This window comes from Myotis myotis, unplaced genomic scaffold (assembly GCF_014108235.1).
Source record: "Myotis myotis isolate mMyoMyo1 unplaced genomic scaffold, mMyoMyo1.p scaffold_m19_p_5, whole genome shotgun sequence".
Classification (NCBI taxonomy): domain Eukaryota; kingdom Metazoa; phylum Chordata; class Mammalia; order Chiroptera; family Vespertilionidae; genus Myotis; species Myotis myotis.
The window spans coordinates 8650866-8781107 of record NW_023416357.1 but is presented as its reverse complement, the minus strand read 5'-3'; the positions used below and the strand labels follow the sequence as shown (position 1 = coordinate 8781107).

General features: G+C 43.5%; 4 protein-coding genes, 1 long non-coding RNA gene and 2 other non-coding genes across 12 annotated transcripts; 4 read left to right on the top strand and 3 right to left on the bottom strand.

Annotated features, from left to right (window-relative positions):
- Window positions 1-6166: 6166 nt before the first annotated feature.
- On the bottom strand, window positions 6167-7906 carry LOC118656503. The gene is made up of 3 exons (XR_004967640.1): window positions 7865-7906; window positions 6324-6386; window positions 6167-6186 (listed from the first exon to the last, which is right to left on the bottom strand). It is a non-coding gene; the product is annotated as an uncharacterized LOC118656503 (long non-coding RNA).
- A 4053-nt stretch (window positions 7907-11959) lies between these two features.
- On the bottom strand, window positions 11960-59527 carry C7 (complement C7). Its single transcript, XM_036310058.1, has 18 exons — window positions 59391-59527; window positions 53486-53541; window positions 51167-51242; window positions 46727-46868; window positions 44663-44810; window positions 43533-43671; window positions 41101-41274; window positions 39608-39851; window positions 36908-37021; window positions 36232-36398; window positions 33773-34001; window positions 31402-31579; window positions 28398-28485; window positions 26111-26243; window positions 22684-22875; window positions 19049-19139; window positions 15978-16162; window positions 11960-13228 (listed from the first exon to the last, which is right to left on the bottom strand). Exons 1-18 carry the CDS (start codon window positions 59394-59396, stop codon window positions 13047-13049), a joined length of 2544 nt encoding a protein of 847 aa, XP_036165951.1. The 5' UTR covers window positions 59397-59527; the 3' UTR covers window positions 11960-13046.
- LOC118657167 lies at window positions 19829-19935 on the top strand. The gene has a single exon (XR_004967897.1). It is a non-coding gene; the product is annotated as a U6 spliceosomal RNA (small nuclear RNA).
- A 13005-nt stretch (window positions 59528-72532) lies between the features above and the next one.
- CARD6 (caspase recruitment domain family member 6) lies at window positions 72533-80898 on the bottom strand. The gene is made up of 3 exons (XM_036310441.1): window positions 80218-80898; window positions 78063-78626; window positions 72533-75479 (listed from the first exon to the last, which is right to left on the bottom strand). The coding sequence occupies exons 1-3, from the start codon at window positions 80498-80500 to the stop codon at window positions 73120-73122; spliced, it is 3207 nt and encodes a 1068-aa protein (XP_036166334.1). The 5' UTR covers window positions 80501-80898; the 3' UTR covers window positions 72533-73119.
- A 4023-nt stretch (window positions 80899-84921) lies between these two features.
- On the top strand, window positions 84922-87896 carry RPL37 (ribosomal protein L37). Its single transcript, XM_036310246.1, has 4 exons — window positions 84922-85046; window positions 85724-85859; window positions 85974-86058; window positions 87781-87896. The coding sequence occupies exons 1-4, from the start codon at window positions 85044-85046 to the stop codon at window positions 87848-87850; spliced, it is 294 nt and encodes a 97-aa protein (XP_036166139.1). The 5' UTR covers window positions 84922-85043; the 3' UTR covers window positions 87851-87896.
- LOC118657229 lies at window positions 87623-87702 on the top strand. Its single transcript, XR_004967942.1, has one exon. It is a non-coding gene; the product is annotated as a small nucleolar RNA SNORD72 (small nucleolar RNA).
- A 10715-nt stretch (window positions 87897-98611) lies between the features above and the next one.
- On the top strand, window positions 98612-129950 carry PRKAA1 (protein kinase AMP-activated catalytic subunit alpha 1). 6 transcript variants are annotated; one of them, XM_036309038.1, is made up of 10 exons: window positions 98612-98808; window positions 112814-112890; window positions 113865-113980; window positions 114593-114686; window positions 118049-118193; window positions 119203-119290; window positions 122596-122820; window positions 123895-124381; window positions 124485-124611; window positions 127039-129950. In XM_036309038.1, exons 1-10 carry the CDS (start codon window positions 98682-98684, stop codon window positions 127281-127283), a joined length of 1731 nt encoding a protein of 576 aa, XP_036164931.1. In that variant the 5' UTR covers window positions 98612-98681; the 3' UTR covers window positions 127284-129950. The 6 variants fall into 6 exon arrangements, with proteins under 6 accessions (XP_036164931.1, XP_036164933.1, XP_036164932.1 ...); XM_036309039.1 differs by lacking the exon at window positions 113865-113980 and having other exon boundaries at window positions 98615-98808; window positions 112814-112955; XM_036309042.1 differs by lacking the exon at window positions 98612-98808 and having other exon boundaries at window positions 112816-112955.
- The last annotated feature ends 292 nt before the right edge of the window (window positions 129951-130242 follow it).

The window sequence follows — 130242 nt, the reverse complement described above, 5'->3', positions numbered from 1 at the left end:
TCTCTACAAAAGACCCTTTCTGACATTATGTTAAATCTCATGGTCTCCTCTCCATTTTCTTTTCTTTTTTCTTTTTTTAAATATATTTTATTGATTTTTTTACAGAGAGGAAGGGAGAGAGATAGAGAGTTAGAAACATCGATGAGAGAGAAACATCGATCAGCTGCCTCCTGCACACCCCCCACTGGGGATGTGCCCGCAACCCAGGTACATGCCCTTGACCGGAATCGAACCTGGGACCCTTCAGTCCGCAGGCCGACGCTCTATCCACTGAGCCAAACCGGTTTCGGCAATCCTCTCCATTTTCATCCCAGAGCATTCCTCCCCTTAAATGGTGTGTGTGTATGTGCATGTGCGTGTGTGTGTGTGTGTGTGTGTGTGTATGCACGTGTATGTGCGTGTGCATGTGTGTGCATGTGTACTCATTTAGCACCACCACCATCCTGATTATTTATCAGCAACATTATCCAATTGAAGTATCCCTTTACACACTCCTGTTACTTCCATTCTGATCTCTTCATCCGCAGACTCTTTGAGGAAGCATCTTTTGTTCTTGTAAAACTTTCTAAAGACCGAAGAAATCTTCTAGGTCAGAGATTTTAGGCCAGAGTTCAGTTATTCAATCGGTTAGCCAATATTTATTGAGTGCCTGCAATGTATAAGGCATTTTTGTAGCCACGGGGACTACAACTATGAAGAAAACATATTTAAAAATTCTACCCTCGTGGAGCATATTCTATGAAATCTGTGTATCAATTATAGAGGCAGGAGCCAGCCTCCAGGGCAGTGTGATTCTTGCCTCCTGGGGTCTCAGTGGTCTCCTCCCGCGAGGAGTAGAAAAATAAAAATGGTCTGTGCAATCAATACAATAGTTCAGAAAGGCCATCAATGGCGTTGCACTCTCCGGAGTCACTCGCTTTGGGAGAAGCCAGCTGCCATGTCATGAGGACCCCCAAGCAGCCCAGAAAGAGTTCCAGAGCAAAGGACGGACGCCTCCTGCCAACACCCAGGGCTAGCTTCCTAGACATTTTAACGCTCCATCTTGGGAATAAATCCGAGCCCCAGTGAAAGTCTTCAGATGATTGAAGCCTCAGCTGACACATGGCCAGGTGATGAAATAAAATACAGAATGCCCAGTTAAACCTGAATTTCAGGTAAACAATATTTTTTTTAGTAAAAGTATGTCCCGATTATTGCATGGGACCTACTTAAAGAATTATTTATGGTTTATCTAAAATTCAAATTTAACTGAGCATCTTGTATTTTATTTGCTAAATCTGACAACCCTACTGCAACCTAATGACAGCCCCGAGCCAAAATCACTAAGCTAACCTCCTCCTGAATTCCTGAACCACAAAACTGTACCAGATAATAAATCTCTGTTGCTTGAGCCACTGGGTTTTGAGGTGATTTGCTATGCACCAGTGGGCAACTGTCACATGGAGGTCTCATGATCCCACCAAAGTTGTATGCAAATGTCTGAGTATAATTGCATAGGTGCATTTTCTGGGTAATGGCTTTCATTAAGTTTTTAATGGAGCCGGAAGTTGTTCCCAACCCTAACATGTGAAACGGAGCAAGGAAAGAAGGCAAGGAACATGGGTTGAGTTGACCTCTCTGGGCAGTTCAAGTCAAGTGGCTTTGTGGAGCACCTCTGCCCCGAGCTTTCTGCAGGGACAGATCTCTGTGCTGCACTGACCGGTGTGGTGGCCACGAGCCACATGTGGCCACTGAGCACTTGAGATGCGGTTTGTCCAGCTGAGGAATTGAATTTTCTTTTTTCTTTTTGAATTTTCATTTTTAAGTTTAATTAAATGTAAGTGGTCATATGTAGCTAGTAGGTACAATATTGCACAGGACAGTTTCAGAACATGGGACCAAGAGTTGTAATAGAATTTAGGCCGAGCCACCTAAGCACCACCTGAACAGATGTATAAATTCACTGACATGGGACCCTGACCAATCCTCTTTATAAATCCCCATGATTCCTCTCCACGCCTCTTAGCACCCAGCAGAGTCTTCCTCATCATCGATTTCTGGGAATTCAGGAGAATGGCCGCATGAAGTACACATCGCCACTGAGCCTTTATCTGTCTAAACCTGAATCTTAGAAAAATTCACCTTGACAAAAATTTCCAAGACTTTTTTTTTTAATCACATCCTAGCTCCACCTCTTAGAGCCATGTTACTCGGGGAAATCATGTGACCTCTCTGTACTTCTGTTGCAACATCTTTAAAATTTGGGTAATAATTATCTTCATCAAGGAGCTATTGTGAGGATTAAATGCATTAATGTACAGGTAGAACAGTTAGAAACATGGCCCAGAGTCATTGTTAAGCAAATGTTAACTATGCAATATAAATATTAATAATATTAACGAACGTATCATTAGAATCACAGACATCAACATAAGCTCAGTGACTGGTATAGAAAGCCAGCTGATTATGCAACCCCCAGGGGGCCATGTTCCTGACCTTGGGAGGCTGAGGATGAAGCCGCCCCTCCCTTCATTCAGTCCAGCCCAGCAGCAGGCACTCCTTCCTCTGGCTGCCTCTTAGTCTCCGCAATACCCCATCAAAGCCTTATAACTCGCTCTCACAGCCGACAGAGGGAGCCACAGTCAGGCTGTGTGACAGGAGAAATTTAGATCTATTTGCTCTCCCCAACAATTATGTCTATTAATTCAACGACTACTCTTCACTGCCACAAACCCTCTCCCCACCGCCTGCCTTCCCTGTGGGGCCTCCCTCGGCCTCTGCACTTCCTCTCCAGGGACCAAACAGGCCTATTCCCTAAGTGAGAGAGACTTCTGGAGGGTCTCGGGGAAATGGAATTACAGAGCAAGCACGTGCTCAAATGCTGTAGAAGAAATTACCAAATCTGTTCAGCCTCGCTCCTGCGGCCGGCCTCGCTATTGTTAGCGCGTGTCATCATTTCTCAACTCGTGTTTACTAGAGGCTGAGAGACTGCGATGTTCACAGGCCGCTTAACGGGCCAGCGCTGCTTTGCAAGGCGCTGAATCACGTTGTTTTGCAACTCAGTGCTCTGCCCTTTAACCCAACAGTGAGAGCCAGTGTTTTGCTGGTAAATCGGGGCCGTTGAGCTTAGCTGACCCTGCTAAGAAGGCAGTTTCACCAGAAAAGAGGAGAGCAAAGATCACAGATGGGAAGAAAGAACAGGCTCCCAGAGATGGAAGCCAGGGGAATTGCTTAATTGGAACTGTCCCTGCATGACCATAGTTTTAAAGGATAAAATACTAGACCAGCCACTTCTTCTGAAGCCCTCAAGATACTCTGGGATTATAGCAACGATTTTCTAATAGCGTTTTATTATGACTTGGTTTAGTCCTCAATCCCGCCATTATCCTTCATATTACCTAAGTATAAAGTGGACAGCACATAGTCGGTCAGGTATGGGGCATCCTGAGAGCTAAGCAGGAGCTTTGACCTAGGTCCCTGACAGAGAGCACCTTTCTGTCAAGCAGTTTTATGTAGCTGCAGCTGGGAGTGAGCATTTCCTGCAATTTCTCTGTTTTACTCATTTATTACAGGTATCCTTAAACTGGGATGGTACAAAACAAGGAGGGGAGTCAAGAGCAACATGAGGAAAAGATAGTGGGTTTTATTACCAAAATGTGTGTGTGTGTGTGTGTGTGTGTGTGTGTGTGTGTGTGTGTAAAATCACCAAGTCATGGCCTGAGAAATGGTATCTGCTTCTTACCTCTACTTTGTCAAACTATTTATTCAACAAAACATCCTTACTATTTGCGCTCCTTTTGAACAAACTTTCCTGGATTTTATTTATTGAATTATGTGGTTATCCTGAAAGCAAGATAAATTTGAAAACACAGTTTTATGAACATCCATGACTCATAGCTCCTTTTTCCATTTGAGAGTCACCAAAAAAAAAAACAACGAAAAAAAAACAACAAAAAAAACACAAGATAAGAAATCCATCCCTCTGCATTACCTACCACCTCCTCCCAATATTCTCAGCGGTAAATCTGGAGGATTAAGTTGGCCAGTGCTCTAATACCTTCTTACCTGCACAGTGGTCAGAAAGAGGCTCTGTCTTGGAGGTGGAGAGCCTGGGGAATTGCTCATCAGCCTGCAGAACAGGTCAACCAGGACTTTACTTTCAGAGAGAGGAGTGGGGAGCTGGAGTTTACCTTTACCTTGACCCCAGTGGAACATCAGAAAATCATTAATTACCCCACATCCAACCCTCAAAGCTCTGCTCAGAGTTGGGATCATGAGACTGTGCCAGGCCTGTGGGCAGAGGTGGACAGGCCTGTGGGCAGGACTCGTGGGATGACCATTTTCCCGTCTGTAACATTCTATAGAAGATAGAATGAAGCCCCGTATGACTATCACAGAAAGGTTTTTTTAAGAGATAAAGATGGCTAACCAGCAGGGCACAAATATGGAATGACACATCGAGTTATGCTGTATCTAGAAGACAGTGGGAAGCCAAAAGAAGTTCTTGACCAAGGTAGTGGAATTATCAAATCAGTGCGTTAGCATGTGACTAACAGAGTAGATAAACTGGTACATCAGAGAGTAGGTGATGGGCTTTTGGACTAAGAAAATATTATAAGAAGAAATGGCAGGACCGATTACTAGTAAGGAGATTGGAACGGTAATCAAAAACCTCCCAACAAACAAAAGTCCAGGACCAGATGGCTTCACTGGTGAATGCTACCAAACATTTAAAGACTGTCTCATTAGCAGCACATTAACTCTGCCCTGTCCAGGAAGACAGAGCTCAAACATGACATCCACAGGGAAGGAGCGAGGCCAGCGCTATCATGAAGAGGGCAGCACTCCCCTGGCAGGCACCAGAGCCATCTTCAGGTTAGGCCTTCTGCTACCCAGCCGAGTGACTATGGACATGGGCATTTTATTGGGTATATACAGGCAGCATACTGAGCAAGGGACCCTCACCAGTCTAGAGGAGGTTTGCGTCCAGATCGCCACAAAGGTGCCTTCCTCTCACATTTAATGAATCTGTGCACCATGTCCATAGTAAACAGCCAATCACTGCACTAAGATTTTTTTTTATTGTTTTTTTTAGAGAGAGAGGAGGGTGAGAGAGACATCAGTGTGTGAGTGAAATATCCATCAGCTGCCTCTTGCACGCCCCCTACTGGGGATCGAGCCCACAACCCCGGGCATGTGCCCTGACCTGGAATCGAACAGGCAACATTTCAGTTCACAGGATGATGTCCAACCAACTGAGCCACAATGGCCAGGGCCAATCGTAGCCCTTTTAAGAGACTCAAGATCCTTTGCAAGCCTTATCATTACAGCAAAGCATTTAATCCTATAGGGCTGCAATCATCCAGTTAATGGGCCTGTCCTCAGTTTTCCATCACACTGATTTCAGGAGTTCCTCCTGGTGCTCAGTACGGCTCTTGATTAAATACTATCCTCTTGCACATTTGGGTTGCACATGGTCTAACACTGCACCAGTACGGAGTCTTTCATATTAATCACTTTCTTTGGAGGATGTCTGATAAAACTTTCCTTTGATGAGAAAATTCCACCTCACTATTATTTTTTTAAATATATTATTATTGATTTCAGAGAGGAAGGAAGAGGGGGAGAGAGAAGCATAAATGATGAGATAATCATTGACTGGCTGCTTCTTGCATGCCCCCTACTGGGGATTAAGCCCGGAGCCCTGACTGGGAATCAAACCGTGACCTCCTGGTTCATAGGTCAATGATCAACCACGCCTCCCAGGCTCCACTTCACTATTACAGAAAATTCCTTTGACCTTTCTGCTCCCAGCCCACCTGGCCAGCTGATTGCTACATAATGGACACTCATTCAGTATCACCCAAGCTTTACTCTTCCAGCCATTCCCCTCTGTCTCGAACCTCATTGGTCTGTTATGCCCCTAAGCCCCTTCCCATAGATTCAGAACAAGCCTCCTCTCTCAGGGATGCATGGGAATAACAGTGACAACAGTGCAGTCCTTTCTATTTGTCCATGCACAGGAAATTGACCACAGCCTGTCCATCACAGGGAACATTTTATTGTTTTTCTCCTCCTGCCCACCCTCTCACCTTCAGCCCATTCCTTGTGAAACCATAGTCTCTCCATCTGGTCTGCTTGACCCTTGGCTGAAAAAGCCAGTCTTCCTACATGATTGACGGTTTGACTGTAGATCTAGAGCTTTGCCTGACAAGAACAAATAAAAGACAAATTGTAGGTGCTTCGGTTGTCGCGGCAGGGACTCCTATCATGCCATCATCTCTCTTGTCCCCATATGTGCAGAATGCCTGAAAGACCGAGGTAATTGAAAGTGGTGCATGTACCTCTGGTTGCTCAGATGTTAACGGAAATTGCCTCCTACTGTGGTTGCTTTCTGGCTCGGTGTTCTGAAAGAGAAACAGGTCATTCTATTCCTGGCACAGTATTGAATACACTGTAACTAGTCCGTCAAGGAGAAAATTCTCAGTAGACTGGTAGATAGTGAACTATGGCTGCTCATTTCTGCTAATACTATTCTAAGAATGGCCCAATCTCCCCCCACCCTCTCCTCTTCTTCTCATTTCTTCATTGTCTTCTCTTGCCTCTCCTCCCTTCCCTCTCCTACTTCAGAGAGAGAGGTAGATACACCTGAACACACAGTTCATTTGGTACCTAAAGTATGTAACCTCTTAGTTTATGTTCTTTCTAGAGGCCCAGTGCAAGAATTCATGCATGGGTGCAATCCAGCTGGCCCACTCTGATTGGGCGGATCCGGACAGGCTGGCTGGGGGGGAGTGGATGGGAGAGGTTGGCCAGCCAGCCCTGCCCCCAATCGAGGGGGGGGGGGCAATCGGGGGCAGAGGGAGGCCAGGGGAGGGGCCTCAGGTAATTAGCCAGCTGGCCCCATCCCCTGGTTGAACTCCTGGTCGAGGGGACAATTTGCATATAAGCCTTTTATTATATAGAACTAGAGGCCCAGTGCACAAAAATTTGTGCACTCGGGGGAGGGAGAGGGTGTCCCTCAGCCCGGCCTGTGCCCTCTCGCAGTCTGGGACCCCTCAGGAGATAACGCCCTGCTGGCTTAGGCTTGCTCCCGGGTGGCAGAGGGCAGGCCCAATCCCTAGGTGCAGCCCCTGGTCGGGCTCAGAGCAGGGCCAATTGGGGGGTTGGGGCACCGCCCCCTGTCACACTCAAGGCAGGGTCGATGGGGAAGTTGCGGTGCCACCCCTTGTCACGCACAGAGCAGGGCCCATCAGGGGGTTTGGGGCTCCGTACCCTGTCACGCACAGAGCAGGGCCCATTAGGGGGGTTGGGGCTCCATACCCTGTCACACACAGAGCAGGGCCGATCAGGTGGTTGAGGAACTCCCCCCTGTCACTCACAGAGTAGGGCCAATAGGGGAGTTGGGGCACTGCCCCCTGTCACACACAGAGCAGGGTGGATCAGGGGGTTGGGGCGCCACCCTCTATCACCCACAGCGCAGGGCCAATCAGGGGGTTGGGGCGCCACCACTGTCACACTCAGGGCAGGGCCAATGGGGAGGTTATGGCTCTACCCCATCACACACAGAGCAGGGCCCGTGGGGTGGGTGTTGGGGTGCCGCCTGGATCAGGGTGGGGGTCCCCACTGGGGTGCCTGGCCAGCCTGGGTGAGGGGATGATGGCTGTTTGCAGCTGGTCACACACCCTTCAGGGTGGGGGTCCCCACTGGGGTGCCTGGCCAGTCTGGGTGAGGGGCTGAGGGCTGTTTTCAGGCTGGTGGGTGACTGAAGCTCCCAACCGCTCCTTTTTTTCTTTTCTTTTTTTTTTAATTCTGGACCAGCTTTAGCTCTGGCTCCAGCTCTGAGGCCTCCGCTGCTGAAAGCAGGTTTCTGGCCTTTGCTTACCTTCTGTATTTGAAACAATGTTGCGATCCTGCTGGCTGAAGCCCGGCGGACTAAAGCAGGTTTCTGGGGTTTTGTTTAGCTTCTATATTTGTAACACAGTTGCTTAGAGTTGCAGCTCAGAGGCCTGCAGCGGCAGGCGGGGAACGTTGGAGTCCTCTGTCACTGAAACAAGCAAGCCTCATGTTCACTTTAAGCTGCCTGGCTGCCAGCCGCCATCTTGGCTGGCAGTTAATTTGCATATCGCCCTGATTAGCCAATGGGAAGGGTAGCAGTCGTATGCTAATTACCATGTTTCTCTTTTATTAGATAGGATGATGACCACCTCCACTAGCTATTATACTTCTCTTAATATATGATCCAAATGCTTATGGTGGGTTAGTGTGTGTCTGTGAGTTTGTGGGTATAAGAAATTTTGGTGGGAATAGAGCAAACTATAAATTGTGGGGTTCAAAAATATTTATTAATACTTATCTTAATCAAAAGGAAAATTGATTGATATTTATGTGCAGACACATAATAAGCTGTTTCAGGGGATGCTGGGTAAGCTAGCTGCTCAGCCTCCACAGCTCTGAGTGGCCACTTACCAGCAGGACGGGTTCACAATTCCCATATGAAGCTGAGATTAGCCATGACCTATGCAGTGGAGAGGGGGCCCTCAATCAGGCTAGTTGCCTAGTCTAGCTAGTCACTGAGCAGAGTTTGTCATTTGTCAGATATTTCTGCTTGCCATTCTGTACCCAAACATACCCTACCTAAACACCAAGAACCTTCCCTCCGTTTCAAGGGCACTACAAGGGCCTTAGGCTGGTAGGCGTGGGAGGAAAGTTCTGCACAGAGCTGATGGGATGGGGCTCACTGAATCTCAGGGCATTGACAAGCAGCTCGCCTGTCAGTCCATGATTAGGAAGTTGGTGCTGCGTCACGGGAGGCACTGGCCAATGCAATTAGGAGGTCATCCGAAGCAGCTTCTCTGCCCAGGTGACTTGCAGGGCCACTTCCACTGAGTGATGATCTATAGGATATGGCTGGGCTCCCATGTACCTCTCTGAAGCTGGTGATGGTTAATGCACCAGCCAATCCCCTGCCCCTCTCTGTCCCTTCCCCCTCCACCACCTAAGGTCCAGGTGATTTTAATCTCAGCACTTTCTACCTTCTCCTCCAAGACTCTATCCCAGTGGTTCTCAACCTTGGCTGCACATTAGAATCACCTGGGAATCTTTTTAAAATCCTGATCTCTGGGCCTCATTCTCAGGAAATTCTGTTTCTTTGTTACTAATGTTTTGGCCTCCCCCCATAACAAAGAAACAGAATTTCTGGAGGATGAGGCCCAGAGATCAGGATTTTAAAAAGATTCCCAGGTGATTCTAATGTGCAACCACGGTTGAGAACCACTGCTCTGTCCCATCCTCATCCAGAAGGCTCTCACCTGGCCTGAGGCAGAGGGAAGGGCAGGCAAGAAAATTCTCACACTCCCTCTAGGTTTTTTTTTTTAATTTATTGTTTAAAGTATTACATGAGTCTTCCCTCTATTTTCTTTGCCATCAGTTTTCATGGCATAAATAGTCCTTATAGCTTCCCTCAAAGCCCTCTCTTTAGCTATTTGCTACTTTATTTTGGAAATCTCAAATATTTTTAAAGATTTAACATTGTAAGTTACTTTCTCCTTGCAGACCCACTGACTCAAACCTAATTCTCTTATAGACAACTAGAGGACCAATGCATGAAATTCATGCAAGAGTAGGCCTTCCTTCCCCCAACTGCTGGCACTGGCTTCCCTCTGGTACCTGGGACTCGGGCTTCCATTGCAGCCCCAGCTTCATCCAGAGGTCATCCAGAAGGACATTTGGTCTAATTAGCATATGATGTTTTTATTATTATAGATTGTGAATGTCTCTAACTAGAGGAAAGGTCAAATATAGGAATGTTCAGGGGGGGGGAAAGGCATGAAATTACATATTTCAAGACAGCATTTCACTACAACCTCATTCACTGCTCCCCTCCTTCTCCAGCTGCTCATTAACCCCTTCCTTCTCCTTCACTAACTCTGTGAAACATCTTTCTCAAACTTCAGCTGTCAAATCTGCTAGTTCCTCTTTACACGCCTCTTTCTCCTGTAGCATTTGACAGTGCCAACCACGTTTTCTGCCTCAGTTAGGAAAGGGGTGGGGGAGCAGAAGTAGTAGACACCTAACTCCAAGTTAGCTTAAGGCAAGAGGAGAAATTACTGGAAAAATACTGATCTCTCCTTTACCAAATAAAGGACTTGTTCAGCTCTTTGTTTTGAGATATGCACCTGGGTCTGGCATTTTCAAATCTATCCCCTGATCCAGGGCAGAAAATAACTTCATAATAAACTCTAACAAATGTAGTTGGACTCAATTAAACATTTCTGTAATTATTGTTTTCAATCAATGTAAACCTACCTCCCCGTAACTTGCACATATTATATCTGAGTTGTCACTCAAGGACTATTTGGTATACAAAGCTGGTCCTAGGTGAGACCTGGGTACAGCCATTGCGGAATACTGTAGGGAGGTTCCTCAAAAAGTTATAGGTAAAACTACCATATGATCCAGCAATCCCCCACTTGTGGGTTTATATTCAAAGGAATTGAATTCGGGATCTTGAAGAGATACCTGCACCCTCGTATTCATTGCAGCATTGTTCACAATAGTCAAGATATGGAAACAACCTAAGTGTTTGACCATTGATAAATGGACAAAGAAAAAGGGTATTGATATACACTGGAATGCTATGCAGCCTTTAAAAAAAGAAGAAGAAGGAAGCCCTGGCCAATGTGGCTCAGTTGGTGGAACATCATCCTGTGCACTGGGAGGTTGCCAGTTTGATTCCCAGTAAAAGGCACTTGGCCAGGTTAGGAGCTCAATCTCCTAGTAGGGGGTGTGCAGGAGGCAGCTGATCAATGTTGTGCTCTCACATCCATGTTTCTCTCTCTCTCTCTCCCTTCCTCTCTCTCTGAAAATCAATAAACTATTCTTTTAAATCAAAAGAAGAAGTAAACAAAGAAAAAGGAGAAAGAGGAGGAAGAGGAGAAGGAAGAGGAGGAGAAGGAGAAGAAGGAGGAGGAGAAGGAGAAGGAGGAGGAGGAGGAGGAGGAGGAGGAGGAGGAGAAGGAGAAGGAAGAGGGGGAGGAGGAGGGGGAGGGGGAGGAGGAAGAGGAGGAGAAGGAGAAGGAGAAGGAGAAGGAGGAGGAGAAGGAGAAGGAGAAGGGGAGAAGGGGGAGGGGGAGGGGGAGAAGGAGGAGGAGGAGGAGGAGGAGGAGGAGGAGGAGGAGGAGGAGGAGGAGGAGGAGGAGGAGGAGGAGGAGGAGGAGAAGGAGAAGGAGGAGAAGGAGAAGGAGAAGGAGAAGGAGAAGGAGAAGGAGAAGGAGAAGGAGAAGGAGAAGGAGAAGGAGAAGGAGAAGGAGGAGGATAAAAACCTGTATTATCTTACTTACATGTGGAATCTAAAATAATCAAGTTGATAGGAGCAGAAGTTACAATGGTGGTTGCCAGGAGCTCAGAGGGACAAATGGGGAAATGATGGTCAAGGGTAGCAAGTGTCAGTTATGTAAGATGACTGAGTTCTAGAGATCCACTGTACAGCATACCTGTAGCCATGTGCAAGATATAGTGCTGCTGGCTAACAATACTGGAATGGATGCTTAAATTTTTCTAAAAAGGAAGATCTTATATTGCCTTCCTACAATAATAATAATGGGAGTAGGAGGAGACTTTGGGAATTGATGGATATATTTATGGACTCGATGGGCGTATGCTTCTCCTCAAAGTCATCAAGTTGTGGTATTCATTAAACATGGAAAGCTTTTTATTTTTTATATGCTTTTATTGATTTTTTTTTTGAGAGAGGGGAAAAGAGAGGGATAGAGAGAGAGAAACATTGATGAGAGAGAATCATCAATAGATTGCCTCCTGCACACACACACACCACACTGAGGACCGAGCCCAAAACCCAGGCATGTGCCCTGATCAGGAATCAAATTGATGACTTCTTGGTCCTGGGTCGATGCTCAACTGCTGAGCCACACTAGCTGGGCATGCACTGCTTTTTATATGTCAATCATACTTCAAAAAGTAGCTTAAAAATAAAAATATATTTTAAAAGAACTCATTAACCATTCTTCATGGGAATATTCTTTAAAGTTAAACGTAATACAGATCAAAAATTTCCAAAGGATAGTACCTTCAATTAGTATTTTAATCATTGTCATTTTACATTGTTGCAATGTATTTATCAGTATCAGAAAAATACAGAAATATTATTTGCATATAAAAAAGCATATTTTAAATTCCATTTAAGCCCACTCATTTCATCTCCCACAGCTATTTTCTTTTTGTTTTGTTTTGATAAGGAATAAATTGAATGCCAATGCTTCAAATTGATCTACCTCTATGGCTCCCTGAAAAATCTCGGTGTGTACCCACATCAGAGAAAACTGTTCTCTTTAACATGCAAGCATGCCATACAGGCATGAACTTGATGCTTCCTACCAAGGAAAAGGGGCGAGTGGGGCAAATTGCAGGTCTTGTGTTTGACTCCTACAAAACAAACAAACAAAGAAAAAAAAAAAACAACAAAGAAGACTGAGTTGTATGTGTTCTCAGACAAAAAGGCAGAAGCTGCCCATGCATAGAGCATGTTGAGTTTGGCACCGACAATTCATGTTTCAATCTACATGAGCTAATAGGGTGAAGCACAGGTGTGCTTCTTGAGATGCAAAGATTGCACCTGCCTTTTCCCATTCAAGGTCCCCTTTGTATTCGGTTTCACTGGGGGAGGCCCGCCTCTCTACTCTTCCTGTTTCCTAATCAATTTGCAGAGTGTGTTGGGGCCCCTGGGCGGGGCCAATCAGACTGGAAAGAATCATAGGCTTGAAGGGAGCAACCCTCTAATTTTCCCATTGAAAGTCAAGGTCCAGAGAAGTCAGCGACTTTTCCAAGAACATGCAGAGGCACACGGCTATTCTCCATCCTGACTGATGTTTTAGGAAGAGGAGAACGAGGATCTGAGTCGGGTTTGGCTTGGGAAGGTGGCGGGGAGCCGAGGGGAGCAGGGGGCCCTGGAGGGATGGAGAGACGCTGTCTTTAGTGCTCAATGACCTGATGTCTCAGCGCAGCCACAGCGGTGGCTGATCCCGAGCAAGCCAACAGCCGCCCGGCGCCTACTGGGGTCCCCCCTCACAGGGCTCTATGCTGGTGACGGACACGCTCTGTCCTCGACACATCAGGACACCGGCCTGGCACTCGGTCATCGTCCGCTTGGAGCCATCCACGTCCACGCAGACCGTGCTGCCTTCCTCCTGGCACTCCGAGGCTTCTCTGCATTCACACGCACTGCTCTGGGCTGGAAAAGAAGGAAGACGGGCTCATGGGCACATCGTGGCGATGGCGAGTCGGGGCGTTCCCTCCATGTGGTGGTTAGCGACCCATGGGAGCTCCTGCTTCCAGCGATGGAACCCACCACCCCCTGGCATAGGACCAGGAAAGCCAGGCAGTTTGCTCCGCTCAGAATAGGCAGGTTTGGAAACCGGTGCCAAGCCTGCTGTTACTATCTGGAGCACGTGGGGCAATTCTCCCAAGGCAAGAGCTGTCCAGCTCTGTCCTAGTCCAGGGGGCCGTGCAGGGAAATCAGAACCTGAGTAGGACCTTCAAGCTCCCCAACCAAATGAGGAGACCTCAGCAAAGAACTGGGTGGCAAGGGTCAAACAGAGACAAAGAACCAAAGAATTCAACTGGCATGAGAGAGAGGGCATGCAGCACCAAAGGCCTCATATCACACACACACACACACACACACACACACACACACACACACACACACACACACAAAGCAGAAACAAGCTGTGCAGTGGGCTCTGAGTGCTCGACGTGTCGAGGCTGGACTACACCAGCCAGGCGTCTCCAGAGGAGAGTGACAAGGTCAGCCAGCCAGTCGTGGTGACTGCCAAACCCAAAGTGACCGAGACATGGCTAGAGTTACAAATGTCATTGTCTGTGCTGCGTACCCCAACTGGCAGACACCTTACAGATCCCACAGTCCACCTCCCACACTTACAGTTGGGGAAGCTGAGGACAGGGACCCAGCCCTCCCCCCTTGGTGGTACAGCTGAAACCGTGCAAGGCAGGCCATGCCAGTGGTCATGGTCAAGGTCACTGTTAGTGCCTCTTGGACATAGCACTAAAAATACTGGATCACAACTTCTCGATTCCTTCCAGGAGAAAGTGTCAGCGTGGCACTGTGGGTCTTTAACACTAAACTCCTTTCCCAAAGAAACAGCCTCCCTCAAGCTCCCAGCGCCACTGGCAAGACTCTACGACCTCATGTTGTTTCGTCACACATAGTTTGATAGTTACCTATACTTAGTGGCAAGTCAGACTTCCTTTTAAGAAAGTGATATAAAATTTCTGTTTTTTTTAAATAGTTATTTTTATGAGGCTATTTTTTTATGAAATTGAAACACGCAGATGTGCTTTAGTTATGTTTCTACAAAAAGGTTTTAGACACAATAGAGACTTTCTAGCATGAAGTCACAAGATGTTAAAAATAGTTCAACACAGTAAATACACCTATGCCCTCCCCAGCTCCAGCTACAGAGAGGAGGAGGCAGCTAGCAGGCCTGGAGGGAGCCGTGCTCTGAGATGGCCTTCCCAGCTGACAAGAAGCCAGAGCGCCACCCAGGAAGAGGGTGTGGGGTGAGTCTGTGCCATCAAAACAACTATACCCGACACCAGGTTCTGCTTCCCCAGCCTCACCTCTTCCTGAGCCCGCCCCCCACATCCAGCCCGGGGCCAGCACCCCACTGCTCCTCTCAGTCCTCCCTGAACCCTCGTCAATGGATTGGATCATGACAGGCTCTGTCTCTATGCAGAACACGGGACATGCACACTATGTGGCTTGTGCAATGGCCTCAAGGCTGGGGCCCTGCATCCGTGTCTCCTCTGCCTGGAGGGCCATCCAGTGACCTCTAGAATGGACTGGACACTCATCAGACAGGCTGGGATAAGAAGGCATATTTCCTTCAGGAAATGGCCCACGAGAGAAGTGACCAGGGACCTGAAAGACCATGAGGTGTTTGAAGGCACCTGGACTCAGCTGGGCCTAGGAGAGACCAGTGGCCTTGCTGGCTGTTTGTCGCAGGTATAGCCTTGTTGGTCTGGATTGTCCCTAGAAGCCAACAGCATCACGAGACACTAGATAGGGTCTTGTGGCTCTTATGCCGGAGTGGACCCTGGGGCTGGGGAGAGCACAGTGAGAGGTCATTCATGGAAGGTCATGGGTGAGCTCTGAGGCAGATGTTAGCACTGTAGATGCTGACCCAGCCCTGGACCCTGAAGGTCCTACCCTGATACCACGTCCAGAGCTTAGGAGCAGCCTGGACCGTTGACCCCACCAACTTCTTGCTCAATATGGAGAGGGAACTGCTCTCAGCACCTGGCCCAGATGTGCCTCTGATGGATGGAGAAGGCTCCCTGCCCGCCCAGCACCATGGGGCTCAGTGGGACTTGCAATGGCCCAGGAGGGTCCCCTGACACAAAAAGCTTAGGGCTGAGCCCTTGCCACAGGCCACCTAGCTGCAGCATTGGGTATAGCACCCCTAGAGTTCACTCTGCAAGGTGCCTGGCTGCATGGGGGCAGGGCTGGGCGGAGGGGGGACGGGGGGGGGGGGCTACTCTGCTCTAGCTCTTCTCTCCTGGCAAAGCCCAAACTCCAAGTACATAAGGTGGATAATACAGCGACAGAGCAAAAAGCATGAAGGTAGAATGGGACTCAGGGAGGCCTGGGAGGACATGCAGACCATTGGGAAGGGTTCTTGGCCTCCAGGTACTTGACCCAACCTGCTTCCCAGGGGAGCCAGTGGGGGCGAGTGGTTTGCTCTCAGACCAGTCTGAGTCCTTGACATCCTCAGGGGTCCTCTCTGATCTGCTGCTAGGCTAGAAAACTACATTTTCTAAAACCTCGGCACTATCGCTTTAGCATGTTTACAGTTACAAATCAGAACTTCCCCTTGCTGGTCTCACTTCAGCAGCATATACCAGATTCGTGGAGCATCATATTCTTAAAAAGAAAAGAATCAAAGGAGAAATGCCCTCACCGTCGCATTTCTCCCACAAGGGACACGCGCCGCACGCCTTCTTGGCGGAGGCCGGGGGAGCACAGCTCTCGGAGCCCATCAGGGAGAAGTTTTTACCCTGACATTGGAGGGCATGCACCTTGCAAACCGTCAGAGGCAGTATCCTTTGGTTTTTCTCGTCCCGAGCACATACACCCAAGGAGGACCTGAAACGAATTTTTTTTAATCATATTATTTACCAGCTTTTCATTCTTAAAAGCGGAGGGTGAGAAGTGGCAGGTGAGGCTCTGAGCTCAGGGTCTCGGGTGTCATCGCCCACAGCAAAGAGACAGGAGGGAAACTCACACCTCCTTCCTCACCAGGGCCCAGCCCCACCAGATCTTCTCAATGAACATATTTGGCTCTCTATTTGCTCACAAATTCTAGAAGCTTAGATAGCTAGTCTGGATCTAGTTTCATCTAGATCACAGCAGATGAGAAGAGAAGGCAGCTCTGCTGGGACAGCTGGGGGACTGACCACAGGGAGGGACAGAGAGCACACCAAGATCCAGTCCCAGAGGCTCTGGCGGGACTGGACCACCGGCTGCAGAACACTCACACTCTCCCAGCCCCGAGGCCCTGAGAGTCCCGTTCACAGTTCACAGCTGATGACTGAAGCCTCGAGAAGATGAAACTGTTTCATCGCTAATGGTTGGTGTCTATGTTTACAAAATACTTTAAAAACCTTTCCATAAGTAATTGTTATTTTTTTCTTAAGCATTGGTGTCAAAATGATGAGACCCAACTTGGGAGAAATATAAACAAGCACATCTCCCCCCGCCAGCATGGCTCAGTAGTTGAGCATTGACCTATGAACCAGGAAATCACGGTTCAATTCCCAGTCAGGGCACATGCCCAGATTGTGGGTTCAATCCCCAGTGTGGGGCATGCAGGAGGCAGCCAATCAGTGATTTTCTCTCATCATTGATGTTTCTCCTTCACTCTCCCACTCCCTTTCTCTCTGAAATCAATAAAAATGTATTTAAAGAAATAAAAGCTGGTTTGGCTCAGTGGACTGAGCGTCGGCCTGCGGGCTGAGGGGTCCTGGGTTCGATTCCAGCCAAGGGCACATGCCTGGGTTGTGGGCTCGATCCCCAGTGGGGGATGTGCAAGGAGGCAGCCAATCCATGATTCTCTCTCATCATTGATGTTTCTCTCTCTCCCTCTCCCTTCCTCTCTGAAATCAATTTAAAAAAATACAATAAAATGAACATATGCTCAGGTGAGGATTTAAAAAAATAAATTAAATAAAATAATAAACAAGTGCATATCTGAGTGTTGATGGGTAAGGAAGGCTTTACTGTAGTGAAACCTGGCACAGCAACGCATTTTTGTATAGCAGACCAAGTCTATCTTCACTTGTATATACATTTAGTTCTAATATTTCCTCTCTGACCAAGTAGTAAGTTTACCTGGAGTTGTTTGCACCAGGAAAACAAATCCTGGTGTATCTCCTTTATCTGCTTCTTTAGACTTTAAATAGAGCTACTCAGAGCAGCCTCAGAGGCAGAGACTCTGCAAGGCCACTTTGTGTCGGGATCTGATATGTAATCTCACACACACCACCTCTATAAAGAGCAGGCTGCTGATAAAGAAATGAATCGGAGAATTTGGAAAGATGATGAAAGTGAATCAAAGTAAACAATGATTAATAGAAAATAACAGCCCCCTCAGAATATCTGGGGCCCAAACACCGTTGCCATCCACACTATTTCACTGAGTTCCTCTCTCCTTCACGGGAGAGGTTCCTTCCCGTAAGGTGCCACCACGACCACACTACCCTCTGCAGGTGTTCGTGGAGTTGGGTGTGCACGTGGATGGTGATAATAACTGAAAGCCACGTAAGTGGCCAGTAAATGTGTGTTCTGAGGACGTCCGGGGCCTGGATATCTCCCACGTGCCTCTACAGAGTCACTCTCTCTCTTCTCCACGCTGCCCGGAGGACTGACGGGTAAGACACGTCCCCAGACCTCCTTGTCCTCTAGCTTTGGGGGCATTTCATCGATGGGGTGCGATGGCAGGAGACCGGAAGGGGAAGAGAGTGCAGATCCCCTGGCTCCCTCCTGGGGGATTTCTGAGGTCCTTCCTCCGCTGCCGTCTCCATACCTCCCTCTGTCTCTAGGTTTTCCTAAATGCTCCTCTCTTGATCCTCCAGGCTTGGGCATGGATATATGCCCGAGCTGTGACCCATCAGGACCCTGCCCTGTGGCTTACAGTGTCCTTTCCTCTCCCACACTTCAGTTCATTTGGAAAGACGATGACAGTGAATCAAAGTAAACCCCCTCTGTCCTCATCCAATCCTGCCATCTGAACCTGATGAGGACCATGGTACAGACATCTAGCAACTCCTACAATGGGCTGGTTTCCAGGTGGCTGACAGCTTTTGTTTTATTAATCCTCACCCAGGAGTATTTTTCCACTGATTTTTAGGGAGAATGAAAGAGAGAGGGAAAGACAGAGAGAAACATTGATGTGAGAGAAACACATCGATTGGTTGCCTTCTGCACGAGCCCTGACCATGGCCTGGGCCAGGGAGGAGCCTACAACTGAGGTACTTGCCCTTGACTGGAATTGAACCTGGGGCCCTTTGGTCCACAGGCCAACTCTCTACCCACTGAGCCAAACCGGCTAGAGCCAGTTAGGTGGCATCTTATAAAGCAATCTAGAGACAGACATTTCAAGAATCAGAAAAGCAGCTGCTTTTTTCCCTGTCGGCATTGCTTGGAGAGTTTATGTCTCAGGAGGATTTCAGTCCTACTCCTCTCAAATTTGAAACGCTCAGGTGACACTTTGTCGTTTTGCACCACATTATAGAAAGAACAAGTAGTCGTTCGGCCTCGCTAGCCAGGTGAGAGCACTGCTGATGCCCCAGTTGTCAGCCCAGGTGACAACTTGCCAGGCAAGTAACAGGCAGCGGATCAACAGGTGACAAGGCACAGAGCCTTAGCCCTTGGTAAGCAGCACCTTCCACCAAACAGAGACTAGCATCCAAGAAATCATTCTCTTAATCTTGAGTAAAATGAAACAGAGAAGTGAGCGAAGACAGGGCTTACCGACATTCGTAGGGCATTTTACAAACACATCTGGAATTCTTCACTTTCTCCCAGGGCTGACACCGAGGCACTGCCTGTGTCACAGGGCCATCTAAAAAGGCAAGAGAGTCGTTGGGAGAAGAGCCCCTTCGTGGTAAACAGCGCATCATTTTCAGGGTGAAACTGGCTCTATAATGTTCTCAACACGTTGGCACAGTAAAAATATAAAGCTGGGCCCTAACCGGTTTGGCTCAGTGGATAGAGCGCCGGCCTGTGGACTGAAGGGTCCCAGATTTGATTCTGGTCAAGGGCACGTACCTTGGTTGCGGGCACATTCCCAGTAGGGAGTGTGCAGGAGGCAGCTGATCGACGTTTCTCTCTCATCGATATCTCTAACTCTCTATTCCCTCTCCCTTCCTCTCTGTAAAAAATCAATAAAATATATTTTTTAAAATTTTTAAATATATATATATATATATATATATATATATATATGAAGCTGGAAAGCATTTTACAAGGGATAGAACATTCCTCAGAGCACCCTACAAATAGCATCATTGGTCCCAGCAGCTGTCGTTCCTCGAGCATTTACTATCAGCTATGCACTTCTTATACACTGAGATATCTAACCTCCCTAACAAATGCCCATCTAAGAGATGAGGATAGTAAAGGTCAGAGAAGTTATGAAGTTGGTTCTACTTCACAGATTTAATAGGTTGGCCAGGCCAGGATTCAAGTTCATGCTTGTCTGAATCCAAGGCCAGTAGAGCAGGCTCCTTTTTATCAAAAAGTTGGTGCTCAGGGCTCACTTTGGCAGCACATATACTAAAATAGGAACGATTCAAGGAAGATCAGCTTAGGCCCTGCTCAAGGGTGGCATGCAAATTCGTCATAGACACAGACTACAGAGTGGTCTGGAGACATTTTGGGTTGTTACACTAGAGGACGCTACAGACGTCCAATGGGTGGAGATCAGGGATGCTGCTAACTACTTCACAACGTATAGGACAGGCTCCCACCTGGAATGAATTACCAGGCCCATCATTCCAATCGTGTTGGAGTTGAGAAATGCTCATCTAAATGTACCAAAACTAAAGTTCAGGGCTAAAGCCATGTAAATTATTTATGCATTTTGATTAGAACATCGTTTGGTAATCATTCTTAAGGATGAAATTTCAGATTTTAAATATTTTCTAAACATTATTATAATGTCCTTGTGAAAATTATTTATAGAATTACCTAGACCAGAACTTTTGCATTTAAAAAGAGCATAACTTTGTTTTCTTTGTAGCTCAATTAGCCAAATAAGCATTCTCTTAGGACTCACGTAGAGTATGTACCTTTACTATTTTAAAGCCAGATCATCTCCACATCAAGAGTAAACCCTGACTGGGCAGGGAGTAAGGGTTTAGTGTTTAATAGGTACAGAGTTTCCGGTTGGAGGATGAAAAAGTTCTGGCAATGGTGGGTGGTGATGGTTTCAACAATAAAGGGAATGAACTCAATGCCACTGAACTGTACATATTTAAACAAGATTAAAATAGTAAATGTTATGGTATGTATAGTTTACCACAATAAAAAAGACTACGTATGGATTCAGTAGGTATTTTAAAACATTAACTTTAGCCGAGCCGGTGTGGCTCAGTGGATGAGCACTGGCCTATGATCAGGCTTGATTCCTGGTCAGGGTACATGCCCAGATAGTGGTCTCGATCCCCAGTATGGGGTGGGCAGGAGGCAGCCAATCAGTGATTCTCTCTCACAATTGATGCCTCTCTCTCTCTCTCTCTCTCCCTTTATCTCTGAAATGAATAAAAATTAAAATAAACATTAATTTTGGAGGCTGACAAGCCTGGAATTTTTTACTGATTATGGGCTTATTTTAAGGGAAGTTATTATTGTTATCAACATCTTCCCAAAAACATGCAGGTCTGAAAAACATCCTTCATTCAAACTACAATAGAATTTGCTACTGAGTGGGAGAAATTTTATACCAAATTGTGCTATAATAGGGCTGAGGCAGACATTTGAGAAAGACAAGTATATAATTTCCTTTGGAATGAAGGAGCAACCTCATCAACCCTACATTGTTCTCTTTACTTTTAGAATCACCCGTCTATTGCATGGATATTCCAAATAAATTTGTATTTCTGCTTCAGTGCATATAGGAGAAAAAACACCCCTACCCAGTTTGGCTCAGTGGAGAGAGCGTTGACCTGCAGACGAAGGGTGCCAGGTTCGATTCTGATCAAGGGCACATACTTCGGTTGGAGGCTCGATCCCCAGTAGAGGGCATGCAGGAGGCAGCCAATCAATGATTCCCTTACATCTTTGATCTTTCTCTCTTTCTCTCTCCCTCTCCCTTCCTCTCTCTGAAATCAATAAAAATATTTAAAAAAAAAACACAAAAAAAACCACCTGTCTCTGATATGGGCCTTTGGCAGCCAAAGAGCAGGTGGTAGCTGGTGGGGTGGGCATTCCATTAGACAGGCTGCCCTGCTGTCCTGTCCTCTATAATCTACTTAAACAGTGGTTCTCAACCTGTGGGTCGCGACCCCTTTGGCGGTCGAATGACCCTTTCACAGGGGTCGCCTAAGACCATCCTGCATATCAGATATTTACATTACGATTCATAACAGTAGCAACATTACAGTTATGAAATAACAGCGAAAATAATGTTATGGTTGGGTCACAACATGAGGAACTGTATTTAAAGGGCCAGAAGGTTGAGAACCACTGACTTAACGCCACAGCTGTGGCTGCATCCGTCACAGGGGGCTCCATGCAGCCTGCTTTTTGTCATTGTGACCACCTAAGTCACCTCATAGTGTCACTCATGGAATCTAGTACTTCATTCTCACTGGCAAAGACAAATTTCAGCACTGGGCTCAAAATCGTACACTAGGGAAATAAGAATACCATATAAAATGGAATGCAAAATTGTTTCTTCTTTCCTGTTTTTAATTATTCCAAACACATTTTTTATTTATTTAAAAAATGCAAACAAGAAAGAAGAGGTTCTTTTAAAAACAAATCCATCTCATCTACAATATCTCTTAAAAAGAAATAGTTTGGCTTTCCAAACCTCTTCCTCCGTTAATTTCCTTGAAAAACCATTTTAATTTGCCTAATGTTCAAAATAATAGACTTTTGGTTTTACACTATTAAGAACAACTTTGCAAACCACAACATATTTTCTTCAATAACCTCTGCTTTGTAAAATGCTTTTAATTTTCTATTTCAATAATACGAATAAAATCTCTGAAAGCCCATAAATAAAACATACAACATCTTATATAACTTATTATCTCAACTTTGGACTACATTAAAGTACATTTAAAAATCAGAAGGAAACCAAAAATAAGCTTTTCAAAATATTTTTCCTTGGCACTGTAAGTGATACAAAGCTAAACTTTGATATAAAGGATTTCAGTTCAAATTCAAGAATCACCAGGGGTATCCTTGCCTTTCTTTGCATTCCATGAATCTATCTGTGCCATGTAAAAAAAACCTGCTATTTGTTCTATGAACTGACTGCCTTCTCATGGCAGGCAGAGGCAAAGGCAATTATGGTGACTCAAGGCCTTAAAGGACCGCCGCAAAGACTGTCACGTGCTTGGGTGCAGGTGTCCTCAAACCGACCTGGGACTGCTCACCTCTATGGACACATCGGACATCCTTTATCTCAGGACTCCACTTAAGGCTGGATCCACAGATAAATGTCGAAGGACCTTCTAATGACATGCCACGTGAACAGGAAAAGGTCACCTTGTCGCCAACTGCGTAGGAAGGTTTCTGGGGATGACTCTGTATGCCGTCCGTCAGTGTTGGTAGAACACAGACAATTCCTAAAGATGGAAAAAGAAGAAGAGCAGAATACAAGGGCCATTGATTTCCTAAACCATCTTTGTAAAAACATGACCTCCTTGAATGCCACTGTTAGACTTGCTCTGCTTTTTCACCTTGGAAGACAAGAAAAAGAGGTGAGCTCACTCTTAGGGTGCCCACAAAGACATGTCCCACCGGGACCCACATGTAATTGACCAATGAAAGACTGAAGACCAAAACAGTTCCCACCCACAAAGCAATGTGACAACTTAAAATACATGAGCCTTATAAACTGAGACCCGAAGTCCAGCCTGCTGTCCAAACCAGACTTTTCACAGCCGCCACGAATCTCTCCAGTCTGGTAGAACTTGCGCGGGAACTGTGTTTATTTGTGTGTCATTAGCATGTATCCAGTTGCATATTTTACTAGCTGAATTTTTTTAAAAAACTGCCTTTAACCTTGCAAACATAAATGTGTTAAATGTTATTTGGTTTCCAATCTTTATTCTTTCTTGCTTGGTTATGTTTATTAGTTCAAACTTCCTACTTGAAAAAGCAGCAAAGAGAAAACTGAGAACTCAGCATACATTTTTATGGAAAGCAAGTCAGATTTCACAATTTTTTAAAAAAATTTTGGCAATCTCTCTAATGGACCTTGGACAATAGTCTACAAACTACTGCTCTATTTCTGCACCATTTTCATCAGAAAATCCATTTATTCATTCATTCAAAACAGCATCTATTGAGTGCCTCTATTTTGCCAAGAATGTTGTGTGCTGCTGGGGATACAAGTTATGAGTCAGGTTTTGAAGGCCTGAGATTCCAGAGAGAAAGGAAGACTAAATGGTTACAGCACTTGGTGGTGCCTTTCTCCTTGAGGTATTTGTAAACTTGGTGGGGAAAATGCTGAAAGGCTGCTACACAGAGGAGAAAGCTGCAGCTCAGAGGCTGGGAGACAGGCATGAAGGCAATGATTCAACAACTGGAGTTTTGGGGCTAGGAGAGCAGAAACTAGAGTCCAGTCCTGCTGAGAAGCGACCTAAGTAGAAATTCCATGTCAAAATTTCCACTGGGATCCGTTCACTAATGGCCACGCACTAGGAACAAAGGTAAGCTGGGCAGGAACCAGCCTCACTGCTTGCCAGGCACAGAACTGAATCTCCTCTCCAGGAAGATACCATCATCCAGAGCCTCAAGTCATTTCTCTAATTTTCACACCTTTAGTCTGGCGTTCAACCAAAACTAATCTAACGTTTAAAAAGATAAGAATTCCCAGCTCGCTCTCCCTCCTGGGAGCCCGCCCGCCTTTCGCCTTTCCCTTTGCCTTGCTCTCTCCTGAGCTCCAAGGGTCCTTCTTGTTCTTGTATAACTTTTCTCCTGATTCCATGCCCAGCTGGCTCACTTTTCCTACCTCTGTAAATTTCTAAATAAACTTTCTCTTATAAATAAATAAGATTTGACCAAAATTTAAAAAGACTATAGAAGCAGACCCACAGCAGATCCAGATAAAGGGATTAACGAACGTGGTCCTTGAAATAACTATGATTAACATGTCAAGGGGGGAAATAAATGACAATATGGGTGATTTCAACAGAGAATTAGAAAGTGTAAAAAAAGTAGATAAATGGAATATCTAGAATTGGGAAAAAACTAAGAACTCAATAGGCTTCTTAAAAGCACATAATATATAACTGTACAGAGAATTAACAAACTTTAAGATAGGTCAATAGAAAATATTTAGAATGAAACTGGAAGAGGGAAAATGATATAAAACAAAGACAATAACATACATAATATATGTAGTCTAAAAATGTATCGTTTGTGTCTCAAGAGGAGAGATGAGCAAGACTGGGAAAGAGGTAATATTTTAGGACACATGGTCAAGAGTTTTCTAAAATTGTCAGAGAACATTACAGCACAGGTTCAAGAACTGCTTTGAGTATCATCCAGCCTGAGACAAAGAAAATCATTCCGAAACACATGGGAAAGAGTTGCTTCTGAAAAACAAAGACAAAATCTTAAAAGCAGACAGACAGGAAAAATATGATTTCAAAGGAGACACAGTAAGTCTAAGAACTGACTTATCACTCAAAAACAGTGAAGTTAGAGGCAATGTAATGAAATCTTCAAAGGGTTTAAAGAAAATAAGTGCTAACTTATAATTCCTTACCCAATAAAAATATCCTTCAAAAATGAAGGCATTTTAAGATGAACAAAGACTAGAATGGTTTTTCACCAGTAAACTCACAATAAAGGAAAAGAAGCTCTTCAAGCATAAGTATTGGATTGATCTTTTCATAGAACCAATTTGGGGCTTTATTACTCCTAGCTAGGGAATATTTGCATTTATTTTCAGTAATTTCTGCTCAAGGACTTCAGAGACAGACAGAAATGAGAGGTCCTACAAACCAATAAGACAAAGACAGACTAATCTTAAAAAAATGGACAAAAGATTAGATAGCCCCTTCACCAAAGAGGATATCCAAATGGCCAATAAACATGTGAAAACAGGCTTAACATCACTACACCTCAAAAAATATTTAAAAATACAAGTTAAAAAATAAGATATCTCTATATACCAGTATAGCTAAAAAGAATTTAAGGATAAATGCTATCAAGTGTGGATGACGATACAGAGCAACCTTAACTTCTCAGATTCTGGTAGGGATGTAAACTGTATGATTACATGGAAGATGGTAGCATATTTTAAATTAAAGTAGAAATTGCACTATATACCCAAGAGAAAAAATGTGCATGTGCTCACTAAAGTGTTCCTTGCTTTGCACAGACGAATTGATATAGAAAAAGTATAACCCTACACTATGTCCGTGAGAACAAACTAATATGGCAGCACAACTGAGATGGAAGCCAGAGTAATGTTAAGGTGACAAGATGCCTATATCTGAACAGAATAGGATCCAAAGCATCTAAAGAAGTAGAGTGATTGTGGTATACACCTAGTCATTGAACTTCACAGGATGTCCTGATGGTCTTAGCCAGATCTGAGCTTCCTGGCCAATTCCAATGTCCCGGAAAATTTAAAATCACAAAATGTGCCATACCTACCAGGAGTTCCATCAGCTAAAGAATGCTGAGGGCTTTTTCAAGGCACTCCTGAAACTTAGGCAGGGTCATAGGAGCCTTTCAGAAAAGGGAGGTCAAGACATGGCACACATGGTAAGCGATTATCTTGATTCATTGTCTTACACATTATTATCTCGTCTTAAATTTTATACAATTGCCAAGGCCACTCACTCTGACAATGCCTTTCCCCGGTGAGCCACTGTAAGTCATCTCCACATCTGGCAACAGGGTCTCCAACCAGAGAGTATCCTTCCCTGCAGGTGTAGACTATGTTTTTCCCAACAGGAAACGTGGTATCTTCATTCTAGACAGAAATACAACAGAGAGAAAGAGTCTGCCCAGTTTGCAATAACACAATGTTTCTTTAGATATATTTGGTCTGTAAACCATGCCTTCTTTTAATCATTAGGCAACCTGCATTCAAATAGCTGATTTTAAAATTGTCTATAAAAGGGTTTTCTTGTTTATAGTTCTAGCCAACAACACTGATCCCACCATCAATGGAAATAAAGCCAGTAATGCCACTGTACTATGACTTATTGATTGTTCTCTGTAGTAAAAATTTGACTAAAAGTACTTTAGTACACACTGCCCAAGTAAGTTCTTTCCCTTAAACTTTCAGTTAAAGTCAGTTTCCTATCAGATTTGGGAAACATCCTTGTCAGTCAACCCTTCGTAGAAAGGTGTTAAGGGCTTTTCATGGGCAATACTGCCTGATGAATGCTGGTGTGAACTGACAGGTTGAAATCCCTTTAGCATGTTCGTGAAAGTTTAAGTTTCTTCCAAAAATCAACAGGGGGAAGCATAATGTTGATCTTATCCCACCCCACCCTGTAAGGAAAGTGCTGTTGGGCTGGGTCAGACATAAGGGCATGTCATTAGTCTAGAATGCCAAGAGGTGAGCTTTGTTGGTGAAGCACAGGAGAATTTGAAGTCTGAGCTTCAGGTGAGCAATCATGCTTGTTTGGGGTCTCTCTGGGTTCCTTTTCTTATCCTGCTGATCTCTTCCACCCAAAGGTACGGTAAAGAAACCAGCCTGGGAGAGGGCTTGGCGCTGGGCCAACTATGCTGTAGGCATAAGAACAAGATTCCTTGGTGCCTCCTTCTTCTCATTGCCAGTCTGGCTCATCATGGACGTTGGTAGGAAACAGAGGCCCAGATTGGTGTGGAGGTTTGAAAAAAATGGGAATGGACACTGGATCTGCTTTTCCCTACAAATGGGAATCCCATATAACAAAGTCAAGCTCAACACTTGTGTAAACCTGGCTCTATTTCAGAACTGTTAGCAGCAATTTAGAAAAATATAGACTCTGGGGATCTACCCTAAACCTACAGAATGCGAAAAAATTGGAAGACAGGGGCAAACAGACATCTCTATCATTATGGTTCTGGGTGGCTGTGACGTAGCCCATCCACGGGGCAGTGTTCGTAACCACCAGCTCCTTACAGGGCAGCCCATGTATTGGAGTTTGGGACAGCAGCCTCAGCATTTGCTAAAGGAAAATAGTCTCCTTGGCCTCATTCTCTGAGCATGTGCTACCTTCAGGAACTTCATGGACTATGGTGACTGCAGTGGGACAAAATGAGTGTCAGTCATACTAGGTCCCTCTCTCTCTATCTCTCTCTCTCTCACACACACACACACACACACACACACACACACACACACTGCTTTTCCACTTCCCAATATTGCCTACATTTGGGAAAATTTGAGCAAATCTCAGTGTATGTATGTTCTAGGGCAAAATTGTTCGTGGAGAACGCAAGACTGGCCACAGAGAACGCTGATGAACATCTCCTGTGTGAGCCAAGAGGAGGCTTCACTGAGTCTGAGGCCCAAGTCTCATCATGACAAGGAGTGAGAAGGGAACAAATTCAGAGCCCCCAAGCCAGGAAAATTCCCAAGAATGACAAGTAGCAGCTGACTCGTGTTCCTTCCTGAACAAGAAAATTGCTTAAAGAACAATGACCCATATCTCACCAACACTCACTAATTGTCTGATTGGCTCCTGGAATAAACCTAATACTTCATCCTAGACTCCATGTTTATGAGACTTTTTTTCAAAGACTTCTTTCAGTGCAAGAACAGGGGAAGTCCTCATGTTGAAGAACTTGCTTATAGATTCCTATTTGAGTGGAAATGGAAATGTTTAGCTGCCCTCTGGCATGACTGCATTTCTAATTCATTGGGTGGCAGATATTGATTTACCTTGCCACAGAAGATGTACTGACTTCTGCAGAATTCTAAACGCTTTCGGCCAAAGAACAAAAGTCTAAAACTCTCATCACTAAAACTAAGATGCACACATAAAATGTTTACAGCTCTGTTTCCTTGTGGAAGAAGGACATGGATTATGAGAACAGTGGAGATGCAGAACTTGATGCAAAGAGTATGTGTAAAGAAAAAAAAAAAAAAATATATATATATATATATATATATATATATATCATAACCAACTTGAACAAATCCGTTGTCCAAGGCAGGGGGTGGTGGACAGAATTCCGTTGGACCTGAAGGCAAAGGAAAACAATGGGGTTCAAGCAATCTGGAAGAGAAAGAAAAAAATATATAATTAATGTGATGAATTTCCACAGTATAATCAATATTTTGCACCGCAGCAAATTTTTTATTTGCATCTGAAAAGATTGTGTTCATGTAAGCAGGTTAATGTGATATTTTTGCCATGGTCAGGATCAAATATCTGACCACAACCTGTGATAGAAAACTCAAACATAAACTCAGGCTTGCAAAAGATAGGTAAGTGGCCAGTAGTAGGGGAAAAATAACAGCAGAAAGGAAAGTCATTCTTTGGGCAACACACCTACTTATGAAGCTTTCAGAGGTCACCTGTCTCAGACCTACTTTTTCTCCTGCTGGCTGGTTCTGAAATTCTTTTAACACAGAATTAATTCTGTATTAAAAATAAAGTGCCCTGCCCTAGCCGGTTTGGTTCAGTGGATAGAGCATCAGCCTGCAGACTGAGGGTCCCGGGTTCGATTCTGGTCAAGGGCACATGCCCGGGTTGTGGGCTCGGTCCTCAGTAAGTGAGCATGCAGGAAACGCCAATCCATGATTCTCTCTTATCATGGATGTTTATAACTCTCTATCCCTCTCCCTTCCTCTCTGAAATCAATAAAAATATATATTTTTTAAATAAAATAAAAATAAAAACCAATGGAAAAAATATCCTTTGATGAGGATTAAATGAAAGAATGAATGATAAATAAATAAGAGGATACCATTTATATATATATATATATATATATATATATATATATATATATATATATATAGCAGAATTGATCCCCAGTGTGGGGCGTGTAGGAGGCAGCTGATCTATGATTCTCTCTCATAATTGCTGTTTCTATCTCTCTCTCTCTCTCTCCCTCTCCCTTACTCTCTGGAATCAATAAAAATATATTTTTAAAAAATAAAAATAAGGTAATTAGAATTAGTGATCCTGCAAAAGAAGTAAGACAAAATAACAACACTCTGCTTATGTAATACTTTCAACAATAAAGATTTAAAAAACACTTCTGACTGAGCATGCACTGTGCCTAGGCTCTTGGCAGTCACTCTACGGATGTGTGTTGCCTCAGTTCACTGTAATCTATGAGACGTGTGGAGTAAACAAAGGCTTGGAGAGTTGGAATAAGTTGTCCAAGGTTATAGAGTAAAAGATATCAAGGCTGGATCATGTCTAATTAGTCAGGCTCTTAAAATCATGCTCTCTCTACTTCTCACAAGGCAAACCCTAGAGGGAGCTCATAACAGTGACAGCAATGACAGCCACCAGGAAGCAGTGTTTTCAATAGTGCCTCTGAGGCTCGTGTATCGCCACTATGGCCTGCACTCCAGGGACACGGAATCTGAGGGAAAGCATTAGACATGGCCTGAGTGCGGCCTCCTTCCAGACTCAGATCCTCAGGCTCTCGCCACCTTCTGAGGAGGCTCAGAAATGTGACGTTTTCATCATTTTCCTCTTCATACTGAAGAGGAGGACATTTTTCCTCCTCTGAGCACCAAGAAGAGTGAAAATCCCTCCAGTGCCTTCCTTAGGGTGCCCCTTCCCATCAAGCTTTGTGTCTAAAGGCAGGGGAAGCGATCCAGCGGGCAGCGACCTCCTGAGAGACCTCCTCTTCCCAGAGGCACCCACCCTGAGGCCAGTGCTGTCTGCTCACCAAAATCCCACATGTTTCCCACCTTCCTCCGTCAGGAGGCATTGCTTACGTCAGATGAGGAGGCACCGAAGACCTGGGAACAAGGCATCACACCTCCAGACACCCAAGGGTCACACTTTCTTCCATTCCCATGACCTTCACATTATCTGACTAGAACATGTTGCCAATCCCCGATTGGAAGAGGTTAGTAAGGACAGTGAACACAGTGGGGGGTGGCATAAAAAACCACTGACCCAGGGGTACGATTCATCAACTAGGCATCTTTGAGAGAGTATTTGCAAGGTCCTGGCAACAAGAAGTGAGTGTGAAATGACAGTCAAGATGTTCACCTTCTCTGGTGCCGACATAGAGACCGGGTCATGCTCTTTTATTTCGATGGTGACCCTGAGAACTGCGATATCTTTTGCCAGGCTCGTGAGTAAAAACTGGAGGTAAGACGTGTCAATACCAGAAACTATTGAGATTTTAGATCCTTTGCCAAAACTGTGATATATTCCCCACAATTTAGCTTTTAGGAACTTAAACTGCTTAAAGAAATTGCATCCAAAGATTACGGGTGGGGGATTTTTAAAGTATGTCCCTGTTCAAGTGGAGGTCAGAGAATCCCAACTAAAGGAATCCTGGGCTGATGGAGAAGACAGCTGTGCATTGAGCAAAGGGGCTAATTTGAAGATTCTGACTCCAACTCAGGAGGGACTAAGACAGTGGAAGGAATCACAACGTGCTATTCCCTCAATAAAAAATGTTTGACTTTTTTAAAAAAAATATTAGCCATCTTAAGCATCTGGCCTATGGTTCATCCTAAATAAAAAAATAAATGAGGAGTGGTATGTCTGAAAAATCATACAACTATTATTGAATACTTACTCCATGCCAGGCTTAATCTCACTTATAGCCTATTATCAATTTATCTACTATGAAGATCTTAACTTTAGAGGTGTGGCAAGGACCTTGCCCAGGTCACACAGCACGGAAGTGGCCAATCTACTTGGTGTCAACACCACCGCTCATATCTATGGGACCACACTGCCTCCCAGCTCCCCAGCCTTTTATAACGATGAATCAGGAAAACTTGAAACATGAGTGCAAGGTGGCCAGACCAGGCCTCCATCCTTCAACTGATCCCTGTGCTAAAGGGCAAGGCAATCATTGATAAAAAATAAAATAAAATAAACGACTGTTTCACGTCCAAATCATCTAGTAGTAGCCATCGGGTAGCTCATGCAAACTGCAGGGACACTGTGTCCTATGTAATGGCCAGGAGGTCTGGTCCCCCTCACCGAAGATTCTTCAGCTCCTCGTCCTCCTCTCCGCACTGCCTGCTCTCCGACGGTTCTCCAATACAGGACTCCCCGCCCCCACTGGGAGGTGGGTTATTGCATTCACGGCGCCTTGTTCTCCTTCCGTCAACACAGGGGCTCCAAGAGGACCAGCAGCTCCAACCTCCATCCACCTTTCCTGTAAGAGAAGAGGAAGGTCAGGAAGAACTTGCAGAAGGGGTTTGCGGAGCTCACTGCGCCGCTCCCTGCTCCATGGTCCTTGGGGGAGGGGACGTCAGGGGATTTATTACATTGGGCTTTCACTGAGGTCCTCTACAATGCCAGCGGTCTCTGCACACTGACCAGGGCTGTCCATACCATGGCTGCATTAACAAACTTCTTGCAATAACATCTTAAATGTGTTTATCGTTTTAAAACCATTTCAAAGTACCACGTACATTCCATCATCACAAGAATGAGGCCAGGTGGGCAGGAGGTCAGTCACCATTTTTGTGTGAAAGGTATGGAATCTGACAAAAGTAGTTGAATGCCATGCCCGATGCCATACTGGCTGCCAAGAGCCACATCCAGACTGTAACTGTGTCTTACAACTGAGTTCAGGTTCTTTTCATCGTGCCACAGGCTCTCAATAAAGCGAATAAGTTGCTCTTGTTAAAGCAGTGATAGGGCATGAGAAGGACATAGTGTACTGGTACCCCAGGCTGCCAAGCCCAGGGCTGGCCCTGTGCAAAGTCGGGAAGTGTGTAAGCAGATGAACTGCTTTTCCTTCCTCTTAGCATCCTTCCCCAATTCTAGACTAGGCACTTCCTCAACCAACCCTGGCACCTTCCACCTCCGGTCTAATGCACGACTCACAGTCTTTTAGTATTTCCCCCATCATATTCCGTGGGGGAGCCAGGGGAGAGCTGGCACCATCTTCTAAGAACTTTGCTTTACTAGTTAGAAACTGCTCTCAGACACCATTCCCCAAAGCATTATTTTCCCATAATAAGTGGGTATGTATACTGGTCCTTAGCTATTTCTACTGTGCGACCTATATCCCTCTTTGCCCCCTATCCCATCTCCCACTCCTCGGTACCACACACCAAAACTAAACTAATTTGTATAATAGTTTACCATGATCTTCCTTATGCTTTCTTCCATCATTAAAAACTGAGTTAATAAAGTAGTCCCCTGAGTATATTAATAAGGGGTAATAATAGCTTGATATATTATGATTGCTACTCCATTCCTCACCAGCTGGGGAAGCTCCCATTTTTATCAAATGACTGGAAATCCAAGCCACAAAGGGAAGAGTCGGGGTGGAATTTCAATTTACCAGGAAGGTAGGCAGGGGAGGCATTTGAAGGCAAGGATGCCTTCCTGGTGCTTTTCTATAAGCAACCATCGTTTAGTCATGTATTTATTCATGTATCAAACACTTAATAAGTAACTTCTATAAAATCAAGCTCTAGGTCAGGCTCTGGAAATAAAGAAAATAAATCAAGTCCTGATCTTAAGAAACAATCTTTCTAGAGCAGCGGTCGCCAACTGGTGGTCCGTGAGGTCCGAAAGGTTAGCAACTGCTGTTCTAGAGAGAGAGAGACATATAAGTAAATATAAAGACAAATGTACATAGTTGTCTCATGCGTGGCCTACTCATAAAGTAACTTCACGGAGCCCTGTTCGAAGTGCTTAAAGCACCAAGCACACTGCCAAGCACACAGCAGATGCTCAGCAAGCACCCATGAATAACTGACGGCAGGACATAATACAAACAGAAGCAGAGCTGTTTCAAGGAGCTGGCCAGCAGAGAGGTTAGGCAGTGCAAGCCCACGCCCCACAGACATGGGTTATGACGGAAACTTTCTGAGACAACAACGGAAGGATGGGAGGTGTTTGGGGCACTAAGCTAGTCTAATGGCAGGTGGGGAATGGCGGCAGGCACGGTGGGTCTGTGAACTCAGACAGAAAAACAGAGACAGACAAGGGCCTTGACCCCAGGGTCCACCATCCGGACATGGAGCGTGGGAGACACTGAATTAAAATGCCCGGTGAGCCCTACTGGTGTGGCTCAGTGGTTGAGCACCGACCTATGAACCAGGAAATCATGTTTGATTCCCAGTCAGGGCACATCCCCGGGTTGTGGACTCAATCTCCAGTGTGGGGCTTGCAGGAATCATCAGATAGATGATTCTCTCTCATCTTTGATGTTTCTAGCTCTCTTTCCCTCTCCCTTCCTCTCTGAAATCAATAAAAATATATATATTTTTAAATACCCAGTGAGATTTCCTCCTCTCCATACACCAAGAAGCGCAATCTCAGGGCTGGAGGGAAGGGGTTCCCCTTTTCGATGGGCCCAGCATAACTAGAGAAGAGTCAGTGCACTGACCTGCTTCATCCCCCACAAGGACTCCATACTCGCAGGCCGCCCCAAACGTGTACGGCTTGCAGTGGCACTGGCACGTGGTGCCCTCCACCGCGGCGAGGCCCCCATTCTGGCAGGGCCGGCAGTGGCAGGGGTCGGTCTCATCCAGGTATTCCTCAAGAGCTCGTCTCAGGTAGAGTCTTTTCACCGCAGCACAGGGGACCTCCTTCACCAGCTCATACAAAGGTGTAAGCTGCACAGGGAAAGACATCCCAGGCAGAAGCCAGGGTTTTAGGCGACAGTATTTATTTTTTTTTTTTTTGACAGTTAAGCTCAAACCCCATGGAAACACTTATGGTAATTCCAATCATTGCTTGTTCAAATAAAAAGAGAAAATAATTCACTTTCCTTGCAAGAGAAATCTAGGAAATATTAGACCAGCTAGAGAAGGAATATTTTTTGTACCTTGTGTGCAGGGATAAAATTCTTAAAACCAAGGAGACATCTATTTTCTAGTTATTGAAAGGTTGTTTTGAAGATAACACATTTTCACCCCCGCAGAGGACAGAGGAAAAGGGGGTGCACTTAGGTTACAGGAAGAGCACATGCAATTCAAGTTAAATGTCCTGCTGCAGAGAGGAGGCCATCACTCTTTCTCCCTGAAGAAATTTAAAACAGGTTTGCATTGTTGCTCTGTGTTGAATATATCCAATGCTTCGAGACCACAGGGGTGCTGGCTAAGTCTTAACAATCTGCTCGCTCAGGAATAAGAAGGCTCTGATTTGTAGAATCAGGGTAACTACTGTCACCATGGCTGATCCCAGGCTACCTCCATGACGGCACACAGCACAGAACTGGGAAGAGATGCGTGTCACTGGCTTTGGAGAGAGTCCATGCAATCTACATGCAGCGCACGACTAAGATTGACGCAGAGAATTGGTCATATTTCCCCCATCTCTGCCCAAGCTCTTCGGAACTGGATGGCATCATACGGCCGTATAGCTGGAACATGCCTCTACTCTCTCTGTTCCTGTCCTGTGCGGCTAATAAATTAGCACAGCTAACTGTGACAGTTACCGTCCTATTGGAAACGTGCAGAGTTGAGAATGAAAAAGAATCTCTGTTCTTTCCTAATCAACTATTCAGGATTTTTGACGATTTGTATGGGACACTGACAATGAAAATAGGCCACGTTGACTCTTAATGAGTGGCACGTGAAGATGAGCGTTCCTGGGGAAACTTCCTCCTCCCCCATCACGCTTATTAGGAGGCAAGTGGGTACAACATGGTGTTGGGGGGCAAGCTGAGAAGCCATTGTAGTCTTTGAGTGTATAACATGTGTCCAGGTTTCTTAATCTCTGAAGGTCAATTTCACCTGGACATTGCTTGACTCCCATGGCAGGGAACAGCTCATAGAATCAATTCTGCTATAGCATTTGTTTTGAAAATATGAATTTGTTCTGTTGAGATGGTCATAGTGAGGAATGATATAAGCATACCACTCACGTTTTGCTTTTTGCTTGCGTACCGTTTTGTCCACAAGAAACACGAGGTGAGCACGGAAAACTGGACATGACTGAACCAAACCACACAGGAATACATAAAACGCACAAACACACGCCTCAAACATCCATCTACTTCACTGCCCACGTGGCACACTACGGCCCTCCACATCCCGTGTCACAGCTGGCTGTCACTTCTGATTGTTCTCTTTCCACTTTACAACAGTTCACAAGCTGTAACTGCTCCGTCACCAGCCACATTTCCCTAGGTAATGCGCCACATTCATTACAGTAAATGCATTTCTTAACAATTGAACATGTATAAAACTGTGCTACTGGCTTTTCTTTTGTTTTGTTTTTTATTTTTGGTGTCTATTTTTTTAAAAAATGAATGTCACAGATTAAATTTTTAGTGTTGTATCCCTAACCCCATTTTCCCCCATAAACCCTGTAGTCTTTTTATTGTGCAATTTTTCCTAGCTCCCTGATTTTTAGGAACACATTGGTTGCATTATAAAAGAACTGACTGTATCAATAAAACATCCTAAACCTCCACCAGCCCAGTTTTGGTCTTAATTTACACGCCTCCAGGCGCTTACAGGCCATGACCACAGGGAGAAGGTGATCTGACGAATATAATGAGCCTGAATGCCTTCCTCTTGCGAGAATCTATAGCTCCTCTGAATGAGGGGACAAGAAAACAATCCAATTTAGGGCAAAAGTTTAAAATACAAATTTTTACATTAATTTCTCTTGGGATTGACAAGATATTTTACTGTTACAACTGAAATATGGACAAGATAACAAACTTTCTGTTTCTTATGATTATGTATGCATTCCTTTTCTCATACAGAACATAAACTGAACTTCAGAAACAGCTAACCACAGCCTTCCCTGTTTAACCAGCTTGATTTAGTCTCACTTTCCCAGTGCAAAGCAACAGGACCACCTTCTGCTGCATGTAAGCGGGGCATCACGCACCTTCTGCTTTATGACCGTGGGAAGATCGGGCACAGAGCGCGCCCAGGAGGAATACCGCTTCTGGTTCCCAGCAGGATTGTCCAGCTCCAGGAAACTAAGGCCAGACACCAAGCCTGGACGGCCCCCTCTGACAAATGGGTCCCCTCGCAACATGTTGCTCTGAGTTCCTGCACAAGGAGAAATCAAATGAAGAAAGTCAGGATCCACACATGAAAATGAGAACCTAAGTGTGAAACATCCATCAAGTATGAAAACACAACCCATCCAACTGTATGACATTCTGGACAAGGCAAAACCATGGAAACAGTAAAAAAAAAAAAAAAAAAAAAAAAAAAAAAAATCAGTGGTTGCCAGGGGTGGGCAGTGGGAGGGAGGGATAGGTGGAGCACAGAGGGGTTTTAGGGCAGTGACGTTATTATCTAGGACACTCTAGTGGTGGATACATGTCATTATACATTTCTTCAAAGCCATAGAAGGTACTACAGCAGGAATGAACCCTCCGGTGAACTGTGGACTTTGAGTGATAATAGTGTGTCAATGTAGGTTCATCCGTTATGACCAGTGTCCCTTATGGGACACTTGCTAAAATGTCAAAGGACTTTGGCGACCAAGAATTAAACAAAGAGAGAGGGTTGGAGGTGAACCTTGTAGTGCATACTGCCGCCTTCTCCTTTACCTGAAGCCCATTTTAAAGCATTTTCCAGCTCCTTGCATTTGCTTGAAGAATACTGAACAAACACAAAGTTGGCACTTTGGGATGAACATGCCTTCATACTTATTGATGAAACACCTGTTGGGAAAAATTAAAAGGTGCTGAGTTTCTGTATTTGTTGAAGACCTTGGAGACGTAGCCAGGTATGATGAGAGTGAGGACCAGAGGATGTCTCCGACTACTGAGCCCGTCTAATCAAGAGTGACATGATACGGACATTTCCAAGTGCTCTACAAGAGTGAATGAAGGGTCAAAAGGGGGATATTTGATTTATGTTTGATATTAAACAAAGGAACAGATACTACACTTGCTTTCAAATGGTTGAGCCAATATTGGCTCCTGTTCATTTTGACCAGAGAGAGAATGAGGTGCTGGTGATTTCTACATGAAAGAGCAGACAGAGCAGAAGTTAAATACCCCAAGGAGTGATATGTTTCACCCATCCATAGTCAGCTTTTCAGGCATAAAGCAAATAGACTAAAGTAGACTGCGATGGCCTCCAGCCATCTACCAGAGACCCCAAAACCTGGGTTCTGGTTCTTCAGCAATTAATTCTTAAAACCCTAGTTCTACAGCCTCTGTCTCTCCATCTTTAACATCGCTAGTTTCTAACATGTCCTTCCCCTGACTCAGAACCTTAGTATGTGAAAATTACCACTCATTAACCAATGCCTTTATTTTTTTAAAATGAGGATCTATAATAAAGTGTGGAAAGATATTTTTCTTATATAATTTTATTAATCATAATAACCTCAATATTTCTTAAAGAACAATTGGGGGTATATACAGAGTGGGGCAAAAGTAAGGTTACAGTTGTTTGCATGGAAAATAATACAATAACTAATAAATAATAATATAAGAATAAACTCTGTGTTTTATGTACTCACAACTGTAAACCTACTTTTGCCCCCACCCTGTATCATATCCCAGAAGAGTTTACTCAAAAGAATACTTTTACCAACTTGAAAAGCTTTAAAAAAATTCACTTCTTTTAAGTGCTGAAAAAAAAATAAAGGCAGTAAACCTGATTTTAGATCAAGTCACTTTCTAGATTAATTTTCCAAGGAAATATTGTCTCTGTCACTGCTACAAAAACCTGTGCTTGTGCAATTTATTTCCAACCTGTGAAATCAGGAAAGTTCAAATATTACTTAAATGTTATTTGGTAAAAATCAAGCCCAAAGGAAAAAACCAGGCAATGGAAACAGAAAAATATGGCAGTTCACCCACAAGAGAAACTACAAGACCTCCTCTGAACTCATGAAGAAGTCTTATCCTCACTCACTCTGAAACTTATCATGGAAGCAACTACTGTAAGTTTGGGAAACTACCTTGCATTCTCTCTAGTGAAAATATAATGAGCCAATCGGGGACATTTCCACATGATTTCCTAATGACGGGTATTTCAAGTAGACACCTGACCTGAATCCTGCAGTATCAAATTTTAAACCTATTGTTCTAGTTTTACCATCATATTTAGTAGCAGCTATTTATTAATTATTTCTTGTTATAGAATAGTAAACGAACAGTGCTGCCTAACATTTTTAAAATGCTGCTTTAATGAAATATTTAAACATGTTTTTTAAAAAAAGGAGTCTTACTCTCCTCCAAGGTTGTAAGGGCATCTTGACTGATAAGAAGCATCCTGAGGAGATGACTTGGAATGAAGAAGGAGGTGTGGGCATCAGCTTAAGGGCAAAGTTGTGAAGGGACAGGTTTTCCTAGGAACATTAGTAAATCAAGGCCAAAAGGTCTCTGAGAGGAAGAGTGGATACTAAGACACCACTCTCTCCCTTCCCACATTGGGGCAGCTGGTGAGGATCTACAAAATGTGAACTCAGTGGCATGCTCTGATTCTAGCAAAAACAAGGCATTCCTATCAGACACGTAACAGAAGGAAAAAACTGAGCTGGCTCTAGAGCCAGTTGGACATTCTTATGACCTATATATGTACTCTTCCATAGGTCTCCATTTCTCAGTCTGTGGGACAAGAATTAGAGTAGCTGTCTCACTGGGTAACAGTGAGGGTCATTGCTAAAACATGTAACTTGGCCCAGCCAGCGTGGCTCAGTGGTTGAGCATTGACCTATGAACCAGGAGGTCACGGTTCAATTCCCGGTCAGGGCACATGCCTGGTTGCAGGCTGGCTACCCAGTGTGGGGCATGCAGGAGGCAGCCGATCAATGATTCTCTCTCATCATTGATGTTTCTCTCTCTCTCTCTCCCTCTCCCTTCCTCTCTGAAATCAATAGAAATATATTTTAAAAAACCAACCAAAAAATTCCACATTTAAAAAAATATAAAACAAAACGCATTGATTTCTGCAATAATGGTCAATTCCTCATTAGCTTCCCCTGAGGAATAATATTTAATCTGAGAAATGGAAAAGGTTGAAAGGTGTTCTAAAAACCCACTCAACACCCTATCTAGATAACCAATGATGATAATGGATTAACTCACATTTCAGGGCACCAAAAGAGTAGGCAGGCTTTTCTTAAAGCCTGTAAGATTTTGAGTAAAATGTAATGGATTCTTGCCATTTGGGATGCCTTTGTAATTTAGTTTCTATTTGTCCTATTTTAGAGCTTTAAAGTTTAACTCCATGTTATTCCCCATTACAATCCCCGCAATGCTTTTACATACAATTTTAAAAAATACTCTTACCACTTTGTTTCATTTTTTCTGTGTCCACATAAAAGAGAACTTTGTACTCTCCTCCTAAGGATCCTGACTGCAGAAAATGTGTCCCATACTTTTCGATTAATTGTCGATAGGCACTGTAGTCGTACAGAGAGGGGAGGTAGGAGAGTTCCCTCCAGAACGGCTCAGCGAGTTGTAAAAATTCCGGATTGTTATTGATGAACTGAGCCACTTCCACAGTGTTCTGAAGAACCAGCAATTGATAACTCTATGGGAAGAGGAAACAGTAAAAGGAGTTTTAGGTGGAAGATGAAAAGGTAATGGTGATAGTTCCTGTCCAATGTCTCCCTCAATTGCCTCCTCCTCAGCTGCCACCTTCAACCCAGTCTATATAAATTTTAATTCTGCTGCATGACAAGGTCTGTTCTGGGCCCACTCATTTGAAGCAATCCAAGGAATTTTTGGAATCCCAAGTAGGAACAATATCTGAGGGATGTCATGGTAACTTCTTTTATACATGACCCTGACCAAGTTGTTAATGTAGTTTGTCAACTACAAAAAGAGAACCAACTTCATTAAATGCTAGATAATCTCACAAATAAGTATATAAAATAATGTGTCCTTAGGCTCCACATCGTTGGGTGGCCATATAATGATCTCCCATATTGAAGCATTTATAAGTTAAGCCACTTCATAATGAGGTCTTTTAACTACTTCTTAAGCATCTTTTGACGATGTTCAAGAACGATCTATCTTATACCAAATCCTCACTTGTGTGAACAATATGGACATATTGAAACATATAGACATATAGAACATATGGACATATTGAAACAATATGGACATATAGAAACATAGCTCATATTTCCACAGTTTCTTAGTCATAAAACCAATAAAATATACTTTTATAACTCTCTTGTGTGATTTATTAATCAAGTTACTTACTTTAAGAATGAGATAAAATATGCAGATTATAAATTGTGATCAGCCTGAAATTTTTTTCAGCAATAAGTGTGTATCAAGTAGTACAACTCATGTCAACTGTTCAGATTGCCTGAGATGAAAGTTTTAACATTTCAAAACAACAAAGTATCTTAAGTCTTTTAACTTCCTATGTGAAAATTTTGGCATCTCAAAAGTAATAAAATATTTTAAATCTTTTCTATCATTAGCATTTAGGGAGTTTATATCAATTGGATTTTTAAAATTAAAACACTTAAAATAGTATTATCAGTAATCATGGATGAGAAATTTAGGAAAGTTTTAACTAGAAAATTTGGAGGTAAGCTTTTTTTTAGATTTTTAAATAAGTACAAATACTTTAATGAAAAAATGAAAGTATAAATAAATATACCAAAGAGAATTAACAAGAGGAGATCATACCCTTTAAAGAAATATATTTTCTCTTTGAGGAAGATACTATTGCCCTATTTAAAAAATGAAAGCTGATCTTTTTGTCAATGTTACAAATAGCTAAACCAGTAAAATATGGAAAAGTTAACTTAATACATACTAACCTTTTTCTTCTGATTTTGCTGGTAATTTGAATTACTATTGTATGAAGAAGATGATGATGAAAATCCGAAAAAGGAGCGTTTCCTTGTAGATGATGAAGTCACTGTGGAAGTTTGTTTTACATAAGACCAGCTACTGTTGTAAAATTCATAATTAAAGTCATTATTGATTTTCACCTGTAAAGAAAATGAAAAATTTTGCTATAACCAAATTAAGACCTTGGACATAATCAAGAACCTTTTATCATAGATCCTTTAATATGGATACTTGCGTCCTACAATCTTCTAAAGACAAAGCTCTTTATTGACACAAAACAACTGTGCCTTGCCCTGGACAGTGTGGCTCAGTTGGTTGAATGTTGTCTTGTGCGCTGAAAGGTCACTGGTTCAATTCCCAGTCAGGGCACATACCAAGGTTGCAGACTCTATCCCAGGGCAGGGTGCATACAGAAGGCAACTGATCAATGTTTCCCTCTCTCTCCCTCTCCCTTCTTCTCTCTCTAAAATCAATAAAAACATATAAAAAATAAACAACAACCATGCTTCTCATTAAGACCAGGCCTGCATGAATATAAGGAATCAAGTTCATTCTGTAATTACTCTTTGTTAAGCCAGAAACATGGTATCAATAATGGCAATACCAAGCGCTTCTCAAAATATATCTGTGGGATCCCCAGTAGGGGGCATGCTGAAGGCAGCTGATCAATGATTCTCTCATCATTGATGTTTCTGTCTCTCCCTCTCCCTTCCTCTCTGAAATCAATAAAAATATATTTTTAAAAAATATACATCTGTGTACAAACATCTTCCATTTTCCTTTACAGTCAACATTTAGCTCAGAATTGAGCAAATTAACAAAACTACACTAAAAAAAGAACTACAAAGCATTTGGTTCTTGATATATTTTTTTGTCTAACAGAGAGGGACAGAGATGCAAATAGGTTACATCATGCAATCAAATTACTTGGATTTTGTTTTGGAACATTCTATGTGATTCTGTAGTATATTTAACTTTCCAATTCTGTACAATTTATGCGAGTAAGCCTCTTAGCTCCTTAGTTCAGCCATCTCCTTACTCCTTAGTTCAGCCATCTACTCTACACATAACTAACTGCAAGAATCATCTTTTTTCAATGCAATATGATCTTCTTAAACTTTCCTTAATTACATAAGAAACAGTTGGGAACAGCAATAAAAATGCCACCTACATCAGCATGAATGAAATTCAAAACCATAATTTTGAGTAAAAAAGACAATCCATGGAAGAACATAGACCATATGCACCATTTATATAAAACTACAAAACAGTCAAAACGAAAACGAAACAGTCAAAACAGTCAAAACGAAACTACAAATTTTTATTTGGAGACAAAGATATAGGAAATACACATAATCAGAAAAACAAGGAAATGATCAACACACAAGGCGAGATAGTGATGGCCTGGGGAGTTGGGGAGAGGAGGACTGAGCAGAGAGGGGTAAGCGGGAACCTTTAAGTCACTGGTAATCTATTTATTTAGGTGGGTGATGGGCATATATGGGTACCTGCTCTATTAGTTTTTCCCCAACTGCACATATATGTTATTCACACTCTTTCGTACATATGAAATCTTTCACAGTTTGAAAATAAAAACATGTTTCTGAGGAAATGATCATACCAGGGCCTTGACTTTTAACACCCATGCTGGGACAGACCAGGTGGTCCTGGTCCCATACAGAGCAGAGGCCAAATGAAAATGAGGCAAAAGGAGATTTCAGCTCAAATGACACAAGTTAAAGTACCCTTGCCCCATGCTCTAGGGTTACATAAGGGGTATTCTTTATTGATATATTTGTTTTTATTGATTTTAGAGAGAGAGGAAGGGAATGAGTAGAGAGATAGAAACATCAATAAGAGAGAAACATTAATTAGCTGCCTCTTGCACAGCCCATACTGGGGTTCGAGCCCGCAACTCGGGCATATGCCCTGACTGGGAATAAAATCGTGACCTCTTGGTTCATAGGTTGACGCTCAACCACTGAGCCACCCCAGCCAGGTTGGGTATTCTTTTTAAGTCCATATAAAACATTTATAAGAATTGACCACAGCCCTGACCGGTTTGGCTCAGTGGATAGAGTGTTGGCCAGCGGACCGAGCGGTCCCGTGTTCAATTCCAGTCAAGGGCATGTACCTGGGTTGCGGGCACATCCCCAGCGGAAGGTGTGCAGGAGGCAGCTGATGGATGTTTCTCTCTCATCGATGTTTCTAGCTCTCTATCCCTCTCCCTTCCTCTCTGTAAAAAATCAATGAAATATATATTTTTTAAAAAATTGACCACATAGTAGGCACAAGTAAGCTCTCCACAAATACCCACCAAAAATATATATCATGTAAATAATGATTTCTGGCAACAACTCACAGGTGGGAGATAAGTAAAGTCCATGCAATTGAGTACCTCAAATGTGTAGGAGAGGACATTGGCACTCAGCCTGTAGTAGTCTGGCTTATCCCCACTGAACACCTTTCTGCACTGGCCGCCGAAACTCTTCGTGTTGATGACTCTGCTCCGGAACTGGCCGGTGAGTGCATTGTAACTGTTGTGGGTGTTTTTTTTAACAGGAAGAACAGATGGTTAAAAATCAGAAATAGCACTTGCTGGAAACGGCGTCATTAGAGAACTCTAGAAATACATTACAGTTAAGTATGTCTTCGAAAGAGAGCTCAGATAAAGAGGACAGAATTCTAGTGCATACCCTACGTTCTCCAGCCTCCCATGCTTGGTGTGGTAGCTGAAACTAATGTCTGGGAAAAGCCAACTTCTTTCAGCCTAAGCACATGTTTGGGAAATACACGTCCTTGTGTAGCTATGGCAACAGCTGGCTTTGAATTGAATCTACAGATAAAACCAATACCATTACGATTACCTTCGAGGACAGAGAGCACTCTACAAAGAATTTCAACTGATTGCCTCTTAGCATGTCGCCTGGTGTCCTCTTTAGGGTAATTTTATCACTTCTCTATGAATGCATTTTGAAATATCATAGAAAAATCACATCTATCATTCTATAATAGATTAAAGCCTTGAAATCTTAACTTGGGTCTGACCCTTAAAAATTCTTCAGAATTCTTTTTGAAAAGACAAACACAGGATTGTCTCAACTTTACTTGGAAATAAGTCCCCAGCTCATCTGAGCAATTACTTTTTAGCCTGCATTTCCAATATACTGCTCTCTTGCTCTATCTCTCTCTCTCCCTCTCTATCTCCCTCTCTCTCTCTCTCCAACAGGGTGACCGACTATGTGGATTTTTCCAGCTCTGTGAGGTTTCCTTGGATGCAAGACTTCCGGTGCTTAAACCAGGACAGTCCTGGGACAATTGGTCACTCCATATTTTACTGCATATGTATTTATGGGTATACAGATAGGAATTTTAAAATATTGTTTCAGGATGTAGCAAAGAGCTCTGAGCCAAAGGCTTGGCTATTAGGTGATTTGCTATTAGACTTACCAAAAAATAATAACAAAACAAAACAAAATGAAGAATTATAACCCACCAATATGCACAGGTGGCTGCCCAGCCCCTTACCCATTTCCAGTAAGTTCAATGTTGGGAGGAGGTTTATCGAGGTCACAGGACCGTCTGCTGTCTGTGTCCTCACATCCGTCCTCATCGGCGCCATCTTCATCACAGTCAGAATCCCCGTTGCAAACCAGTGACTTGCTGATGCATTGGCCTGACCACGAGAAAAGCATCCACACAAAAATAAAGGAGGGCAGAAAGGGAACACCAGGTGGGATCAAATCGTCCGCCCGCAGCCCCCAGCATGCACTGGCCTTTCAGTGTGAATTTAACATCCATGTCCCGGAAGGACTGGTGATGATGTTGGTGGTCATTTTGCAACACACAGAACTGACTCTGACCTTGGCCAGACACAAAATTGAAAATAAAGCCTGAATTCCGATGCCAGGCTTTCACTCATGAGCATCAAGCAGTTTGTCTGAGTCCTCCAAAACCAGACCATGCCAACCACTGGGAGGACAGATTGACCTCCTGCCCTTGAACTTTCCGTTTCTTTTCTGGAATCACTGACCAAGATGCCAAGTCCTGCTTTTCTTGGTGACTTAGATGTGTGAGCTTTGAGAGCATGGCAACCGAGCCACAAGGTTACAGCTCAACATTAACACCTACTCTGTTTGAGAGACTCTTCTGGATAGGGCGATACAAGTATGAATAAAAATGGTATTTGTTAGGTTTTTAATACATTTTACAATGTCACAGGAAAGATATAAAGACATAGATCATTACAATTCAACAACATGATTGTCACAGTAGACATACGTGCAGGGTTCCCAGGACACACTGGAGGGTACAAATGATCAAACCCCCGCCAACTCCCCAGCATCCTCTGCAGCCACTCGGCCAGCTTCCCATGCCCTAGTCACCCTGGATCACTTCCGTGAATAAAGGCCAGGCTTTCCCTTGTCTCCACTGACCTTGCACTTACAGTTCTCTCAGCCTAGAAGGGTTTCCTCTACCGACCACCTGCTTGTCTTTAATAATCAAATGACACATGGTCTCCTTGCAGAAACCATCTCTACCCCACAGGCTGCGATGCACATCCTTCCACTTGTCCTTCCACGCTGTCCGGACGGGATAGCACACACCCTCTATGCTGTCCCTCAAGCCCATGCAGCAAACATTGGTTGAGAGTGTACCAGGCACTCCAGATGCAAAAACTACGTGGGGTACAGGCCCGGGCAAAAGTCGGTTTACAGTTGTTCATATGGAAAATACAATAATCAATAAATAAATAATAATGCAAGAACAAACTCGGTGCTTTGCATACTCATAACTCTAAACCTACTTTTGACCACCCTGCATGTCTTCAAAGAGTTCAGTCTGCCAAGAGACATCCAGGCCAACCAATAGTCCAGATTGCAGATATACATAGGAAACACGGAAGTGGTTTGTTAATTAGTTCTCTTGGTTAGAGGTTCAGGGAAGGCTTCTCAAAGGAGGTGTCATGTAATTTGGGCTTTGAAAGTAAAATAGGAGTTTGACAAGTATTTCTAAAGAACACTTCAAACACAGGGATTATTTATGTACTATTCTTTCCATAAAACTTTAAAAAATTTTTTGAGGGAAGAGGCTATGTGTTTTATTTCTAAATCCACAACACTTATCACTATATCTGGAACATAATGAAGAATAAATGCTTGCTGAAGGTTGTTGAATTAATCTGATGCTATAAATGCAACATAGACAATAAATCAAATAATAATGGAAAAACTATGTTTCAAGCACCCATGCATAAGGGTGACTTGTGTTGCTCCTTGATTAGCTATTAGAGTTGCTTTTCTTGTAAACATAATAATGCTTTTGGTAGTAACATTTTTTCCCAGTCTCAGTGCAATGTCAAGAACTATTTTGTGTGTTTTTTCAAAGAGGCACTTTTATCACCATATGCCTCCCTTTACATTTAAAAGACTGATAGCTGAGTGTGATTACCATGCCAATAAAAATGATACTGATATTTGAGGAAAATTGATGTATAGGTCAGTATAAATTCAGGTAAATTCAGCAAATATATACCGAGCAATTTAAACAAATAACATTTGAGTTTACACTCTGCCTATGGAAAACCAGTACCTGAAAAACACCTGAAACGCTGTCCACATCCCTCTTCCGCTGGACATCCTTGTGTAGGTTCACACGCTTGTGTCTGAAAAGCACTTCCGGCACAAGGGTGGCCGCCATACTGTGCATAAACATCAATCATCCGCCTGCGAGTCTAAACAAAGAACAGGTAGTGCTTATCGATAGCTCCAGATTCCTTTATCTGAGAAATAAAATCTGAGAAACATTAATACAATTGGAGAAGCAATGTCTGGGAAATGGTCCTGGATCCCACAGAAGTAAAACCTACAAAATCAATGAACCCACAGACCCACTTGTCCTTGAGTCCAGTGACACTTGGGTTATTATTACAGATAATCTACACTAATAAAATACAAAGATGCTAATTGACCATACCTTCGCTACGCCCACCAGCCAATCAGAGCGACTATATGCAAATTATCCCAACCAAGATGTCGGTTAATTTGCATATACCAGCTGGGAGCCAAGACTGAAAACAACGTGGAAGCGACGCGCTACAGAAGGGAGCAAAGTAGAGGCGGCAGAGACAGGAACGGAGCCAAGGCGGCAGAAACGGGAGGCGGGAGGGAAACCAGCTGTGCAGTGGAGCCGGAGGGAAAACAAACCAGCTGTGTGGCAGAGCGGGAGTGAAGCCCACCTCAGCGGGTTTCCCTCCCTTCTCTGCTTCGCTCCAGCCACAGGAAGCCCTATTCTTGCAGGAATCTTCCTGCAATGGGCCTCTAGTATACTATATTTATATATGTGCATGTATATATTTACTCTCAGGAGTGAGTGCTAAAAAATATATTAGAGAATCTTTAAGAAAATAACCTGAAAGAATTAGCTGGGTAAACATGTATGCAAATAGACTGCAATGTAGAAGATTAATGTCTTTGCCAAAGCTTTGTACCAAGAGCTAATTAGAAGGGCGACAATGAGTTTGGCTGGAGAGAGGGTAATGGTTTTGGGAAGAGGGTTGAGATGAAGGGGAGTTATGGAAAACTTTGGAAATTGGTGGTAATTGATTTGAACTGAATGTTAATCCTTTGTCAGGAAGGCAAGTCAAGGCAAAACAATCCAGAGAGAAATGTGATCACATAGATGTCAAATTTACAAAACAGAAGCCTGGCCTGTGTGGCTAAGTGGTCGAGCATTGACCTCTGAACCAGGAGGTCACTGTTAGATTCCCGGTCAGGGCACATGCCGGGATTACAGGTGGGGGGCTTGCAGGAGGCAGCCAATCAATGTTTCTCTTTCATTGATGTGTCTATCTCTCTCTCCCTCTCCCTTCCTCTCTGAAATCAATAAAAAAATATATTTTAAACAATTTTACAAAACAGAAGCCTTAGTAGTCCAAAGGTGAAGCTGCATCTACAATAGGATGTTAGGAAACAATCAAAATCCTTGATGTCTAAAATGGAAACTAGCTCAAAAGCAAACCTCTAAGGAAGCAGGGGGGAGGGAGGGGCAGGAGGGGGAAATTTAGAAAATCAGCAAGCAAATTGAGAAACAACTAATCATCCTAAAATGCAACAATCAACATGTATCCAATGTTTAAAGAAAAAAGAAAGATCTACAAAGCCCTTTCCCTCCCCAAAGGTGCATCATCAAAGCCTCTTCCTATACTCAGCTCTTCCCCATTAATAAAAATGAGTAAAATTTGACATTCCAGCGCATGTAACCTTGAGCAAAGACCAACAGGGAAAGCCAGGTATGTTGAGTCTATTCATCCATCTTAAACTGGTTAGAAGTGGGGATTTCTTGGGACAAAGGGTCACAGGAATGTGATATGAACTCTGAGCAGTTTTACATCAGCCTGGGCCTGGCTCTGGCATTTCTCAGTTGGGAATGGAACTCAGTACAGTTTCTTTATTATTATTATTATTATTATTATTATTATTATATTTTTATTGATTTCAGAGAGAGAGGAAGGGAGAGGGAGAGACAGAAACATCAATGATTGTAGAATCAGTGATCAGCTGCCCCCTGAACGCCCCCTACTGGGGATCGAGCCTGCAACCTGGGCATGTGCCCTGACCAAGAATCGTGACCTTCTATTCCATAGGTTGACACTCAACCACTGAGCTACACCAGCTGGACTCAGTACAGTTTCTTAATAAGTTTTTAGTTTCTTTATTCAATTGATGAAGACACCTCTCATGTGCGGCTGATTAATTTGTCATTCTCTGAAGTTCAAGGCACGGGTTGTGTTGTTGTATAAGTGATGTTTTCCCTCCCTGTCTGTCGGGAGGGCCTTGATGACTGCCTACGCCCGGCAGTCTCATTCTCACCTGTCAGATTCCGATCTTATGACCCCTTTTTAATTTTCACTTGTCTCTTTCTGGATGAAAATTTTGATTGTATAAGCTAGGATGTATCCATTGCATCATGACCTTCTCTCAACGAGAAAAAATTGCTAATATGAAAAATACCTTCTATCTACTTCTATTTAGTGCTCTTTCTTAACATTTTTTAAATTATAAAAATGTTTTCTGTGGTAGGTGTTTGTCTGATGTTCGCCTTGTTATTCATGTATTTTTTTTGCCTATAATCAGAGTTGTCATCTATTATATTTGCCAGAAGCCAAATTCTGCAATTGTGTAAGTTATTTTGTAAATACCACTCACAGAGGTACTAAATAAATGCTTGAAAAAAATGATGATTATGATGATGCTTCAAAATTATGTTCTGCAATATGTTTCTGTTGTTCTAATAACTTAAAAAATAAAGTTTAAATACATATTTTTATCCAAACAGCACTACTTCTAAAATAGTTTACAAATATCGAATAATATTGTGCACCTGAAACTATTAGAATGTTACATGTCAATAATATTTCAATGAAAAATATTTGAACATTCAAATGTTCAGAAACTTTAAAACAAATATTATAGCTCTGGCTGGCTTGGCTCAATGGATAGAGCATCAGTCTGTGAACTGAAGGGTCCCAGGTTCAATTCCTGTCAAGGGCACATGCCCAGGTTGCAGGCTCGATCCCCAGTAGGGGGCGTGCAGGAGGCAGCTGATCAATGATTCTCTCTCATCATTAATGTTTCTCTCTCTCTCCCTCTCCCTTCTTTTCTAAAATCAATAAAAATATATTTTTAAAAATAAAATAAAACAAACATTATATTTTTCAAATTCATCCTAAAGAATTATCAGAAAAGAGGATATATGCCTATGTATAAAAATGTTCATTAAATTTTTATTTATAATAACCAAAAATGTAAATAATCTAAAAACCAAACAATAGGAAAGTAGATAAATAAGTTTAATATATTTATATACAGCTATTAAAATTCATGCTGATATATATGCATAGCCCATGGACATGGACAATAATGCAGAGAAGGACTGGGGTGGGGTGGGAGCTGGGTGGAGTGGGACAAAGGGGGGGGGGGGGAGTGGAGCACATGTGTAATACTCTCAACAAAATAATTCTTTTTTAATTTATGCTGACAGTATGTTAGGTTAAAATAGTAGAATACAAAACTATGATCAAATAATCTTAATTTTAAAAATCATAAACACGCAGGAAGAAAACAAAAGAAATAACCAATGCTGTTATATTGGTTTCTTCTAAATGGTGGAATTATAAGTAGTGTTTTCTTTATGTATACTTTTCTGTGTTTTTCTCCAATGAGTAATTTATAATAAGAAAAAAAAAAAAGCATACATTTCTAGAAGGACTCTATAATCTCCAGAGCAGGTCTGGTCTTTTATTTGTATTACTTAAAATGAAACTTCAGGTGCACTTTCCCTCTGAGGAGCACGCCCGTGCCATTCCCCCACAGGCAGACACGTATCCCCCAACCTCTAAGGGACCCATGAGACTTGCAGCCGGGGAGCAAGGGCGGCAGCAGCTCAAGCCGGGCTAACCCCCTGAACCTCTCTCCAAGGCCCCTTTTCTTTGTTCAACCCTTCCCTTTGGATAGCCACGTCTCCCGTACCCTTTTCCTTAAATAAATTCAATTTTCTTTTAAAAAATGGACCTTTAAAACATTGCAAAATGTTTGACTCTTTATGGTCATCCACTACTTGCCAGGCAAAACGAAGCGGTAATTTTGCCACTTGTTAGTGTTTATTTCAAATAGGAAGACAAGTTGAATCCATTAAACTTGAATCGGGCTTTGAATTGTCTACTGACTTCATTTCATGCTCTTCTTGTTTCTCTAGTAGCTCAGGAATTAGTGAGCTGCTTTTCATGGTTAGCCTATGTGTATTTCTGGTAAGATTCAGAAACGATTTAGAAAAGTCCTGTGAGGAAAAGCTAGAATGCAGACATTACTTTATTACAATATTATTATACAAGTTATACTTCTTTTCCTTTAAAATGACTAATTACATTTCAAGAAACATAAAAAATAGCATTCAAACGTGAATGCCCTTTTGTCCACGCCTCAGCTATCTCAGCAGATAAGCGATAAATACAAAGTTTCTACATGGGCCCACCTGAGACTTGGTGCAGCCATTGCATTCCGACCAAGGGCCGAAGGAGCCCCACTGGCAATTGACGGGAGAAGAGGCGCTGTCCAGCGGTTCATCAACGCAGGGGGGAAGGTAAGAGAGAGGGGACACAGAGAACAGTCAAAAACAGTCAAAACTGCTTCACAAATTTACTTCCAAAGAGAAACCAAAAGTATCCCAAAATATATTTTGTAAATCTGTAAAATCTGTATTTTGTAAACCTTTTGAGAGATTAACATTTGTTAAACATCTATCATGTACCGGGCACTATGGAAACACTACAGTTGTAGACATATTCAAAGAGATAGGTCACTAACCATTGACAAAGGGGAAGACAAAGACACAGATGTATCAACAAGTGATCACAGTACAATAATACAACCGTAACCCGTGATGCAATAAATCCAATCTAAAAGATTTCACAATAGGGATGTGTACAGGATGCTGTTATGGAAATAGAGATAGGGAGGTGGTCAGAGTCGGAAGGGATAAGTGAGAACATCTGGGAGGAAGGTACTGTAGCTTTCAGAAGGATACTGAGTGACATGTGAAAAAGTTACTCAAAAACTCTCAAACCTGGGAGACCAGGAGTTCTAGAAAGAGCCTGGGAGAGTGGGATACTGAAGACAAGCAAGGGCTAAATGGACAGGAATTCACTTTTAAATGCTCCCCTGTTCATTTAGGTCCCTTCTTAAGCCCACACCCATAGAGGGGAAATCCGAGCCTAAACAAGTGCACTCAAAATATGTGGAAATGGCCCCGGTGAGGTTGAAACTGCCCTGGTGAGGTCGGGACGGCCCCGGTGAGGTTGAAACGGCCCCAGTGAGGTCGGGATGGCCCCGGTTAGGTTGAAACGGCCCCGGTGAAGTCGGGACGGCCCCAGTGAGGCTGAAACGGCCCCAGTGAGGTTGAAACGGCCCCGGTTAGGCTGAGACAGCCCCAGTGAGGTTGTGACTGCTCCAGTGAGGTTGGGACAGATAATGGGGACCAGTATAGACTGATGAACAGGGGTAGATGCAGAGGCAGAGCAACATTGAACAGACTGTCAAACTACAGTGGGAAGCCTGGGGAGGGTTTGGGGGGGGGGCGGATTAAGAGATCAACCAAAGGACTTATATGCATGCATATATGATTAACCAATGGACACAAGACACCAGGGGGGTAGAGGCCGGGGGAATGTCAAGGGGGGGGGGGAGGAGACATATGTAATACTCTTTGTAATACTTTAAGAAATAAAAATTATAAAAAAAAAATGTGGAAATGGGGAGTTGGTGCTCACTCCATGCTTAACTCCAGCTGTGTGGAGGTCACGTGGCTCAGCCCTCAGACATTCCCCTCGCACACCCGCAGAGGGTGAAGGAATGGAGACTCCCGATTTCTGGATTGTGAGCACATTTCTAGCCTTGGACACATCTGCAGGTGACCTGCACTCCTCCTCGGGCCCTGGGTGACCTTGACAGTCAGGAGCCGATGCTGCCCTATGTGTGTCTCGGGTGCTTTGATGGAGCCAACCTGGCTAACCTGTGGTCTTGACGTGGCGCCAAGGGTCCCAATGCCTTAGAATTATTGACCCTCAAACAATGTGAACTTGCTATGTTCCTATCTGGGGTCCCAGGGACAGGCTCAGCTTCCCCCAAAGCACGAGGCTTAGGGAGGGAAGCGCGCTGGGCCTCGCCTCCTCTGGGCTCCTGCTGCGCCCTGTCCAGGCCTCTGGCCGAGGGAGCCCCAGCATGTGTGTATGGAAACCAACTGTTTCCAGTTCCCAACCACGCAGCCGAGGTGCAGTGCTGCCCGGTCCCCAGTCACCAGCACGGCGCCTGACACATATTCTGATAGTTTCCTAGGGTGAACTGACCTGGCCCCGTCCTGCCAAACTGACCGCGAAAGCAAAATAAGGCCGTGGGTAAATGAGCCCGCCATTCTCCAGGCCTCGAGAGCCACTAAAGCTATGTCTGCAAAGACTCTCGACCTTTAAAATCCAAAGAATGTTCTGCAACGCCTACATTTAAAGATCAAATTCTGCTCTGGACTGTGTAAGGCAGCTGCAAATCTCTGAAAGGGGGTAAAACCACAGCTGGGACAGGCAGAAAACCTTGAGGTATTTTTCATCCGCAGGCTTCTTCCTTGCAGCAAATAAAATAAGAATAAAACAAGCTTTTGCTATCATTGCCTTTTCTCAAGATGTGGAAAGATACAGCACTGAAGAGATAAACATGCTCAGGCTGCACTAAAACATTTCCTAAAAACAAACAACAACAAAAAACAATTTTAATTATTTCCACACACAATCCAAACAATTCTCACCTTGAAAAAACTGGGAACTCTGCTACAAATCCCACCAAGATGAAGAAACTTATAGCCTGGGGGGAAATAAAAGCATTATTTTTGTTTGCATTTCTTAAATGAGTTGAAAGCCAATTCATTTGTACAAGTCAAGATTTGTGATTTAGGAATATAAAGTGAAAGGACCAGGGAGAAGGCTTGGTGACTCTACTTGTTTTTTAAGTCTTCATTTGAAATAAGAATCTAATATAATTCTGTTAAGCTCACCTCCTATGGTTCATTTGTGTGTGTTTGTATTTTTATTTATTTCAGAGAGAAAGGGAAAGAGAGAGAGAGATAGAAGCATCAATGATGAGAGAGAATCATTGATTGATTGCCTCCTGCACACCCGCCCCCGGCTGGGAATAGAACCGGGACCTCCTGGCTCATAGGTCGATGCTCAACCACTGGGCACCCCGGCTGGGCCTACTCTTCATTTCTGTAAGAACAACTAGGGGATGGGCGATGTCATGGACAAATGAATGCTCACTGGAGTTAAATTGTCCCAAGCATTTCTGTAAGGTCCCATCATCTTTTAGTTCCTTTCTCCACTGTCCTCTCTAAGTTCTGCCCCCATGAGGACACCCAGAGAGGAAAGGCCTGGAAGAAAGAGCAGAGCCGAGAGTGGAGGAGTTAAAAGGGAAATAAGCTTCATAAATGAGCACTCAGGAATTGAGACACGTCCCTGGCTAGGGAGGCGGTGATGTGCGTCGCACTCCTTAGTTCGGTGGGTGGCTCCTGCGGTCTCTGAAGAACCTCGGAGGCCTTTGACCCCTCCTTACCTGCAACACCAGCCAGGTGTGGGGGGTCTGACAGGTGACAGAATTGTGTGTAGAATGTAATTACGTTTTGTTTGAAAAATCAAATGTGTATTGAAAACCTATGAAGAAGTATAACAGGATAAAAGTTTATTTCTGGTTGTAAAATCATAGGTGATTTTTATTATCGTACTTTTACTTTTAAGTATCTTCCTATATTACCTGACAACTGAAGGTGTAGGGCATATAATTCAAATCTTTACTGGAGACGCTCGAAGAACATCAAATGCATTCAATTCATAACCCAGAATAAACGTCTTTAAAAGACTTGTATGCATGCATATAAGCATAACCAATGGACATAAGACACTGGGGGGTAGGGGAGGCCAGGGGATTGTCAAGGGCGGGGGGGAAAAAAGGACACATATGTAATACCCTTTGTAATACTTTAAGCAATAAAATAAAATAAAATAAAATAAAAATAAATAAAATCATCCGAGCCCTCATGCTAACAGGCCAGTATTCTTCCTCTTCTGCCCCAAACCTCTCTTCTCTCAGTCTCGCTGTGGAGTGGCTTCCCAACCTTTTCTCCAGCCTCTCGCACTCCCCTCCGAGATCCCCTGTCCTCATATTAGTTATCTCCCCTCGGTTATAAAATCCTTCTTGCCTGCCTCTGTCTTTTAAACTTGCACAAATGCTTCAGCCTCTTATTCTGACCAGACAACCAAGGAGCTGTGGGCCACGTGGAAATGAGTACACAGGGGTGGCGGAGCTAGGACGCCTCCTGAGTTTTCAGCGACACATGAAGCATGTAATGTCAAGCAACACCTCCGAAAGGTTTTATTCGTTAATTACCAACAACATGTTTCTCTTTCCTTTCGCAACACGTCTCTCGGCTCCCATTTTTCCTGCCCGGGGGAAAGCCTATATCAGAGCTGTGTTAGTCACTCCCAGGCATTAGCAAATTTTCAGGAAATAAAATTCTGGAACAAGTTAACAGTCAAATTTCAATTTATCATCTGATTTCAAATGTCTCTCCTGCTCCCAGTTCCTGGATGCTCACGACAGGGGAGGGGTGCTCTCCGGCTTCTCTCCCACTTCCCTCCCCGGAGCTGTCTCTTATCTTCTTCCAAGTCAGAGCAGCAGGAGTGAAAGAGGAAAGAGCCAAAAGGGACATTTTTTTAAAATTATTCTTAAATGTATTGGGGTGCCCTAGCCAGATTGGCTCAGTGGATAGAGTGTTGGCCTGAGGACTGAAGGGTCCCAGGTTTGATTCCACTCAAGGGCACATGTCTGGGTTGTGGGCTCTGTCCCCCAGTGCGGGGCATGCAGGACGCAAACGATTGATGGCTCTCTCTCATCACTGATGTTTCTATCTCTCCCCCCCTTTCCCTTCCTCTCTGAAATCAATAAAAATATATTTTTAAAGATGTATGGGGGTGACATTGCTTGACTCATTCAGCAGGACTCTGGTGATGGTAAATCGGAGCGTGTTGGATGATTGATGCCAATTCTTTATCTTTCACAGATTTTTTGTGGTTCTTTGGATGCCCCCCACCCACTCATTGGGAATCTACAACTACTCTTCTCTTGCACAAATGACTCATCTTTTTGTCTATCACTCCTGACTCTCACCAGAGTCCTACCCATACTGATGCTGTCCGTTTCATCGCTTTATCTGGCAGACAGTCCCTCGGGCAGAGCATCTGACAACACAAAGGCCCACATCTAGTCCATGGGATACTGTGGCACATTCTGTTCTCTCAAACCCTAATGTCCGGGTGCAGCTGATCCTGCTGTGTCGATCTGTTCTGCTAAAGGCAGGCCAGTCAACCAGCCTATGCCTTAGATATTCTCACATGTGAGAAAGGTGTCATTCTCTGTCTCCAAAGGGACACAGTCTTGCATACTCTTGAGGATGGAAATGGCCACGGGACACTGGACAGGCTTAGGGCTTTTCTCTCTGTAATACTGTATTGAACGTCAACATTCCACCATAACATGTGGGGCACTGAGCACCTGTTCATGGCCTTTAACTCCCAGCCAAATCAGGCATCATGCACACATCATTTTTAACACTCTATTATTACATGCATTTTTTAAAAATTTCAACTACATTTTAGGGATTTTTTTTTCACCAGAAGTACCTTTGACACCACCTTCCCCTTGTACAAACTCCTTATTCTAGCCCATGAAGATCTGCTTATTACAAAGCCAGTTTCTGTTCATGAGTCATGCAAGCTGAATCTAATAACCAAAATAATTTCTTAAGAATTTGTTAGTTGGATACCTAAAAAAGAAGCAGCTATCATATCTTGCCTTTGGAGAGACTATCTTATCAAGGGGGCAAGGTAGAATAATCACAAATTAATAAAGTCACATTAATGACAGAGACAGACAGACATCTGGGTTGACTCTATAAAAGAATTCCTTAGTTGAAAAGATATGGTGTCCCCCTGGGTTTGGCTCAGTGGAGAGCATTAGCCTGTGCTGAAGGGTCCTGAGTTCCATTCCTGTCAAAGGCACAGGCTCCACTTGCAGGCTCCATCCCCAGTAGGGGGCGTGCAAGAGGCAGCCAACCAATGATTCTCTCTCATCATTGATGTTTCTATCTTTCTCTCTCTCTTCCTCTCTGAAATCAATAAAAATACATTTTAAAAAAGAAGAACTAGTGTCTTCTGTATCATCTTTCATTAATAAAAAAAAGATATGGTGTCTTCATATTGTGTGATACAGCTAAGCTGAAACTACATTTCCCAGAATTCCTTTCCTTTCTTTCTGAATAAACATTAGTGCTACCTCCTTCTTCTAATATGCTTCAGCTGCAATTTCTTCTGTCTTCCATGCTTCTAATTTCTTCAGGTCCGGTCATTTGTGTTTGTCTATTGAGCCATGAGCCAATTCAGGGTAAAAAATAAAATATTAATTTCTGTAGAATACTGGGTTCCAATATCCAAAATTTTTTAAATAGGAAATTTAAATGAATCAAATTTAATTCATTGGCATTTCCTAATTAATATCTTGATCAATGAATTTCGAACATAGAACATCATACAAATGAAGAAGTTAGATTTCGAAATCAATTTACTTACATCTGTATTTGCAACATTTCTAACAATATAGAAATGCACAATGGTAAAATAATATGATTGAATACTTTGTAGTCATTAGAAGGATGTTATAGGTTCCAATGACAAAAGAACGTGCTTATGATATAATGAGTAAAAATATTCAGATAGTGTGATAGCAATTTAATAAAGTATATTTTGTACATATTCCTATAAAAGTCTGAAAAGATTAAGATGTTAATAGTGGTTATCAAAAGGGTGGAGAAATAATAGCTATTATCTTCTTTTTGAACTTATTTTTCCCAAGAAGGTAGTATTGTAATCTGGAAAAGGACATGTTTTTTAAAGGCACAAATACCCACAGTGTCATTGATAGAAGACAGCTGGTAATACCAGGTCAGCTCTGGGCGTAGTGAAAACACAGAGGCCCTGACCTGAGATATCGACGTGCCTGAGGAGCCCGTGAGAATCGTGCTGTAGATTCCCGACCCCAGGTTCATCTCAGTCCAGGGAAGACGGAGTGAAAGGCTGGACCACAGCCCGATCAGAGGGCAGCCCTTCCTGCTCTCAAATCCTTCTGAAACACTTCAGACCCAAGTTATCTCCCAACCAGGGGATACAGAGAGAACCAAAGAGCTTCTGGGAGCCTCCCTCTGAATTTAGTTCACATGAATGGAGGGGGCAGGGGACAAAAGCATCCTCCCCCTTAAACAGCCAGACCTGGGAATCATCTTTGCTGTTGTCTTCATAACCCAAGTTTTTCTTCTCTGAAACGTATCACAAAAGTATTCCCTTCAGGGTTCATGTAAAAATATGAACATCTACTTTGAAATAGAGAGCCCTGCATGCAATGTTCAGGGAAATAAATTCTCTATTTTCTATCAGCCAATTGAAGGAGAAATGTATATTTATTATCATGGTAGAATAATACCATAATAATCATTGATAGTGGACAAATTTTTAAGTACAAAACAATTATTAAGATGTCTCATTACATAATAAGTAAGGAAATTGGTTGATAGTTAACACAAATATTAGGGCTAGATGGCCCTAAGAAAAGCATCATTATTTTTGAGCTAACAAATGTTCTAATATTTTTTCTTTTTATTGAATTTATTGGGGTGACACTGGTTAAATTTTAAAATAAAAATACAAGAGAGGGTAATAAACATTAGATTATATCATAATTCTAATTTTGTAGGATTACTTGGTGTCCTAGTAATTGTGATTTGTGTTTAATTTGAATTATTTCATTTTGTGCATGAGTCATTCAAGACTCACGTCTTACTCCTCCAACCACATGGGAAACTGAACATAGATTCAATATCACAAATGGACAGCATAGCAACCACAAAGGCCATCTTAGCAGCTGACAAGACTAAGAAATTATTGTTTCAGCATTATTATGCGGAATTTTTAACATTAAATACCAAAATTTTCAATAATAAAATTGTGGTAGCAATTTCAAGTTATTTTTGCATCCCAGAAATATAGTTTATGACAGTGTTTGCTGTCTTTGGTCCTGTCTTTGGTTGAATAGTAACTTTTTTTTTATCATCTGGCCATTTTTCATTGGGTCAACATGTGTATTTGCTAAACCTTTAGTTTCGTTTCAACTACTTGCACCTTCTAAGTCACAATGCTAACCCCCTAAAGTTCCAAATCTTTGAACTCTTTTATTTTTATAAAGCTCTTAGGTAAATCAGACCACAGGGTGCCCACTGATCAGCTCCAAATCAAACACACAAAAATACACTGGAGGGAATTTTTCCTTAAGAAAAAACAATAGTACCAGTGTATTTCTTAGAGGCTTTCTCAGGACTTTCATAAACATTGTCTCCAATTTCGGATTCCCACCCCTGACCCAATACTTTAACTGCAGGATAAGAAAAAGGAATTCACTTTAGCGGAACTGTTAAATATTTAAGTAAGGATTTAAAAATTCACCCTCATCGTCACTATTTCCCATGTCCTCTCCTTATTTGAGTTATTTCCATTAAGCCTTCCTTATCCTCATTTGAGATAGCTGTGTTTACAAAAGTAATGAAATAATTCTCTTACCTCCATGTTGGGGAGCACATTCAGGGCGGAAGAGAAGGTGAAAGCGCCTGGGCAGCTCACCAGCTGAGGAGCCCAGCAGTCTGCATCCTCCTGGCTCTGCCCTGGGGCTCTGCTTGGCTCTCTTATATAGAGGGAGGGTTCCTGAGACTCAGCTCCTACCCCAACCAGATTCTCTAGGGACTGGCCTGCCCCGTGACTAGTCTGTGTCTTCAAGCCAGATGCATCTTATCAATCCACACAGCCAACTGGGACTGTTTGGAAGTGTAGCTATGAAGAAACATCTATAAATCAAGAAAGGCAGAGAATGTTCTCAGTTCAATGTTTAAGTGATTTTCAACCACAGAAGGCTGTGTAAGATAAGGAATAAGCCTTCATCCTGTCTCAATCTATTAAACCAGCTATTTTCTTTTTTTTTTAATGTATTTTTATTGTTGATAGTATTACAAATATCTCCCATTTCCCCTTCTTTCCCCCTCCCTCCTCCCAACCCCTACCCACCCCTCATATTTTCACTAACCTATTGCCCATGACCATGGGCTATGCATATCCCATATAATAAAACCCTAATATGCAAATTGACTGAAAGGCTAAATAACCAGTCGCTCTGAGGCACACTGACCACCGGGGGCAGATGCTGAACACAGGAGCTGCCCCCTGGTGGTCAGTGTGCTCCTACATGGGGAGCGCTGCTCAACCAGAAAGCTGGGCTCACGGCTGGCAAGAGCAGCAGGGGTGGCAGGAGCCTCTCCTGCCTCCGCGGTAGCACTAAGGATGTCCAACTGCCGGCTTAGGCCCGCTCCCAGAGCTAAGCTGTCAGTCAGACATCCCCCAAGAGCTCCAGGACTGTGAGAAGGCACAGGCCGGGCTGAGGGACCACCCCCCCCCCCCACAAGTGCACAAATTTTGTGCACCAGGCCTCTAGTAAGTAGATAAATTCTTTGGTTTATCACTTCTTATCCCCCCAACCCCACATCGAGGTATGGCAGTCTGTTCCATGCCTCCATGTTAATATGTTTTTATTGATTTCAAAGAGGGAGGAAGAGGGAGAGAGCGATATAGAAATATCAATGATAAGAAAAAATCATTAATCAGCTGCCTCCTGTACACCCCCTACTGGGGATTGAGCCCAAAAGCTGGTCATGTGCCCTGACTGGGAATCGAACTGTGATCTCCTAGTATAGGTCGATGTTCAACCACTGAGGAACACTGGTCAGGCCTCAACCAGCTATTTTCAACCTTTTTTTTTTTTTTTTAATCTCAGGGCACATATAAACTAATTACTAAAATTCTGCAGCACACCAAAAAATATATTTTTGCCCATCTGACAAAAAAATAGGAATACTTTTGATTCATTCACATCAAATGGCTATTGTGTTGGCTGTTGTCATTTTTTTACTTGACAACCTAAGGGGAAAGATGTCAGTGGCCCTGACTAAATAGGTATTGCATGTTTTAAAAATTTTTACAGCACATTGGCTGAAAATTGCTGTACTAAACTTAGTGAATATTTTCATCTATTTTTTTTAAGTATTTATAGACCGGACTTAGAGACTAAACACTTTGTGGGAGAAAAGATCTAAATGCAATTCTGTCACTCGAAATGTAAATGGAACATTCTGGAGGGAAGACCACACTATATATAGAGCCTAAAACAATATGATACCCAACCCTTCATGCTTGACTTTCATAGAATGATCAAAAAGAACATCCTTTTTTTTTTGGCAAACATATTTAAAGGCATCACTATTCTTCCTATGAACTTCCCTTAATCCTTTGATATCCAGATCACTTCGGTGGAAAAGTCTTATCATGGTTATCATCCTTGTCCATTTTCTCTCCTTTAGTTGTTGCCTTGTCTTTTCCTGCCAGATCCTCATTTTCCATGGCTTGGCATTGATTCTAGCAGTTCTTCAATATCACTGTCATTGATTTCATAAAACACTGTTTTCGGTAAGACTTTTAGGTTTTCTATGAAGTTGAGCTACAGTTTTCTTTGCATTAGGGCACTATGAGTAGGAGACATAAGTGTTAAGTGGGAGAAAACATCCAACGTAGGGCTGAAAATGTAGGAATCTTTGGGAGGAAACATCTTGGAATGGGCTATAGGTAAAGCCACAGGCCTGAGCAAACAATTGAAGTCATGGAGACTGATCAAATATAAAACCACAAGAAATGCTCCTATTCAGGGAGCAAAGAAGACGAAGAAAAGCTAAAAAGGAGAGAGAAAGGTTACAGAGGAGAAAGAAAATGAAAACAATGCATGTCAAGCCAACTGAGGAGAATCTCAAGACGAGGTCGGTCAACAATGACAAGCACCATTTGGAGGCCAAGGAGATGGAGTACTGATGAAGACCACACCACCGGCAACTCAGACATTGTGGCTGAACCGAGGGCATATTTCCGACATAGTCTCTGCTCCAGGCCTTGCAAAATAATGTTGAGGTTAAGTAAGTGTAAGAGATTATACAAATTATAGAGCAGAGTTTCTCGGCAGCTGGATCACTGACCTTTTGGGCCTGATCGCTCTTTGCTGGTGGAGGGCGTGGAGAGGGAGCTGTGCTGTTAATCAGAGGACATCCGTCAGGTCCCTGGTCTCTACCCACTACATGACAGTAACACCCTCCCCAGTCATGACAATCAAAACCCTGTTTGGCCCTAGCCATTTTATCTCAGTGGTTAGAGCGTCGGCCCACGGACCTAAGCGTCTTGGGTTCAATTCCAGTCAAGGGCACGCACCTCGGTTGCAGGCTCGACCCCTGGCCTAGGTCAGGGCTCAAGAGGAAGGCAACCAATCAATGTGTCTCTCTCATATCGATGTTTCTCTCTCTCCCACTCCTTCCTTCCTTCCACTCTCTTTAAAAATCAATGGAAAAATATCCTCAGGTGAGGATTTAAAAAAATAATAACAAAAAAAGAATATGTCCAGACATTGCCAAAAATCACACACACACCCTCCTTTGAGAAGCAGTGGAATAATGTCTACTCCTAGCAAATGCCCAGCCTTAGAGTCACAAAGCACAGTGCACAATGCATTACAAATTAAACGTTCTGAGAGTTCTACCCAACTAACACTTCTTCTTAACTGTTTTCAAACCAGAGTTTCCCAAATTCATGTGACCACAGAACTTGCATTTCTAACAATCCCCAAAACTGGTATGTGACATGCTTTGGCAACTGGTGTCTGAACCAAAACTGAATGGGTAGAGGGGCAAAGCAGATTTCTGCCAGACGGGAAGGTTCCACTAGAGCCTAGCCCTCTCCCCATCTCCTGCTATGACACACCCCCTTTTCCCCATCAGTCCTCTCTCCCCTTGGTAGCACCTCAAAAGCCTTTAGCATCCCCAGACCCTAATAAAACTATTAGGCTGCTGATGACATGAAGAAGCTGTTGTGGCTCAACGAGGGGAGGTATTTGAAAACATTTTAACAAGCTTATTTCATTGACTAGCCACTTGGTTTTGTTCTGAGTTGTTCGAACAGATTCCGTTGACTCTGGAGGCGGAGGAGAAATGAACTCACTGGGGAAGGGTAAAACCTTATTTTCTCTCTTCTGCTGAGACTGGTTAAGGTCAGACTTGAAACTGTCCGAGGTTGGAGAAAGAAGCAACAGCACCCCCTAGTGGCAGGCGTACTCCAGTTCCTCGAGTAAAAAGAACAGCATTAGGCTCTGGAGTGAAACCGCTTGGAAGCCCTGAGAAACATTGACTCTTCCTAGGCTCCAGATCAAGTGCTTGTTAAGCTAATCAAGACTCCAGGAGCTATCTCTGTTTTCCACTAAAGTGTCACTGTGTGAACAGTGCAAAATGACTACTAGGCAATGCCTTATCCAAAGGAAGTTTTCAGCAAAATAATGATTGTTACATGTTTTATCATTACACCTAATAAGATTCTGCCCATCTCCGCTGGTGGCACTGCACTAAATACTGGAATCTGTGCATTCAAGCGCTGGCCTTCAGGTCTTCCTATGAATGCTGTTCAAGGTTTAATTAGAGTAAGAAATGTTTACGGGGCTTCACACTGCCCTTTTAGGCAGATGCCCATGGCCCCTTACAGCCCTGCACAGGCCTTTGTTGGGGGTTCTGATGACTGCAGAGGGCAAGGATCCAATTACCACCAGAAGGCGATTAGATATTTTGTCATTTTGCTGTTATGGTTTTTCAATAGGGGCAGGCACTTGCTAAATTTAGGAGAAGGCCGGTTTGCTTGGGTTTCTGACTGGCATCTGGGTTTTTCCATTATCTGCAATGCGCATAGTAGCAGCAGCCTGCAAGTGCAAGATACATTTCATTTGGTTTACACTTGAATGAAGTCAAACAGCTCTGAGAAGGAAGACACAAAATGCAAAGTTTCCATGGTTCCCTGATTGCATTAGGTAAAGCCTAGAGGAAGGGCAAATATCAAAAGGCGAGGTCATTTATTTATTCTACTTTAAACTTCCGGTGCCTACAAACAAAGTTGGGTTTGTCTGTTTGTTTGATGTTGGCTGGTGTGTGTTTTTCAGATCATGATTTCAACATATTTTAGCCCTAAAATAAAAATTAATCACTCTCAGATAATGTCCATCTATCCCATAATTTTAGGCTTTTCCTCCTTAAACTCCCTCTAACAGATATCATTTGGTATCAGATTTATCATTACATACTCCATGGCCCCCAAAAATAAAGCATGGGCGGTAGAAAGAAGTAAAATCCTGAATTGTACAAACTCTTCAAATATTTGTAAAAAAAAAAAAAAGAAAAGAAAAGAAATCTCGGAAACAAGTGAAGAACAGCCACAAACACATAACTGGAAACTTCTTAAAGGAAAAAAATTCTAAAATTAACAAAGGGTACTAATTTATGTTTCACTAGTATACAAACATGCTCTAAAAGCAGACAGTCCAGGTTCAAGTCTGAGGCAAGTTGCTTAGCGACCTTTGATCCTTTTGCTTCCTTATCCAGAAAAATGGAAATAATATTAACTAACTTAGAGAGTTGTTTCATAAAATGAATCCAAGTAAAGCAGATAGCTCTGGGCCTGACCTGTAGTAAGCTTAGTTCAATAAATGTGATCTATTGTGCAAAAGACCAGAAACAACCCGAATATTCATCAGTCATGCATCGGTAAAGTCAATATAGTATGCACAGTATACAGTTCTAAAACATTGAAGTTTTCTATGCATTGATATGAAAATATTTGAAAAATACACTTTTAAGGAGAAAAAAGAAAGCTACAGAATGGTAAGTTACTTTGGGGTTAAAAGGAGGAAAAATAAGAAAAATATATATTAATGTTTGTTTATATTTCCATGAAAGAATTCTGGAAGGATACCCAAGAAACTAATAAAAATTATAACCTCACTGGGGATGCGTGTGAGGACAGAGTGAGAAGGTTAAAACAGGATAAGTAGAAAAAGAGATGTGACTAAGACTTTTTACCTGGTAATGGCTTATCTTTTTAATACATTAGTGAATATATTACCTATTCAAAGGTAAAATTCGAAATTATTCCGTTTAAATTTGTTAGCTCTATTATTTTATTGCTCAGAGTGCAATGGAATAAGCATCCTAAAGATTCTCTGTCCTATGCTTGTTTGTTCATTCATTTGTTTGGAGGAACTGGGGTTTATTGTAAGCAAATGCAACAACAGATCTCACTGAAGGCTTCATGGACGCCAGGTGGTCTGGATCCAAGGGAGACCGAGTGATTCATAGATCTTCACTCTAACATAGTTCCTAGGTTTCTATGTGGCCATGTTTCCAAATGTACATTCTTTCCTAGTGAGCAGATAAGAAAAGAGCAGTAATTACATGCATTTAAATACACATGAAGATGTGTTGAGTTACCATTCTCATAGAGAGATCACACTCTCCTCTTGTGGGCACCTGCTTCTTGGGAGAAAATGTGACTGGCCAGAAAGAACATCAGGCAAGTCTTATCTCAAATCCAGCCTTACCATTTACTATCTACATTATTCTTTTAAGCCTCAATTCTCTTACTTAAAATAAAAATAATGAGGTAGAAGAGGGTAGAGGGAGGACAAATGGTGATGGAAGGAGACTTGACTTTGGGTGGTGAACACACCGTACCATATACAGATGATGTGTTATGGAATTGTGCACCTGAAATCTATTTAATGTTATTCACCAATGTCACCAAGAAAATTCAATAAAAATTAAAATTTAAAAATAATAATAAAGTCTGAAGTTAAAGAAAGCCATTTACTTTCCATGACTCATGAGTGCCATCTAGTGACCATGCAGGCACTTGATGAGCAAGAGGCATTCCATCAAATTAAAAGAGAGAAAATAAATTTTATTTTTATACTGTAAAACAAACAAAAAAAGGAAACCTTTCTATAGGGTTTATGAAATCCAAGATATATATACTGCAGTATCTTGAAAACATATAGTTCTCCACACCCTCCACACCCATGAATAATAAATGAGTTTTTCAAAAAATAGCATAAGCAAAGGTGAGCCAAAGAAAAACTTTAGCAAAATAGTTTATCCTAAGACATACCTCCAATGATACACACTTTGGGTGCCAAACTTTCTGAGAACAATAAAATCAGCTTGCAAACACTCAGTCCAGAATGAACCTGGTTAATAATTAATGAACGACTATGTGACATTAGAGTCTTATGGCCTGGGAAGATGGTCATTGGGGAATTGAGTTATTTTAGTGATCTAAATTTACATGATCTAAAATGAGAATGTACAGACCTATCAAAGTGTCAAGATCCTTTTCCACATTGAAAGTTTATCAACCAGCACTGTGGTAGTGGTGGGACAGCTCACACCAAGGAGAAGGTCCAATTGACAGTTGCATTATTATAACTTTGACAAAAAGGGAAACCAAGTCCTGGGGAAGCACAGGACTTGGTTGGAAAGTCTGTAAGGAGGATTATCCAAAAGGTCGGAGGCCTCTAGGGGATTCTTGCTGAAGCCTGCAGACTCTGCCTTGACTTTTCCAAACAAGTCTGAGCCCCTGGGTGTTTTACTGGAATCTTTATGTTTAGACTTCAAACATCCTTGTTTTAAAGACACTACAGATACATGTGTTTTCTCAAGGATACTTACCCTGCTGATAGTATCTAGAGGTTAATTTCAGTTCAAGCTGTTACTACAATAAAAGCCTAAGGAGGCAGGTGAATGGGGCTGTCTGGTTCCTCTAGCCAGGCAGTCCCTTAGCCCTCCCTTTCACAGAAACGTGTCAGAGTAATCATTCATCCATCACTCAGGGTCTGCTGGTCAGCCCGGGCAGTTGATAACTGTTTTTATTGCCAAAAAATATATTTCAAAACATGTGGCCTCAATTCAGGATGAAAGGAAGAGGGCACCTCATCTGCAGAACATTGAACACTTACTATAGAGTGGATAGAGAGTCACAGCCTCTCTAATGGGGAAACCTCATAATGGGAAGTAAACTTGCAAAACTGTCCAAACACAGGGAGTGACCTCTCTATTCACACGGGAAATTGAGCAATTGAATTGTATAAAATAGACTCATGCCCTAGCCCAGTGGTCAGCAAACTGCAGCTTGCGAGCCACATGCAGCTCTTTGGTCCCTTGAGTGTGGTTCTTCCACAAAATACCGACTTCTGCACATGAGCCACGAAGTTTCAATCGTACTGTATGTGTGCGCCCGCACGTGGTATTTTGTGGAAGAGCCACACTTAAGGGGCCAAAGAGCCTCATGTGGCTCACGAGCCACAGTTTGCCGACCACTGCCCTAGCTGGTTGGGCTCAGTGGATAGAGTGTCAGCCTGCAAACTAAAGGGTCCCAGATTTGATTCCAGTCAAGGGCATATGCCCAATTGCGGGCTCAATCTCCAGTAGGGAGATTGAGCAGGAGGCAGCCAATCAATGAGTCTCTCTCATCATTTATGTTTCTATCTCTCCCTCTCTCTTCCTCTCTGAAATCAACAAAAATATATTTTTTTAAAAAACAGACCCATGAAAATGGACATACTTGATGTTTTACCTGACATGTATCTAAAATGGCCACCTCTCCTCCCCCCACAATAGGCCCTATATTTTTAGCCAATGATGTTGAGGGACATATATGCTAATGGGGTGGGCAAATACATACTAAATCAAGAGAATACTAAGTGATAAGGCACCTCTGAATCATTCTTGAGTCTTTCACTCATCTCACTGCCTCCCACACACAATCAGTCAGGTTCTATAGAATATACCTCTGTTTATACCTCTCTTCATTTTACCGACTGTCAGTGGATAGCCAGGCCATCCGTATCATTTGCTCCCTTACCCCTTGTCTCGTATATTTGATTATTGGGATATAATTCACACATCATAAAACTCACCCTTTTAAACATTCATATGAGTGTGAAACCATCACCACCATTCAGAGTATGTTCATCATTTCCAAAATAAATTCCATCCCCATTAGCAATCAGTCCCCATGTCTCCTGGCTCCTGGAAACCACTAGCCTACTTCCTGTCTCCGTGGATTTGTGTCTTCTGGACATTTCATATAAATAGATTCATCCAAAACGTCGGTTTTTGTGTCTGACTTCTTCACGTAGCATAATGTTTCCAAGATTCATCTATGTTATAGCATGTATAGGTACTTTATTCTTTTTTAAGGGAGAACAATATTCCATGGATAAACCACATTTTATTTATCTATTCATTAGCTGATGGACATTTGAGTTGCTTTACTCTTTTGACTAATATATATAATGCTGCTATGAACATTCTCATAAGGTTTTTGTATGGACATGTCTTCAATTCTTTTGAGAATATAGCTAAGAACTCTTTGCTTAACATTTTGAGGAACTATACCAAATTACTTTCAAAATCAACTGCACCATTTAACATTTCCACTAAGAGTCTATGAGAGCTTTAATTTCTCCACATCCTCTCTGATATTTCTTGCTATCCATCTTTTTAATTATAGCCACCAGAGAAAGTGCGAAGGAGTATCTCATTGTGGCTTTGATTTTCATTCTTCTAGTAATACTCTTGAGCATCTTTTCATGTGCCTTTTGGCTATTTCATTGATAAAATGGAATCTATATTATAAAAAGCCAGTGACCGTAACACCGTAAAAAGCCAGTGACCGTAACACCGTAACGACCAAATGACTGGTCACCAGGAGGTGCATTGATGGGTTCGCAGCACGGTGGGTCTGGGGTCCCGCGTGATTTTGTGTGCTGGGCCTCTAGTCCATTATAGGAGGACTTCCACACTCTCATTGTGCATCCACCCACCTACCAGCATCTGCGCCCCAATAATCCACCTTACCCTTTGTTACCACAAGTGACCTCTACTCACTCTTAACTGAGGCCAACTCCTCCACTTGTTAACCAGCTGCTGTCCTGTCCACTCACAGTTGGAACCTGAAGAGCCAGCCTTCATCACCCTGAAAAACTCTGCTGAGAAACAACCCTGCACTTAATCACAAGGGGTTCTCCACTCCCTTCACGATTGAGCATCGCATGACGGACTGATTATGTGACCCCTACCCCAGCAGAGATATTTAAGTTTCCCCACACGCTCTGCATTCGGGCCCATGGCGGGAGCTCAGAGCATTTTGCAGAATGAATAACATTCGTAGACACAGCCCCAGATCCCAGGTGCATGAGTTTCCAACCCTCTCAGGAAAAGTTTTGACTCGTGTTTGCTACATTTCTGATGAATGCCCTGATAAAATGCAATCAAGTGTATTGATTGGGCCTATTTCAGGAAAGAAAGCTTATTATGCTTTTGAACCCAACTGGTTCACCTTATACTGAGGGGACTTTTTTCACTCCCATAATCACTAAGCATTCTGCTGAGTGATGGGCCCCTTCTGGTTAAAAAGAGAAAAAAGACAAAATTGACCTCTGTTCACCCTAAGTCCCTCCGACAAGAATATAAAACACATGGTGCTGCTGTAACTGAAATGGGTTTCTAAAGCATTTTCTATCCCATCTGAGAGCAGCCTTCAAAAGATATATGAGGAGAATGCTGCCGATGAATTAAGGTCCTGGGAGGGGAGAAGCTATTAAGCCTGACCCTTCTGGTTGGACTCAGCACAGGAGAGCAGTGTCTCATGGTCAGGCCCACACGATGCATTGCAGACTTCTCATGTGCCCCAGCCTCTGTTTTCTGCTTTTTTTTACTCCTCTTTCAACCAAGAAAATCCCCCATGCCAGTTTTCATGCACTTATTCAGGGCACATTTTCCAGATACCCTTACCCCAAAGCTTGATCTGTCATGAGGCCTGAAAGGACAAGCACTAACAATTTATCCCTGTTTCAAACAGCCCTCCAGGCTGGGCAAAAGAAGTCCGTTTGGAAAGAGTGCTGACTGTGCGAAGGGAAAGAAAAAAGAACGGTAAGGAAAAGATATAAGAAAGAAATTAAGTGACCTGGTCGGTGTGGCTCAGTGATTGAGCCTCGACCCACGAAGCAGGTCATGGTTCAATTCCAGGTCAGGTCACATGCCCGGATTGTGCGCTCGATCCCCAGTAAGGGGCGTGAAGGCAGCCGATCAATGATTCTCTCTCATCATTGTATCCCTCTCTCCCTCTCCCTTCCTCTCTGAAATCAATAAAACATATTTTAAAAAAAAGAAAAAGAAAGAAATTAAGCGGCATATTAACCTTTCAGTTCATGGTAGGACCCCACCAGTGATGCCAGTTTTCCTGGCCGTCAAAGCTCCCCTCAGGCCTTGCCCCTCCTCCAGCCCGCTCTGCTGCCAGGACCACACAGGTCATGGACTTCAGAGGACGTCTCCACCTCAGCCTCATCACTGCCATCTCCATCTGAGACTGCAGTGGCCGCCCGAGTGGGTGAAGCTGCTGCGGCACAGGCAGCATGCACGCAAGCAGGCGGCTGCTGACTCCTTGTACCAGGCAGAGTAGGCAGCGTGTTCTGTCTTCCTGAAAAGCAGTGCGAGTTATAGCGACTGGTCGAATGTTCAGACACTTAGCATATTAGGCTTCTGTATATATAGACTAGAGGCCCGATGCACGAAATTTAGTGCAAGGGGCTCGGCCCCAGCTGCCATGGCAGCTGCCTCTGTCTTGGTCCCCGCACACTACGGCTTCATCTGGAAGGTCGTCCAGAAGGACATCTGGTCTAATTAGCATATTACATTTTTATTATTATAGATAGTCGATATAAGTACATGATGTTGCACTGTAAATTTAGCCGCATGGCATGGATTTCATAGACCATTAAGCTTTCCTTCCTATTAGTTTAAATTTTTCTTGAGTAGAAGCCATGCAATACAGCTTACACTCAAATTATTTCTATCTTACTGTATCATAGATTATGAAGCTAAAAGTATATTTTAATGCCTCGTGTTCCATTTTTTAAAATTGGAGTGTATCACTCTACTAGTGACCAAAATCCAAATGTAGTTTTTCCTACATAAACATGTGCTAGTAAAAAGTATAAAAAGAGTACTTATTTTGCATAGTATCTTCCAGATGTAGGCCAAAATATTTAAATCAAGCCTTTTATAATTTCGGTTATTATTACCAGCATGTTTAGAACTACACCATTATTTTTCATCAACTTCAGAGAACTACATTGCACAGGTCTAGTACCATCACTTACTTAAGCATTCTGGGTTTTTCTAGTCCTTCATAAACAAGGTAAGATTGCACATTTTTTGACACTCCATCTATCTCACTCGCATCCTGACCGTCTGCTCTATTTCCTCCTTATCTACCATCGTCCCTCCTCGCGGCCCTCACCCTGAACTGCCTGCTCCTGTCGAACGCCTCCGTTCCTGTCCGCACCCAGTGTCCAGCTGCACTTCTTTCACATTCTTCTCCCGTAGTCCCATCCCGACTGCCCAGCCGCTTCCAACTCCTCAAGGACACGGGGTAAAACTGTACGGCCCAGGTGGCACGCAGATGGCAGGATGTCCCCATGGAGTGGAGTCACCTGACTGAGCGGAGTGAGCCCATCCTCCCTGTGACTGGCCACCATGGGGATCAGTGTTGTACTTCAGCTCCAGGCCCAGATAAGCGACAAAATCAGCCTCAGGACTAGCAACATGGAATAATGACCTGCCCTGGTGCCGGCCAATCGATCAGTGGAGGCCACAACCCTGCGAGGACACACCTGGAAAACTGCTGAATATTCTATTGAGATCTTTCCCTGGGACCTCCCATAAAACCTCTGCCCTGAAAACCTTTAGGATGGAGGACCCAGCACACTCCTGCTCCTGGGGCAGGCCTGTGCCTTTCCTTTTCCCTTCCCCTTCACACCCCTGTCTCCCCCTCCCCCCCACCACGACTCTCCCCAGACCAGGCACGTGACCATTAGCTTCCAAGGGCCCTTCCTTTACCTCTAGAACTTGTTTCCTAAGCCCATTCTTTGAGGAATTACTTTTTCTACCTCTGTAACTTACCCAATAAATGTTCTCTTTAAAAAAAAAAAAAAAAAGATTGTATATTTTTACACATATACATCTTTGCATACATTAACAGGAACATATGTAGAATGAATTCATAAAATAAATTTACTGGGCCAAAAGTTACAGGTATTTTATTTTGCTTTATTTTTATAAAGCAAATTGCCTTCCCAAAGGACTGTACTAGCTTATGCTCCCACCAGCAATGGAAATGCTTTTATACCCAACACCTCTATTAACATTAATCTCAGAAACTGTCATTGGAAGAGTTTGAAATTAATGGCCAAAGGTGGCTGCTAAATTACTTGTGAAGTTTAACCATGTATGTTTGTCTCCATCTTCTACAAACAAAAATAGCTGACCTCTGAATACATTTGAAATCAATAAAAAATAATAATAATAACAACTCTAACATTAAAAACTTAAGTATAGCCCTAGCCGGTTTGGCTCTGTGGATAGAGCGTCGGCCCACAGACTGAAGGGTCCCGGGTTCGATTACAGTCAAGGGCATGTACCTTGGTTGCAGGTCCCCCGGCAACCAATTGATGTGTCTCTCACATCGATGTCTCTCTCTGTCTCTCCCTCTCCCTTCCACTCTCTCTAAAAATCAATGGAAAAATATCCTTGGGTGAGGATTAACAAAAAACAAACAAACAAAAAACAAACTTAAGTATACATTTTAAGCTGAAATCATGAGGTTAGTGTATCAGATCCTCTAAGATTAAGCCTAATTATCTTGCCTATTACAAATATTTAAAATAATGAAACATACACAGATCGCTATTAAAGTTAATGAAAAATAATTTTATTGGTTGATAGTTCATTATTTCTATATATAAGGGTCAAATGAGAGTTTTATCATCTAAGCAAATTAGGGCTGTTAACACAAGCAAATTGATTATCCTAAACAAATAGGGCTACCTAGTTAGTGCCTGATATTAAAACAAAAATTTTGACCAAGACACCCCTGGAGCAGCCAACATCTAAGGCAATTTTATTTGCAACAGTGAGGCAACCCGAGCCCTAGTTTATGACCTCTTTGCAACTGGAGACTCCAACCTCATTCTTCCCCAAGTGGGGCTGCCTCATAAACACATTCCCTGGATTCAGGTTATCTATTACCTAAAACTCAAGGCTGGATTCAATTTATTTACTGCTTTATACTATTCTTGATTCTTTTCATATTTCCCCTCTTCCTTAGGGACACAACTCTTATGGTTTAATAACAATTAGGCTGTGCATATCTCCTTTTCTGTCGTGCTAATGGCAGTGGTCTCTTACCATCACTGCCACACTTCTTTAGGTTACCATTCTGTGATCAGAATGGCCTGGGTAAAGGGTACATTTCACAGGTCTCTGGAGGAAGCGCTCTAATGCCTCCCTGCCCTCTTGGGCCCTGCTCTGGAGTAGGATGCCCTAGCCTGTGAAGCACTGGCTCCTGACGACTTGGATTGAGTAGGTCTGGGCTGAGAAGGCCTGGGTTGGGAGGGCTTAGGCTGAGCGGGTTTGGATGGAGAGCTTCTAGCTGGGGAGGGCTGGGGATGAGTGGGTTTGGATGGAGAGCTTCTAGCTGGGGAGGGCTGGGGATGAGTGGGTTTGGTTGAAGAGCATCTAGCTTGGGTGGGCTGAGGATGAGTGGGTTTGGATGGAGAGCTTCTAGCTGGGGAGGGCTGGGGATGAGTGGGTTTTGTTTGGGTGGGTTTGGGTTGAGACGCCATGGGTTGGAAGGGTTTGGGCTGGGAATGTTTGCTCTGGGATGGCGTGGGCTGACGGAACAGAGAGTTGGACATAGGATGGGATCCCATTTGGCCAGCTGGATTTGAAGGCCCACCTGGTGTCTTTAGCCTGAATCCCTGCTGAAAAGCAGGTCTTGGGGGTCTGTGTATGACTCCTGCCGGCTGAAAGTTTCGAGGGTGAGGAGTCACCATGTGGGATGATGCTCTCGCCAGTTTTTCAGTTGCCTCAGGCGGCTGTGTTCCCCGGGTGTGGGCTTGCCGCGGCGGTGGCCTCCCTGCTGGTCCTGCTGGCTGTGAGTGGAAGTGACCTACTGGGGAGACCACCACGGCAGACCTTGCACACGCTCCCGTTGTCTGTGGTCTGCCAAGCCAGGTCTTCACATGCCGCCAAATGGGCCTTGGTGGTCTCCCAAATGGTCCATCCATGGGACGGCCCCGAGCAGGTCTTGAAAATTTCATAAAACTTTCAACTGAACAAAATCTCTGGGGTTGGAAGTACTGAACCCCAAAACTTCTACCTTGACCATGGACTCTTGAATGATGAAAGGGTGGAGGACGGAACCACTTAGACTTCTGCTCTGACCCAAGGTGGAAGCCGGTAACCCGAGGGGCTCTCACAGGAGCACGGTTAAAGTGGCCTCCAACTCCGACTGGGAACGGACGGAGGCTGTGCACGTAAGGCATGAATACTGGGGTGAGGTGGAAGTTCTGAAGAGCCTGGGTGACCTCGCCTTCAGCTCCCGGCTCTTTCACAGGCACCTCAGCGGGGCGTTCAGATGAGCTCTCTGGCTGACTGTGTCTTTGAGGCCTCTCACCTTCAGCTGTTCCAGCCCAGTGTCCACCAGGGGAAACTGGAATTCCTTGAACGTCCTCAAAGTCTTGGTCTACCTGGATCCCCAACTCCCTGGCCAGGGAGGCCATGTCCTCCACAGACACACGTCTGAGTGATGAGGACGCCACTTCTTGGAGGGCAGCTTGGAGGCCCTTCAAGTTCCTCCCTTTCTCCCCAGCTTCCTCCTCCTCCCAGAACAGTAGCTGGGATGGCTTCAAGTTCAGAAGCCTCTGGAAAATCTGAGCCTCTTCACTCTCCCTGGCCTGGGGACTGAGGATAAAGTAGCATCTTTCAATGGCATCTTCTCCTAAAAACATGAGCAGGTCCCATTCCTTTTCACCGAGGCAGTCCGTGAAGAAAAACACAGCTGAGGAAACCTCCATCAAGAAACCAAATTGTGTCCAAAAACTTTCTAGATCTCCATGAAGGTTGGCCACAGCAACGGGCTCCTGGAAAAAGGGAGGGTTTCCCCTTAGACTGTCGCTGTCCGGACAGCACCACGCTATTTCCACCAGGCCGTCCGAGATCTGCCGGGGAAGCACCGGGACGGGCAAATCGTGATGGAGGAAGACTTTGTGCGGTTTGGCTTGGGCAGGGCTGAGCAGCGTGTTGAGGATTCTGGACTTGGAGAAGCTACAGTCTCCTAGACGCACAAAAGAGAGGACGGGCATCTTTGCGAGAGTCAGAGACCTTTCGGTTTCCCCCGCCGGCTGCTCCTTCACAAGGCCTTTCATGGCCCCCAGCATTAAGATGCTTCTGTTGTTCTCCGCGTCCGGCAGGAGCAGAGGCAGAGCAAACCGGCATCGGTACATGCTTGCCATGACTGCACGCTGCAGGGAGATGTCGGCACACAGCAGAGAGGCACAGACCACATCCAGGGGGTGCAGGGCTGGGGTGTCCCTCATTTCCAGATTCTCTACTCCGCCTGGCGACTCCCCTTGGCTCTCCTCACGCCGAACCTCGCGTCTAAGGATTGAATCCCTGGCCGTCACATCCAGGGCTTGAACTTTCATCAGGAAATTCCAGGCCAGGTCTCCCGGCGTCTCGGGTGTCCACTTGCATCCTCGATCTAAGGAGAACTGTTTAACAACATCCGGCAGAAGCTTTCTGCTCCTATCCAAGTTCAAACAGGACAGGACATCTTTAAACACCTTTTTTCTTTCTGTGGGAAAGAAGACTCTCTGTGAATGTCACTTTCAAATTTAAAGTCCCTCACTGACTTTTAAAACTAAGTAATTGCCATTTTCACTGTAAAAAGATGAAACGACTCTGCCAATTTTCTTTCCTTCTAAGAGACGTCCCTATGTTTGCTTCCCACCCTTTTCCTATGCGAGTCCATAAGCCTGTGTGGATATATAGAAATACATAGTTTGATGTAGTATTTATACTTTAAAATTTATAGGATTTGGAAAGTGTGAAATGATATTAAACGTTGTGAGCAAACATTATGTTTTTTTCTCTCTCTTTTTTAAGTAATTACAAATCCCCTGGTTAAAACTTATTATGTATTTCTGAAGGCTTTAACTTAAGAAATAAATACATACTCTCACATAAAAAAAAAAAAAAGAAATACATAGTTTGGTTTAATGGATGCTAGCTTATTTTTACATAAATGATTAAGTACTAAACAAATGATTCTTCAACCTGTTTTCATTTAATGGTATTCCTTACTAATTCTCCCCAGTCAGTATTTATAGAGATCTACTTAATTCATTTTAGCTAATCCATTGTATTTCATGGTCTGGAAATTTTTTGGCTAATGTTTATAGGCAGAAAATCAAAACCTTGTTAATGTTTCATTATACACATATAGGAGGAATTCTCTGATATTGATTCCTTTCTCAAGTGCATCTCTTGCTAAAGTTTGGAGAAAAGGAAGAGGCCATTGCCATTTAGCTTTTCTCCAAATGTCCATGTTGCACCTAATTTCTCCTGGTCTCCCATTTCCTGATGTACCTTCTAGTTACTTCTTGGGAATAGAGAGAATAGAGAGACAGTGCTTAGTAGAGAAAGAAGATCTGACAGCATTTGTTGCTCCTGATGAATGGCAAATTAGCATAAACTTCTTGAATCCAGTACAAAAAAAAAAAAAACAACCAAAAAAAAAAAAGAAGAAAACCTTAGAATAAACAATGGAAGTGAGAGAAAAGTATACATTTTAAGAATTAACAAAAGTAACTCTAAAAAATCCTTGGGTTGCCTGAAAGTTGCCAAAGATTTCCAGCAAGCCAGCAAAGCTAGAAACAGGTTTTCTCTGCAGCCTTTAGAAGGAACCACCGCTGTAGACACCTTGATTTCAGACTTCTAGCCTCCAAACTGTTGAGACAATACATTTCTGTTGTTTATTGTCTAAGCTACCCAATTTGTGGTACCTCCTGAGGGCAGCCCTGGCAGGCGGATACCGGGCGTGGAGAGGAGGAAAGAACTCTTTCCCCACCCAAAACTGGATTCCGAATCCCCCAGGATTTGGACGGAATGGGAGATGGTAGCCATCTTTCCCTTCTCTACTCAGAACTTGGTGATGTTTATTTTCTTAGGCAAGATCTCCCCAAATAAAGCACTTGTCATATTTTGAAATTTCAAAAAGCTGTGGCACATTTACACAATGTAATAGTTCTTGGCCATAAAAAAAGGAGGAAATCTTACCTTTTGTGGTTGGACCCAGAGAGCGTTATACTAAGTGAAATAAGCCAGTCAGCGAAAGACAAATACCATATGATTTCACTTATATGTGGAATCTAATGAACAAACTGACAAACAAAATAGAAACAGACTCATAGAAAAATATTCTAATTGAAGATGCCAGTATAGTTTCCCAAGATGGCAATATACGGACTGGATCAAGCCACGTAACAGTATTTTGCGATTTTATCCATTCATCTCAAACTCCTCTCCTGTTTTCACTTCAATAATTAGGCCCATAATCACCATAGCCCAGCGGTACTCAACCTGTGGGTCACGACCCCTTTGGCGGTCGAACGACCCTTTCACATGGGTCGCCTAAGACCATCCTGCATATCAGATATTTACATTATGATTCATAACAGTAGCAAAATTACAGTTATGAAGTAGCAACGAAAATAATTTTATGGTTGGGGTCACAACATGTGGAACTGTATTTAAAGGGCCAGAGGTTGAGAACCACTGCCATAGCCCATTGGCACTAAAATGACCAAAGAGACTTAATTTAAGGAATAGAAGATAACACCTAAAATGAGTGTGTAGCAGCCCTAGCCGGTTTGGCTCAGTGGATAGAGCATCAGCCTACAGATTGAAGGGTTCCAGGTTCAGTTCTGGTCAAGGGCACATGCCCGGGTTGTGGGCTCAATCCCCAGTAGGGGGCATGCAGGAGGCAGCAGACCAGTGATTTTCTCTCATCATTGATGTTTCTCTCTCTCTCCCTCTCCCTCTCTGAAGTCAATAAAAAATATATTTAAAACAATAAAAAATAAATACAATAAAATGAGTGTCTAGCAACTCTTATATGTGTGACAGAGGTGAGAGCAGAAACCTACACCTGCACTCCACATTCACTTTGGCTTATCCTGTCCAGCATTTCCTAGGTGCTGGGTCTCCCTCCCTGTCAACGCCACCTCTGAGGACAGTCCAGGCTAGAGAGGCACAAGGAATTTCAGAGAGGCTGCTCTTCGGCTGACGTCCGGTGCCCTCCCTCATCCTGTCTCTCCATTATGTGACGGCAACCTAAAAATATGCTGTTGCCTAACGATCACATGCCATTTCATACCTTCCATACTTTCCTCCTCCTCTTCCTCCAGCAGCATGCCGGGTTCGGAATCACCATAACTCTCCTCGTCACCAGAGAACTCTGCGGTTTCTGAATACACAGGGTCCTCTTCCCCACCGTAGACAAGGTACTCTGGGTCGTCATGACCTTCTCCTTCCACGGTGCTTTCTGCATCTTCAGAGAATACAGCCGACTCTAGATATTCCTCTTCTCCTAAGTATAAAGAATCATCGGGCTCGTCGTACCTCTGTTGGTCCTGTGAATAGTCAGGAGTTCCTGAAACTTCAGACTCAGCATTCTCTACTGAATGCGGCATCGGCATCGTGGTGGCTGGCGGGTCGTACGCCTTCTCGCTTTTCCGTGAGGACCACGCCATCTCGCCATCACTGCTCTCCTTGTCCCGGAACATCTCAGAGGTTTCCACATCCCAGTGCTCTTTCTCTTTAAAGGACACGGTGATCTCAGGACTCTCAGGCTGTTTCTTTCCCGGGGAAAATGGATCTTCCGAATTCTTGCTTACCCCTGTAGATTGAGGAGATTCTGTATGTTCATGTTTTAAAGATTCTGAAAGAACAAGAAAGTTCAAAAAAAAAAATTTCTATTTACTTGTGTTTCTGAGACCTCGAAGCATTATCTCTCTTCTTTATGTCACTGGAGGATAGGAATACCTACCCCTTCCAACATAAATGGCAATAAGTCAACTGTCAGAACCTGCTTTTCCCACTGGAAAAAGATCAGAACGCACTCCTGCCTTGCTCAAAATTCCAAGTTTTGCCCTAACCGGTTTGGCTCAGTGGATAGAGCATTGGCCTGTGGACTCAAGGGTCCCAAGTTCGATTCTGGTCAAGGGCATGTACCTTGGTTGTGGGCACATACCCAGTAGGGGGTGTGCAGGAGGCAGCTGATCGATGTTTCTCTCTCATCGATGTCTCTAACTCTCTATCCCTCTCCCTTCCTCTCTGTAAAAAATCAATAATAAATAAAAAAATTCCAAGTCTTTCACATAAAAATCAAGTGTCAAACGAACAGAACAAAATGTGAACCTTATGAACAGCGCTAACTTGTGGATTTACTGTGACCCCAAACCAGCTCCGAACTCCTAGGGCCGTTGGTAATGAAGTCTGGTCCTAATAATTTCTAGTCAGGAAGCAAAGAGCTCTAATTTGGAATAGTAAATCCTAGAAATAAATAGTAAGACCCATTTCTTTAAGCCAGGGGTCCTCAAACTTTTTAAACAGGGGGCCGGTTCACTGTCCCTCAGACCGTTGGAGGGCCGGACTATAGTTTAAAAAAAAACTGTGAACAAATTCCTATGCACACTGCACATATCTTATTTTGAAGTAAAAAAACAAAACAGGAAAAATACAATATTTGTATTTGCATGTGGCCCGTGGGCCGTCGTTTGAGGACCCCTGCTTTAAGCGAACGGGTCTTGTCCCACATTAGGGACCATTCACATAAACCTTTTCCCTGAGACTGCACCTCTGTAACAAACACCTCTTAAAGTAATCTTCAATAGCCTTAGGTTCCCATAAAAGGAGCTACACTAGCCCCTGGCGGTAACCTACAAAATTGCTAACCAATCCATTCCGGAAGGATTGCTCCCTTGTTTGCCTGATTATCTCTGCACATTGGAAAATTAGAATTGGAATTACTTCAGAGGGTTCCCCAGAAAAGGAAGTGACTGACCCACCACGCAAGGGGATTATTTCCCAAATGGTTACACAAGGTGAACAATGCAGGCTGTGGTTTGGGGATTGCTTATATTCAGGAATTCACTTACTAGGCAAAGAAATCCCTGATATGACCCCTGTCATCTCTTTCCAGCTGTAAATATTTGGGGATGTCTATCATAATAATGAGGAGTCTATACCGGCACTAAAAGCATTGCTAATTTTGGACACAGTTTAAAGAAAACATTATCAATCCCCTAAACTGATAAAATACACTATTCCCTGCTTTTTAACTGCTGGCCACTTCCTCTTTATCATATTTCAGTGAAAAATTATCTCTGGTAGAAAGACAAATAAAAATAAAAGATGATCAGTTTCTTTTTTTCTTTTCTTTTTCCAGGAAATTTGCCTCATTTCTTTTATTCCCCTACCCACCCCCACCCCCACCCCCAACCAAAAAAAAGTGTAGAAATTCAACTTACCGTGCCTTAAGCCCCAAGTGGTCGCTGACTCTGGAAAAGTACTAAATAAACATTTGAGGAAATGCTGACAACTGTCTTCTCCCTTCTTCTGCACCAAGATCAACAGCTTCCGACTTTTCTTCAGCGGGTCTGGGATGTCCTCCAGCGCCTCATACTCGTCCTCAGAAATCAGCCTCCGAGAGGTTAGTGAGTCCAGGATCGAGTCCAGGTCTTGCTGGAGGATTTCCAGTAACTTCTTTCGCTCTCTTTCTATAATCTCGGAGGGAGCACTCCCGGTGGCCATGGCTCTAGTTTTCTCTAGAGCAGGAACTGGATTACCAAACCCTTCCAATGGATTAACAAATGGAGGCGGGACCCAGCAGCAAATTGTTGCCACATGCTCCAGGGGAAGGTCAGCTCCCGAGGGCGGGCGGTGGAGGAGCTGCCTCAGAGGAGGTCGGCGAGGTTGTCACTAAACCTGCTCCTGCGAGGAAACCGGGCCAAAAATGTGGCAGGAAAGGCTGATCTGCAGACAAGGAAGTGCAAACAAAGGGCAAAGCGAAGCAGAGGGAAAGCAGGCTGAATTGGCTAACCACTAACTATCTCACGGCAGGAAACAGAGAAACCAAAAGGGTGAGTGGAGTCCAGCCTCGGAGGAAGCAGGAGAGAAGGAAGACGAGCCTGATTAATATTGATACGGAAATTCCGGACTGGAACACACAGTGCTCCCCCGGGCAGGGTGGCTTCCCAGGGCCCTTGGTCCTTCGGAGTCCACGTGCAGGTGGCAGCCAATCACTGATTCTCTCTCATCATAGATGTTTCTCTCTCTCCCCTTCTCCCTTCCTCTCTCTGAAATCAATAAACATGTTTTTAAACATATTTTTTAAAGGATCAAATTGAAATGTCTGTGTACTTATCCTCAGAACAAGCCATAAAATCTCAAGAAAGAAAAATGGTTTTTTAAAAAGGGAAAGATTAATCCTATTTGGCAAAGGTTAAATAAGTCAACGCTGCCTATTGTTGGAGGAGCAGATACAAAAAAGGCAAGGCAGTGGGAGAACCCAGCCCGGAGCCCTCCCAGCCCCTGCCTCCGGGTGGGTTGTTTATCTGCTCTTTCGATCACCTGACTCAGTCTCAGCATGACCAGGCCCCAGGGTCACATCCTCCGAGAAGTCTCTCTCTCTCTCTTTTAAAAAAAATATATATTTTCACTAATTTCAGAGAGGAGTTGTTTCAGACCAATGCCCCAAAAATGTATGTACAATGTCTTCATTACAAAACTTTTTATAACAGAAAATTAAGAATAACCAAAGTTTATCAAAATAACCAAAATTTCCATAAATTGTGGAATACATGTTGATACATTAACAATGAAACACCAAAAAGTGGTTAAAAAGATTAAGTAAATCTGTACATATTGACAAGTAGTGATACCCAGGATATATTGTTACAGAAAACAAGTTATAGATCCCATTTTTGTTTAAAAATTAATGTGTATAGTGTACATATGTGTATATAGAGATTTAAAAGAACACAGCTACAAAAGATACCCAATTGTAACACTGGTGTGTGATTACAGAGGGGGTCAAACTTTCTACTTTAAAAGTTACTATATATTATTTTTTGTTTGTTTTTATTAGCAGACTTTGATTTTTAAAAACAATTTAGTTGGGCCCTGGCGGGTTTGGCTCAGTGGATAGAGCGTCAGCCTGCGGACTGAGGAGTCCCGGGTTCGATTCCGGTCAAGGGTATGTGCCTTGGTTGTGGGCATATCCCCAGTGGGGGGTGTGTAGGAGGCAGCTGATCGATGTTTCTCTCTCATTGATGTTTCTAATTCTCTATCCCTCTCCCTTCCTCTCTGTAAAAAATCAATAAAATATATTTTAAAAAGACAAAAAAACAATTTAGTTGGTCTTTATTTACAGTGTTGCAGTTCATAAGAACCTGAAAACCTCACACGGTTATCTGATCCTAAATTCCTAACTAGGCAGGTCAAGGTGGGTGGTCATGCCCAAGCATGTAACTTTTTAGTAAAATGTTTCTCTTTGCTTTTTTCCCCAGCACCTAGAAAAGAGCCTGGTAGTTATGTTAACATAAAAACATTGAAACCTGTACGTAATTCTTGTGAGTTTATTTGAGCCAAACTGTCGATAATTGCCTGGAAGCAGATTCTCAATGTATTGGGATAATGCTCTGGAGAAGGCAGTTTTTCACCTTGTTTTATACACTACAATCAAAAGAGGAGGCATAAGTAGGTTACATGAAATCCACTGGTGATAGATTACGGAGGTGGGAGAAAGCAAAGGCGGGAAAGAGGGGAGAAATTCTGGGATTGGATAAAAAGTGAAACGATAGTCCTAGCTGGCTTGGCTCAGTGAATAGAACGTCGGCCTGTCAGCCTGCTGGACTGAAGGGTTCCGGGTTCGATTCCAGCCAAGGGCACATACCCAGGTTTTGGGCTCACCCCCAGTAAGGGGTGTGCAGGAGGCAGCTGATCAATGATTCTCATCATTGATGTTTCTATCTCTCTCACTCCCTCTTCCTCTCTGAAATCAATAAAAGTATATTTTTAAAAATAAGTAAAATGATAGACTGTTGAGTGTTTCCTTCCCACGTCCCGCGTGGGTCAGAGTTCAGGAACTGGAAGCAGAGCCGCACACAAATGAAAATGAAAAGACAAAAGGTAATTGGAAATATTGGGGGACCAGGCGGGCAAGTCCAACTCAAGGGGAAGGACTTCCACCCTTGCTCAGGCCTCACCAAGTTTTTATTGATCTGGGATGCACCCATAGTGTAGCCCTTAGGTGACCCCTGGCACAGGCAGACTAGCCCATCAGCAAGGATTTACATAATAATAAAGGGGGAAATTGCTTCAGCTACCACCCTCTGGACAAACAGAGGTGGCACCTAGCTCAGACCTTTGCTAGGGCTTCAAAGGCACCCAGCCTTGGGGGGCGGGGGGCTGGCAGGGGGGGCTCTCTGTCTATGCTTATCAGATAGTGAAGGCAATAAACAGTTTCCCACAATAGACACATACTTCTGGTACTCAGGTGAGTACTGGATAGTTAACAGTCAACAATTAACAAGATAACAATAACAATGAAGGTATTCATGGTCTCTGTCCTGGCACCCAGGTGGATGTGGTTGTGCCCTGAGGGCTCAGGAAAAAGGGAAGTTACAAGTTACCCTGACATTGCATAGGTATATGTTATCTTAGCTGCAAAAAGACCAGAAGCTTCAGTTATGGTAGAAATTGACCTTGTCAGGGAAAATACTGGCCTAGGACATGACTACCCACCATAAATGCTTTCAGTTAGTTTTCATTTCAGACAACCCTTTGTGGTTATGTTAGGTCTTTGAGTTTGCAAGACTGCCATACAGCCTTCCCTGATCTTGTCAGGTTAGCATGTGGCCTCCCGCTCCCTGGTGATAGGCTGAGCCTATGGGCACCCATCAACTGTTCACCCTGAAAATTAAACCTGATTCCTAGGTTCATCTTGTTCTGCTAGTGGTCAGTCTCGCTTGCTGGTATTTCACATGGGACAGGTATAGGGTTCTTGGTTTGCTTTATTTATTTATTTATTATATATTTTATTGATTTTTTACAGAGAGGAAGGGAGAGGGATAGAGAGTTAGAAACACGATCAGCTGCCTCCTGCACACCCCCTACTGGGGATGTGCCCGCACCAACGTACATGCCCTTGACCCGAATCAAACCTGGGACCCTTGAGTCCGCAGGCCCATGCTCTATGCACTGAGCCAAACCGGTTAGGGCATCTTGGTTTGCTTTAGAAGGCACATTCGATGGTCATTTGGGATCGTTTTCCCCTGTGATTTTTAAATGTTTGGATCGGTTGTACCGTTTTTTTGCCAGGGTTGGGGCTTTGTTGGATAAGAGGTTACAACTGGATTCACGCTTATCGAGGTCTGGGAACCACCAAGTTAGAAACTATTTGGAAAGCGTTTCCTCAGCACGGACTTCCAGGCCCCAAGCTGCTGCTGACTCGGCTTCTTCACGCCTCCACGCGTGGCCCCCGCCCACGTGGCTCGGGGGCTGAGCCTCCACCTATGAGCCGGGAGGTCCTGGTTGGGTTCCCGGGGTGCGGGCTCGATCCCCAATGTGGGGTGCGCAGGACGGAGCTGATCCATGATTCTCTCTTCATTGATGTTTCTATTTTCCTCTCCCTCTCCCTTTCTCTCTGTGAAATAAATACAACATTTTTTTCTTTAAAAAAAGAAAAAAACCCAGGTGTGATTCCTGGGCACAATGCAATTCGGAAACAAAATTGTGCCTCTAAAGTACTAGCTATAAAACACACGAATTGCTTCGGTTTTCCGATTCTGAGTCTCGGTCCACGCAGCGACCTCAGCTCAGCGACGGGGCGAGTGGGGAGCAACCTGGGGGACCCGGCTTCCCCGCGTCGGGGTCCCAGTCCGACCCGCGCCCCCTACACACGCCCCGCGCGGATTCGCGGCGCGGGGACCCCCGCAGGGCCGGCGTCACCCTCCAGCTTCCCCAGCAGCTCGGCCGGGAACCCGCGATGGGGTCACAACTCTGACAAATCCAGCGAAGGCCCAGGAGCAGGTCCAGCAGCAGGAGCAGAGGGAAGAGCACCAGCACCTAGAGCCCAGTCCTGGTCCCGCCCGCCTGACCAATAGGGAGCTAAACTCCTATTGGCCCCGTCTGGCTCCGGAACCTCCTTTCCACCCAGCTCACCGCGGCGACGGACACTTGAGAACGACGCACCGCGCCCGCCGGAAGTACTTTCCTGAGCGGAAGCTTCTCTGCGCGATATAGCGGAAGTGTCTGCTCTTCCGGCCTCTTTGGTCTCGGCGGCAGAAGCAAGATGGTGAGTTGGTTGCAAGGGCTGTTCTAATCGCCTTCCATCCTCGTCCCCCGCGCCTCGCTCCTCGCTCTCCGTGGGGGTCCTGGCAAGGTCCGCGATAAGGGCAGCGGGTGGACAGGAAGGGGACTCGCTGTGGCCCTCAAGACCCAGAAGAATGTCTCCTCACTCACTGTACCTGGGGTGCGGAGCCTGTAGTCGTGGAACCGGAGCCGCTTTAGGTCCGTTGCTGCGACCCGAGCTTTGGGCTCCCGCACCGCCCTGCCCGCGGGAAGGAAGCAGCAGCTTGGCTTGCAGTGTTGGGCGCTGTGAGCAAAGGGATTGGTTGGCGGCGGTGCCGGGCCGGCTCCCTAAGGCTTTGGGGTGAGGGTAGGTAGGAAAAACACACTTATTTCCGCCCCCCCCCCCTCCATGTAGCAGAATTCAAAACACAGCACGTCTTGCGGAAAGCTTGAGATGACGTGAAAGGCCGGTGGTGACTTCTTTTCCGTTTAAAGGTTTTTATTGACAGAGTCTCTGGTCCGGTTACTGCCTTTCCCCACCAGCCGGGACATGTCGGGTAGTGGGTTCTGATCGAGCCTTTCAGGAAAGAACCAAACACCCCCGCGGCTCCAGCCCGGGGGGCGGGCCCGTCTCGGGCCCGACGCGACCAGTGGCTGAGTTGTTTGCCCCTCCGTTTGCAGACGAAGGGGACGTCCTCGTTCGGCAAGCGCCGCAACAAGACGCACACGCTGTGCCGCCGCTGCGGCTCCAAGGCCTACCACCTGCAGAAGTCCACGTGCGGCAAGTGCGGCTACCCCGCCAAGCGCAAGAGGAAGTGTGAGCGCGGGGCCGGGGCCGGGGCCGGGCCGGCGGGGGGCGGGGGGCCGGGCCGGCGGGGGGCGGGGGGCCGGGGGGAGCCCCGCAGGCGCCTGACCCGCGTCTGTGTTGCAGATAACTGGAGTGCCAAGGCCAAGCGACGGAACACCACCGGGACGGGTCGCATGCGGCACCTGAAAATCGTGTACCGCAGGTTCAGGTACAGCTTCGTGGGCGGTGTGAGCGCGGAGGGGACCGTCTCGTTCACGTCGGGGTGTAAAATAGGGGTGCTGTCCCGACGAGGGGGAGCGGGTGTCGGAAGGTGTTTTCCTGCCACTGTCGCCCTCGGACCCATTACATCCAGGTTTTATTAATCTTTCAGTGAACTGTAGTGTGAGTTGTAAATGTCTAGGGCCGTGGTCGGCAAACGGCGGCTCGCGAGCCACATGCGGCTCTTTGGCCCCTTGAGTGTGGCTCTTCCTAAGCCTTAGGAGTACCCTAATTAAGTTAATAACAATGTACCTGCCTATATAGTTTAAGTTTAAAAAATTTGGCTCTCAAAAGAAATTTCCATCGTTGTACTGTTGATGTTTGGCTCTGTTGCCTAATGAGTTTGCCGACCCCTGGTCTAGGGCGTGATGTGAGCTCCAGTCTCAAAATGTGATGGTATTTATTAGTGATGGCTACCTCTCACATTCTTGCCCAGACTCGTCATGGCAGTGGGTGTGTGAATGAGGTCTGGGGTCCGGCCTGGGGTTTTGTGGCTTTGGGCACGTCCACTGCAGAGAACTTGTCAGTTGCTATTGCAGTTGTACAGAGAGAAATCTTCAGTCTTGTTACTGAAAGTCGGGCTTTAAAAGTTCGTTAGAAATGCAGGGATTTCGGCCCCAGCCTAGACTCATAAACTGCATTGTAATGGTAGGTGTTTAAGCCTTAACTGACCAAAAGTCTCAACTGAGGTGATTCGTTATGTGCGCAGCTGCCCTGTGCAATGTAGGGTTTTAGCAGAATCCTTGGCTTTTCTGCCCACTCCGCTCCACATTTCCTAATTTCAAAGGATCAGGAAGCAGGGGCTTTGTAAGCAGTGCCCTTAGCTGTGTCTGTCCGTGTGCTGGGGTGATCTCTATTGTGCACAGTGGAGTGGACTTCTTGTTGAGTGTCTGCTGGTGGCCCGCGATGCAGGGCTTAGAGCAGAACTGAACCAGACGTGACCCTTTCTGAGCCTCAATTCACAGTCTTCAGGCGGGTAACAGCACTGTCCTTAGAGGAGGTGTGAATAGTGAATGAGTTAGAATGTGAAGCATTGTCCAGCAGTTTAGAAAATACCTGCATTTAATGTGCCCATAGTGCTTCCTTCACTAAGGAAAGGTAGTTAAAACCTCTGCCTCAGCGTAGGGATCCATTTTCACAAGTACCTTGGGTCTCTTAACAGGTGGTGGGGAAGTACTAGTCTAGAGCTCAGCACAACCTAGTGCAGTGATGGCGAACCTTTTGAGCTCGGTGTGTCAGCATTTTGAAAAACCCTGACTTAACTCTGGTGCCGTGTCACATACAGAAATTTTTTGATATTTGCAATTATAGTAAAACAAAGATCTTTATTGTTGATATTTATTTTATATATTTAAATGCCATTTAACAAAGAAAAATCAACCAAAAAAATGAGTTTGCGTGTCATAGGTTCGCCATCACAGACCTAGCACATTGTTGAGTTTACTTTTCAAGTGCAGTTACCTATATCCCTGAAATAGATACCTGGAAGCAGAAGGACGCAAATAAACTGTTGGAGCTTATCGGTGATGCTGTACAAATAAATGTCTGAACATATGAATTCAATATTGATTTCAACATATAACTGAGATAAGCTCATTAAAATCTGTTTTAGCAAAAAAGATGTATGTGTGGCATTGCTGAGGTAACAGTTCTTGTTTTTAACTTGGTGCAGGCATGGATTCCGTGAAGGAACAACTCCTAAACCCAAGAGGGCAGCTGTTGCCGCATCCAGTTCATCTTAAGGATTTCAGTGATTAGTCGAGCAATAAATCTCGGTTTTCAAAAATATCTTGTGTGCTAAGGTATCTTTAATAGGCTTGTAGTGTTAACGAACTATATTTGGTGTGGGACAACTTACTATCAGATGTACTTGTTCAGTGGTGGCTTGGGAGTAATAACTTTAGTGCTGGGTTTCGATGCTGCTTAGGATGAGAGAGCCAAGTGGAATTCCAGGTTCCTTCAAGCAGACAACACTGGAAGATGTAAAAAATATAGTAAGCCCTAGCTGGATTGGCTCAGTGGATAGAGCGTGTGGACTGAAGGGTCCTGGGTTCAATTCCAGGTCAGGGCACATACAAATAAATTTTTAAAAAAAGAATGTAGTAAGCGGTCTGGCTGGCTTGTCACAGTGGTTGAGCATCGACCTATGAACCAGGAGGTCATGGTTGGATTACTGGTCACGGCACATGGGTGGGTTTTGGGCTGGATCCCCACTGTGGGGGGTGCAGGAGGCAGCCAATCGATGAGACTCATGATAGATGTTCTATCTCTCCCTCTCTGAAATCAATAGAAATACATTTTTTTAAAAATAGTAAGGTAAAGTTATACAGTTTAAGTGGCTTATGGATATTTAACATGTTAAGAGTAAATTAAAACATAAATTTCTTTTAGCAACATTCATTTGCTATAGAGCAGTGGTTCTCAACCTTGGCTGCACATTAGAGTCTGATTCCCAGGTGATTCTAATGTGCAGCCAAGGTTGAGAACCACTGCTATAGGGTAATGACTTTGGGGAGTGGTTGTAAATCCTATACAATAGGGCTTAGAGCAGTGTTGGTGAACCTTTTGAGCTTGGTGTGTCAGCATTCTGAAAAACCCTAACTTAACTCTGGTGCCGTGTCACATGTAGAAATTTTTTGATATTTGCAACCATGGTAAAACAGATATTTTTGATATTTATTTTACATATTTGAATGCCATTTAACAAAAATCAACCAAAAAAATGAGTTCGTGTGTCACCTCTGACACACGTGTCATAGGTTCGCCATCACTGGCTTAGAGTACCAGTGAGATATGAAGGTTAGGGGTCAAATGAATTTTTTAAATATGTTGTGGGTTTTTGGTTTGTTTTTAAAGAGTAAGGGAGAGGGGGAGAGATGACAGTGTCCATGAGAGGAACATCATTGATCCACTGCCTCCTGCATGACCCTACTGGGGATTGAGCCTGCACCCTGGGCATGTTCCCTGACCAGGAATAGAACCGGCTACCTCTTGATTGCTAGGTCATTGCTCAACTGCTGAGCCACACCAGCCCGGCTAGGGGTCATATGAATTCTATTTGAACTCATTCCAGTATCCCAAAATGCTTTAACTCAATCCAGTACCTAACATTGTCAATGGGGTTTAGGTGAAAAACTAAAGCAACCCGCTAGGTGTGTGGAATTGGCCAGGGCCATATGCAAATGCAGTGGATTGAGTAGGAAAGGAACGCCAAGTATAAACTTACTGTAGACTAAAGGCAATGATAGATTGATCCCTGGTAGAACTTTGTTAACCTTCAACTGTGGGTGATCAAGGGTTTTACTGTGTTAAAGTGCTCTGGGATATTGTGCCATGCTTTCCCAGTTTGGTGGCTTATTGCCAGAGTTCGGAAATGAGACAACTTTGTTGGACTGCTGAGTGAGGACAGATTACACAGCACAAGGGTTGTTGGAACAGTCACCATAAAATAGTAAAGTCTGAGGTGCTGTCTAACTTGTAGCTTCTCATTTTAGGGTAGCATCCGTAACCTGGCCTTCAATGGGTTCTGGCGATCTTCATTGCCTCACCAGTTTGGTCTTCACGGTGCTCTAGAATGCTTTCCCGAGACACTAATTACTGCCCTCGCCCTGCTTTTCCCTCAGCTTATATTCACTTGTATAGAAGCCCCTGCTGATGGGAATCTCCATTGGGCTGCCTCCCAATATATGAAATAGTATTTTGGCTTGCTGAACTGAAATCTGACTTGCTCTCCAGACCTTTCTGAAATTTCAGTACTAATGGCTGATTACTGAGTGCTGGAGGGCCTTTAAGATAGGTAGCACTCAGCATGGAGTACATGATGGTAGTTCCCCGAGGCAAGAAAAGCCCTGTTCTAGTAGTGTTAGACTTACCTGGCTTTGCAAATAGATACCGAGCAAATGTGAAAAGTATTTGCTCTCCAAAATGTGTAGTGATTTGAACTCCTGAGTTATTATGTAGAGAAAATAAGTCCTTTAAGGGAAAGATCTTTAAAAAGCTGATAAAACAGGGTATTGGAGAAAGGTCTAGCTTCCTCAAGTTGGGGCAGGTGGTAGAAGTGACTGAGGAGGTAGCAAATATACCAGGTGACAAATGGTATTTCAGAAACAGCCACCTTGGGCAAACTGGAGGAAGAAAGAGTTGGCTGTATATGGTTCAGCCGTCTCAGTAGAGAAGGTGAAGTCAGCGAAAACTGATTATGGTCCCTGTGTCCCAGGGGAGCAGCCCTCAGAAGTAAGCAGCTTCTCCAGGGAGGACAGGCAGGAAGCAGGAGGCCTCAGGGAAGTGCTGTCCAATTAGGGATGGCTCTGGAGAGCTCTGGGAACAGCTCAAGGAGGCGCAGCATGGCACAGTGCTTTTAGGGCTGCAAGGGACTCCTGGTGGTGGAAGCAAACTCCTTTCCTTTGGAGAGGAGACAGCCAAGGCACAGGGTACCTGTTAAAGGTGTACATTTGCTGATAATAAAGATTCAGACAACAGTGAATGTTGTTGGAATGCATTCCTTTAATTAGGACCGTATGGTACAATGAAGAACTAGTTTCGTAGCAAATTTGTCTTCATAATAGAATCCTTACTCATCTATGGCCTGGACATGGAACCTTAGTGCTAATCATACCTTGCAATATATAGAGGTCAAGATACCACTCAAGTCCTAACCGGTTTGGCTCAGTGGATAGAGCGTCGGCCTGCGGACTGAAGGGTCCCAGGTTCGATTCCGGTCAAGGGCATGTGCCTTGGTTGCGGGCACATCCCCAGTAGGGGGTGTGCGGGAGGCAGCTGATCAATGTTTCTCATTGATGATTCTGACTCTCTGTCCCTCTCCCTTCCTCTCTGTAAAAAATCAATAAAATATATTTAAAAAAAAAAAAAAAGATACCACTCAAATAATTTTATCACTGGATTACATTTTTATGAGGTAATAGCAAGCCATTTTCCAGTCATATTGATCAGCAAATCTGCCCTTTCCTGATATCCTCCCTCAAAAAAAAAAAATCTATATGAGGACATATTATGGAATAAAGTCTTCAATAGTTTTACATTTTGAGAACAGTTTTAAATTTTGAATGAATTTTTTCATCAAAGAGACAACTCTTAGACTCTAAATAGATGAACTAATAGACTTAAAGGCAGTATCACATTCTGTCTCATGTTATTTATCATTGTCTTGAGTTTAGACCAGGGGTGGGGAAAGTCCGGCCCATTGGCTGTATAAGGCCTATAAAATCATTTGGTCTGGCCCTGCCTAGGCATTAGGGGGGAGTGAAACTCAAACTGCATAAATCTGACCTGGCCAATACAAGTGTCTGTAAAATGTGCCAAACGAGCAGAGCATTATTTAACAAATACGTGAGCCACAAATGCAAACTGCTTATGTAGTTTTAAATATTCCAGTAGCCACATTTAAAAATGTAAAAAAGTGAAGCTAATTTTAATGTGCTATTTCAACAGTATTTCCAACATATCATTTACTATGTAATCAGTATAAAGAAATTACTGAGATCTTTTACATTCTCTTTCATGTCAGGTCTTCAATACACAGTGTATATTATACACTCAACACATCTCCATTCAAACTAGTAATACTTCAAATGCTCAGTAGCTATATGTGGCTAGTGGTTACTCTCCTGGGTAGCACAAGCCTACACAGTAACAAGTTTATTTTGGGGTTGAGTGGTCATATGGTAAAGTTGTCTTCATCACAAATAATGGTGCATTCACTAAGAATATAGGTACAATCAAAACACAAAAGTTACTAGCTTTTAGGTCAGTTATTAATTGAAACCCAGTGTTTTACCTAAGAAATGGTTGTATCTACCTCAATGTTGATTGTGAAATGTTGCTCTGAGAACAAAATAAGATGGTGCATACAAAGTGCTCAGCATGGTTCCGGGCACTTGGTAAGGGTTTGATAAATGTTAGCAATTATTATCCTATCTAATAAAAGAGAAACATGGTAATTAGCTGTACCTCCGCTACCCTTCCCATGGGCTAATCAGGGTGATATGCAAATTAACTGCCAGCCAAGATGGCGGCTGGCAGCCAGGCAGCTTGAAGCGAACATGAGGCTTGCTTGCTTCAGTGACGGAGGACTCCAACGTTCCCCGCCTGCTGCTGCTAGCCTCTGAGCTTGCAGTTTGAAACATTGTTACAAATATAGAAGCTAAATAAAACCCCAGAAACCTGGTTTCAGCCAGCCGGGATCTCAAAGCTGGAGTTGAAACAGTGTTTAAATTATAGAACCCAAACAAACCAGATACCTGGAGCCAAGCCTCAGAGCTAAAGCTGGCCCAGAATAAAAAAAAAAAAAAAAGAAAGGAGCAGTTGGGAGCTTCAGTCACCCGCCAGCCTGAAAACAGCCCTCAGCCCCTCACCCAGACTGGCCAGGCACCCCAGTGGGGACCCCCACCCTGAAGGGTGTGTGACCAGCTGCAAACAGCCATCATCCCTTCACCCAGGCTGGCCAGGCACCCCAGTGGGGACCCCCACCCTGATCCAGGACACCCTTCAGGGCAAACCAGCCAGCCCCCACCCGTGCACCAGGCCTCTATCCTATATAGTAAAAGGGTAATATGCCTCCCAGCACTGGGATCAGTGGAGCCGCGAGGCCTCCCGGCACCGGAATCAGCATGACAGAGGGCAGCGCCCAAACCCCCTGATCGCCCTGCAGCTCTGTGTGTGACGGAGTGGGACCACAACCTCCCTATCCGCCCTGCTCTGTTCGTGACAGGGGAAGGCGCCCCAACCCCCTGATCGGCCCTGCTCTGTGCCTGATAGGGGAGAGCTCCCCAACCCCCTGATAGTCCTGCGGCTCTGTGTGTGATGGTGCGGCGCCCCAACCCCCTGATTGACCCTGCTCTGTGGGTGATAGAGGGTGGCGCCCCAACCACCCTCCACAGGCCCTGCTCTGTGTGTGATGGGGTAGAGCCATAACCTCCCCATCGGCCCTGCCCTGAGTGTGACAGTGGCGGCGCCCCAACCCCCTGATCCGCCCTGCTCTGGGTGTGACGGGGCGGTGCCCCAACTCCCCTATCGGCCCTACTCTGTGAGTGACAGGGGAGAGCTCCTCAACCCCCTGATCGGCCCTGCTCTGTGCGTGACAGGGTACGGAGCCCCAACCCCCCTGATTGGCCCTGCTCTGTGCGTGACAGGGCGTGGCGCCACAACCTCCCCATCAACCCTGCCTTGAGTGTGACGGGGCGGTGCCCCAACCCCCCAATCGGCCCTACCCTGAGCATGAGTGAGGGTGGCATCGCAACCTCCCGATCCGCCCTGCTCTGTGCATGACAGGGGGAGGCGCCCCAACTCCCCAATCAGCCCTGCTCTGAGCCCGACCAGGGACTGCACCTAGGGATTGGGCCTGCCCTCTGCCACCTGGGAGCAGGCCTAAGCCAGCAGGTCGTTATCTCCCGAGGGGTCCCAGACTGCGAGAGGGCACAGGCTGGGCTGAGGGACCCCCCCTCCCCCCCCCCAGTGCATAAATTTTTGCACCGGGCCTCTAGTCTTATATAATAAAAGCCTAATATGCAAATTGTCCCCTCGGGTGGTCATTCGACCAGTTCAACTGCTTGCTATGATGTGTGCTGACCACCAGGGGTGGCAGCAGAGGCGCTGCTGGCCTCAGAGTGCCCCGATGAGAGTGGGACCAGCCAGGGGAAGGAAGGCCTATTGTGTGAATCTTCGTGTAACGGGCCTCTAGTAAAAAATAAGAATAGACATAAATCTGTGGGACATAATCGCATCCTGAAATAAACCCAAACACATATAATAGAGTGATTTTTAACAAAGATGCCAAGGTAATTCTATGGAGAAAGAAGTCTTTTCAACAAACAGTCCTGAAACAATTAGATAATTGTAGTGTGGGCGTGTGTGTAGGAGGGTAGTGGATGGTGGTAGTGGGGACCCCCACACACCAGTAAGCAATTCTCAGACATCAGTAGGGTGTCCTTTAATTCCAGTCAATTCCCACATTACCTGGAGACAGCATCAAACCCCACAGGTTCAGTCTACAAGATTGCCCTTACGCCCACATCACTGCAGAACCAGCTGCAAACCCACTAGTTATGACCCACTAGTTAAAAACAAGTTCTCAAAAAAAACCAAACAGAAGTTCTCACAATCCCCCTCCTGGGGGCTCTTTCCATGAACTTGATAGAATGGTTCACAGAACTCGGACCAAGATTTAGGAGTCACCTACACTAGTTAACAAGGGACAGTTACCCACAAACTAATTTTAATCACTGTCATTTCCTAGGGAGATTCCAATATAAATTGACTAAAGATATTCTCTAAGTCAGGGGTCCTCAAACTTTTTAAACAGGGGGCCAGTTCACTGTCCCTCAGACCGTTGGAGGGCCGGACTATAGTTTAAAAAAAAAACTATGAACAAATTCCTATGCACACTGCACATATCTTATTTTGAAGTAAAAAAACAAATGTTTTCGGCGGGCCGCATGTGGCCCACGGGCCGTAGTTTGAGGACCCCTGCTCTAAGTGTTCGGTCCTTGGAACCCTTAACTCTGCAAACCGGGGAAATGTCATCCATTATCATTGATCCACTTGTTTGGTGAGGATGCCCAATCTTTGGAGCAATAGACCTGTGTTACAGGCATCTTCCTGGCTATCTTTACCTGAATGTCTCTTAGGTACCCCTTTTAGGGTATCTATCACAATCTAGCAAAGTGCCTAATACCTACCTAGTTATGTTTAATAAATATTGGGTATTATCATGTAAGTACGGCTCAGCTAAGGGAATATTAGGCTGCATTAACAGCAGTGGAGTGCTCAGAATGTGTAGTTCTGGTCGCCATGTTTAGAGGTGGACATTGAGGAGGTGTAATGTCCACCGGTCAGTGTCAGGTGCACTAACACCGAGACGTCCTTAGGAAGAAAAGGCTGAGTGCTCAGCTCCCTAGGAACCTCTGAGGGGCTACAGAGGAAGCAGCTGACAGTGCCTGCTGAGACCCGAGGTCTCCGCCAGCGTTGGGTCACTGGTATGTCTTCATCAGCGCCGACAATTTGCTTTGCTAGGGGCAGAGTTACAACTGAAGCGTCTGGAAACGGTAGAAGCCACAGTCTGTCTACCTTATCTTTGTCTCTACACCAGAAGATGCTGAACATGAGTATTATCTATTCTGGGGGGAGAGGGGGTTCAGAGAACTGCCATCCGAGATTAGGAGCTCCTCCAGAGCAGGGAACATGACCCTCATTCCCTGTCTATCCACAGTGTCTGTGGGCAGGTGTCAGGTGCCTGAAGAAAAGGAGAGAGCGAAGGTTTGGGGAACAGATCAATGGGAGAATGAAAGGAAGGGAGAGTGGAAGAAAACGTGACAATTTTTTTACAAAAAGGAATGAAGGAAAGAGAAAAGTAAATAAGGCTTATTACTTCCTTAGAAACTATAAATTGGATTCAGTTTTTAATGGTACAAAATAAAACAGCAGTAAAAGCTGCTTAGGCTAGACTGGGAGACTGGACAGGATGACTTCTAATCAATTCAATTATTTGATCTATGAGTTTAGGTTTAATTTCTCCAACAATGCTTTTGAGTGCATAGTGGCATTTAATAAATACTTATTAAGTAGAATTATAGACCAAAATAACGCCAAAGGGCCCAGCCAGTGTTGCTCAGTGGATTGATCGCTGTCCCATGCACTGAAAGGTTGCTGGTTCGATTCCCGGTCAGTGCACAGGCCAGGATTTTGAATTTCAGGGCTCAATCCCAGCCAGGGGCATGCATCGATGTTCCATCCCTCTCTCCCTCTCCTCTCTCTCTAAAATAAATAAAAGCATATTTTAAAATAACACCAAAGTGGAAGCAAACTGTTTCCACTAAAAATAAGTTTGTATTACTTTCCTTTTCCCCCCTGTAATTTTGTAACATACTTTTAAAAAAAAAATTCTTTATTGTTGAAAGTATTACATATGTCCCCCTTTCCCCTCTTACTTTCTTTTTTTTTTTTTAAATATATTTTATTTATTTTTTACAGAGAGGAAGGGAGAGAGATAGAGAGTTAGAAACATCGATGAGAGAGAAACATGAATCAGCTGCCTCCTGCACACCTCCTAGTGGGGATGTGCCCGCAACCAAGGTACATGCCCTTGACCGGAATCGAACCTGGGACCTTTCAGTCCACAGGCCGACGCTCTATCCACTGAGCCAAACCGGTTACGGCCCTCTTACTTTCTTAATTGGGTCTTTATAGTTTCAAGAAGAGACTGGCAGTGGGTTTGCAAAATTCCGCTTTGGTTTGTTCCCTGGTAAGATGCTCTGTGGCTTGGTTGGCACTGTACACAGCTGAGGTAACTTGTGATTTTTTTTTCTTTTAAAGAAATAAACTTGCTGGGCTAAATTCTAGACATGATACACATTTAAAGTATTTTAAGATGCTATTTCGGGGGTGGGGAAATTAAAGTGTTTTTTGTTTGTTCGTTTTTTCTCTAAGAGAATCTAGAGCTCTTTTTACTTAGTGGAGATCCAAAAAGCTTTGAGCTGCAGAAACAAGGCAAACCACGGAAGGTGAAGAAATCAGCAAAAATCACAACAGTAACCACTGCCCCACCCCCCAATATCTCAGTAATCAAAGATTTCTCAACTTTTTGGCCCTTTAAAATAGGAGCAGTCCATAATAAAGCGGGAAGGGGTGATCTCTCCAAGGCTAGCTGTACCTGCTCTCCGCTTAGCCGATGTAATTCTAAGCTCAAAGGCTTTTGTGCCCCCACCGCTACCTTGCTGGAAACAAAACAGTGCTCCGCGCGTGCCACTTTGCCTTCCTAAACAAGGAGCATAGAAAAATCAGGACAGTTTGGTAACTTTCACCCGAAGAAAATAACGTTTTTAGTCTTTTCCTTTTTAAATATTATTTTCATGAAGAGTCCAACTCTTTGCCCATTGACACTGGCCCAAACGCTATGACACTGCAAAACTGAGATCATATAAACAGTGTTGTTGTTTTTTACACTTGATTTTGCCCAAGCTGGAGAAACATAATTGAGTAATAGACGCACTTACCATTTTTTTTTTTTTTACAAATAATGTGTATTTATTAAAAATGAGTATACTTCCTCTACTTCCCCTGTGATATGGCATGATCCCATTTGTATAGGAGATAGTCTACATCTTACTCCCTCCAAGTACAATAAATATTTGTCCGTTCCTGTTCCGCTTCCTGTTGGGACCTCTGAAGAGGACAGTCGCCAGGCTGGTGGCCAGGATGTTGCACTCAGTGGTTCAGAGGCCCCCAGGCAGGCTACATACTGTGACCAAAGGTGTGGGGTGTCTCTTCTGATCAGATAGGACCTGTCATAAAGTTACCAAGTCAAGAATTCCAGAAAAAGTGTTTCACCCTTCACCTGCAGACCATGAAACATATGGTGGGATCCTCTAAACTGCATAGCATGACCAGAATAAAAAGTACAAAAAGACGTCCATGTTGGGGAAAAGATGTAATAAAGATGCCTGGGTTAGAAAGAGTGCCTACTCCTCAATTCCCAGGAACATCCCTCTGGCGAAGGCAACAGTGAGAGAGGTTACACATTAAGCACCAAGCCCCCCAGGTGGTCGCAAGGAGCAGGTCAGGGCTCACCTGTCCCGCGAGCACTGGGGAGTGAGTGCAGTGGCATGTGAGCCCCCCGGGCCAGGAAGCAATGCAGTCCTAACGCCACAGCTGTTTCCGACTAAAACGTGCACATCATTTTTTGTTAAAGACGGTGAGAAAGTGTCCTCACTGAAACAGCATATTTTAAATGCTAGTCATTTCTACTGACTGAAAACAAATTGTCGACTGATCTGATGCACGCAACCCTAAGTCTTGTTTTCCGTTCAGTGAAAGCCTACATTTGACGGGTCATCTAAAACATGAATTCCTAGACCTCAGAAGGTCGGGGTGATCAACACCCAGGCCTGGAACACAAATACAGCCCCTCATCCCCCTCCCCGCCTGGCCCTTCCCGCAGAGCGGCTTGCAGGAGGGATGTCTGGAAGCGGTCCGGGGGGAGGCCGACCCACACGCTCCCCGGGCTGTCGCGGTGCCCAGGAGCACTCCCTGGCCCAAAGTCAAACCCGAGCGGCGGGGGCGGGGTGGAGTAACTCCCTCCCCGCAGCAAGTGACGAGCCCCGGGGGGCTCCGGGCTCCACCCGCGCGGGGAGCGTGCGAGGTGAGGAGGCGGCGGCCGGGCGGCGTCCCAGCCGCGTTTCAGTTCAGACGGCGCTGCGACCGCGCGCGTGTGTGCGCTCCCGGGCGCGCTCGCACCGGACCGCCGTCCCCGCCGCCGGCGATCGCCGGGGGCCCCGCGGCGGGCGCGGGCTCAGGCTCGGCGGGAGGGGCCGCCCGCGAGAGGCCGCCCTGCCCGGCGGCCGGCGAGCCCTCCCGCGCGCAGGTGGGGGGCGCGGGCGGAGGGCGGAGGGCGCGGGGCCGGCGCGCGGGGACCGCCCGGCCCGCCAGGGGGAGCGTCGGCGCCGACGGCGGCGGGGCGGCGGCGGGCGGCGCTGGGCGGTGGCTGCGGCGGGCTCCCTCCCGCGTCCCCACCCTCCTCCCGTCCGCCCGGGCTGCCCGCCCCCTCCGCCCCCTGCCGGCGCCATGCGCAGGCTCAGTTCCTGGAGAAAGATGGCGACAGCCGAGAAGCAGAAACACGACGGGAGGGTGAAGATCGGCCACTACATCCTGGGGGACACGCTGGGCGTGGGCACCTTCGGCAAAGTGAAGGGTGAGGACCCGGGGCGAGGCGGGGCCCCGGGCGGGCCGGGCCGCCGGGCTGCTGGCTCCGCTGCATCCCCCGCCCCGCGATGCCCGGCTCCTGCTCGCCGTGCGTCCGGCGGGAGCGGGGCCCGAGGCGGCGGGACTGCGGCGCGGCCAGCGGGCCGGGCGGGGCGGGTGGGGCCGGTCGCCATGGCGACGGCGCCGCGGCCGGGCGGGTGCGCGCGGGGGGCGGCGGTGCCCGGGTCCCCAGGGGGGCGCGGCCGCGGCGCGGGTCCGGGCGCGGAGCCCCGGGAGGCGGCCCCTCTCTCCGGCCGCGCTCCCTGGGCTCGGGGCCAGCCCATCGCGCCGCGGGCAGCCCTCGGCATTGTCCGCATTTCCGTCCTCTCCGGGCGGCTGGCGACCTACCTGCTCTGGCCGGTTCCCAAGTGTGAGGCGTGTTCCTGCCCCAGTCGGGGTGCGTTGGGGGTGGCTTACAGAATTGAAACAGACAGACAGGCCATCTGGTCGGAAAGGACGAGGAGCCAGTGAATAATGAACTGGTCCTGCATTTGCGATGCACGGTTTCTGTTCTGAGTGCAGACTCCATGCCTCCAGGGTTCCCGCAGGACCAGGTCCGCAGTCTCTGTGCCAAACCTGGTAGGTGGTGCGGGTGTGGCGTCCAGATCGGACTTGCTAGTTCATTCATGCAGCTCCTTTCCATTCATTTGCACGGGGCCTTTACATTTTAATAAGCAATTTAGTGCGCATCCTTAGAAAACAGTTTTTAAAATGAAAAGTGTGGACTCTCTTTCCCATGTCTTTCAGCACAGTGTTCTGGAAATAGGAACTTGCTCTCCAGCCCACCAGTTCTGGCACAAGAAGTTTAATTGCAAACTTTGTGCGGCATAATTTCTTTTTTTTTTTTTCCATTAAGACATTTGACTGTGTTATGAGGGATGCAGAGGAAAATAGTATGAAACGGATACTAATTCATGCATTGGCTTTGGATAAGTAATAGCCTATGACTTGCATATCAAGATTTGACTTGAAAGAAAGAAAAAGTTTGTGAAAGTCTGTAGAGCACATGAACTAACCACGTCTTGCTCTCCCAGAGCTAAATAAACATTTTCTGATTTTATCTAGGGATGGAAGAGGAGAACCCTTCCTTCTCTTGCCCTTTCTGAGTCATAGAACTGGAAAAGTGCTGTGTAGCCCACAGGGAACCAGCTGCCTAAACCTTCTTATGAGAATCAGCAAGGCCAACAATGTAAGAAAGTAAGAAGCAAATGCCAGGCTAGGGTGATAGCGGCCGGTAGGGTGGGTCTGCGTTCTGTCAGTGAGGCGGTCCTGTGCCCTTGACGTTATCTATACATTTTGGCTGTGCTGTCTCTTGTTAGCAATTGCAAACTGACTAGAGTTTACAAGTATCGCTCAGAAATGCTCATTAGTGACCCCCAAGTAGTGATGACAATAGGGTTGTCCCACCTCCCCCACGTCCTGCTTGGGATGCTCATCATTCTCCTAATATAGACCCGAGCAGTCAGGCCCCCCCGTTAATTTGCTAGGAGGCTTTGGCATGGCAGACAGGAAAGCCAGAGGAAATCTTTCGTTTTCCGGATTTGTTCTGTGATGTGTGCCATGTTGTGTGCCATGAGCAGCAGTGGCTGCTGTTCCTTAACCTTCACCCCTCCCCATGTGCCTCACACTGTCAAAGTCAACAGCATCCAATAAGTCAGCAACGTCACAAAACATAGAAAGGCCACTATTAGCCGAGGGAACGTAGGTTTTAGAGGTATGGTTCAGTTTGTTCATAAATACAGTAGTCGATGTTGGTCAGAATCCTCAACCAGTGCATTTTTTTTTTAATCCTCACCAGAGGACATGTTTACTGACTTTATAGGGAGAGGAGGGGTGAGAGAGCGAGAGAAAGGAAAACAAACATTGGAGTGAGAAACATTCATCCGTTGCCTTTCGTAGGGGCCCCAATGGGGACCGAAACCACAACCTAGGTATGTACCCTGACCTGGAATTGAACCCATGACAGTGTTCTAACCAACTGAGCCCCCTGGCCAGGGCTCAGCCGGTACATGTTAAAGTTGTTCAACAGTTGGGATGCTTTTTATCCCAAGTCATGGAAACTCCAACTCCCCTTAGCCAAGGACATCTTTGCCTGTAGTGCTCTCTCCAGAGAAAGTGCTAGCATACCTGTCATGAATCTCGTTGGCTCATCCAGTCCCTCAGGCCAGGAATACCATGTGCCAACTGGCTTAGGCTGTGTTCCTGAGTAGGCACTAGCAGGGGAGATGGAATTACCCTTGGAGGGAGATGGCCACTCTTGGATGTGTGTGTGTGTGTGTGTGTGTGTGTGTGTGTGTGTAGGGGTGGGGAGGGGAATCTTATGAAGTGCTTGGATAGTGTTGGGGAACAGGGAGGTAGCTACACAGAAGTGGGTATTGGGAGAAAATGGGATATAGCTGCTCAGTGGGCAGGCAAAGATAGCTACTCTAGAGGTGACGTTGGTAACTTACACTAGCTTTAATTTGGCAAGAATTCTTAGGAATCATATTAGCCATACATAGGGTGTCCCAAAAAATGTACACACACTCATTTCTGTAGATTCTTTTAAATTTTGAAAATGAACAGTATGTTAATAAACACTGACTTATAATCATTCAAAGTATATACATTTTTGGGGGACATCTTGTATTTCAGTGGAGACAATTTGGAGTAGATAGAGCTTTTAAAGTTAGTTAAACGCATTGGTAAATTTAACCTAGGAAAGGAACCTAATTTTTCTGATATGCAGAAAAATTTCCAATATCATATTCCATGCTTAGATGAAATTTAATTTTGGGGAAGGAGGGGACCTGTAAATTTATAGTGATTATTTTGTTTCCTAATAAAAGATAAAAAACTTCATGGTAACATTTTGAGGGGGCAATTTAAACAGACAACAGGGTTAATTTGGAAATATGCTTGAATTATCTTTTGTTACTTACAAGGTTTTTCTTTTTTTCCTGGCTGTTAAGGTGTTAGTCTAAGGTGTTAGTCTCCACTCCCTTGCTGGTCCACTGTCCTTCCCTCCCAGGTAGAATAATTATAAAAGCATGAATGAACGAAGAGTCATGTGACTGTTGCTTAATAAAACGGGCAGTTTTTGTTAGTTTTCCAAGAGAAGGCTGCCTTTTTAGTGGGCTGGGTGTGTCTTTGGCAAATGAGTTGTTTATACATAGAATCTATTAAGTTGGCAAGTATTTCTACATAAAACTGCAATTTCAGGTTAATAGGTGACTGTTCTCTTTGTGAATGAATCATAGTGGAACTTATTTAAACATTTCTTTAAGTGAAAAATCTTATGTATGAACAAGAGCTATATATATTAGCATGGATGAGTCACAAATATGTAAGACTAGGTCACTAAAGCAGAAGTAGAAGATGTGCACTCATTTATATAAATTTTAAAATTAAATTCTAGAAATTTATCCTATAGTTGCACTCATGTGTGAAATAATGAGTTATTTATTGCCATATTTTTTGTAAATGCAAAAGATTGGAAGTAAGTTCTAATAGGACAAAAGTTATGGTTTATCCATACAGTGATATGCCTTGCAAACATGAAAAAAAAAAAAAAAAAAAGCAAGAGACTTTATGCAATTTAGGGAACAATTTTCAAGGTGCAGTTTTAAGAGGAAAAATAAGGGGATAGTAGAACAATGTGTATAATATACCTACCATCTATCTATCTATATAAAAGCCTAAGCAACCGTCTGACTGGTAGCTATGACACGCAATGACCACCAGGGAGCAGATGCTCAACGCAGGAGCTGCTGAACTACAATGACTTGGCAGCTGCAGTTCTTGGGTGACACACCCGGAATCAGAGAGGAGGGAGCCCAATTCTGGGGTGCATCACCCAAGAACCACCCTTTCGCAATCCAGGACCCCTCAGGGGATGTCGAAGAGCCCGTTTCGGCCCGATCCCTGCAGGCCAGGCCAAGGGACCCCACCGGTGCCTGAATCTGTGCACCGGGCCTCTAGTCCTAATATATAAAGAGCCAGGGTCCATCATGACCTAAACGTCCGGACGGACGACCAAACACCAGGCTAGGGTCTCGGCCTGTGCAGTGGAAGTCAGTCCTGGGTCCTGGCCACTTGCGGTGTGGTGGCGGGAGGGAGCTGTGGGAACAGAGCCATGCTGTGATCGAACTGGCCTCTTGGTCCCTCCCCCGCAGCCCGCAGATGCCGGGGAACCAGAGCCATGCTGCAGTGGGGTCCCGGATTGTGAGAGCGTGCAGGCTGAGCTGAGAGAACACCCCCCCCTCCACCCCCCCGCCCCTGAGTGCACGAATTTTTATGCACCAGGCCTCTAGTTTATATATAGGGTGTCCGAAAATTCACACAAGATTTGAATTTTGCGTGAGCATTAACAACAATAACAACAAAAAATAAAAGCCTAATTTTACTTGGTTTATTGAATCAGATTCTAATATCTGTTGCCCTTTGATTTCAATCCCTTCAATTTTTTTTTTTAAATATATTTTATTGATTTTTTACAGAGAGGAAGGGAGAGGGATAGAGAGTTAGAATCGATGAGAGAGAAACATTGATCAGCTGCCTCCTGCACACCTCCTACTGGGGATGTGCCCGCAACCAAGGTACATGCCCTTGACCGGAATCGAACCTGGGACCTTTCAGTCTGCAGGCCAACGCTCTATCCACTAAGCCAAACCGGTTAGGACAATCCCTTCAATTTGATAAGCATTACCAAGTAGCAATTATGGCCCAGGAGCAGGGACAGTGAAGACCACGGCTTTGCGTATGTGCCAGCAAAGCCGTGGAGGCCATTTACCTGATGTGCTATTCCATACATAACCCTATACTGTATACTTTATGAATCAATAAAAAATTTACACTTTTAAACTATAAACCTGTATTTTCTATCAAAATTACTCCTTGCGTGAATTTTGGGACACCCTATATGAAAAGCAGGGCAAGTATTTGCTTATGTATAAAGTATCTTTTAAAGATGCACATGAAACTGCTACATTAGTTACCCAGGGAGGGGAACTAGGTAGTAGGAGACATTTCACGGTGTATCCTTTTGTACTTTTGAATTGTGTGCTGTAGGTATTGTGTGTTCAAAACATTATTCAAAATTAAATTTGCAAGGTAAGCATAGGAAGACGATGCTGCTATATTGTCTATGGATTCATACTTGTGGGAAAGACAAACACCACATTCAAGATAGTGGTTATCTCTGGGGAGAGAGGAAGGAGAAAGACCTGTGAGGAGTCGTACTGGACTTCACTTGCACTGTTGTACTGCTTAAGCTTGTGGTGGGTGAGACATGGATATTTGGTATGCCTCTTGGGATGTCTGAAGTGTTTCATTCAAAGGTAGCTTTCTCACCCTGGCTGGGTGGCTCAGTTGGTTAGAACATCAACCATACACCAAGAAGGCTGCAGGTTCGAGGTTGGGGCACATACGGGAGGCAACTAATCAACGTTTCTTACATCGGTGTCTCTCTCTCTCTCTCTCTCTCTCTCTCTCTCTCTCTCTCTCTCAAATCAGTGAACATATCCTCAGGTGAGTATTGAAAAAATAAAGGTAGCTACCCTGGCTGGTTTGGCTCAGTGGATAGAGCGTCGGCCTGTGGACTGAAGGGTCCCAGGTTCGATTCCGCCCAAGGGCACATGCCTGAGTTGCGGGCTCGATCCCCAGTAGGGGGTGTGCAGGAGGCAGCCGATCAATGATTCTCTCTCATCATTGATGTTTCTATCTCTCCTCCCTTCCTCTCTGAAATCAATAACGAAATATATTTTTAAAAAGTTAAAAAAATAAATAAAGGTAGCTTTCTGAAATTTTCGCCTATAGCTTTTAAAGTTTACCCCTCTCCAGGATTTTTATTTTTTGATAATATTTTTAGAAGTGAGATTTTTTATTCTTTTAATTTTAGAGTGGGGATGAAATCGTTAGGTGATTAGAATATCTTCAGTAGATATTTCTAACTTTGTGGGTGGTATCTCTTTCCTAGTTAAGATCCTCTCTTTCAAAGTATGATCCTGTGTCACTTCAGAATTACATATCTGATTAGAAGAGCATTTGTTGCAATGCTCCACAGTTAGACAAAGTTCCCTTAGAGAGCAAGAACAGGTTGTTAGCTCATATTTAGTTGACTAATCTGTTCTGTGAGGAAGATGTGAATTCTGGTAACGTTAGCTGTGAATGATATGCAAGTCTTCCATTTTTTTCAAAAGCAACACCTCGGCGCTACTGTAAAACGGTGAGAGCCTGAAGAGTAGCATTTTGCGCTTTGGAAAAAGGGGACATCTCTTAGTAACACATACCCTGACGAGGCCCATGTATGACATTCATCGATTTTGGAGCAGCAGTTAAGCAACTGAGCTTAGTCAGTGGAGAATCTTTAGACGACTCTGGAGAAAACTAGGTTTCTTGTGAGGCTAAATGTGACAATGTGTGTTTCCTAAGCTATAGGACACTCTAGTTTTAGAAGTATTATGCTACTGGCATTCTAATATTGAAGTATTTTGGTAACTGGGTTCAAGGCAAATACTTCTGTTCCTATATGTAAGGAAAATACACAGGTAGTCATCCGATGGCCTTAAATTGCCAAGATTTGCTGGGAGGAGAAGGATGGTTAGTGGGGACACTGCCTTCTCTGATAGAGGAAATACTTTAGAGTCATAAGTGTTGGGACATTATTTGAAAACCTCGGAAGGAAAAACCTATGTCCAGTTAAGACTGGGAAATGCCAAGTTAAACACACTTCATAGGTTTCTTTACTAAAGGGCTTTTCAGAGCCTTTGCATTGTTAATATGCATAATGAGTTTCTTTTTTTTTAAATTCTTTGTTAGTTAAGGTATTACAAATGTGTCCTCATCTCCCCCATTAAACCCCCCGCCCCCCACACTCATGCTCTCACCCCCCTGTTGTCCATGTCCATTGGTTAGGCTTATAGACATACATACAAGTCCTTTGGTTGATCTCTTCCCCTTGCCCCCTCCCTCCCCTACTTTCCCTCTGGGGGAGTTTCTTTTTTTTTTTTTAAATCATATGAGAACATCTGATTTTTTTTTTTTTAAATATATTTTATTGATTTTTTACAGAGAGGAAGGGAGAGAGATAGAGAGTTAGAAACATCGATGAGAGAGGACCATCGATCAGCTGCCTCCTGCACATCTCCTACTGGGGATGTGCCCGCAACCCAGGTACATGCCCTTGACCGGAATCGAACCTGGGACCTTTCAGTCCGCAAGCCGACGCTCTATCCACTGAGCCAAACCGGTTTCGGCGAGAACATCTGATTTTTAAAAAAAGATTTATTGATTGATTTTAGAGAGAGAGAGGGCGGGAGGGAAAGAGAAACATCAATTTGTTGTTCCACTTACTTGTGCATTCATTGGTTGCTGCTTGAATGTGCCCTGACCAGAGATTGAACCTGCAACCTTGGCATATCGAGATGATGTGCTAACCACCTGAGCTACCCGGAGAGAGTTTTGAAAAGGGAGAATAGACTTTCTGGAGTATGAAATCTTTTTCTGTGGAGAGTCTCCAGTCCTAGTGTTTTGTAGAGCATATTTTATAACATCTGTTATACTGATCTTAGTTTTATGATTTTTCCAGTCCATAGAAAATTAGAATCCCTAATTAGAGCATTGGAAGGGGGCTGTAAGAGTGGGCTCTTGATAGTCCGTGAAGGATGAGACACGACTTCAAAAAGCAGAAAACCTCAGGAGCTGGAACGTACAGTCTGGGAGCAAGAAGGCCTGTCCTTTGAACAGCATGGAGGGACCTGGAGAGCATTGTGCTAAGTGAAATAAGCCAGTCAGAGGACGACAGGTACCCTATGATTTCACTCAGATGTGGAATCTAATGAACACACTGAACTTCCAAGCTAAATAGAGACAGACTCATAGATAGAGGGCAGGCAGACGGCTCTGGTTGGGGGTGTTGAGGGTGTCGGAGGGACTGAGAAAAAAGAGAGAGAGAGAGCTCATGGACATGGACAACAGGGTGGTGAGTGTGGGGTGGAGGGGGCTGGGTGAGGTGGTAGAGGGCATAGAGGGGATAAAAGGTGATGGGGAAAAAAGTCCTATCTGGCCAGGTAACTCCTGCGGACGTCACTGAGGGCACAGGGAGTGACTGATGTCCTCACACGCCGACCGTCTGCCTGGTTCCTAGACCTGTACAGGGCGCTCCACTGAAGAGTACGGAAGCACGTGCAGTAGCTCAGAAAACCTGTTTTCAAAAGAGATTACTTCTGTTAGCTTGTTCATGTTATTGGTGAATATCGTTCTAGAAAATTGACTTATAAACTGATAAACTAATTGTATCAGTTTCCCAGGGCTGTAGTGACAACGTGCCACAAACCGGGCAGCTTAAAACAACAAAGGTATAAGGTATTCTTCACAGTTCCGGAGGCCAGAAGCCCAGAAGCAAGGGGTAGGAGGGCCACAGCTCTTTTGAAAGTGGGGTGGGGGTGGGGTCGGGGGCGGGGGTGGGAGGGTGAAGGGGGTGCTTGTCCCTTGCCTCCTCCAGCTTCTGGTGGCTGCTGGCCTTCCTCGGCAGCAAGGCTATAATCGCTGCCTCACATGGCGCCACCTGTATGTGTGAGTTGGTGTGTTGTTTCTTTCTGAGTCCTTTTCTTATAGGACACCAGACACTAGATCTAGAGTTCACTAATGACATCTGCAAAGACTCTATTTCCAAATAAGATGACTTGCTGAGGTTCCAGGCGGACTTGAATTTGGGGAGGAGGAATACTGTTTAACCCACTACAACTACACTTGCATTATATTTTATGTGCCTATAGTTTTATGCCCTTCATTTGTCCTTAATGATACCGTAATTTTTTTAATGACTTTTAAATTGGTGTGATAGAATAAATAAAATATCTTCTTGGCATCTTGTCTTAAAACATTGAAATTGACATAAGACAGGTTTTTGGTAGACTGGATTCATTTTTCTATACAGGAAAAGGTCACAGTAGCAGTGCCTGGCATATGGTAGTTGCAGTCATTCATTAACTATTTCTTTTTCTTTTTTTTTAAATATATAGTTTATTGATTTTTTACAGAGAGGAAGGGAGAGGGATAGAGAGTTAGAAACATCGATGGGAGAGAAACATCAATCAGCTGCCTCCTGCACACCTCCTACTGGGGATGTGCCTGCAACCAAGGTACATGCCCTTGACCGGAATCGAACCTGGGACCCTCTAGTCCGCAGGCCAATGCTCTATCCACTGAGCCAAACCGGTTAGGGCTCATTAACTATTTCTTAAATGAACAAATGAATGTTTAGAATAATTATTACTCAGTCTATTCTTTTTAAAACTATAAGACTATAAATTAAGGAGTCCTCTGATATCTTAATTTCTACTATTTGTGTTTTATTAAAAGGGTATGTATATATTATTATACCAAGTAATGTCCATTTGAGGATTTTTTTTTTTTAATTTATCACTTTTCACTTAATCATTTTTGGAAAACGCACAACATTTTGATACACACTTGGGTTCATGCTTTGGTTTTGCAAGCCAGTAGCTGTGTCATTTCATCTTCCTGTGCTGCGTTAGCTGTGAAGTGTTGCTAATAACACAGATTGTCCAGGGTTGGTGAGAGTGTCAGTATATCCGGTACAAAGTGGGGATGCCATGAATATTAGCTAGTAAATTGTATACCTAAATTACTTTACATATTAAGTCGATTTATATTTTTAAACATAGTGTCCATTTACAGAATCTGATTTACACTGAAGCCAGATGAGCCTGTTTTTTTGCCTCTGTGCTCTTCTGTGACCGAGCCAAGGTCCCTGTAGTTTTCAGGTGGTGGGCGAAGTCCCCGTCAGGGACGTGGTGCTATGCGAATACAGTAAACCCTCGACTTAATGGACAAAATTTCCGGTCCATATGTCATATGTGAAAATTAACACCCTCTTAATTTTAAAACGCTTTTAACCAAGATTTGCTTCCAATTAAATTAACAGGTGCAGTGATACTCCCCAGTTACTCATGAGTTGAATTTTACTTGGTTCCCTAGTCCCTTCCCTCTAATTATTGCTAATTTCTTTCTTATTTTCTGGTGTGTGTTACATAAATGTTTCTGTTACGTTTCTGCTACAACTTACTGCTTTCGAAATGTTTTTTTTTTTCTGTTGCAAGAGCCGTATTGCTCTGCTCTTATTTCATAACTTCTGCATTCTCTTAACTATCGCTCTGAAATAGTTAATGATTTGTCCATTTCTGGGGTGATCTTCATGTGTATTCTCCTCTCCCCCCACCCTTTATCCTTTTGCACTCTAATTTTTTTAATGTATTTCTTTACCTTGCCGTTACTTTGGTCGCCTTCAGCGGCGAGGACGGTCCCAGGAGCCCAGGTCGCTTTGGGTCGGGACTTTTCCCTGGCGCATTAGCTGGCACCGGTGGCTGCTCCGTGCGTGATGCCAGCGGAAGGAGTTTGAGGCGCTTTGGCTGTCCTCTTGCAGCGCCTTGTTTAATGACAGAAAACTAAGTGTGGGGTTGGGATAAGCCCGGCTGTTTCCTTAAACGACATTGAGCAGGGGGTGATGTAAGAGGCTGGTTGGCTTGTGATAAGGGCCAGACTGAAGTGGGTTCTGCGTTAATATCCTTTCCAGCTCTCAGTCGGCCAGTGTTCCCAGCGTGTGCCTGTTTCCAGTCTGTGTCAGCTGTGCCGTTACTGGGGCAGGTTCCTGGTCAGCAGGGGAGGGGGTGGGGAGTCTGTAGCTGAGACAGATGAGATTCCTTCTTCAGGTATAATGAACGCCTCCCGAGAGCCGTACCAGAAATGAGAGTGTGCTGGACCTGGGGGTTCCTGTCAGCGGTGCCTGGCGGGCTCTTCCTCGCTCGCTCGGCATGCTTTCATGAGGTTTTGGGGGAAGCGCAGCCAGTGCCGCCTGCGACGCCGTCCTTCAGGAGCTGCTGTCACCCCGTAGCCAGGGTGGCTCTGAGATTGGTTGGGCTATATAAAGGGTGGTTAAATGTAGAGACTCCTTTTGCATTGTGGTGATTCTGAAATGGCATTTTACCTCCTCACCCCGCGCTAATCCTCTGGGGGACAGCGGGCCGCGCTCCTCGCACGGCGGCTCCTGCTGGGGGGTCTCACTGCAGAGGCTTTGGGGAGGCTACAGGGTCGCGCAGCACGGACGCTGAACTCGGGCGGGCTTTTCTCCCTCGTGAACTATCAGTATAACCCGACCTGCGTTTTATATTAATAATGAAAACATTTAAGCAGACAGCTTTCACATTTCAATACACTGAGGACTGCCCGTCCCTCGTTCTGGCCTCCCAGTTGCAGGGGCCGTGGGGGCGGAGGAGCGCCTCACTCGCGGTCCGGGTTAGCCTGGCGGGGACGATGCCGACCTGTAGAAAACCATGGGACCCCGTGATCTGTACGGCTCTCCCGCGTGGGTTTGTTTGTTCTTGAATCCTCACCCGAGGAGATGTTTCATTGATTTGAGAGAGAGGAGGGGAGAGAGAGACAGACAGACAGACAGACAGACGTCGATGTGAGAGAGAAACATTGGTTGCCTTCTCATAAGAGCCCAACCAGGGATCAAACCCGAAACCTTTCGGTGTGTAGGGCGAGAGGACGGTCCAACCAACTGACCCGCACCAACAGGCTCCCTCGTGTTTCTACACGTGTGTGTGTGTACAGCTGGTTTCAGAGGGGAAGGGAAGGGGAGAAAGAGAAAACATCAGTGATGAGAGTCATTGCTTGGCTGCCTCCTGCGCGCCCCTCCTGGGGATCGAGCCCAAACTGGGCATGTGCCCTGACTGGGAATTGAGCTGTGGCTTCCGGTTCATAGGTGGGCCCTTGGGGGTTTTAAAGGATAATGAGGCTCAGCTTTATCCCAGATCCCACTGTATTAATCTGCTCGGGCTGCCATCACAAAATACTGCTGACTGGTCTGGCTTTAACAACAGAAATTTGTTTTCTTGCTGCCTGGAAGCTAGCGCCTGAGGGCAAGGTTTCCGCAGGTTTGGTTTCTTCTGAGGCCTCTCCCAGATGGCTGCCTTCTCCCCTGTGCGCACGCGGCTTCCTGTGTGTGCCCTGCGGTCTCTGTGCCCACATTTCCTCTCATAGGGACACCAGTCAGGTGGGATGAGGGCCAACCTGTACTGTCCCTTTTTAACGTAGTCACCTCTCTGAAGGCCCTGTCCCCAAGTTTACTGTCATATTCTAGGGGACTAAGGGTTAGGGCAGCCGTGGGCAAACTACGGCCCGCGGGCCGGATTCGGCCCGTTTGAAATGAATAAAACTAAAAACAAAAACAAAAAACCATACCCTTTTATGTAATGATGTTTACTTTGAATTTATATTAGTTCACACAAACACTCCATCCATGCTTTTGTTCCGGCCCTCCGGTCCAGTGTAAGAACCCATTGTGGCCCTCGAGTCAAAAAGTTTGCCCACCCCTGGGCTAGGGCCTCAATATATGAAATTTTGGGGAGACATAATTCAGCCCATAGCAAGTACAAACAACTTAGAAGGCATTTCCTGTTACCGTGAGCCTGATTTCAGCTGATGATGATCGCTGTCGGCGGGGACAGCTCTCTGATAGCGTCTTACAAACTGTTGAGAGGAGACCGTTTTCCTCCTGTAAAGCTAAAACCTAAATTACTTACTTAACATTTTTGGGGGGTAAAGTAATACATGTATATTTTAAAAGGTCCCCACTAGTGGTCAGAGGTATATTTATAAAACAGAATTCCCCATCTCCACTTCCGACTCTTATCTGTTTCTTTTTGTATTTATCTTTTTTTTAAAACCTCCACATGTCTAGTGGATAGATGCATGCATGTAAGCGTTCTTTTACTTCCTATGAACAGGCTTCTTTGGCTGACTGTCTATTATGGTAGATGAGGGTATGAGTTCTCGTGTACCTTTTCCTCTATACCTTCATTCTCCTAATAAAATTATATACTCTTTAAAAATCCATATATGGTGTTTTCATAATTGTGACTGTATAAAAACTCTTTGGTAAGTCAATTCTGTGACAGAATTGTCTTACTTTTAATTTTCCTTGAGTTTTTAACTCATTTTTTTTCATTTGCTTTGTTCTCTTTGGACCTAAGTTTAAATTCTCCACATCTTCAAATGTCTTTGTAAAATATGTTAGTACAATATTCTGTTCTCTCAAACCTGGAAGACAATTTACTCTCTTTCTTTCCCCACAGAAATAACCCTCTTGGATCCCGTGTAGCACTTCTGTCGGGAGTTGTTGCCTTCTGGGTCTCCACAAACCTGTTACGTAGGGCTGTCCTTCATTCTCTGTCGGGGTCACCCTTAGCTTTCTCCTGTATTGGATGCCATCTTCTCGGTTTCCCTGCTGATTTTGATGGACTGTGTATTCTCCAGTAGATTCTTGAGAAAGGGTGGACATTTTGGAGATTTTTGTCTCTATAAACATGTCTAAATTCTGTCGCCATTGAATATCAGGGTATTGCATTCAAAACTAAAAACAATCACTTAATTTTTTTCTTATTTTTAAAAATAGATATGACATTCTCATGAACCAAATTTTAAAAGATTCTGGGAGTTACAGGTAGGGGGAGTTTGTAGCATGAGGGAGTTCTTGGGGATGGTGAAAACTGCTCTGCATCTGATTATGATGGTGGTTACACCAGTTTCTACCTATGTTAAAACCTGTAGAGCTGTGCACCAAAAGAAAACGTTCAATTTGAATGTCTGGTAGTTTAATAAAATGAATAACAAATGAAGAGAATTTAAAAGTGCAAAAAGGAAGTCTCTTTTTTTCTCTTTCCCTAGCCTTCCAGCCTTCCTTTGTGGAAGGAACCACTGTTATCATTCAATTATGTATTCTCCCACTTAATCACTCATACAGACATTCACGGGTAAATCAGGCAGAATGGCAGGAAGTTAAATTTGCTCAAGTATTTTCTGAGACTGCTAAGATTAGTGCTCTTAGAATATGTGTAAGTATGTAGTTAATCAAGCCAGGCACTAATCCATTACAATGGTTTCTCCTACAGTTGGCAAACACGAATTGACTGGGCATAAAGTTGCTGTGAAGATACTCAATCGACAGAAGATTCGAAGCCTTGATGTGGTAGGAAAAATCCGCCGAGAAATTCAGAACCTCAAGCTTTTCAGGCATCCTCACATTATTAAACTGTAAGATCTGCTTCTGTTCCTAATATAATCCTGCCACTGTTTCGTCATTGTTGTTAACCTGATTAACACGCGGAGGGAGAAAGATGACTGACATTTCTTTGGTCTGTTCCTGAGGGGTTTGAAGTGTCTTCCTGTTCCTGCGTTAACCTAGCCTCATTCAAGGTCACTTAAGCCTGTGTTCCTGTATTGCCCTTGTGCTTATCAGCAGTTACCTTCCTCATTCTTTCTTGTCTTCTGGATCAGTGCCCTTCGGATAGAATGTTCAGGGCCCTACTTGCTGCAGGACCAGCAATGAAATAATTTGCTAGTCCGAAACCTTAACCCCCAAATTTCCACGTGTCAGCCTCACTAGAGACGTGCAGCAAATAGGGCTTCCCCCCCAATGCTGCTTACTTCTGATAAAACAAATGACAGAGAATAGAATATCAGGAACCCACTATTGCGAAAGGGCAGTAACGGGACCGTTGTTTTACAGTTGCCACTTGTAGGGGTGTTGGATCATTTGTTTACTGCTCAGCTCCATTCTACAGGCTGTAAGTTAAAGCTGCTTAGGCTTTTGTACTGAACTAGCTGACTCCAAATTGGTTTCCCTCTCACCTCTTCTCATTTGATGAGGCGACCTGGGGTTCAGTGCTGTGCATATGCTGATGACCCCTAAACATCCCGTTCTGAAGCCTCTCCCAGACTCATGCCCACTGCCTGCTCTCCATCTCCATGTGGATGTCCGAGCAGCCTGCAACACTCCCCGCGGCTGAAACAGAACTCGCTATCACTCTCCCCAACTTGCTCTTCCCACAGTTGTCCCCATCTCAGTGAATACCCAGTTCCTCCCGGTAGGAACTGTGGAGGTATCCTTCACCTCCCCCTTGCTCTCACTTCCTCCCATCCATCCCATTGCTTCCTTCCCAGCTCCTTCATCGCCATCAACCTGGGCTGCGCGCCCTTCATCTCGCTCATGGTCTGTGGCAGCAGCTCCTGCCTCCATCTCTACCGCGCACGGTCACTTCTTCACGTTGCTGCCACAGGTAACCTGTGAATAGGCCAGATCACATGACTACTCTGCTTGAAACTTCTGTCTTGGAGTAAATACCAAAGCTCTATCACGGCTTGTAAGGTTCTGTGTCCTCGGGCTTCCACTCACCTCTGCGACTCCATCCCGTTTCTCTCTCCCAGCTCACTGTGCTCTCCTCCTGAGACATACTCCATCACCATCCTTGAACATGCCAGGCAGACTTCCACATAGGGGCCCTTTGCACTTGTTGCCCCCTCTGCCTGGTTCACCTCCTTCCCAGACAGTGGCACACTTCATCCCTCACTTCCATTAGGCTCTGCTCACATACTGCTTTCTCAGAGAGGCCTTCCTTGAATACTCCATATGAAAGGGTCCCCTCAGTTCGTTTTTTTTCTTTCTCTTCAGAGCCTGTTCCACCACCTGAGATAATTAATGCTCATTTAGTTCATGCTTGTTGCCTGACTCCTAGGACATGAACCCCCCAGGAGGGCAGAGAAGTTTCGTTCCCTATAGTTTTCTCAGCTCCTAGCACAGTACCTGGACTATTATAGGTGCTTAATAACTATTGATTGAATGAATGAATATACATGTTTTAATATTGGTAGATAATGTTTTCTCTCACCAGGTACCAGGTCATCAGTACACCATCTGATATTTTCATGGTGATGGAGTATGTCTCAGGAGGAGAGCTATTTGATTATATCTGTAAAAATGGAAGGGTAAGCAGTTCTGATTTAATCATGTACCTGTTTGTAACTCTCCTTACCCCTTACCAGCTTCAGGACACTGTGTGGGAAGCGATTTTGTTAAGAGGTCTGTTTAATACCCATTTCCCTTAGTCATTTGTTTGTCCAGAATCAGATAGTGTTTAGAGCTAGTAAGGACCTTACGGACGGGTTTCTCAGCCTACTTACACAGATGTGTAAACTGAGACTCAGTTTATGTATTTGCTCAAGGTCACATGACTTATTAATGACAGAACTGGAAGGAGACCACAGAACTCATGATTCTCAGACAATGCTTTGGGGGCATACAGATACTTTTAATATATGTCGTAAAGTATTAATCCTTACAAAATATATTATTAAATCTAGGCCTTGCTAGTAAACCTAGCCATATTTAAATTGCATTCACTTTTCTGTTTCCGAAATCTGATGTGCCTGAAGTAGTAAGAACAGCTGCATGAAGGACTTAAGTAGACTTAGAGAATTTAGAGTTGGAAGGAGCTCCAGAAGACATTTTGAATAGTATCTTCAGTTACAGTTACAAAAACTGAACTCTGACCCCCTGCCCATACTTTTTCTCACATCCAGGTTGTTGGCATGCAAAAGTCTCCACTATAGGAGCCATATCTAGCACCGAGCATCCATTCCCCCCCTCCTAATCTAAAGTTCTTTATGTCATTCACTTGTTCTCTATAGCATATGTTTATTTTCATCACACTCAACTCATTAACCAAGTTAATTTTCATTTGCCATTTCTTAACATGGTTCATGTAAATTTGAGGCATTCCACTTCTCTGTTCACTGTATCTCCCCACACCCCCTTTTCTGCCTACAATTATGGAAGTTGAATTGGCATCTTGTTTGCTTTTCCATTTCTTTGTCAGTTTGCTTAACGTTTTCGGAGTTTTCTTCTGTGTTAATCTGTTGCATATTAACATTTCAGTTGTCATCGTTTCTATTTCAAAGGTATTCCTTGTTTTCTGCAATTTTCTTTTCTATAAGTTGCCTTTTTTTTCTCCACAGATGTAATACTCTTATCTGAAGATGACAAGTAGTTAAATTTTTTTCTTGTGTTCCCTGCATTGTTTCTGGACAGTCTGTGCTCCCTGCTCCCTGGTTTTTTAAAATTCACTTTATTGGTCTTTCTTTGTCTCTTGTGCATTGGCCCTTCCTTACTGGATGTCCACTCACTGAGAGTGAGGTACTAAAGGCCTGGCTCATGTGGGTGGAACTGACTGATGGGTGGGCCTCCACACAGGTTGGTTAGGGAGGGACTTACCATTTTATTGGGGTTCACCAAAGGTCAGTAACGCAAACAGCTTTCTTTGGATCAGATAGTCCTCCAGAAAAACCTGCCCGATTCCCCAAGGGCATCAGCTCAGCTGCCAGCACCTGGAAGCGGAAAGGGGAAGAGGCTGCAGGTGACACGAGTCAGTATGCTGACTTTCACGTACTCCCCATGTTTTCCGTCTGGGGCCTCAGCCCTGCCTTGCTGTCCTTGAGGACAGAGCTGGGTCAGCCGTACTGAGAAGCAAATGGTGGGTCTGACTCCCTAGCAGAGGAGTTTAGGACTTCATTCTTCAGCCAATTGTTCTGTTTTTAGCCCACCTCTCACCTCCACCTTCAAAATTTCCCAGGACTCCCCGTTTCTGAGCCTTTCAGAGTCCTCTGTACAGACAGGTTATTGCTGGCTGCCGTGCCTACAGGCGTGGGTTTCGGCCTCCTCTGGCTGGCGAGGCCTTTCTCACTTTCATCCACTCTCAGCTGGTGGCGCCTCTCCATTCCTGCGGCCTCTCCGGTTCTCTTTGTCTTTCTATGCAAATGCCCTTTCCGTAGAATCTCAGGGAGCGGAGACCGAAGGGTCAGGCTGCGAGGGTGACTGGAAGTATGCTTTGACCTTTCTAATCTTCCTTTGTAAATTTCCCTCCTTCATCCTTTGTGCTGTCTTTATTATTAATATAGTGTAATCTTCATTTTCTTGTAGCCTACCTAGTTATTTTACCTCTTATATTTTGTTTAACCAGTTAAGTTTTCTTCTCTTTCACATTTAGAACACATTCTTTTTTCATTTAGTATATTTGATATGATTGCTTAAAAAACCAAACCTACATTTCTTCTAGAAATAAAGGTGTTAGATGGCTAAACCATTCGCATTGTTTTTAGAGGGAAGGGTATCTCATAGTACTTTGATAACTTCTTTAAAAAATATTTTTTTATTGATTTTAGAGGAATGGAGAGGGATAGAGAGATGGATGAGAGAGAAACATTGATTAGCTGTCTCCTGTATGCCCCACACTGGGGATTGAGCCCCAAACCTGGGCATGTACCCTGACCAGGAATCGAACCCTGACCTCCTGGTTCATAGGTCAACAATCAAGGACTGAGCCACACAGTCCAGTCATACTTGATAGTTTTAATTTTGCTTTCAAAAATATTATTATTTCATCTTTTCTCCCAGATAATCTATGCCATTTAAGGTATAAAAATCTCATTTTTAGAATGCTAATTTGTGACCTGTGTTAGAGAATTGCAAATTAGAGTGCTTCACCTTTAAGTATTAATAGCTTATTAGTTAAATACCCCATCTTGGGAGCAAGCATGTCAAAGTAATGATTATGAAAAAAAAAACAAAATAAGAAAATATGGAAAAATGGAAAGAGAATTTTTAAAAGAATATTTAAAAAAACATAGTTGCAGCAAAAGATAATCTTTTCAGTAAGTAAAGATAAATGCTTTTATATTTTATAAAATAAATGGAATTAAAGTTTTTCTTCTGTTAAAACGAAAACGTCTTTTATTTCAGGACATAAAGTGAGGTGATTGCTGGTTAATTCATTGACAATGCTGTAAATGTCACTCCCTCACATAGTCTGACATAGTATCCCCGTCACAGCATAACTGTGTCCTTGTCCTGCTTTATTTTTCTTCAAAGCACTATCAGTCGTTTATTTTACTATTTTCTCAACTGTATTAGTCCCTCTGTTGCTACATAGCATTCAACAGTCATGAGGTTTTCAATAAATATTTGCTAAAGGAATGAAAGATGAAACGTTTTGAATTTATAGGAGAAAACATATCTAGTTTTAGGCAGAAGTTGAAACTGTCTGAAATAGCTCATGAGATATAACGGAAAGCAAGCTATAGCAATGGAGTTTTGAAAGTGGTCACTTTAGAAAGTTGAGTTACTGATTTGGGTTCCAAGATCCTCCTCGAATTTTTGTTTGTGCTGCATAGCTCTCCTCTGCATTTCAAAAGTATCTTATAAGTGAGGTCCATGCATTCATACAGTTATATAGATTGGAGAATTAATTTCTGTTGAAAGACACACCTTTAAGATGCCTCTCTACTCTTCTTAGCTGGATGAAAAAGAAAGCCGACGTCTGTTCCAACAAATCCTTTCTGGAGTGGACTATTGCCACAGGCACATGGTGGTCCACAGAGACCTGAAACCGGAAAACGTCCTGCTGGATGCACACATGAATGCCAAGATAGCTGATTTTGGTAAGGAGATTTTTACAGTTTCACGTTCATCACGTTCAATGAACATGGGTAGCATTCTTCAGATAACTCTTACTTTTATGTCCTAGACTGAGTATTCCAAAGTAATATATCTTCACCATTTTGTTCATGAGCATGCAAAAAGGAGGAGAGATCTAGGAATTTTCTTTTCTTAGCTTTATGTCTTTAAAATTGAGTTTTGTGACAGTAGGTAAACAGTGGTAGTAGAGACATCATTTGAAGGAACCCATTATGTGTAAAGGAGAAGTTAGTGACCTATTTCCAGTGTATTCTTTTAATCAATTATGGAGCAAGAGGTAGGAGACTGGGATGCAGTTATTTAAACTTTGGAAGTCAGAAGATGAATTATATGAACAAAATTATTTAGGGGGAAAAAAAGAGAAGATGTTTTAAATGATAGAAAAACAGTTTCAACTTGAGAAAAATGTAATTTCAGCCAGAAAATACAAATTTTGACAGATTATCAAAAATGAATTTAAGTTTCTTTTATTTCCTATAGAAATTGCTATTACCATTGTTAAGTCTAACAGAAAAATGAATCGAATACATTTTTGAGAAGATATAGGGTCTTTTTGTAGTAAAACTATGAGGGAACTTCGATTTTCAAAATTATTATATTTTATTAAAGAATCAGAACAAGGATTAAAAGAAACTTTCAATTTTAATTCTTCTCTGTTCTACATTTTTTCTAGTAATTTCTGTACTAATAAAATTTAAACATGCCAAGTTTATTTTAGTAAGCACAGTGACTAATAGCTTAATACATGCTCATTAAATTGAAAAAATGCACTAACTTTAAATGTTAAAATAGATCACAAATTTTAGGGCATAGTGGCAAAATATTTGGGAATAGTAAAGACTAGGATTTTGTTGCAGTAAAGAATAAAATGGTGTATTACTTTAATGCAAACTCAATGGTATTGTTTAATGGAGTTTAGCTTTTATTTTTATCCTTGGGAAATCTTGAGTAGTGGATTTTGTGCATTTCCAGGTCTTTCAAACATGATGTCAGATGGTGAATTCTTAAGAACAAGTTGTGGCTCACCCAACTATGCTGCACCAGAAGTAATTTCAGGAAGGTAGTATTTGACACTCCCTGCCCTCACTACATCTGTAATTGCCTTTTTCTCCTAGATTTTGTTAGGCTATATGTAGTGCCTATAGTGTTTAATTTAGTGAAAGGATCGGAACTTAAGGCTTACTCTTTTCTTATCCAGAAAGTGTTCTGTTTTAAGAATAAAACATTGTAATTAAGGCCCCCATTTATAGAGGAGAATGTTGGTATGCAAAGTCAATGTTACATTCAAGTAATTAGATGAGAGTACTTAACATTTTTACTTCCTGGTGGTAGAAATTGGAGGTTTAAAACTAGTGAGTTTTAAAGGTAGGTAAGACCTTAAAAACTTGCTTAATACAGAAATATCTAGTAGTTACAAGTGGCTTACTGTTTACTTAGATCAGGGGTGGGGAACCGTTTTTCTGCCAATGGCCATTTGGATAGTTATGATTCACATAATAGAAATTTATGTTGCTATGAAAAAAGCTCCTAGATTTATTGAACTTCAAGTCCGCCTGCAGTTGCCCTGGCAGGGGCAGCCCAAATGATTTCATGGGCCTTATAAGGTCTGTGGGCTGGATGTTTCCCACCCCTGATTTAGATGAAGAATTAAAATTGTAATGTGTAGCTTTAATTTTTCAAATAGATAATATTTTGTAGTAGCTTAAGGTTTTATGATAAAGTGTCTTGGAGAATTGGACTCAAGTATTAATAAAATCTTCAGATTTCATTTATTTTGAATTGTCATAAAAAGTTTTTTAGAGACTGCAGTACTGTAAGAATGCTAACCTCTCAAATTACTAAGTTAATGTTTGAAACAATGGGAATCTTTGTAAGGTGCACCTTTTTGAATAGTTTAGATGACAGGGAAGTTTAATTTTTTTAAAAAGAGTAATTGTTCTTCACTGTATCACTGAAATTCAAAACAGAAGGTTGATTTTGTTTACTAGTTTTTATAGTTAACTTTTAAAAAATATATTTTTTTATTGATTTCAGAAAGGAAGGGAGAGAGAGAGAAACATCAGTGATGAGAAAGAATCATTGACTGGCTGCCTCCTGCATACCCCACACTGGGGATTGAGCCTGCAGCCAGGGCACGTGCCCTGACCAGGAATTGAACTGTGACCTCCTAGTTCATAGGTTGATACTCAATCACTGAGCCATGCTGGCTGGGTTATAGTTAACTTTTAAGAACTTTTATTCAAACCACTTGTCTTTGTTTGAATGTTTCAGATCCTGATTAATTTGTAATGCAGAAATATTGTAGTACTTTCTTCCTATTTTCATAGGCTTGCTTGCCTAACCTGTTCAGAGAAATTATTTCTATAAAGTCATGGCTATGAATAAGGCATAAGTATCCTAATTTTAGATTTAGCAAGTTTTATCATTTTATATTAACTTAGTGTCCAAAATTCTTTAAAAAATTTCATTTGTGCTATCTAAATTCTTTTGGGAAGAAAATTTAGCATCTAGATACTGGGGGCAGGGTTAAATAAATACAAATAAATGTATTGTAATTATGCATATATGCAATGGGCCATGACTGAAGTCTGATTTTCCTAGTTTGCATAAGGGCTTTCTGTGAGATCTGGATGAATGGAAACTTTTACTTTCAAAACAGTGTTTATAGTGGGAAGAGATCAACCAAAGAACTTGTATGCATATATGCATAACCCATGAACACAGACAATAGGGTGGTGAAGGCCTGGGGTAGGGGCATAGGGGCGGCTAGGAGAGGTCAGTGGGGGGGAAGGGGACATATGTAATACTTTCAACAATAAAGATTTAAAAAACAAAAACAGTGTTTACTGATCAGTTCAACAATTTGACCGATTTAAAGAAATCCTTTCTCCGAAGCCAGACTTTGCATGGGGCATCTGACCAGTCTGCAGCGAGGCTGGTCAGCTGGCCACAGTGCACTGCAAACAGAATCGTCTGTGAACCAGTTAGCGTGGCTTCCTTCCAGGCTCAGGCCCCTTTACCTTGAGGAGGTCTTGGGTTACTGGGGAGACTGGATGTAGAGTCCGTCACTAGAGAATATTCTCTAGTGAGAATAGAGAATAGAGAGAGAATAGAGAATAGAGAATATTGATGCAAGATCATTTCCTCTTTCCTCTGTAACCAATTAACAGTGGTTTTAAATTCACTGATGATATATTTGCTCAAGGTTTGAGACTATTGGTTGAATCTCATGAGGGCCATAGATGGTAGTAAGAACAGAATTTTAGCTCTAGTCTGTAAATTAAAAAACAAACTTCTGACTTTTGTTTTCAAAGAAAGTATGGATAGAATTAGTACAAAATCTTAATATGTAGTATACAGCACTGATTACACAAACTATAATAATAAAAGCATAATATGCTAATTAGACCGGACAGCCAAACGACCTTCCGGACAACCTTCTGGATGAAGCTGGGGCTGCGAGGGCCAAACCCCTTGTGCGAATTTCGTGCATTGGGCCTCTAGTCTATAATAATAAAAGCATAATATGCTAATTAAACTGGACAGCCAAACGACCTGGATGAAGCCGTAGTGGTGGGGGCCTCAGCAAAGGAGGTTAGGGGCAAATAGGCCGGCAGGCGAGCAGTTAGGGGTGATTAGGCAGGCAGGCAGGCAGAATAGTTAGGAGCGATTAGGCAATTGGTTAGGGGTAATCAGGCAGGCAGGCAGGCAGAGTGGTTAGGGGCAATCAGGCAGGCAGGTGAGTGGTTAGGGGCATCAGACAGGCAGGAGAGTGGTTAGGGGCGATCAGGCAGGCAGGCGAGTGGTTAGGGGCGATGAGGCAGGGAGGCAGAGTAGTTAGGGGCGATCAGGCAAGCAGGCAGGTGAGTGGTTAGGAGTCAGCGGTCCCGGATTGCGAGAGGGATGTCCGACTGCCAGTTTAAACCAGCAGTCAGACATCCCCTGAGGGGTCCTGGATTATGAGAGGGTGCAGGCTGGGCTTAGGGACCCCCTTCCCTCCTGCCCCCCCTGCACAAATTTCATGCACCAGGCCTCTAGTATTCTAATAATTATTTATGAACTATCCATACTTAACATTTTTTAAAAAAATATATATTTTTATTGATTTCAGAGAGGAAGGGAGAGGGAGAGAGATAGAAACATCAACGATGAGAGAAAATCACTGATAGGCTGCCTCCTGCCCGCCTCATACTGGGGATCGAGCCCACAACCTGGGCATATGCCCCAACTGGGAATCGAACTGTGATATCCTGGTTCATAGGTGGACACTCAACCACTGAGCCACGCCAGCTGGGCCGTACTTAACATTTTTGGTTAAATGACTGACTCTTAAGTTACTAACCCAGTGGGTGTTTCCTGTTGCAGACTGTATGCAGGTCCGGAGGTAGACATATGGAGCAGTGGGGTTATTCTCTATGCTTTGTTATGTGGAACCCTTCCATTCGACGATGACCACGTGCCAACCCTTTTTAAGAAGATATGTGATGGAATCTTTTATACCCCTCAGTATTTAAATCCTTCTGTGATCAGCCTATTGAAACATATGCTGCAGGTGGATCCCATGAAGAGGGCCACAATCAAAGATATCAGGTAATAAAGCAACTTGCACATTATCAGGTCTAATAGTGTCAATGATGTAAGGTAAGTGAAAGGGAAAGTTGCAGGACAATATTTACTGTTTTTATGTTAAAAAATAGCATATAGACACATTAATTTATTGTGTTACTTAAAAATACTGTGAGATTGGTAAGAGGGAGGATTTTCACTTTTTTAAAAATATATTTTTTATTGATATTTTACAGATAGGAAGGGAGAGGGATAGAGAGCTAGAAATATCGAAGAGAGAGAAACATTGATCAGCTGCCTCCTGCACATCCCCCACTGGGGATGTGCCCACAACCAAGGTACATGCCCTCGGTTGGAATCGAACCTGGGACCCTTCAGTCCACAGGCTGATGCTCTATCCACTGAGCCAAACCAGTCAGGGCTATATTACTTTTTAAATAAAAAAAATAGCTAATGAAAAATAAAAGGACCCTAATAGGGTCCTTTTTGTAGTGCTTCTATGAGATTTTTCTATAGTATGCTTCATATTTGACATTTAAGTATTCTTATTAGGATTAAAACTTTTTAGTAGTTAATTTATGTGTAGTTATTTGAGTTCTGATCTCATGAATTATTCTTTTTCCTTTTGTTCATCTCAAGGAATAGAAACATTTTAGTATAATCCATGACATACTTTTTGAAGTGGTAGATATTGAATCACATATGAAGTTACTATTTTGTAAGCACATAATCCATCAATATTGCCAGTTTCTTACAGTTTAACCTAATAGTTTAAGTAAGACAAAGGTGATGAGAGAGAAACATCCATGAGCTGCCTACTGGGGCTGTGCCTACAATGAAGGTACATGCCCTTGACTGGAATCGAACCTGGGACCCTTCAGTTCGACGCTCTATCCACTGAGCCAAACCGGTTAGGGCAATTTTCCTTGATAGATAGAATGAAAGGTGAGCCAGAAGAGGAAAATCTCAGTTTTTTTAAAAAAAAATGCTACAGTATAATATATATAAATGAATTTATATCCTAAATTCCCCAACTGTTACTTTCAGTCTCATCTCTACTAAAAATCCCTTCTCCTCGCCCTGCCTTTTTTCTCTCAGGGAACATGAATGGTTTAAACAGGACCTTCCAAAATATCTCTTTCCCGAGGATCCGTCATATAGTTCAACCATGATTGATGATGAAGCCCTGAAAGAAGTATGTGAGAAATTCGAATGCTCAGAAGAGGAGGTTCTCAGCTGCCTTTACAGCAGAAACCACCAGGACCCGCTGGCAGTCGCCTACCACCTCATCATCGATAACAGGAGAATAATGAATGAGGCCAAAGATTTCTACCTGGCGACAAGCCCACCGGACTCTTTTCTCGATGACCACCATTTGAGTCGGCCCCACCCTGAGAGAGTGCCCTTCTTGGTTGCTGAAACTCCAAGGGCACGCCACACCCTCGATGAATTAAACCCACAGAAATCCAAACACCAAGGTGTAAGGAAAGCAAAATGGCACTTGGGAATTAGAAGTCAAAGTCGGCCAAGTGACATCATGGCAGAAGTTTGTAGAGCAATTAAACAGCTGGATTACGAATGGAAGGTAGGAAAGGAAGAGCATTCTGATTATTGGCACATTTGGCAGACCTGTAGTGTTTCATAGCCGAACTGCTTGTGACTTTGTTTTTGTCCATACCGTACGCCAGGTTGTGAACCCATATTATTTGCGCGTTCGAAGGAAGAATCCTGTGACAAGTACATACTCCAAAATGAGTCTACAGTTATACCAAGTGGATAGTAGAACGTATTTATTGGATTTCCGAAGTATTGATGGTATGTACATCCCAAAACACCATAGATGAAGTATTAGACCTATTACCTAACTTGGCTTTTTTGTCTTTGATTCTTTTGATGTGTCTTGAATTGTTCCTCGTAACTCAATAGAAAAAAAAAGTAATATGAGATTTTGTGCTTTTGTGATGTCAACATTTGTAAATCTTGGTATTCTTGTAGTCTTAAACTATATTGTCCTTTTAAGATTATGTTGTAGAATTCTTAAAGCCAGACACAGTCTCATCCTAAAGCAATAGCTTCTGCCACATTTCTGTTTTTTGAAGTGGCTCATTTTGGTAAGATAAATATTTCATTTAGAAATAATTGTTGACTTTTCTGTAAGTTTTATTAAATAATTTCTTACCTGATACTTAATAAAATTTTTACTTTTCACTTGAAGATTAGATAGTTCGTAGCTTTTAGAGTTGAGTGACAAGGCACTGTGAATAGATTTGATGAGTAGCTCCAGAGAACAAGGCATTATTGGCTGGCTCAGGTTTCTTGCAGGGCCCTTTAGAAATGTTTTGTAGGGATTTCTGGTTATTTTTCTCCTCGGAACCAGCCTTTTCCTCCACGCTTGACGCTACAGACATAATCAGAGATAGGCATCTTTTGTCATTTTTGTGAGAGTTACATGTTTCCAGTATCATTTACTTTTCAATAAGTGTGCTTAAATAACAGGTCACTTTTGTGTAAAATGCACTGTAGACGGATTCCTGAGACTAAAGCATTTTATGTCCATGGTAACTATCACAGTTAGCGAACAGTGACATTAACCTTCTACCTAGACTGTTGAACATTTCTAGTTACCAGCTATTATAAACAGTCACTGACAACCTGATAATCAAATCACTGAAATATTTAGAATTTTAGATTAGGTCTTTTAGTCGGTCATTAAATTAATGATCCTATTGCTCTGTAAGATCTTAAAGTACCTTCTTGAATTTTATTAAAGAAACATTAATTATGTTGAGTATTGTTTTACTGTTTTAATAGTTTGAAAATGAAAATCTCTACTTAGAAAACACATCTCTGATTACCATTATGTATGGTTTGCCAGAATATCTCCTTTTCAAATATTTAGATTAGTTAACTTGAAGAAAATTGCAGAAAGCACATACTTGTTTTTTGTTGTTGGTTTTATTTTTAAATGGGAAAAAAATGTCTTAAATGCCAAGGTATATCTATGATGACTATAATACTGTAGTAAATGTACAATAATCTTGACGTTGTTTGAAATTTACATTAACTCATATTTCCCAAGTGTGTATGCTATTAAAACTAATTTACCTTATCTATTAAAAAACCTGTTGGAACACATTTGACTCATAATTCAGGTAAATATTCTTTCTCTACTCCATCATTATAAAATGGTATAGCTGTATATATAAAAATTCTCTCATAAACAAAGCCTATAATTAGGTAAATGTTTATGGCAATTCTTTATTTGCCAAATTAATTAAGATGTGTTGCTATTTTTCTTCATCTAAGATTGTATGGAATATAGTCAGGTGAGACAACTCACCTCTGAATTCTTTTGTCTTTAAACACTCAGAGATAGTGTCTACATAGTATCAGAAAGACACAGATTTGAGCTGTGATATGCTGTCCAAGCTTTTCTGCTTATCTTTATGTCCAAAGAGTGCTTATCTGTTAACACTAAATCAGTCAGAGATATGGAGTGGGTTTTACTTTTCTCACTGTTTTTGGATCAAATTCTCAACTTTTGCACCTGGTTTACCAATGCACTGACCATTTATTGTTTTTGTATTGTGTTCCCAACTTCGTTTTTTTCCTGCTTTTGTTCATTGTTGCTCTTTTATGAGATCTTAGATCAAATATGAAGAGAAAATGGGTGAGTGAAAAACACTGAGATGAGAGTTAGGAGACTTGGATTCTAGATTTACTTCCCTGTTCATTGGTTACCAGTGGCAAGTCAGTTAACTTTTGGGGGTTTGTTTTCATATTGATGAAACAAAGAGTTGGATGAGATATCTTCCAAAAGTACATTTATTCTATGATTTCATTATGGAGGGATTAAGTTCTGTTGCTAAGGAATGATATTCATTAAGCCTCAAGTTATTAGTTTATTGGGCTCTTATTCTTGGATTGCAAGATTTGATGAGTAGCTACATACTGTACCTAATCTTTTTTTCTTTCATTTTATTTTATTTTATTTATTTATTTATTTATTTACTTACTTACTTATTTTGTGCCCAATCTTGATGAGCCATCAGGAGAATGCATGCTATGTGTAAAAAAGGTGAGCAATTTAATACGGATGCTTTGCTTCTGTTTGAGAAGGGATTCAAAATAGACATGCTCTTGATAGCTGGTCAATGATTGCACTCAAAAAAGAGAGTGAAATACTATTGAAATGTGGGTGTGTGTAATGGATTCTAATAAGTTGAATTGTATTTTGCCCAGATGAAATTATGGAAGCCAAATCAGGGACTGCGACGCCACAGAGATCGGGGTCAGTTAGCAACTATCGATCTTGCCAAAGGAGTGATTCGGATGCGGAGGCTCAAGGAAAATGCGCAGAAGCTTCTCTTACCTCATCTGTGACCTCACTTGACTCTTCTCCTGTTGACTTAACTCCAAGACCTGGAAGTCACACAATAGAATTTTTTGAGATGTGTGCGAATTTAATTAAAATTCTTGCACAATAAACCTAAAACTTTGCTTATTTCTCTGATAGCAATAAGCATGCATAATAAATTATAGCCAAATGCTTCCATTTATAATCAAGTTATACATAATTATAACTGAGGATTAGCCTTTTGGAATGCATTTTGCACAGGGATTGGAACCTGATTTAGTTTAAAAGCCTAATGTGCAAAAATGAATTAAGGTAATTTTGTTCCCTGTTTCAGTAGGCATATAGCATCATAAAATATACACAATGAATTATAGGTCTCTCAGGCTCACTTGATTTTTGGCTCTTTTATATTTAGTGTACACAGGGCTTTGTAGAATATTAATTTACCATAAAGGCCTTCATTTGTTATTACATGTTGTGTTATATATTTGCTTCATAAATTTATTCAATAAATACTTGCCTAGAATCCCCAGAGAACTTTATGGGTGATTTTGTTTTCTGGGCTCCTGAACTTCTTAGGTAGCAAGTATCTTCCAACAGTAGGGACAGCATGGAGGACTCTTCCATATTCCCCCCCCCCCCCCCCCCTTAATATTCTATAGTATTTGGTGAGTCACATCAAAGATTAGACACATGCAAGTTTTCTTTTTAGTTTGGTTAAGTCCAGAAACACATACAGAACTAACATTTAAATTTCTAGGCACCGAGTTTAATTTTAACAATTTGTCCCTATATTCTGTACATAAATTGCTCTTTTTGTCGCAAGAGCTGAGTTGCATATACTGTGAATACATCATGTTGTTTTTGCCAATCTTACCTGTTCCTTTGCTCCTCCTGTCAGTATTGAATGTATGCAAACACTTCTTGTTGTTCGATCATATATCTTTTAAATTGATTCACTGCACAGAAAGAACACCTCTTACAAACTATTTAAAGGTTCAGATGTGACTTTTGCTTCCAGATTGCATTATAAACATTTATACATGTGTGTCTACCACTTGGATTCAACACTTGTTAACATGTTGCCATATTTGCTTTATACTTGTGTACATGGATATAGTTATACATATATTTTTGTATATATGATATGCTCTTCCCTGAACCATTTGGATATTGTAGACCTACCCATTACCCCTCAACACTTCAAGCATGTTCTAAAAATAATTATTTAAAAAATATTTTAAACCATAATCCTGTTACAAAAACAATTCCCTAATGTAATTTAATCATGCATATTTAGATTTTCCCAGTTCTCCAAATTTCTTTTATAGCTGGTTATTTCAAACCAGATGCAATTAAAGTTTACACATTGCATTTGGTAATGTCCTCTTAGGTATAACACTATTTTAGTAAAATACGGAAATAATTGGATACTTCTAAATGGTCACATTTGATTTGCTTTTTAATTACTTTTAAAAAGGTAGTATTATGGGAACCGCCTAAAGATGCTTAATCTTCCTAAGATTTCTGATTTATAGTCTTTTTCTTGCTCTTAGCAATAGCTTTACATTACAAGTATAAATGAAGATTTAAAGTCACCTCAGATAAAATTGCTATCATGTGTATGCTAATAAAAAATAAAAGTATTACTCATATTCGCCTTATACAATTTTACCTTCAAGAAATGGATATATTTTGCTGTTAATCATTTTTCCATTGTAAAAGCTCTCCCCCTGCCCCCTCGTTTAAGACTGTTAATGTAGGGTTTGTTGTTTTGTGTGTGTGTGTTTTTTTGCAAATACAGTGAGCACCTGTGTAATTGGACAGTAACGTACGCAGATGTCATGGTAGCTTGCATAGTACTGTCGTTGATTTGCCTCCAGCACCCCTAGAAACATGCACTGAATCCAAAAGAAAAATCTGGGCTTCTTTTTGTCCAGGGCTTGTTCTATTCAGTTTAGAATCTGAAAGCTGTATAAAACAGTAGGAGTTCCATTTAGGTATAAGTTCAAAACTATATTTTAAATTGTACGTGGCCCTCTGTTTAGAAGATACTGATTTACTATGTAGGCTCTCTAAATGCAGCATTGTTCCTGATGTTAAGAACAGAGACTATTTTTAAAGTTACACATCTGTATATAGAACTAAGACATTGCTGTAATGTCTCTGTAAGCTGTTATGGGGCAGGGGAGGTGGGGGAAACAAAAGGAGGAACCAATTAAATAGGACCTTCTAAAAGTTGTTACTTTTGTAAACTTTGCTTCTTTTTAAGTTATTGTGATTCCTTTTAGTTACTGAGTTTTATTTTGAAGATATTTAAATCTTGCACTTGTACAAATAGTATGATAAATGCATAGACTATTGCAGTAAGTTCTTTTTTAAGCTGGGACATTTGAAATGACAGCTTTTCGTTGAGTATGTAAAGGTTGCATCAGAATTTTCACGAATTTATTGTAGTTTGCAAATTCTTACTAATTGAAAATGTAAAAGAGTCAATGCAAATTATTTTTTATCTTTTTTTATCTTCAGCAATTTATATTTTTTTGTGATTTTATGCAACCATATTTTTACTTTGTTTTGACAACTGAAAGATGTATAAGGTTTTTTGCCAGAAATGTACTATATACATAGTTTTAAATATAACAGATTTTACTGATGTGTAAAAATTTTGCCATTAAAATAAATGATTTCTCACCGAGAGGAACTTTTCTACCACGTTGGGGGATATGGGAGCTTAATATATCATATCTAATTTAAAATAATTTCACTGAAATAAAATTCATTGCTTTTACTTTGATTATATATTCTCTTGAGATGCTTCTATAGTTTTTTTCACAGTTTTAAATGATTTTATACAAAAAGTCCTGCCCTCTCTTACCCCTGCCCCACCCTTTTGGACCTTGTAGTGATAACATTCACATTGAATACCTGCTTGCTGGACTGTGGCCATGCATAGAACTTTATGCATTTATGCTCTGACTGGCACCTTTGGAATGAAAGAAAAATATGCATTATTTAAATTTTTTCCCCTTAAACTCCTATTGCCCACCTCCACAGTAGAAATCTCTTTTTCATTGTGAGTTCTGGCC

Bases quoted from the DNA above. Each gene is read 5' to 3' on its own strand.
- C7 (XM_036310058.1), bottom strand. The intron at 51,243-53,485 runs GTGAGAATTGTT...ACCGCTGGACAG, and splicing joins GAGTTCCCAGTTTTTTCAAG to CGCCTCTTCTCCCGTCAATT. The intron at 34,002-36,231 runs GTGCGTGATGCC...TTCCCTGTGCAG, and splicing joins CCACGGTCATAAAGCAGAAG to CTTACACCTTTGTATGAGCT.
- PRKAA1 (XM_036309038.1), top strand. From the start codon at position 98,682: ATGCGCAGGCTCAGTTCCTGGAGAAAGATGGCGACAGCCGAGAAGCAG. The intron at 98,809-112,813 runs GTGAGGACCCGG...TTTCTCCTACAG, and splicing joins CACCTTCGGCAAAGTGAAGG to TTGGCAAACACGAATTGACT. The intron at 113,981-114,592 runs GTAACCTGTGAA...TTCTCTCACCAG, and splicing joins TCTTCACGTTGCTGCCACAG to GTACCAGGTCATCAGTACAC.
- CARD6 (XM_036310441.1), bottom strand. From the start codon at position 80,500: ATGGCCACCGGGAGTGCTCCCTCCGAGATTATAGAAAGAGAGCGAAAG. The intron at 78,627-80,217 runs GTAAGTTGAATT...TTGTTCTTTCAG, and splicing joins CACTTGGGGCTTAAGGCACG to AATCTTTAAAACATGAACAT. The intron at 75,480-78,062 runs GTATGAAATGGC...TCTTTCCCACAG, and splicing joins GGAGGAGGAAAGTATGGAAG to AAAGAAAAAAGGTGTTTAAA.
- RPL37 (XM_036310246.1), top strand. The intron at 85,860-85,973 runs GTGAGCGCGGGG...TCTGTGTTGCAG, and splicing joins CGCCAAGCGCAAGAGGAAGT to ATAACTGGAGTGCCAAGGCC. The intron at 86,059-87,780 runs GTACAGCTTCGT...AACTTGGTGCAG, and splicing joins ATCGTGTACCGCAGGTTCAG to GCATGGATTCCGTGAAGGAA.